At 35.7% G+C, this 144,179-nt stretch overlaps 1 protein-coding gene across 1 annotated transcript; it reads right to left on the bottom strand.

The window, feature by feature from the left end:
- Window positions 1-25,360: 25,360 nt before the first annotated feature.
- On the bottom strand, window positions 25,361-27,620 carry LOC131066461 (probable serine/threonine-protein kinase PBL1). The gene is made up of 4 exons (XM_058001217.2): window positions 26,808-27,620; window positions 26,402-26,668; window positions 26,162-26,275; window positions 25,361-25,928 (listed from the first exon to the last, which is right to left on the bottom strand). Exons 1-4 carry the CDS (start codon window positions 27,213-27,215, stop codon window positions 25,416-25,418), a joined length of 1,302 nt encoding a protein of 433 aa, XP_057857200.1. The 5' UTR covers window positions 27,216-27,620; the 3' UTR covers window positions 25,361-25,415.
- Between the last annotated feature and the right edge of the window lie 116,559 nt (window positions 27,621-144,179).

Raw genomic sequence — 144,179 nt, 5'->3', positions numbered from 1 at the left:
CTTAACTTCTTTACATCTACAACACATAGGTTAAATCAACTCATTCAACCAAATTGCAACACTAGAATGCATAGCAGAATATGTTAACATCAATGACAACACATCATTCCAACAAACTTCTCAACAATCTCCCCATATGTTGACATCAATGACAACATATCAACCAATCTCTAACATGCAGTCCTAACTTTCACTCCTAGATTTATTTTAACAAAAAAATATCATGTCATGTAACTTCTATGAAAAGGAAGATCTTCGACACTAATCAAATCTACTTTTTATACTTTACATATCATTATCTAGACCTACAACAACATTCATGTGGGTTAGTGTTTTCTTAGGCAAGGAAAGGAATCTTTCCTTTAGGTTGTGAGTCCAACATGGTTAGATGTAGCAAGGGAAAATACCTTTACTGTAATTAATCTTAGAGAAATTGTTAACTAGATATTATTGTGTAATGGTAGAAAAATGGTGAATGGTAGATCAAGAGGAAAACTACTGGGTAAGTGCACAAAGATGGTGGTCAAAAAGGGGGGTATAAGTGGACACTTTTTTTCTGAAATCGGGTGAACCTGAACTTGGAGGCAAAATTTGAAAGTCATCCACTCAAGATATGAAGATAATCAAAGAACAAATATTGTAGTACTCTGAATCTAGTTTCCAAACTACTAAAATTTTTCAAAATTGGATAATATTAAGGGGGTCAAATCCTTCATGCACGAAAAACAGACCCTGATTTTTTTCAAAAAAACATAACATAGTGTCTGACGTGTGCATCAAAAAAGTCATATTTAGATTTAGTATTTTGACAAATCCCTTGGCAGAAAGATAGTTAAGAGTGATTACTAAAAGATGTGTATTTTTTTGTAATTTTTTGTTGAGTATTTTTTTTATGATTTTTCTGATAGAGCACATCTTAAAAATTAGGTACCTGTTTGTGCGCGAAGCATAAGTTGCCCTAAAAAATTTGAAAATATAATTTATTTTTTTTTTAATTGTAAAGAATCAAGTTCACTACAATAATATATAAATTTTTTAAATTTGGATAATTATATCAAAATTTATTAAAAATATGGTGCACGTATGTCTATGAGAACTATGGAGACACTAGTAAAAGAAATTCAATAATAATATGTTATTGTTGTTCAAATTTTTAAAAAATTATATGGTTAGAAAGCTCATAAGATGGGTGAAAATATGGTGGAAATTTTAGAAATACCCACTTGATGATGTGTAAACCTGATGATGACAAAGTTGAGAAACCAAGTTGATAAAATAAAACAAGCCAAAAAGGAGGGAAATGGAGGGAAATCAAACTTCCAAACCATAGCTTTGTCATCTAGGCCTATTTCCAAGCCTAAACAGACAAAAGCGCGTTTGGGGTACCTATGGTATAAAAAGAGCGTACGAGATACTTATGGTGTAAGAAGCACATATGTTCTATCTTAACTATAAAAAGTGTGTACGCACTATTTTTAATATAAAAAGTGCGTACGTGCTATTTTTACTATAAAAAGTGCGTACGTGCTATTTTTACTATAAAAAGTGTGTACGTGCTATTTTTACTATAAAAAGTGTGTACACGCTATTTGTATTATAACAAGCCCATAGGCGCTATTTTTACTATAAATAGCGCGTACGAGCTAAGATTGTTTAAATTTTGGGAGTGTGTATAATATGCTATTTTATATATATATATGTGTGTGTGTGTGTGTGTGTGTGTGTGTGTGTGTGTGTGTGTGTGTGTGTGTGTGTGTGTGTGTGTATATACATCTAATATATAATTTACATATAATATAAAATAAAATATATATAATATATTAAATATATATACACACATGTGTGTGTATGTATGTGTATTGTCTCCCTCTCTCTGCCTCTCAAGCGCGTACAAGGTGCCTCTCTCTCTCTCTCTCTCTCTCTCTCTCTCTCTCTCTCTCTCTCTCTCTCTCTCTCTCTCTCTCTCTCTCTTCCTCTCCCTCCAATATATCTTCTTTTTGTTTGCATATATATAAGGTGATAAGAAGATTGACAAGGTGGTCAGTTTTCTTTTTTCTTTTAAAGAAGATAGGATATAAAGTAGAACGTTTGAAGAAAATGAATGTATTGGTCTCTTTGGATCATGTGGATGTATTTGTTGGATAATATTTATGGGTCGTATGGTGTACTAAGGGGTCATATGGTGTATTATGACCCCTTAGGTGTCGTTATGGGTCATATGGTGTTCTATGATCTCTTAGGACACCAAATGACCCCTTAGGACTCCATATGGTGTCGTTATGGGTCATATGGTGTCCTAAAGGGTCATATGGTATTCTATAACCCCTTAGGATACCATATGACCCCTTACATGTCATTAGAGGTCATATTGTTTCCTAAGAGGTCATATGGTGTCCTATGACCCCTTAGGACACCATATGACCCCTTAACACACCATACGACCCATAACAACACCATATGGTGTCCTAAGCGGTCATATGATGCCATATGACCCCTTGGGACACCATACAACCCATAACAGCACCATACGGTGTCCTAAAGGGTCATTTGGTGTTTTATGACCCCTTAGGACACTATTTGGCATCATTATAGGTCCTATGGTGTGCTAAGGGATCATATAGTGTCCTATGACCCCTTAGATGTTGTTAAGTTCGTATTATGTTCTAAGGGTCATATGGTGTCCTATGACCCATTAGGACACCATATGATATCGTTATGTATCTTATGTTGTCATATGACCCGTAGGACACCTTATGACCACTTAGGACACCATATGGTGTCATTAGGGGTCATATAGTGTCTTAAGGGGTCATATGGTCTCATACGACCCCTTAGGACTCCATATGGTGTCATTATGGGTCATATGGTGTCCTAAGAGGTCATATAGTGTTTTATGACCCCTTAGGACACCATTTGGTGTCATTATGGGCTCTATGGTGTGCTAAGGGGTCATATAGTGTCTTATGACCCCTTAGAACTCCATATGACCTCTTAGATGTCGGTATGGGTCATATGGTGTCCTAACCGGTCATAAGGTATTCTATGATCCCTTAAGACACCATATGATCCCTTAGGACTCCATATGGTGTCGTTATGGGTCGTATGGTGTCCTAAGGGGTCATATGGTATTCTATGACCTCTTAGGACACCATATGATCCCTTAGGTGTCATTAGAGATCATATTGTTTCTTAAGAGGTCATATGGTGTCATATGACCCCTTAGGACACCATATGACCCCTTAAGACATGATACGACCCATAATGACATCATATGGTGTCCTAAGGGGTCATAAGATGCCATATGACCCCTCAAGATACCATACAACCCATAACAACACCATATGGTGCCCTAAAGGGTCATATGGTGTTCTATGACCCCTTAGGATACTATTTGGCATCATTATAGGTCCTATGGTGTTCTAATGGATCATATAGTGTCATATGACCCCTTAGGATACCATATGACCCCTTAGATGTTGTTAGGGGTCATATTGTGTTCTAAGGGTCATATGGTTTCCTATGAGCTATTAGGACACCATATGGTATCGTTATGTGTCTTATGTTGTTGTGTGACCCCTAGGACACATTATGACTACTTAGGACACCATATGGTGTCATTAGGGGTCATATGGTCTCCTATGACCCCTTAGGACACTATTTGACCTCTTAGGACTCCATATGGTGTCATTATGGGTCGTATGCTATCCTAAGAGGTCATATAGTGTTTTATAACCCCTTAGGACACCATTTGGTGTCATTATGGGCTGTATAGTGTGTTAAGGAGTCATATGGTGTCTTGTAACTCCTTAGGACTCCATATGACTTCTTACATGTCGTTATGGGTCATATGGTGTTCTAATTGGTCATATGGTGTTCTAATGGGTCATATGGTGTTCTATGATCCCTTAGGACTCCATATGGTGTCATTATGGGTCATATGGTGTTCTAAGGGGTCATATGGTATTCTATGACCTCCTAGGACACCATATGATCCCTTAGGTGTCATTAGAGGTCATATTGTTTCCTAAGAGGTCATATGGTGTCCTATGACCCCTTAGGACACCATATGACCCCTTAAGACACCATACGACCCATAACGACATCATATGGTGTCCTAAGGGGTCATAGGATGCCATATGACCCCTTAGGATACCATACGACCCATAACACCACCATATGGTGCCCAAAAGGGTCATATGGTGTTCTATGACCCCTTAGGACACTATTTGGCATCATTATAGATCCTATGGTATTCTAAGGAATCATATAGTGTCCTATGACCCCTTAGATGTTGTTAGGGGTCGTATTGCATTCTAAGGGTCATATCATTATGTGTCTTATGGTGTGGTATGACCCCTAGGATACCTTATGACCACTTAGGACACCATATGGTGTCATTAGGGGTCATATGGTGTCCTAAGGGGTCATATGGTCTCCTACAACCCCTTAGGACACTATTTGACCCCTTAGGACTCCATATGGTGTTGTTATCAATCGTATGGTGTCCTACGAGGTCATATAATGTTTTATGACCCCTTAGGATACCATTTGGTGTCATTATGGGTTGTATGGTGTGCTAAGGGGTCATATGGTGTCTTGTGACCCCTTAGGACTCTATATGACCTCTTATGTGTCGTTATGGGTCATATGGTGTCCTATGACCCCTAAGGACACATGCATGGATCCCTAGGATACCATATGACCCCTGAGAATACCTGTTGACCCTAGAGAGGGAGATAGGGGGAGGAGAGGGAGGCAATGGGAGAGAGACAGAGACTAAGGGGGAGAGACTAGAGATAAATGAGAGAGAGAGAGAGAGGGAAATAGAGGGAGAGATAGAGATAGAGAGCGAAACAGAGAAGGGGACTCAGAGAGAGAGAGAGAGAGAGAAGGTGGGTATAAAGAGATCTAAGAGGTGGATAGAGGTATTGGGAGAGAAAGAGAGACCTAAGAGGTGAAGGGAGGAAAGGTGAGAGAGAGAGAAAGAGAGGGTGAGAGATAGAGAGAGTCTGAGTGAGAGGGAGGAAGGGGTGGAAGGATATTACAAGAGACTAGAGAGAGAGAGGTGCAAAGAGAGGGAGAGAGGGAGAGAGTGAGAAAGAGAGGTAATGAGAGAGGGAGAGAGGGAGGGAGAGGGGAGAGGGAGAGAATGAGAGAGAGACACCTGAGAGAAGGAGAGAGTGAGATAGAGAGAACGAGGATGAGAGGGAGAGACTTTAGAGATAAAGAATGAGAGAGAGAGAGAGAGAGAGAGGGAAAGAGATACACTTGACAAAGGAGGAGAGTGAGATAGAGAGATAGAGGCAGATAGGGAGAGAGAGTTAAGAGAGAGAGAGAGAGGTTGATAGCCAGAGATGTGATAAAGAGAAGGAGAGAGACTTGAGAGAAAGAGAAATGGAGCGAGAGGGGGAGACAGAAAGAGAGCTAGAGGTAAATAAATACTTGACAAAGGAAGGGAAAGGGAGGGGGAGGGAGGGGGAGAGAATGAGAGAGAGAGGGACACTTAAGAGAGGGGAAGAGAGTGAGAGATAGAGATATTTGAGAGAGGGAGAGAAAGAGAGGGATATATGAAAGAGAGAAAGAGGGTGAGGGAGATGAGAAAGAGACTAAGAGATACTCGAGAGAGGGAAGAAAGTAGAGAGGGAGATGCCTAAGAGACAAAAACATAGGGGTTAAGGAAGAGAGAGGGGGAACGTAGGGAAGAGATGAGAGACATAATGCTGATATGAGCATGCTAATTACTAAAATTTGACTGTCTGAAATTTATAAGAATACTCAAAAAACTAGAATCTGCATTATAACTCTTAGAGATCTGGAACCACTCTCAAACATCCTAACAATATATACATAAAATATAACTTAAAGTATAACTCTTACTTAAGTGTTATATTTTATGTATATATCCTACTGAAAACCTAATGGAATGCTAAGTGAATTGCATTTTATTGATAGACAGAATTGTGTACGCGGTTTTAGTTTTTAAACCGCATACGTGGTTAGTATGTTTTAAACCGCACACATAGTTTAGCTCTGGTTAGGCTTGGCAAAATAAGCCTAAACGTGTACGGGGTTCTTTAAATTTGAAATACCCCGTACGTATTTTGGTGTTTTTCATGTGTTTTTTTTGGTGTGTCCACTTTTCTGACCACCATCTTTGTGCACTTACCCTACCCTTTCCCCCAAAGAGAGATGAGAGTCTCAATATTGATTACCCTTCAAACACTTTTCACCATGTTACATTTGGAAGAGAAGAGGATAATTCACTAGATTCAATCTCGCCACATGAAGGATGGTAGATTGAATTCTGAATGAAATGGGAATGATAAGTTGATCCCCTCGTCCTTGTTTGAAATGGAAAGGAATTGATTGAATTACGTAGTGCAAAAGTGACAAAGAACTGACTATAACTTGAGATCAGAATATGGGATTAAGTTGTGCACTTGGATCTGGCAGTAATATGTCAAGACGAAGTCTCCCTACGAATTTGAGGAAAATTTGCTCGGACCATGGTGGGAATGTACACGGTCCTCCAAAAAATCCACGAAACTAAAAGGGTTTTTTCACCTCTGCAAATGGACCTCGAATCCAAAAGTACAATTGTGCACCTGCAACCTACACACAAAAAAGAGAGGAAAATGGGTTGGGATTGGGGGTTCACCTTTAGGTCAAACCCCAACTTTGGAATTAACCAAGTAATGAAAGAAAGTACTTGCAAGTAGATGTAAATGAAAGATTGAATTGTAAAGCATCTCAAGGGAGGTTGTAGTAGCAATGTTGATAGAAATTCTTGTGTGGAATTGTATGTTGGAATCAATCTCCTCTTCAATGGTTGAATCCTTGACTTGAATGCAACACCTAGCCTTGAAGGGAGACTTGAGAATGCTCAATGCTAGAAAAGAATGCTTGATGCTCTTGAATGCTTGATCGCTTATGCAACTTGAATTTATCCAAGATCGACCTATCCAACTTATAAAAATGAGAGGATGATGGCCCCTTAAATACATGTTAGTGGATTTGATTTTCATCATGGGCCGACATCGAGGGAGCTTCCCATCCGATGCACAACCAACAATGCAACCCTAGGAAGGGTCCTGCCCCAAAATAGAGTAGGGAAAGGGGCACCACACCCCTATCCAAGGGTGGACAGTGGTGCCACGCCCCTTTCCTACCCCTTTCTCTAGGGCAGAGTGTGGACGGGATGATGCAGAGGCCAAGGAAGAAGTTGTTTCTGAGGGTTGAGCAATCTTCGAACTCCGATTAGGCTAGAGGATTCAAACTCACGTGTGTGTGGAGCCTAATGTAGTCAAAAATTGCTAGGGTCACAATTTTATGACACTACATATTGGAAATTTAGTGTTGTGACTTTCTCCCTATGATTTGCTTCATATTGATCATTAAGAGAATGAATAAGTAGGTTGTGATCTACAAACTAACCTCTAAAATTGGGTGGGGATATCTTCTTTTGTTTAACACTTTCCAACAATGGAGGGTAATGGCCCAATGCAACATTAGTTGTCTTATCCAACTATGCTCAATAATGAGGGGTAATCAAACAACGGTCATTACTAGGTTGGATCTATCACCGTACACAACAAAGAAGAAGATTAAATTAATTTTTTACTAATGTTCACCATGGTAGGAGAAATAAACTCATTGGAAAGACACATAAAAGTAAATCAAGAAAAAAAGAAATTCCTAGATGATAGTGAAAATATTGTTAGACTTGATAGCCCCAGAAAAATACTCAAAATAAGTAAAGCTTCATCAATGCAAGTTGCATAACAGTGTTAAGGCACTTCTCATGTGATACATTTTTTAATGACCAGGTATATATTCCAACTTACAAACTATTTTCATGCAATGAGGAGTTGATATAAAAAATCATTCAAAAATAAATTTTAATAGAACGTGAACCTACATAAGATCCATACAATCTCAAATTCACTAAGAACTTACACAATGAATCATGATACTACATACTCTAGCCAAAGTCTATCCCTGGGACTCTAGAATCTATAAAGTGGAATGCCAAAAACAAAATTGAGTATGATCACTTGTATAAATATCGTAGGAATACTAAAGGCCCATCCCAAACCAATATTATCTTGCATATACATAAGAACACTTCCTACATAAGAACCCCAACATTGATCAAAAGTAAAACCAATTAAAAAATGAGGTCTTTTTCTTTATTTATATGGGATTAATGTCATCAAATTGTTATCTTAAAAACAAGGCATACAAGAATTGATACCTTTGTCAGACTTGTGTGAATATTGTCATTGTTGTCATTGATGTCAAATCAGTTATCCAGTTTGGTCTGGATAATATATGCAGATGGTATGTGTAGATGATGTATGCAGTTTTGATATTGTTGAAAGTCAAGTATAGGATATGATGCAGTAAGGTGTAGATGTTCTACTGGAGTGATTTTCAAAGATGGGAATCTTGAGTTATGCTAATTTTGGTATAAGTTGTGTGTTTCGGCATCAGTTATGTCAATTGTATCTATTATATTATATGATTCGGCATCTGTGCATGTATGCATGGTATTTGTATTTTGGAGTTTTGTGTTTATGAGTCAATATCTATGAGTCCAATTGACCCCTGTTCTATTCTGATAATTAAGGAATGTGCATTGGTGAATAAATTGTGTTAGGGAAGCTTGTAGAGATCTTGTGAAGGCCGACTTGGTTATCATGTTTTTTAGTTAGGCTTTATTTGATACCATGTTATTCTAAGCAACATATTACTTGTGTTTGGCCAACATATTATCTCAGTGTGTAAGCTTTTCGATGTGTGTGTGTGTGTATGCATTTAGTAGCATGATAAGGATAATGAGTGAATGAGAAGTGGAAGATAAAGGTGCAGTGTGTGGAGTGTGAGGTGTGGACTGTGAAGCAATTAGAGCAGAGTCGGAGTGTTGGAAACATTGTAGTAATCCCTTACCAGATCTATTGCAGATGTTTATGGATAGTAGTAAATAGATCTTTTACCAGCTATGTTGTAGGTTTTGTGAGTTGTGATCTAAGCTTAACTTGGAACTGATTTCATGTTTGGAGATACAACTTTCCTCAGTTCATTTCTATCTATTGCAGTGAGCCGCTTTTGTAATCTGACAGTGAGCCACCCATTTTGTAAACAACATATAACTAGTTATATTATCTTAAGATTTAACACTTTTCATGGTTTTTCCCATTTGGGTTTTCCATGTATAAAATCCGGTGTTCCATTTGTGGTTTTATTTTCTTGTTTATTTTGTATTTTCTATTCCATGTTGATGTTCTTAATTGACAAATCTGACATATCAGTAAAAGGTTAAGAAGTTGTGAATTTTTTTTTAATTATGTGGGAATACTGATTCACCCCCCCTCTTATTATTCCAATTCATTCAACCAATTCAACAATTTATATTAGAGCATTTCCTATAAGATCTATTTCAGAAATAGGGAATGTGCAACTTCAACTATTGTTGCGTACATGGCACATATGCTTGTTATGGAAGATAAAGTTTTTGACTTGTATGAATTGTTAAGGGAATTGTTGTTAGAAAATAATAAGATGTCAAAAGAGCAGAATTACCCCTTCCGATTTGGATCATTACTTGTTTGCTTAGCTATGTGACTGATCTTCTCAATGGTTTAATAACTAGACCTTGAAGTCATACCTTAGGGATTGGACATCCAACTAAGTAGTTATCTTTCATCATGAAGGTTCATTTAGTTATCAACCCAGGTCGTATACTTGAAATGGGTCTACAAAGTATATGCACTAGAAAGACTAAAACAGTCACCTTTCCTATTGTTGGAAATGAAATGTTGCTAAAGGAAAATGCTGAAAGAAAGTAATTGAAATGATTGAAAGAGAAACTATCTATCTTCTAAGCAATAACTAGGAAAGACAAGACTCTATCCATGATCAACAAATGGGGTTCTACTCACTTTGTAGTGGTTGCAGGAACAGTCACAGGAAATATTCAAGTGGTTGTAGGAACAATTTGTAATCAAGATAATGCTAAGTACATAATGAAAAGTAACCGATAAAAGAAATTAAGGGAATACTCACTAAGTGGGGCCCCTTAGTAAGCATCCAAAAAACTGAATGAAATGCCTAGAACTTAAAGTGTCATCTTTATTAATCCAAAATTTATTGAAAACATAACATCATATTGCTGGAACTTTGTCTCTCAACTAAACTAGAATAGTGTTACAAACTCTGAAACTATTATTTTCTCTAATCACCGTACAAGAAAAGGTGGGAGATTTTTTAAAGAATGAAATTCCTAACTAACTAGCATACCACTCCCAAAGTTCAAGGAGGATGCTTTTATTAAACAAGGAAGTTACAAGCATTGAGAATCAGTCAAAGTCTGTTAGAACAACAGAGAGAGAATCTAGCATAAACTTTATCTTAAATTTACTCCTACAAAAAATGAAATTATTTAAGTCTCCAGATAAGTCATAATGAACCATCTTCAACCGCTAGTTGACTCTTTCAATGACGATCCTTGTTGTCTCTTTTTATCGACCAACAACTCCATGATCTTTATTACTCAGCATCTCGGACTGGTTCAACATTCTTCTTTAGTCCTGCATGAAATTGTTAACGTGCACAAATATATGCCTATTTATCCCTATTAGAGTAACATTCAAAATCTACATGCAACATTACCATGGATATTCCTCATAGCATAATTACCTATAATATTCCATCAAAAAGGAACATATATCAAACGAGTTTGTGTCATAAGACCACACTATCAAAACTTGTAGTCTTATCACTTAGCAAAGGTTTTGAACTCAAAAGACACATCTAGACTCCTAATGTCCCAGTAATGACACATAAACATAGATAAAATAGAGCCATTATTTTGGCTCATCACTATGTATTGTTTGGGATCCCTTCCGGCTAAATAAAATATGATATGAGAGTTTGGTGTTCCAATAAAGAGGTAGATTTTTAGATATTTGAATGATTTAGACAAAAGAGAGGAGGCACGCAATGTTTATTTCAAATCTTTCCTAGATATGTGGAGTGTCGGTCTGGTATCCCCTGCTACCGGTTCTACTAAAGGAGGTTCTTCCTCTAGTAAGAGGAAAAGGAGAGAGTCTGTGTCTATGAGTGTCTCGAAAATTAAGAAGAGCAAGAAGGATCAGAAAGAAATCGATGTTGTAATAATTGAGGATCTGATGATGAATCTAACTTGTTGGAGATCATTAGCAGTGTAGAAAGAATCAGAAAGATTGGTAAGATGTGGTTGACTTCTATTGAGTTAGAGAGAATTGAGAATGTTCTGATAAACCATTTGGTCTGGAATAGTATCAATATTGAAGATGTCAATAATGTACTTTTGGAATCCCTGTATGAAATTATTAAAGAGAAATTGTCTGAGAAACTTGTTGATGTTGAAGTTTCAGAAGAAAAAGGTGTTGATATGCAAATTTTGTTGAAGGATTGAGATGATGTGAAGAGAGCCCTATCCATACACATTGATGAGATGAGAGATTGTATTCATAGTGCCAACAAAGTCTACAAGTATTGTCTTTTATGGTCGGCGACTGCAATGAAGCATAAAGCAAAGATTGATGCTTTTGAGAATGAGTTAAGTTCATTGGGTAAATCATTTGATTTTTTAAGTGACAAGGATGGAGAGTAGAGGAAAAAGATAAATTCTCTTCAAGCTAAACTATTGTTTTTGCAAAGGAAAAAAGAAGATTTTGTGAGCGTTTTCTAGAAAGTGAAGGAAATTGTTGAGGCAAATTGGAGCACTTTTCAACATTGCTTGATAGCGCAGTTGAATATGAGCAGAATCCATCTGCTTCGGACATCTTTTCCCATGCTATTGAATTGATGGTAGCGTGAAGGATTCTGTTAGTGAGCATTAAATTGGATGTTAATTCTTGAGAGGTTCTTCTTCTAGAACTCAAAGAGAAGTACAAGCTAATCTTTTTGAAGAAGAGTAGTTGAAAATTCATTTTGTTGGTATGCAATTTTGACATTCTTTTTGCAGTTGAAAGCATTCATTTTGGTTTTTCTTCTTTTTCATCAAAGGCATCCTTTGTCCTTGATGTCAAAGGGGGAGAAAGGTAAATGACAAATGGAGAAAGTTTTTGAAGGAGATATATGAGTTAGGGGGAGCTATATGCAGATATATATGTTCCTTTCTTTTTGAGATGTTTTGCCATCAATGACAAAGGGGGAGATTGTCAGACTTGTGTGAATATTGTCATTATTGTCATTGATGTAAAACCAGTTATTTGGTTTGGTTTAGATGATATATGCAGATGGTATGTGTAGATGATGTATGCAATTTTGATATTGCTAAAAGTCAAGTATAGGATATGATGCAGTAAGGCATAGATGTTTTACTGGAGCAATTTCCAAAGATGGGAATACTGAGTTATACTTATTTTGGTCCTAATATCAGTTGTGTATTCTAACATCAATTATGTCAATTGTATCTATCATATTTTGTGGTCTAGCATATGTGGTATGTGTGGTATTTGTATTTTGGAGTTTGGAGTTGCTATGCTTGGAGTTTTGTGTTTATGAGTCAGTATATATGGGTTCAGTTGACCCTTGTTCTATTTCGGTAATTAAGGAATGTGCATCAGTGAATGAATTGTGTAAAGGAAGCATGTAGAGATCTTGCAGAGGCTGACTTGGTTATAATGTTTTTTATTAGGATTTATTGGATAACGTGTTGTTTAGAGCAACATATTACTTGTGCTTGGTCGACATATTATCTTGGTGTGTAATATTTCTTGTATATATATGTATGTGTGTATGTAAATTTACTAGCATGAGAAGGATAATGAGCGAATGAGAAGTGGAAGATAAAGGTGCAGTGTGTGCAGTGCAAGGTGTGGACAGTGAAGTAGTTGGTGCTGAGTCAGAGTGCGGGCAACATTGCAATAATCCCTTATTGGATCTGTTGCAGATGTTTGTGGATAGTATTACATAGATCTTTTATCGGATCTACTGTAGGTTTTGTGAGTTGTCATCTGAGCTTAACTTGGAACCGATTTGATGCATTTGGAGATGCAACTTTCCTCGGTTCATTTATATCTATTGTAGTGAGTCGCTTTTGTAATCTGACAATGAGCCATTTGATAGTGAGCCACCCATTTTGTAAACACCATATAACTAGTTATATTGTCTTCAGAGTTAACACTCTTCGTGGTTTTTCCCATTTGGGTTTTCCATGTATAAAATTCAGTGTTCCATTTGTGGCTGTGTTTTCTTGTTTGTTATGTATTTACTATTTCACGTTGATGTACTTATAAATCTGACATATCAGTAAAAGGTTAAGAAGTTGTGAAAAGTTTTTATAATTCTGTGATAATATTGATTCACCCCCATCTCAGTATTCTGGTTCATTCAACTAGTTCAACAACCTCTAGTCCCTATTACAATAAAGCATAGTCCAAGGAAACACAAGCCAGATTGAGCCATAGTTATTGCTAGGTAATCAAATCCTATGCATAAGGGGGGTTTTAAGAAAGAGAGAGTTTTCATCCTCATAAAATTCAAAGGACCTTACCAGGCATACCCTAATTGATACAATAATGAATAGAAAATGAGTGCATTATAAGAAATAAGCAATACATTCATTAGCTTGTTTGTTAAGGCATCATCACCATGGTTGAGTGGTCATAACCCTACAATGACAGAAACCCATCTTGGGGTTTTAGCCTTTATTTAATGAGCATTAATTCTCTTGTGTTTGTACTTGAGAAAAACCCACGCAAGTATTAAAACCAACAATCTTTGTTGGGACTCATTTCTTTCTACCTTATATTTATCCTCCACCTGTCTAATGTGCCATGAAAGATCTATTCATCTCCCTTGCTCTAATTGGTTTTTGAGTTTGAAGCTTTCCTTTTGTTACCCTACTTTAATATGTTATAGCCTCTTGCAATTTGCATACATTCTCTACAATATAAATTACTTCGACCACACACTTTGCTAAACAATTCACTTCACAAACCATATAAATTTGCATTTATACACAATGAATCAAACCAAAGACATGAAAGGAGCTATAATTTTTTCTTTCACAATATGTTATTAATTAAACTATTTTCTTAATTTAACAATACGAATTCAAAAAACCTTTAACAAATATATCTACAAATTAAAAAAATTATTACTTATTTTTTTATTTATTTTTTTCAAAAATAGTTATAACAAAAACTACCTAGATAAGAACTAATAAATATAATTGAGTGCATCTTATGCAACTTCGTTACACTAAGATTGAACAACATCCTACATCATGATATTTGTGGGTTTTTTTTCTTAACTTTAGAGATAGATGAAGAGAGTAGTTTGGCAAAAAAAAATTAAAAAATGAAGAGAATCTTACAAACTAATAATGACAAATTATCCAAGATCAGGCACACTAGAATTTCAATTCTTTAATTATAAAAATCTAATGCAATGGTCACAAAAAAATAGAAGGTTTCAAGGGTTTGATAATAAGAGGATAAGAGTTTTTATCATAAATCTATTGTAATTGATAGAAAAATAGAAGGTTACAATGTTTTGAAATAAAAAAGAAAAGAAATTTAGCATGCAAAATCATTTGTGTGGTGGAAATTAAATTTTTTATATATATATAATGAAAGAATAAAAAATTTAATTTAATTTTTTTTAAATTTTCTTAAGTAATTATTTATTTTTTATTTTGAAAATAAATATTTATTTCTAATTTCTAAGATAAATAATAAAAATCTGTCACATTAAAAATTTATCATTAATTTATCATTATATTTAGTATTATAATATTAATTTATAAATTAGATTTTTCTTATATCTATTTTTAAATATTATTTTTAGTTGGAAAAAAATTAATTTCATTTTTTATTTATTTTCTTAACTTAATAGTAAGAATTAAAAGGTGTTAATGGCGGAAAGGGAGGGCATGCAAAGGAAATTAGAATAGACCTTTCTAAGGAATTGAAGGAGGATGTGGTGTTCTGGGAAGAGTACGCGGTAATTGCCAAAATAATAGGTTTGAATTGGCCAAGAAAGGATATCAAAAAGTGGGTTGAATGCAATTGGGGAAAAAGAACTGTGACTAAATTTATTGCTAAAGGTTTTTTTGTAGTTTTGTTTGAAGAGGTGGAGGAGAGAAACCACACGCTTACAGATAGGAACTAGTTTATCAATACGCATGCAGTATACATTCAACCATGGACGCCTCATTTTGATCCAACCCCATTGGTAGTTTATTTCGAACCTATATGGATACGCCTATATAATCTTTCGATAGAATATTGGAGTGAGGAATTATAGGAGAAAATCGGTAGAACATTGGGCACATTGTTGGAAACAGATTTTGATGATGTAGAAGATATTTGCAAATGTACCCGTATGAGAATTGCAGCAGTTAAAAGTATTCTTGAGAGCATAACCTTGGTTTCCGATTACGGGGAATGAACGCAAAAAGTGGAGATAGAAAAAGAATTAGCAAGATGCCCTAGATGTGGTAGCAAATTCCATGGCGAGAAGGAATGTAAGATGTATGTTAGAAAGGCAAGAAAGGTACTTAGAAAACCAACATAGACTTGGAGAAGAAAAACAGAGGAAAGCAAGAAAACGGTTGAGTTTCCAACAAAGGAAAAAAACAAGGAAGATGAATAGACTCATGCGAAAGAAAGAATAGAAACAGAAACTTTGCAAAAGGTTGATGAAGGTGACATGGAGAAAAGGAAGGATAATATGGAGATAGAAATAGTGATAGATGGTGAGAACAAGAGAAACGAAATCAATTATGGACCCTCAATAGGAAATATAAATGGTTGTTGTAATAATGCGGAGGAGGATTGTAGAGGTACACCCACTAGAGAAAAAGGGTTGTCAGATACTAAATTTGAATACGAAAGGGGTTCAGATGATGAACCATTTCAAATTGATGAATTGGAAAACATTGACCCTAGATGCATGAGCCAATCGGCAAATGCTCTGCTGGGGAAAGCAAAAGGAGTAAGGGGCAGAAGAAGTAATAAACAAAAAAGAGAGGACAGAGCTAATGAGAAGGGTATAATTGGTGTGATGGAATTCATTAAGAAAACCAAGGGAGAAGGAATCTCCCTTGGCAAACAATGAAGATAACAACATGGAATGTGAGGGGTTTATCAGCCCCTGAAAAAAAATGCTTGGTCAAGAGGGCAATACAAAGAATTTCAGGAGATATTATAATGATGCAAGAGACCAAGCTAAATGAAGAAAAAACATCCTTTTTCAAATCTTTCAGCAGGATGTGGGATGAAGATTTTCAGGAGGTGAATGGGTCAATGGGTGGATTGGTGGTCCTATGGAATCCAGACAAAGTTTCAATACATTCGATCTCCAAGCAAGAAAACTGGATGCAATGTAAAGTTAGAGTTTTGTAGGAAGACTTGGTTTTTTCATTGTTCAATGTTTATGGTCCGACCAAGACAGAAGAAAAGAAAAGGGTTTGGAAAGAAATCTCTGAACAAATTAGAATGGTTGATTCGGAGAAGGTGATTGTGGCAGGAGATTTCAATGCTATACTCAATAACGAAGAAAAAAGTGGAGGATTAAGAACAAATGCCCGAGTGATGGAAGACTTCAGAGATTTTGTGATGGACAATAACCTTTTTGACGTTATCCCTAAATCAGGAAACATTACATGGACTAATAGGAGGGAAAATTTTAGCAGAATTTCGAAGAGATTGGACAGAATATTTACTGGATCATATTGGATTAAAGGACAGTTTGATTTGGAGTAAATAATTCTGCCCCTAACACTTTCGGATCACTTCCCGGTACAGTTGAACTGCACCACACCAATGGCAAAGGTGAAAGGGAATTTTAAATTTTTGAGCATGTGGTGGAGAGATACAAATTTCGAAAAAAACAATGAGAAGTGGTGGGAAGAATGCACAGATTTTAAAGACACTCCAACCTATTGTTTTGTTAAGAAGATGAAATACCTGAAGAACAAGATTACAATATGGAATGTGGAGTCCTTCAAGAATATTTTTTCAGAGAAAATGAGGGTGGAAGCTGTTACCCCCATATTTCTGCTCATTCCTAAAGTCTCATAATCAGCTAAAATCAATTATTGTTAATATTTTAATGCTGAAGTTTTTGTGGCCAAAGTCCATGTCAGCTGAGAGATTTTAATTGTTTTATTTTTAGCTTATCCATATGCCCAAACAATTAAATCTCACTTTTTATGTGTCATATGCAACAATGATTTTTGGGTTATGCTCTACTAGGCCCATTTATTCTACTGTTAAAATTTAATAACAAACAAAGCTCTCAGTACAAAGTTATGCAGGTTTTTCTATGGCAGCCCAAAGGAACAATTGTCATTGAACTTGAACCTTGAACCTTATTAGGTTCAAAAGGTTCAAGGTTCAACGTGTAGCCAAATATGAAAACAAAGTGATAAAGCAAATATAATATGAGTGCAGTTTGTATTTTTGAACCTTCTGATTGAACCCCGTAGGTTCAAGGTTCAAGCGGTTCAAAAAGTTCAAAAACTTCAAAGTTCAAATTTTGGGTTCATTGTAATTTTTGGTCTTTGAACTTGAACTTTGAACCTTCTTTGGTTCAAGCCCGCAGGTTCAAGGTTCAAGGTTCGATTTCAAAAGTTCATATTCAGAATTCAAAGATTCATCAGATGCAGGTTCAAAGTGTGTGAGTTACAGATTTTATTTTTTTTTAAAGTTCAAAAATCCAATAACATTGGCATGGCTAATGTTTGTAATTTTCAAAGTAATTTGGAACCACAGATTTTCTGAGATGGAAAAACGGAGGCTCGGTATGGGGAGCATAACTTTCAATTGAACTGTTGGATCGCGCTGAAATTTTAATATGTTTTAGAAAACCTAGTTTTCTAAATTGTCACAGGAGCGATTTGAAAAATATGGTCGAGTTAAAAAGATATTTATCTCTGAGTACAGGTCTATAAAAAATTTTGAGATAAAAGATTTGAAGCAAAATAAAAAAAAGTTGTCGGAAGAAGAGGATAAAGGAAAAGATTAATTAATAATCTATTCAAGAATCTGTTATTGATAACTGATATTCTTAGCTATATATATGTAATGAAAGAAAAGAGAGGGGGTTCCTGAAATTGTGATTTTGGAAACAATAGAAGAGTTTTTTTTTAGGAATTGTGGGAAGTGTAAACGATAGCAGACTATTTTACTTGTTAATTTCAGTGAAATACTCCATCTTTGAATGGAATGGAATGTCTGATACAGCTTTTGAAACCTATGCGTTTGAATATATAAAAGATTTCTGCTGGGATATTTATATGTTCATGTATTGGATTCATTTCTCTGATTTTTATCTAATATCGAGTCTGTGAATCAATCTAATGAATGAAATTAGCTGAAAGCATTTGAATATTCTGATTCCCCTTGTTCTGTGAGGCATGAGCGAGTATCAATCAGAGTTCAAATATTTTGATCACTTTATATGGGTTAATCGTTATTTGAAGTTTAATGTTTTGTTATACGTTCTGATAATCATTGTGAGGCGTTCATTTTGTGTTGACAAGTGAATGTTAAAGTCTTTCTTTACTTTCTGGTTAAAAGTGAATTATATGATAAAATTTGGTCAAAATTCATTGTAAATCTTGTAAAGAGGGAGTTGTACCGAACAATTCAGAGGAAGATTATCACTTCAATGATAATCTATCCAACTGTTAGTGCTCTTTGTCCTTTATCCCAGGCATTTGGAGTTAGTATGTGTATTTATTGTTGAGGGACAAATCTGTTCACTAACAGAAGCGAAACTAGATAGGATCAATAACTTGTTGATTGAGAAGGGGATGACTAACGAAGAGTTTAATTCTAAGAATTCACTTAAAGCAGAATTGGCAGAGATTCTTCTGAGAGAAGAAATGTTTTGACGGGAAAAATCCAGAGAATTATGGATTGAAGCTGGAGATTCAAATTCAAAATTCTTTCATGCTTCATTAAAATAAAAGAGGAACAAAAACATAATTAATCATTTGACGGATGATTCGGGCATATTGGTTGGTAAAGCAGAGGAGTTGGAATGCATAGCAGTTAATTATTTTGAGAAAATTTTGGGATCTGCGGTGGGGGAAAGTGATGAAATTGTTGGTTATCTGTTGGATATTATTGACAAAATGATTACGGAGGAGGATAATGCTATACTAATGTCTCCAATCACAAAATATGAAGTTAAAAAGGCTACATTTGCATTACATCCGCACAAGGCTCCTGGACCAAACAGGGTGACTATGGAGTTCTACCATAAGTGTTGGAAATTCATGGGAGAGGATATATGGCTGGTGGCGGAGGAATTTAGAAGGAAAGGAAAATTTGTGAAAGAAGTGAACAACACTCTTATAGCCCTGATTCCAAAAAAGCAAAGTTGTTCGAGCATTGTTGATTATAGGCCTATATCTCTGTGTAATTTGTTATACAAAATAATATCTAAGGTAATGGTTAATAGGTTGAAGCTTGTTTTGGACAAGCTTGTGTGTCCAGAGCAACATGGATTTACTTCTGGTAGAGAAATTGTTGATAGTATAACATTATTGTTGAAACCATGCATTCGATGAAAAGAAGCAACATGCAGGGGATGGTGGTCAAATTAGATGTCAGCAAGGCATATGATTGGGTGAATTGGTACTTCCTCTTCTCTGTTCTTGAAAGATTTGGATGTGATACTAGTTCGATAAATTGTATAAAGCATTGCGTTACTTCTGTGTCATATTCTATTATTGTAAATGGATCTATAGAAGGTTTTTTTCATGCCACGAATGGTCTTAGACAAGGCGACCCATTGTCTCCATTTTTGTTTGTATTAATGGCTGAAATTCTGGGTAGAAACATTAAAAAGCTTGTAAAAATGAGATTGTGGAAAGGTGTACACATCCATGACAGTATTGATCTAATTTCCCATTCTCAATTTGCTAACGACACAATTCTTTTTGGGGAAGCTAAGGTAATGAAGAAGTTACTGATTGATTATGAAAAAGGGTTGGGTCAGAGCATGAACAATGATAAGTCAATGATATATTTCTTTAATACTAATGTAAGGATGCAAAGTAAAATTGGTGAGATATTGGGTTTTTTGTCTGGCAGTTTTCCTTTGAAGTATTTAGGGGTGCAAATAGATCCGGGCAAATACCAAAACAAAATGTGGGAGGAATTGATCAAATGTCAAGCAAAGGCTTCCTCATGGAAGAATAAATGGTTAACACAGGCGAGGAGGATCCAAATGATTAAATCGGTTCTTTCAGCGATCCCTATATATCATATGTCATGTTTTCGATTATCATATAAAGTTGCAAAAGAGCTAGACAGTTTTCTTAAAAAGTTCTTATGGGAAGGGGCGCAAGAGGAGAAGAAAATCCCACTCATAAATTGGGATACAACCTACCTTATTAAAATGGATGGTGGAGCGGGTCTAAGAAAAATGGACTTGCACAATTTGGCTCTAGGGGCTAAGTTAGCATGGAAAATGTATGAGCAGCCTCATAAATCCTGGTGTAAGATTATGACTACAAAGTATTTGGATTCAAATGAGGCAGATAGGATTTTTACTGTGGCAAACTCGATCAAGGGATCTCCAATTTGGAAATTTATTTGGGAAAGCAGAATCATCATAACAGAGCATCTAACTTAGAAAATTGGTAACGATGGAAAGGCAAAATTTTGGAGAGATTCTTGGAATGGAGACATTGCTATAGCTGAGGAAATTGATGATTTGTTATGGGTTAATGAAGTGGAAGCACTAGTTGGTCCCTTTGTGGCTGATTACATTTTTGAAGGACAGAAGGAGGTAGAGTGGATTGAGTGGAAAACTGTGGGTGTATGGAAGATGGAAAACAATATTAAGCTGAAGGATATCTTGAGCAGAAAGAAAAAAATTATCTACCAGAATGAAGTTGATTGTTTATTATGGTGTGCGTCCAAAACTAGAAAATATAAGGTTAACTTGGGATACGAGATTCTTAGAAGCAGAGCACAGAACCTGGAGTGGCCCTCGGAATTGTGCTGGCACAAATTGGTACTGCCCAAGGCAGGGGTGTTCCTTTGGACTGCATTGCATGGTCGTATTCTAACAGGGGAAAGGTTGAAACTAATTGGAATTGCAAGTCCGAGTGTATGTATTCTATGTAAGGAAAACGAAGAGACTGCGGATCACCTCTTATACTGGTGTTCATACACTAAAAAAGATTGGGATTGGCTACTAGGTAAATTGCAGTATGGATCGGTGAGAAGTCAAACACTAAAAGGTTTTTTATTAGCATGGCCTACCTACTATAAGAAGTCAAAATGGAGAATACTGTGGGTGGCGAGTTCGGCTTTGCTAGCATGGCATATTTGGAAGGAGAGAAATCAAAGAGTCTTCAATGAGGAAGCTTTGTCTTTTGATCATCTAATCCCAAAAATCAAAGTAGCCATTGAAGAAGTCATCAACGTCAAAGTAGTGGGAAGGAAGTATCGCACTTATTCTTCTTGGGACAAAGAAATGGAAAGGCTGTGGAATTTGACGAAGAACAGTGGCTACAAGTTTATGGACATGAAGCAGAACAGAGATAGTATAGTTTGGATTCCACCCTCAGTTGGAAACTTAAAGGTCAACTTTGATGGAGCAAGTCGTGGAAATCCTGGTAAATCGAGATATGGTGCCATTATAAGGGACGAATTTGGTAATTTTGTTGGTGCAAATTTCGGTCCCTTAGGAATCACAACAAACAATATGGCAGAAATTATAGGGTTGTTAGCTGGTTTGGAATGGAGTGTGGACCGATGTTTTCGTGACATAGAAGTAGAGGGTGACTCGCAAATTGTCCTGAATGGGATAACCAAACAGAAATTTGAGAATTGGAAATTGGAGGCGTGTCACCCCAAGATCCAAAGTTTATGTGACAGCCTAAACAGATTCACTTTTAAACACATATATCGAGAGGGCAACTCGGAGGTGGACTAGCTGGCAAACAGAGGAATCGACTACGATGGACCAAAATGGATGTCTAAGGTAGAGGAGTTACCGGATGGTCTTCTTTCAGTCCTTGCTATAGATAAAGTCGGGATTCCAAGATTTGGAATCGGATAACAAAGATTTTATCTGAGACAGGCAGAGTGCATCGAGGAGAGGCGATATGATATTAGTTTTACCACGAGTGCACATAGTGTTCGAGGTCTGTCAATTTCCAGAGTAACTTTCTATGGGTGTCAGCTAACTGTAAGCTGAGGCAAGTGTACAACGAGTTTTTGCTTGCTCGGGCCCCAAAATTGGATAAACTCTGGCCAAATATGAACTAGAGACTGGAAGCAGGTAATTGTTTCTTTGACGGTAGGATCACATGGCACCCGAGCAGCTTTGCATGCCTAGAAATTGTTACACTTCGAAAAAGATATGTTTGCAGAGTGAAAGATTCTAGCAGGGAATGGACAATGCACTCGATTGACTCCACAGATCACAACTTTTTATGGCGAATTTGGTGGGCATAAGCAAAACAGGAAAGTGTGAGGGCTCTCGGGGGAGTGTTGCAAGGTAATCTTTGGCCATGGCTTACTTTGGAAGGGTTAGTTGTGTAAACTATGAAAATGCATTAAATGTGCAGTTGAGAACTTGTTTTGCACTGATGAGTATGTATACGACTCTGTGAGGGTGCTAGTGGGCATTACACTAAATACTGACAGGCACTGGTGTGATGCTATGGTGTTGGAAGTCGTCCTCCTGCCACTGGTGGATATCATAGAAACGAAGGAGCATGTGGTTGAACTGTTAGCAAGTTTCGTAAAACTATTTATCGTAGACACGGTTGCAAATGCCATTCTGGGTATGGAGGAAGATGTCAAAGTGAGCATCCTGAAGATATACTTCCAATTTGAGAACTACCTACATTCGAATACGGAGGATGATGGAGAGAGCGAAGAAGAAGGCACTAAGGTTGGGGAAGACGGTGAAGAAGCTGCAGATGAGGAAGATTTTGTGGATAGTGATGTTGTTCAAGAGATGGCCCGCAGAGAAGTATGGAGGGAAGAGCAAGCGAGACTGAAGACTTTCGAGGAAGAGGCATGGGAGATTTTTAGGTGTGCGGTATTCAATGGTAACTTGGAACCATTTCGAAGGGTAACTGAGTCGAATGATTGGTGGCTTCCAGAGAACTCCACCCGCAATGCAATTGGAATTGGTGAGTTTGTTGTTGTAATCTATCAAGTCATTGGGGGACAGGTGTAATCTCAGGATTGAGCAGGATTAGTTGTGGGGTATATTTGGATAATTGGGGCTGATAACTTTTTGTTTCTATCATGTAATGTTGGGCATATGTATATAGAGTGAAAGATGTGTATAGACTAGTGGGTCTATATTGTCTACAATCGTATGTAATTTTCATAATTTCAAGCAATATAGGGAGATATCCCCATAAATGATAGCACTTATCAAAAATAAATAAATAAATAAAAGGTGTCCTTTTTGTAAAATTATTAAAGATTTGAACTTATTTTCATATTGTATAGGGAATCCTTTATAATCAATGACTAGTGATTTTTAATGGGCTCTTTGTAAATCAAACATTTTTACATTTAAATTAAACTATTTGATAATTATTTGATCAAATTTTATTTTATATTTCAACAGAAAATTTTAATTTTGTTATAATATTTTTTGATCTAGCCTTTTAACTATAACTTCTTTAAGAATTAATGTTTCAATTAATCTTTTTTAATCCAATTTATTAAATTATAACAGCTATTAAGTTTCACGAATGATTAGGCGAACATCTAATCATAGAATTATACAAACATTATGTACCATTAAGTTTCATGTTTGATTGGACTTCCTTCCAATCATAAAATTGTACAAATGACAGTTCACTCATAGAATTGTACAAATAGCATGTTAAATCATTGGGTGATTATAGAATTTTCATCGTCCAAATTTCTATTATTGAAAGGTTTTAGATTAAACCCACATAATCATTTAGCAATCTATGAAAACACAAGTCTTAAGCTAAAACTTCTTTTGATTCAAGGTTATCTGTTTTGTCAAAATCATCCAAAAACGTAATCCAGTTCCATTCCTTATTTATGGCATCTAAAAAATATTTGAATCTTGATTGATAAAGTGATCAAGAAATGTAACTATCAGTCTCACTAAGTCGAACTATAACATTTTTTATAAAATATAAAAGATACTCACTCCATTGGATTTGCATTGCTCTCCATTACGGAAACAAGTTACTCTTCATGTTTCAATTACGGTTCATTGGATTTCGCTAATTAAAAGCCTACCTAAAAATCATCTAGTAGACCAATGACCGCCCATTTTTTGGAGAAAATGTTAGTAATTAGATCAATTGTGCACCTTTAGTGATACCAATAGAACACAATTATTGGAGCATTTGTCCATAAGTATTGGATCAATTGTGCAAAAAAATTGGTTGTCAAAGCCAATGGGTAATGAGACAATAGAAAATATGTTTCCAAAGGCACTTTGAAATTACCACTTTTTGATCTTTGCATGAACAACTGATAAATGTTCATCTTTACTACCCACAAACCAAAACAATAACAATAAACAATTTTAAAAAAACCAAAAAAAAATTAAAATTTAAAATGTACAAGGTAACATATTTACTAGTGCTCTTCCCCTACTCATGGCCGAGGCGAAGAAAGATTTGTCACAGAATTCCAAAAACAAAAATAGAGGAGAAGAACGAAAAACATTGGGAGAATCTGGTTCTTTGCTGACCATTAATTATTACATCTTGAAGAGAGAAATAACATCTCGAACAGATAAAATTTGGCACATTTGTAGAGGCCTTATTTCCGACACGGATACAATTAACAGTTCTGTGATTTGCGAGGTACATAGCTATTAATTAATATTTGGACACGATATAATAATCCAGACAAGAAAAACAAAAATGGAAGGATTCATATCACAGACACCCGTGTCGCTAACTAACACATCCTTCAAGGAACTAGACACTTAGATTATCTTAAAAGTTTGTTTCTTTATCTTTTAAATTATGGACCAGATTCTTTATCAATCTTTCACATCAAGTTCATTACGATTCAAAAGAAAAAACTGTGTACCAGATTTCCACCAACTTCTATCATAGTTTGATGTGATTCAAAAGAGAAAACCTAACAGATTTCCACCAACTTTTTGGGTCATATTTTTTTATTCACCACAGTTTGATTCAATTGAAATCTGTATGATAGATTAAGAGATGTATTCATTTAAATCTGTATGATAGATTAAGAGATTGAAAAGTTAAATGTATCACTATCTTGATCATGGATTAAATATGATCAGAAATGTCAGATTACAAAATATACCCAATTGATTTCAAAAGGTTTAATACTCAGAAATTCCATATTTTTTCAAAAAGCATTCTTACTTTGATTTCATGGACTGTAAAAACCCTATGTTCATGAACAATAAGTAGGTGGGTTCTTGAGGTTCGTTGTCCTTACATATTGTGGCCAATTCCGAGGCTGATACAGCATGCCAGCACTTTTTGGCGATGCCTGCTCATAAATATGGTAATCTTCATGTTTTATTGAAGCTAGGGAGGTGGGTTCTTTCAATGGAAATTTGGGGGAGACACAGCATCTTATGTCTGGAAGAGACTTGAGGGTTTCTACGATTGCTCTCATAGTTGGGCGATCTGATGGCTCCTCTCTCAGGCATTTTAGAACTAAGTCTGCTACTGCCTTGGCTGTTTGGAGTGAGATGTTTGATATACTCAATCTGGGATCCATTATCATAATGAGCCTCGACTCCTCACTTAGAAAGGGTACAGCCCATTTCATCAGATCTCTTTCGTCCTTGGGATGCCCTCCTGTTAACAACTCCAACAGCATTACCCCAAAGCTCCACACATTGCTCTTTCTACTCACATTCCCTCTCTTTACAGTCTCAGGAGCAAGATATCCTATTGTCTGTGCATCAAACAAATTTGATCAGAGAGAAACAATGGCAAGTCCAATATGCATCCAAGTAAGTTATCTGTTTGAAAGCGGGCCTCTGTTTGAAATGTGGGTTTCTGTTTGTCCTTTTGTAAATGATTTTACTGGGGCAGGGAAATTTTTTGGGCAGCCCTTGAAAAATCAGAGTTACCTACTGCCCTCTGAAACTTCAGAAAATGGAATCAAATGGGTTAATGTGGGCTCACCGTAGATGAATTGCAGGAGACTTGGGCTTCACAAGCAAATCCATAGTCTGACAATTTGGGATTGAAATCCTTGTCAATCTGGACGTTTGCAGCCCTGAACTCACTGTACATGACCTGCATTCAAATATCGAACATTACTTCACAATGCGAAAATCCTGCCCCCACCACTGTAATTATGAAATAACTGAAGGAAAGCTTAGCACATTTTCATGGCAGCTATATGGGGTCTTGTAAAGGTACCTGGAATGATCTTTGTTCATGTAAAAATGCAAGACCCTGGGCCACACCAAAAGCAATTTTCATTCTGTTGCTCCAATCAATTGGGGAGGACCCATTTCCATTTGCCCTGCTATAAAGAAGCAACTGATCCAAGCCCCCATTAGCAAGTCTCTCATAGACCACCATGCGATCTCCACTCTCCCCTGCATGGAAGCCAATCAATTTGCACAGACATGGATGTTGTAGAGAAGCCATCCTGTTCACTTCCATAACGAACTCCTTGTATGGCTGACATTTGGATAGCACAAACCATGAGGGCAAACACAAAACAAGTAAAACTAACAATAATGTATCATATTGACTATTATCTAGAAATTGGAAAGTGTTCTTATAAATCAGACAAATAAACTACAATGGCTAATCATACCTTGGGGTTGAGAAGATGAGCTACAGTAGCTTCAACCATCAGAGATGCTCTGTAAACAACTCTGTCCAATCCCTTATACACACACTGTTCTTGACTAAAACAATTACATGCTGTGGAGATCTCTTGGTGGGAGAATGATTGCAATGCACAGCTGAGTATCTCATCTTTTGAACATAGAGAGAACCTGGGCTGTGGGACACCAGATTTTAAGCTAGGGCTTGTTGAATTACTATTATGAGGAAGAGGCAGGGGAAGGGGAAGAGGACTGAGAGAATGAATGTTCATGGGCCAATTCACAGTGCCACCATCTTTAACCTCCACCAAGGGATGTACAGGACTAGCAGGTTTGTTGTTCATTGCTGTAGCATACATTTTCCTGGTGTTTTTAGGCCTCACAAAACACTCCATCTTGGGCACCAAAGAAACCTTACTCCTCACTGTACATATGTTTGTGTTGCCCTTGTCATTATACCTATCTATGAACAGTAATGCATTGGGAAGCTAATGATCTAGCATATCAATGGTTTTGTTGGGGGTTTTTTTGGGGGTTGGAGCAGTTGTAATCTACCATGGACCACCCAATCAGAACCAGAATCACCCGAGAGTTGTGCAGAGTCAAACAAGGAAAATTAACAGCCTGTTAAGGTTATTCAAACACCTGGGTCAAAATAACATTAATTGCCTTGTAAATGCGTATCTGTATCCATATCTTCTCTGTATAGTTTAAGGAAAAAAACCGTTGGAAACAATTCGAATTCACTGATTCCAAGCGATGAGAATACAATTCTTATTAACACGGTAGCCGTAGCGCCGCTTGCAGTTGGACCAGTAATTTCTGTAGAATATTTTTAAAGAATCCTAGCTGTTTTATACTTTGAATTCATGAGATTTTTATTATATTCATGAAATTAAGAGACTACACTTATAAAAAAACTTAATTCAAAATATTCGTTTGATGTATTAATTATGAATAGGTAGATGCTTTCCTAATTTTTTTTTTGTTTTATGAGATTCTTTTTATTGGTGAAGTAGGGGTTATAATGGGTCTTGCTTATACAAAACTCAATTCGTTATTCAATGTGTTTATAAAAAAATGAACTAGGTATTTAAAATTAATCTCCAATAGAATTAGTCATTGCTTGGTCTAAATGATGTAATGGTAACGGGTATATGTAGACCTAGTAGATCCAATCATTCCTTTTGACTTCTCAAAGAATAAAGATTAGTGAAGTCTCCTTGCTTGTAAAGGGAATAATTGACATCCAAGCAATGGTGGTTATTTGGAGGGTAGTTAGGATAATGATTCTCCATCAGCGCAGCTTACACTCATCAATTATATTTAAATTAGGATAGGTGGAGACTAGATGCTTTGGGATGCATGTCTTTCTTTGAGTATGGAGAACTTTGTTCAAGGTATCAATAAGGTTCAAATAAGAAAGATCATTGGCCTAGAAATGGAAAGCAATGGAAAGGTCAAGGTTTTGACTATAAGAGGAGTCTAAAGGTAAAATTGTTGGATGTTCAAGTCCTTATGGTTCATGATGTGATAAATTACTCAAATTTGCTTCTTAAACAACTAGTTATTGGTTCATGATGTGATAAATGACTTTCTTGAAATGAAATACTTCAATGCTTCTATGTTTCTATTTTCTCCCTCTCAAAAGTATACTTTTTCTTTTTTTCTCTCCCTTGCTATTAAGGTGTGAGGTGATCCATGATCCTTTTAGCATTTGGGATCTTGGTACTGTTGGTTAACAGATTTTTTTCTCTCCAAATTGTAACAATATTGACCCCTAGCCCAGGCAAGAGAACAAACTATTAACAACAGTTAGAGAAGTTGCAACTGTTTCTGCAACTTTCCTCTGAATTTGAGAGGTACAACTCCCTCTTATGATATAAATTTAGATTATTCTGGGTGTGCTTTTCACTAGAGAGCAGGAAAGGAAAACTTTTCAAACTAAAAAGGGGAAAATAAAGATGCGATTAACTACACAAGATCTTCACAACAAAGTATGAAGAACAAACTTTATGAAACTTAAACGCAAATCATCCACCAGTATTCATACAAAGATTGCCAATAGTAAATGATCATCACATAGAAGAGATCAGTAACAACAACATACATAATATCCACTTCAAATTCAAAAATAATGCAGAAAACTATTCCTCACTGTAGCACAAAGTCTAATATCAAGAACAAATATTCCAACATCCAATGAATCATTCAGATAAAAATATAGATGATAGCATCAGAAATATACTAGAACTCCAATTGAAATAGCACAAAGTCTCCTTCAAACAAAATTCTATTAAGCTTTTCTAAAACTGCAATGTTACTGTCAACTGAAAATCGGAACCACAATGTTACTTGTATGCACCTAAAAATGGTCTGAAGATAATTAAATATGCAGATATTTGATTAATTCCCCTTCCTAATTAATTGAATTCACAAGCAATTTAATTAATTTCTCTATTCATCTACTAGTAAATAAATCTAAATGATTTATTTATAGAGTTCATCTTGTATGCGGGAAAAGTGGGCGAATAAAACTTAATATGTGAAAATTATCCCCCTTTGATTAATTAATGTCTCCCCATACTAATCAATTCTTCTAATCCCTAATTAAGATTAACAAACTCAAGTTTGTTGAGATTAATTGTCATTTTCCAATTATTTGAATTTCTAAATTCAAATGAGCACATGGCTCCTAACTTTAAACACCCAACCTAACCATCCCCTAACTTAACCCATTCAATCTAATCTTGGGTCTAACTAAACCTATCCTATCTTGCACATTCTAACCTCCTTATCCTAACCTCTCATGGTGTGGATATTCTCTCCTTGAGACACATGACACTTTTGCCATGTCTCCTCCCTTGGACACTTGCCCTCTCATGAGTAAGGCTCCTTGACACTTGTCACCACAGAGATGACAAGTGTCCCTTCCTGCAACCTCTTCTCCAACTTCCTCAATCTTGGCCCTTGATATCTTCAGATCAAATCTGGACCATCGATTCCTGCCACCTCAGCTTTGGTCTTGGAAATCCTATAAATACCCCTCATTTTGGGGCAATAAGGATCTGATCTCATATCAATTTATGCATTGTTATTATAGGCATATCAATCCCATCTCATATCAGTTTAGGCATCATTACTATAGGCAATTTGCATTTCGATTATCTAGTAATTAGATTTGGAATTGATCATAGCATGTTAATCTAGTTTCTTGCATCATGTATTTCATATCATCTCCATAATCAATCATGATCAATTAGCTACCCAACTCTTGAGTTGCCACTTTGGAGGTCATTGCTCCGTTGAGAGCCCATCAATCCAACACCTTCAAGGTCCTCAAGAATAGAGGAAAATGGGACATTTCAAGGAAGGCTTATAGTTTGTGTCTTTGATTTAGTTTTTCAATTAAGCTTTTCAATTATGTTTTTATTGTCTCATTATATGTGCATGCCTATCTTATACCACATTTTTAGCATCACATTAATTGGTGCCCACTGTGGGGCCTAGCCCCTTTGATCTTTAACAAGTTTGCTTGCAGGAAATTTCATTGATAGGTTGATTAGCTCTTTCGGAGTGCAAATTATCTCTCTTGGGCTCCCGAATCACGTTCTTGGCATCTTTTGTGGTGTTCTGACACCTCAAATGGCATTTATGGGAGATTCCTCAACTCTGTTTTTATGTTTTTCTGTACTTTAGCGCTTTCAGTCTGTACTTTAGCGTTTTTGGTATGTATGGTGGCATTTTTGGCAAATTTGTCAACGTTTTCAGTCTGTTTAACAGCGTTTCTGGTGTGCAGAACAACGTTTCTGGTTTGCAGAACAACGTTTCTGGTATGCAGAGCAGCGTTTCTGGTGTGCAGAGCAGCATTCTTGGCACATATGATGGCGTTCTTGGTCAATTTGATGGCGTTTTTAGTTTTTTATTCATTTTGCAAATATTGTATGTTGCATTCCTCATTTCTGCTTCTGGACTATCATTTTCCCGAACCTAATTTGCAGATTGTTGGTTTGCGAGTACTTATTTTGTTGTGAAAGATCGGAGTTATAAACTATTTCGCCGCCAAAGAATGCAATATAAACTACTAACTTTGTTTGCAGCCGTGGGATTTTGCACTTATATTTGTTAAATTAGGCACATAGACTAATTACAATGGAAATGAACAAACATGTCTTATGTGTCTTGATGATAGGTGAGTATGCTCTCACCTTTCTTAGGTGATCAGAAAGCTAGACTCATCCTTTGCTTTAAATAGTGCATATCTTTAGCGGGCCTATCATAGTGGGAAAAAGTAATCACCCTGTGAGAACGACCCAAGTGAGTACAATTGGCCCTGAGCATTCCAACTCACTGCAATAAATAGGCCTCTGATAATTAAAGTCTCAGAGGATGGGATTATTTGAGTTTTCTCTTTGAGATCTCTCATACTGGGCATTTTGCAGGGCCTCGCGGTCTCAATCACATTTACGTGACTACAGTTTGTTTCGGTACCTTGTCGGGCTATAGGCCTCAATCATGCTTGCGTGACTTCAAGGGGTAATTTCAAACGGAATTCCTAACTAAGAACCGTAAAAATAGAAGCTACCTGATTCACCTCCGAAAGGGTGATAATCTGTGTGCAAGAGAGATAGTAACTCTCCCAAGACACTTGCCATATCGTGCCTCCATTAGCGTTTGGAATCGGATAATACGGCGTTGAGAATCCATTGCGTGAGACTCAGCGGCCATATTCTGATTAGCTATTGGGTGTGTACCTAAGTCAGCAAGCAAAGGTTTTCATTCTCAGCCAATCTCCTTAGGATAGACTGATTGATGTGTTTTTAATTGTTAAAAACCTTTGAAACAAAAAATATAATTTGATTTCTGTGTTTGTAAGTCAAGTCAAGATATCATCCATTAAAATACAACAAACATTGAAAACTCGAACTTAAAACTGTCAAATTCACAAGTTTTGTAGCAGATTAGCTCTTTCAATCCAAACAATCGCTCCTACAGTCCAAACAGCCGCACATGCAATCCAAACGGTCTCACATACGGTTCAAACAGTCGCATTTACAGTCCAAACATTAGCATTTTCAATTCAAACAGTCACATTTACAGTCCAAACATTAGCGTTTTCAGTCCATACAGTTGCTCTTTCAGTCCAAACATTAGCGTTTACAGTTCAAACATTAGCTCTTTCAGTCCAAACGGTCGCACCTTCGGTCCAAACAGTCGCATTTTCAATCCAAAGGTCAGCTCTCTTGGTGTTAATGTCAAATTTCTCATATTTCAACATTAACTCTCAAAGGTTGAGCATATTACAGAGTTGGGTCAAAATTGTAATCTCATAAGTTCAAACACTCAATTTGCTAAACCTACATATCATTATTTGAACTTTAGAGTCACTGTATATTAGCATTTCTGGTGTGCAAAGTAGCATTTATGGTCAGTACAGTAGCGTTTTGGGTGCATTTGTCAGCATTTCTGGTAAGTTTGTCAGCGTTCCTAGTCCTTATAGCAGCGTTTCTGGTCCGTATAGCATAGTTCCTGGTCATTTTAGCAGCATTTCTGGTAAACTGCATCGAAATCAAAAAACAAAAGCAACCCATTTCTCAAACAATCAAACATAGAGCATAGGTCATATTGTTGGGTCATTCAATCAGGTTATCTTTGCACAAGACTCAAGAACAAGACACACAAAGGTTTCAAGTATTCACCTCAAACAAGTTAAAGATCAAACACCTTAAAGTGCATCTTTGATAAACTGATCACTCAAGCATAGTTTCTCATTAGGATCAATCATCCTTTATCACGAAACTACAATGCTTGATCAGAATAACCTCGTTCTTTATCATAGGATATATCGTTCCTATTTGAACTTGGTCATATCAAAAATCACAAAATTTGCACTCCAAAACTAAGATCGAAAAACTTGAAAACAAGCAAATACTTGAAAAAAAAATCATTTCCTCAACAATTGATCACTTATTGCGGCACATTAAGCAAGATTTAATCACAAAAAAATTGAAAACACAATGCCCATTTTAATTGCAGCGTAGAGACATAAGATCACTGAAACATTGGAAATACCTGAAGATCATAGAAACATGGCATACCAAAGCAAAAGACAAGAACACATAACAAGCCAACATATTGGAGAAATCAAACAAGTCTAGAACCAATATCCATTTTTAGCATCACATTTTTAGGTGTATACATTACTATCAACTGAAAATTAGGTAGTTTTTAAGCAAAATCGGAACCGCTTCCAATAGTTCCCTCCCTCCTTAAATAGCTCAGCATTAAACTAATTAAAAATTATAGCTTCTTGAGGACAGCTGACTAAAAGAATTTTAAAACATAAAAAATAAACGGTCCACCAGGACCAATAGTTTTTGAACAAAGACCTGAAAATAAAATAAACTAACTAAAAAGCAACTAAAGAACTACCACGTCCCTTTTTGCATCTTCATCTTCTAGTTCAGCCACATCATCTGCTAACTCTTGGCTTCTTGTTGTTGCGTCTGTTACACCAACCTGGGATTGTTGTGCTACCTGTAGACTTACTCTTTTTCTATATGCTTTCAAATTGGAGAGGATTGGTGATATTTTCTTTGTGGCGACTTCAACTGTGGCCTCAACTCTAATCCTTCACTTGACAACCTTTTGGCTAGCTTCAACGACATTTCTAGGAACATCCTTAACTTCTTCACTAATAGAATTTCACACCACCATTACGTCTTTTAGACATTCTAGAGAATTGGATCGAGCATTAGCTGTGGAGAGACTATCTTCCACCTTTTGGCGAAATCTTCTTCTCACTATCTTTTCTCCTAACAAATCCTTTCCATCTGCTCCAAATATATTTATACTGATTGTGGTGAAATGGCTCTTCAGGTCTCATTGAAGATTTACATTCTGAACAACTGAAGCTGTAAGATAGGATTGGAATTCCTTTGTGGCATGATGTTTCCAATCTAATATTTTTGTCTTGGAAATGGTGATGTTATTTGTGTCATGATCTTCGATGATACACTCTAAAGTCAAGAAATTAGGGGACAACTTGATGATTTCTTGCATTTCCAGAAGGGCAGCAAATAATCGGCCAGTTTCTCTTTTTGACTTTTGTAGTTCAACTCGATGCACAATGATCATCTCATTAAGACTGTCATAATTTCTCAAACCATGCTCAATAAAAGACAACCCTTTTAAAATTACTAAACCAACACAACCATCGACTTCTTTGGCTATGGCTTGTGATCGCATGACAATTTCTAACTTATCAGAGTTGATAAGTTTTGTGATAGATACTCTCGAAGATGAACTAGTTGCAAAGCTTTTGGTAGACCAAGAAGACCGAATAAAGGAAGTGAGGGTTTCTACATACTGTGTGAGTTCCTGATGCTTCCTTTATGCAACTTTAGTTCTTCTAGATAAAATAGCAACAGAGAGTTTGGCATTGTAAATATCACCTTCGATCGTTGAAGGACCTATATTGATTCTTCTTATGTTGGATTCTCCTTCTCTAATTTCTTGCTCGTTTTTGTCTACACTGGGATCAACAATCTCAAACACATGATGTTTTGTTTGTGGGTCCATGATCATTTTGGCCATTCTCCTTGCCTTCTTAGGTTTGGGTGTTTCCCCTAACAAGTGTGTACTGTATCAACCCTAATCTCAGTGTCTAGTGAATATTGCTTCTTGTTTCTTTTCAATTACCTTTTTGATCCATGGAGTGGATGAGGTATTTGTTGATCCTTTGATTGCTAGAGTATTATTAGCAACATCAGATGGCAACACAGAAACATTATATGTTGGAGTCTATGGATCCATATTAGGGACACTAAAGGGTTTCGTTCACCCAATTGATCAAGCAACTGGGTATCTTCTACACTAGAACCTATTTTCAAAGAATCCCTTCGCTTCTTCGATGGTGTCCTAACACTGGCTTCACAAATAGATTTTTATTTTTTATTTTTCTTAGGAGGATCATTACCTCCACTAGACTTAGAACCTGTTTGAGGTGTACCAATTTTTAATGTCATCATCCATGTTGCTCCTTGAGTAGTTTGGATGACAGTATCAACTTCCTTGGATGTTACCTTATGCGATGAAGAGCTAGAATGTCTTTTGACCATATGATTTAAAAAGGCATGTGACCTATTCAAATCTTGAGAAGTTCTAACCTTGACATTTGTCTTGTTGGTATTTTGGTATGGTTTTGTCATTGATGTCAACACCTACTAAAAGTATTTTGGAGATCCAACAAACATTCACCGGCAAACAAGTAACTATTGCACAGTTACTGGTATATGGTACACTGGCAGGACATAATGATCACCGACACTTGGAATGACATGGAAGACACTTGGTAATGTCGAGGACATTGTGTGGACATATTATCTTGGAGAATTGATCATTGGTATATTCATATTTGCATATTTGCATATTTGCTTTTACTGGCAAATAGGTCCAAGGTTATCCAGGGTATCCAAGGTTACACCGGCAGGTTTATCTTTTCTAGATCAACATGGCACGCTATGGAGATGATTAATTAATGTTGTAAATGCATTAAGCCTACATCTTCAATCGGTTATTGCATCAGATATTATATTGTTTGTAAAAAAATTTTATTGTAATATCTTGTAGAGCCGACCTACTAAAATTGGTCTTAGGCTATGGTATAAATGTAAGGTCTTAATTGTAAGATCAAATGTGGAATGCAAAGAAGGTATATTGTGAAGGAATATGCGAGATTAAGCAGAGCTATACATGAAGACATCATTTGAAGGTGAAGCTAGGTTTTTGTGAAGGCATATTAGCATTACACCGGTACTAAATCCAGCATATAAAGATGTTATTTTGAGCAGTACATTCTTATTGGATTTAACCATCCAATTGTAGTCAGTGTGACTCCCATTTGTGTTTGAGCAGTGAGCTCTAGGCGATTAGCCTTTCTGCATGTGCAGACCCCATTTATGTACACTTACTATCTGCAGTAGTATCATCTAATTATGGGTAAGGTTTCCCGCCGTGGTTTTTCCCCTTACAAGGTTTCCACGTACAAATATTGGTGTCCTGTGTTGTGGATGATTTTATCTTTTGGTTTCATGCATTAATCTTTATCAGTATTGCATTTATTTGTTAAATATGTCCACCGGTATAATAGACTATTTAACAACTTGAGGAGATCCAATGTCTACTAACTATTTCAAGAAGGACAGTCCTAAACTTGATGAAACCAACTATGGGATATGGAAGATCAGAATGGAGACACATCTAAATTGCATTGGAAAGGACATCTGGGATGTTACAAAGAATGGTTATATTGTTGCTACTCCAGGTCAGTCTGCTCCAACTAACTTGACTAAAGATGAAGAAAATGATTGCAAAGCAAGAGAAGCACTTTTGAGCACATTGACAGATCAACAAATCATGGGATTATCAGACAGATCAACTGCTAAAGCTATTTGGGATCATTTGGAAACACTGAATGAAGGAGATTCCACAATCAAAATTGCAGAACTTGAAAGCTTCCGGGTCAAGTATGAAAATCTGAAAATGGAAGAAGATGAAAGAATTTCTGCTTTTATGGAAAGAGTAAATGAAATTATTTTGGGTATAAAATGTTGTGGAGGAACTCTAAGTGAAGATGAAATTGTTTCAAAAGTTTTAAGAGGATTGCCACCAGCATACAAAATGAAGGTTATTGCTATAAATGAATTAAGAACAATGCCTAATACATCAGTAACTAGGGATACATTGATTGGAAAACTTTCAACCTTTGAAATTGAGGAATTTGGTCCTGTTGCTACTATAAAGATAGATTTAGCTTTCAAAGCATCAACATCATCTGCACCATCATTTGACAAATCTGATTGGAAAGCCTTTTATGCAAGAGAACTTGAGGAAAGCAGGAACAAACTTGAAGAACTTGAAGCACTATTTGCAAGAAAAATGCCAAAAGGTCCAGTTGGAAGTAAGTATGAAGGTAAAGCACCCTTTAAATGTTTTAATTGCAATAAGATTGGTCATATGGCTTCAAGATGCCCTGATAGACATGCTAGACTAAGAGAAGAAGCTAGAAGGATATACAAGCCTAACCTTGAATATCAGAGATACAGATTTAAGAAGAATAAGGAAAAATCTTGTTATGTTGCTGATGAAGGAGTAACTGATGACTCTGATGAAGATCCGATAGACAATGGATAGGTTTTTGTTGCTATAACAAAAGATCAACCCGCACCTGCAGTGCAACCGGTAGAACAGGCCTTGTCAGCTAAAATTGAGGTAAAGGATGAATGGATCATTGATTCTGGATGCTCACATCATATGAAAAGAGAAAAAGGAAAATTCTTGAACTTTCAAGAATACAATGGCAGTTTAGTAAGATTTGGAGATGACAAATCTTGTCAGATCAAAGGTAAGGGTTCAATATCTCTTGATGGTAAACATAACACTGATAATGTTTACTATGTTGAAGGATTAAAGCATAATCTTTTGAGTGTTGGTCAATTAGTTGAAAAAGGATTTCAGTTACAATTTAAGAATGGAAAATGCAAAATCATGAACAGAACTGGTTTAGAAATTGCAACCAGTAATCAGACTAGAGGTAATATCTTTCATTTGAATAATAGTGAGAAGACATGTTTGATTGCACATATAGATGAAAGTTGGCTATGGCATAAAAGACTCTGTCATGTAAACTTTGATTGCATGGTAACAATTAGTACTACTAAAGCAATTAGAGATTTACGTAGGATTGTCAAACCTCACAATACAGTATGTAAGGAATGCCAATTTGGAAAACAGGTTAGAGCTAGTTTCAAAAGTATTCCAGAAAAATCTAATAATGCTCTTGATTTAATTCACACTGATTTATGTGGTCCAGCTAGAACTAAAAGCTTACAAGGTGATAGATATTTCATGCTAATCATTGATGACTATTCTAGAATGTGTTGGGTTACTTTTCTCAGAGAAAAATCAGAAGCACTTGGAAAGTTCAAACTTTTCAAAGCAATGGTTGAAAATGAAACTGGTAAGAAAATCAAATGTTTAAGATCAGATCAAGGAGGAGAATTCACATCTAAGGAGTTTAATACATTTTGTAAAGTGAATGGAATTAGAAGACAGCTATCAACACCTCCAACACCTCAGCAAAATGGAGTTGTTGAAAGGAAAAACATAACTATCTTGGATGCTACTAGAAGTATGTTATCAGAAGCAAATCTACCACATGTATATTGGAGAGAGGTAGTAAGTATAGTGGTCTATACATTCAACAAAGTTCACATCAAAGGTGAAACCGGTAAGACCCCTCATGAACTATGGTTTGGTATCACTCCTACTCTTAAATATTTCAGGATATTTGGAAGCAAATGCTACATTAGAAGAGATGAGTATATTGGGAAATTTGATCCTAGAAGTGATGAAGGTATATTTCTTGGTTATTCATCTAAGAGTAAAACATATAGATGTTTTAACAAGAGATTGCAGAAAATTATTGAAAGTACAAATGTAAAGATTGATGAACAATTCAGAGGAACTTCAAGGTACATAGATTCTGAACCGGCAACAGAAAATCTAATAAATGAACCTACATTGAATCCACCAGTATAGAGTGAAGATCCAATTACATCGGTATCATCTAAAAATTCCACTGTGACTGAGGAACAACAGCAAACAAAGACACCCCGGTATATAAGATTGAATCATTCTGAAGATCAGATAATTGGAAACAAATATAACAGAGTTATGACAAGAGGAAGATTGGCAAATGAAGAGGTATGTCTTATTTCTCAAATTGAACTATCATCAATTAATGAGGCCTGTGAAGACAAATATTGGACTAAAGCTATGGAAGAAGAATTAGAGCAAATTGAGAAAAATAACACTTGGACATTAGTTCCCCGGCCTAAAGACAAAAATGTAATTGGAACAAAATGGGTATTTAGAAACAAACTTAATGAAGATGGAAAAATTATCAGAAATAAAGCAAGACTAGTGTGTAAAGGATATTCTCAAAGGGAAGGAATTGATTATAATGAGACCTTTGCACTAGTAGCTAGAGTTGAGGCAGTTAGATTGTTTTTGGCCTTTTCAGCACATAAGAACTACAAAGTATATCAAATGGATATTAAATGTGCATTTCTAAATGGAGATCTTGAGGAGGAAGTTTACATTGAACAACCTGATGGATTTTCTTTGACAGATGACAAAGATATGGTTTGCAGGTTAAAGAAAGCTTTGTATGGATTAAAGCAAGCCCCAAGAGCTTGGTATGCTAGATTGGATAAGTATCTTTTGAAAATTAGTTTCTCTAAAGGTAATGCTGACAATAACTTATACTACAAAGTGACTGATGATGACATCTTAGCTATAGAAATTTTTGTTGATGATATAGTATTTGGAGGAGAAGATGGATTGTGTAAAGACTTTTCTATCAAAATGCAGCAAGAATTTGAAATGTCTATGATTGGTGAAATAAGATTCTTTTTAGGATTGCAGATTTCACAGACTGAAAAAGGTATATTTTTTAGTCAATCAAAATACTTAAAAGAGTTACTTAAGAAATTTGGGATGGAGAACTCTAAACCGGTAAGCACACCTATGACTACAAATGATAAACTATCTTTAAGAGATGAATCTACACCAGTTAATCCAACAAGGTACAAATCTATGATAGGAGGTTTACTGTATTTAACACAAACAAGACCTGATATCATGAATGCAGTATGTATTGTTTCAAGATTTCAAAGTAATCCTAGAGAAAATCATGAATCAGCTATAAAAAGGATTTTTCGGTACTTACAAGGCACTACAAATCTTGGATTATGGTATCCTAGAAATGAAAGCTTTGACCTATGTGCATACACATATGCAAATTGGGCAGGAGATGTGGATGACAGAAAAAGCACCACCGGAGGAGCATTTTTTCTTGGAAACAGATTAGTTTCTTGGTTGAGTAAGAAACAGAGTTGTACATCTTTATCAACAGCAGGATCAGAATATGTTGCAGCAGCAACTAACTGTACATAAGTACTTTGACTTAAACAAATGTTGAAAGATTTGAAGGTAAAATGCAAGGAACCTATAACTATCTATTGTGATAACACAACAACAATTGATATATCTAAGAATCCAGTATTACATTCTAAAACAAAACATGTTTCTATCAAACTGAATTTTCTAAGGGAAAAAGTTGAAGCAAAAGAAATACAACTGGTTTATGTGAATACTAAAGAACAGCTTGCAGATATTTTCACTAAACCTTTATCTAAGGAGACTTTTGAGTACCTTAGAGAACAACTTGGGGTCATACCCACACCAGTAGACACTTAGAAAGATGATGTCTGTCATCAACCGACAGAATTAATAGAGATATATTCTTACTTCGACTTTAATGAGGAAGCTACTTCTCAGGGGGAGTAGTTGGTATAGTGAAATTGGTTGGTATGTTGTAACTTTGGCATTTGATGTCAAAGGGGGAGAGATATCTATGGAAAAACAGATTATCTTGGTATAGAAAAACATAAAGAAACTGATGTTACTCTCAGAAGGAGAGATTGTTACCTTGAGAAGATTATTGGTTTTTATACTTGGCATTTTTGTTTTGGCACTTTGATGGTTTTTCCATCTTATGTTGCCATCAATGCCAAAGGGGGAGATTGTTGGTATTTTGGTATGGTTTTGTCATTGATGTCAACACCTACTAAAAGCATTTTGGAGATCCAACAAACATTCACCGGCAAGCAAGTAACTATTACATAGTTACTGGTATATGGTACACTGGTAGGACATAATGATCACCGACACTTGGAATGACATGGAAGACACTTGGTAATGTCGAAGACATCACGTGGATATCTTATCTTGGAGAATTGATCATTGGTATATTCATATTTGCATATTTGCTTTTACCGGCAAATAGGTCCAGGGTTATCCAGGGTATCCAGGGTTACATCGGCAGGTTTATCTTTTTCAGATCAGCATGGCACGCTATGGAGATGATTAATTAATGTTGTAAATGCAGTAAGCCGACATGTTCAATCGGTTATTGCATCGGATATTATATTGTTTGTAAAATGTTTTTATTGTAATATCTTGTAGAGCCGACCTACTAAAATTGGTCTTAGGTTATGGTATAAATGTAAGGTCTTAATTGTAAGATCGAATGTGGAATGCAAAGAAGGTATATTGTGAAGGAATATGCGAGATTAAGCAGAGCTATACACGAAGACATCATTTGAAGGTGAAGCTAGGTTTTTGTGAAGGCATATTAGCATTACACCGATACTGAATCCAGCATATAAAGATGCTATTTTGAGCAGTACATTCTTATTGGATTTAACCATCCAATTGTAGTCAGTGTGACTCCCATTTGTGTTTGAGAAGTGAACTCTAGGCGATTGGCCTTTCTGCATGTGCAAACCCCATTTATTGACACTTACTATCTGCAGTAGTATCATCTGATTGTGGGTAAGGTTTCCCACCGTGGTTTTTCCCCTTACAGGGTTTCCATGTACAAATATTGGTGTCATGTGTTGTGGATGATTTTATCTTTTGGTTTCATGCATTAATCTTTACCGGTATTGCATTTATCTGTTAAATTTGTCCACCGGTATAACAGACTGTCTCACTGGTATTAAAGCAGTAATTGATTAAGTTGTTTTTGGTTTAAATTTCTAGACAACTGATTCACCCCCTCGCCCCCCTCTCAGTTGTCCCCGGGACCTAACATGCCTCTTCCTCATTTTCGAGCCACTAGAATGAAGGTAAAATAGCATCCTGGTAGGAGTCATCTATTAAATATAAACCATCATTCACAATATTTTTAGAAGATGAAGGAATGACATTGAAATTCATCATCTAGCTTAATGTCAGTCACATAAAGTTTCTCCTGAAGACTTCTTTTTCATCAACACAATCCTCCAAAAAGTCTTCTAACTTTGGCACATGAATGTATTGAGTGGCCCCATAGAAATTTTGTCAGACATAGCACTCGCTATCCAAATGGGCTCTCATAGGCAGGGAGCGAAAACCAAGCTCAACGTGCAACTTATCAGAACAAGGCTCGTTGTTTTTGCATGAAAAATGAGATAAACTCATTAGAAAAGACTATCCTTTGTTTCTCATTTATACATATTTAATATTTACAAATGTCATTTGGCTGCAAAGTTCCAGGAAGATGAGATAATCAGACGAGCAATTTCAGAGGTGCCTTTTCATAACTGTCGACTCTCAAATATGAAAAACTTCTTAATTGAATGTAGAAGATGTCATAATTTTTAATTAGAGCCCTAGCTTTTTCTGAAATTCTATTCTCAAGGTTTCTCTCAATATCTCATATAAGCATCATGAGGAAAGTATCATAGGCACGAGAAACATTCCTCATACCTTCTTCTTTTTGTAACAGGGGAAAACAGTTGTAAATAGGAGCACCATCTGCAAACTTGCCAACCCGCCTCAACCCTGGTCAAAACATTCTTCCAACAGCTAGCACGTAGAGGAGTACAAAGCATAAATGAAACTGCTTTCTATCAATAAATTTGGTAAGATGCTTCTAGAGTGAGTTACTTATCAACTTTGCCCAGTCGATTTGATTTCTATCATCACAAATAGTGAGAATGAATTGACACATCCACTCCTCAAATTATTTTGTCATAGGTCTACCAACCACACAGCACAATAGAACAGTAATGTCGGCAATATCATTTCTAAACAATTTTGTTTTCATCCGGGAGGATAATTTAGACTTGCCCGATTAAGGGGTTTTCAACCAACCTGAGTGATAGTATCAAGACACCAATCTATCTGGTTTGAAAGAATTCGCATCCTGATTGCAGAGACAATTTTACTTCATCTTCTCTCTCAAGAATATGTAGCCCAATTGATTTGATTTCTATCATCACAAATAGTGAGAATGAATTGGCACATCCACTCCTCAAATTATTATGCCATAGGTCTACCAACCACATGGCACAACAGAACAATAATGTCGACAATATCATCTCTAAACACTTTGTTTTCATCCGAGAGGGTAATTTAGACTTGCTTAGTCAAGGGGTGTTCAACCAACCTACAACGATAGTATCAAGACACCAATTTATCTGGTTTTGAAAGAATTCCCATCCTGATTGCAGAGACAAATTTACTTTATCTTCACTCTTAAGAATATGTAACGCATGAGCAACATTATTTGTATCAATTCTAGCTATCATAGATTGATTAGTGCTGTAAATCTCATGGGAATCGGGATGATAATGTTGCACGTAGCTGAAGACCAATTCTGGACATGCAACAACAGATATGTAACAACCGACTTGAGGCAAATCAAACTCTACAGCTTTCTACGTAACGAGGGATCATTTGTGATGTGTAGTCTTTTGTGGATATCATGCATAAAAAATGGCCCTATCTTTGTGTCTTTAATAAGGTCCAGCTTGCTCTCAATTGGTCAAGAGATTTTGGGAGTCATAGAAACCAAAGAGAGAAACTCTATGGTTTCTAACAAGGGATGAAAACTTGAATTGGGATGAAACAGAAAACAATCATAGGAATAACATATGTTCGTAAATACTGGATTAACAGACTCTTTTTATTTTATCAGCGGAAATAAGAGAAACTGAAAATTTCAACAATTTTGAGTAGAGAGACTCCTTTCTTTTCAAACCTATTTTTTGTGCATGCTCTTGAATGCCCCTTTGTATTCACCAAAATTTTTTTGAATGTAAATGATTGGAGAAAAGGTGACATACATATGTGTGCATGGAGCAATTTAATTCATGCATTTCGACGATTGTCGTACTGCCTTGATATTTGAAATGAAACATTTAATTAATGCTTCATTTAACACATATTATAAGCTAGTACCATGCTAACATCACCATACAAGTTGTCGGTCATGGGAGTAGTACCATCAGAGTATCGAACTATCACTTCCTTTAAAAATTGTGGAACAATAGAAAGTGTGTGCTGAAAATCCTTAAGGTGCAATCGACCAATATGAGACTCGTGAGGGACCCACTAAAGAAGTACTATTAGAGATTCGAGATCAAGTGGAACGAGACTTAGTGACAATGAAACCTAGTGAGTTGTGTTTCTATTATATAGAGAGAAGCCGACAAAGCAAGGTTGGGCCCCTTTTGGACATAAATGAGACTTGACACTTGGGAAACAACTGATCGATCAATTGAGCAATTTAGGAACTAAGGAATCTAAAGCATGTGACAAATGAAAAGAGGCTTATTACCCTAAAGATTTATTCTAACTCAATGAAAATGAGGGGTAACAACTGGCTCTAACTGGGGACAAGGACCAAGGGGACACCGAGAACCTAGATTAACATGGCAAAAAGCTTTATTCCTAAGGGCTACAGAGTCACACCAAAAATGATATCTAACTACCAAAACCACAAAACTATAATACAAAAACAAGGAGCTTCAAAAATCAATTACAAAGCTTCAAATCTTGCCCATTATAGGAAAAAGGTAATGGTGTACCATCTGGATATGCCAAGTAAAAAGAATTTCCTCTAGCTACGACTCTATTTATAAATGGGTCCATCCATAGGGAATCAAACTTCTTATGTGCACCTTTGGGTTCTCTCCTACGACCCCATAACAAAACTGAATCTCCCAATACAAATTCCCTTCTTCTAGCTTTTTTGTCAAATACTTTCTTCACCATCTCTTGATGTTTTGCTATCCTATCAACTGCTTCGTACCTTTGTTCCTCTAACTCGCTCAGGTACATGTTTCTTTTCTCCAAAGAGGATTAAAAATATTCGTCTTCAATATTCTTCTAGAGTTTGGATGTTGATAGCTCCAATGGGAGTGGTAAATCGCTCTCTATTCCATAAACCAAATGAAAAGGAGACATTCCTATGGCTCATTTATATGAATTCCTATCAGCCCACAAAGAATTATATAAACTTCTATGCCAATTTCTTTTATTTTGTTCTACCAACTTTTTCATAGTAGTAATAAGACTCTTGTTGCTTGATTCTGCTTGCCCATTTCCTTGTAGGTAAAAGTCTAATGAATGAGCAATATTAATTCCATAATTATAGTAGAACATGGTCAACTCTAAAGAAGAAAACTATTGGCATTATCAGTTTTAATCTTCTTAGGGACCCCAAATTTGGATAAGATATTTTCTTCAATAAATTTGATTACTACCTTAGAGGTCGTGTGTTTGACAAGGATTGCTTCCACCCACTTGGTAAAGTAGTCTGTAGTTATAAGGATATGATTATGTTGAGCACTTGAGTTTGGATTGATTGGCCCTATGAAATCTAAACCCCACTGTTGGAAAGGTTCTTCAATAACTACCAACCTCAAAGGTAAGGCAACCAACTGAGGTCTTCCTGTGAATTTAAAAAAAAATTTACATTTTTCTACCCATGCATATGCATCTTTGAAGATATCGGGCCAATAAAACCCTTGCCTCATAATTTTGTAAGCAGTGATAGAGGTTGAGAGGTTTCCACCATAGACTTCTCCATGAAGAGTTTCTAACAACTTCTTTTGTTGCTTGTTATCAACACACCTCATAAAGGTACCATCTATTTCCTTCTTGTACAAATTTCCTTCCCACAAGACATACTTTTTTTCCTTTAATTTTAAGTTTCTTTTCTACTTAGGTGACATTGTAGCAGGGCATTCTCCATAAGTCAAGAAACATGTGATATATGAAAACCAATCATCAAGGGTACTAGTGAATAACACTAGTGGGAAGCCATTTTGTTGTTCAAGCTTATTTTCATCAATCATGGTGCACAAACCCCTTCCTCTAACTAGAGTGGTCGGTCTAATATCAACATCATATTCCTGCACCTTTTCAACCCAACCTCCTCTTTTATTCCCATCAATATCTTGTTGAGTCAAAATGCTTTTAACTATAGACTTAGGAAGAATTTTGAATGAGAATGCAAAATATAAAACTTGAAGTTCTTAAGAGCTCTTAGAACAACGAAAGCATGTCTTTCAATCTATGTATATTTCAATTAATGCTTTTTTAGTTGTTGACTCATAAGGGCTATAGGTGCTTCCATGCCTTGATCATCTTTCTGTAATAAGATGGTAGGAAAAGTATGCTCTGAGGTATAACAATAGATGATGAAATCTTTCAGAAAATTTGGATGTATCAGAGAATGAGAATTGGCTATAGTTATTTTTATGTCTTCAAAAGCCTTCTTTCCTTCTGAGTTCCACTTAAAAGTCAGCTAGCTTTTCAACATCTCTACAATATGTCTAGTTAATTCAGCAAAATCTGGTACAAAACTCCTCAAGAAGTTTACTTGACCAAAAACATATAGTTGTGTCCAAGGAGGAAGGAAGACTCAGCTATTGGATCACCTTGACTCTCTCAGGATCAATATTGATGCCATATTTTGAAACAATATGTCCCAAAATTTTGCCCTCTGCGACTGCAAATATGGACTTTTTGGGATTTAGAGAAAAGTTGTAATGTCTACATCTTTGCAATACTTTCTTCAAATCTTGTAGATGATTTAATCTCTTCTTTGAGAACACAGTCAAAGCATCCAAATAATCCACTATAATCTTGTTCTTCAAATCACCAAAATTCAAGTTCGTCGCCCTCTGGAAAGTGGCTCCAACATTAATGAGGTCGAAAGGCATTCTATTATAAGCAAAGACACCCACAGGAGTGATGAAAGCAATTTTGTATTGATCTTTTGGGGCTACTTCTATCTGGTTATATCCAGAGAAGCCATCCAATATGGACATCATTTCGGATCCTGACATTGTTTGCAAAATATGGTCCATCACGGGTAATGGATAATTATCCTTAAGGGAGACTTAATTCAGGTTCTCAAATCCACACAAATTCTTATTTCTCCACTCTTCTTCCTGACAGGTACAATATTAGCCACCCATGTAGTATGATGAATAGGATATATTATCCTTTCTTTCAGCATCTTATCAATCTCATTGAGAATGGCGTCTACAATTTTGGGATTGAAAGTTCTTTACTTTTTCCTAAAAGGAACAACTCTTGGTTTGAGAGGAATATGGTGCTATATTTTCCCATTTCTGAACTTCTTAAGGTCTGTATAGCGTCATGCAAAAACATCCTTATATCTAATGAGAAGAGCAATTATTCTTTCTCCTTGGGTGTACAACATTTCACTATATATACTATCTTTGGTTCTTCCTCTGTGTCTATATTCACTTATTCATATTTAGTTGAGTTGCATTGAAATTAGATTCCTTATGTTTAATGTATTGATCATGTCGATTGAACAAACGTTCCAAGGATACAAGGCCTTTCATAATCTTATTTCCCTTTAACTAAACTACCCCTTTCATCTCATGAACTTTGGAATTTACTTCTCCTTCAAGAATATAAAAGCTATCTCTATTTCTTCCCTCAAAAAAGGTATGAAAGAAGGTGTTTGTGTTCTCCAAAACATCAATAATTTGCTTGTCATTGTTAAACACTTGTCAGTGATCAACATTATCTGGGACATTTAGCCTATAAACAACCTCAATGCTATATTTTTTATCGTTAAATTTGGGATGAGGTAACAAGAGTGATGCAGATACAACCAAAGAATCAGCTCTAGTATTTTGCATTCTAGGCACAACCTCTATTGTGAAAACTTCAAAATCCTCAATACAATCCCAGACTCTATTTCGATAATGTTTCAACCTTCCATTCTTTACAACTTATTGGCCTCATTTTTTTCTCATGATAAGCTAAGTGTCCTCTTCCACTCTTAACTGCTTAACCCCCTTTTCTTTCACAACAGCTAAACCAAGCAAAAGAGCTTCATATTCAACAATGTTGTTTGTGATTTTAAATTCTAACTTATAGGCCAGAGGGAATTGATAACTATCTGGATCAATAAAGACAACTCTAGCACCAGATCCAAATGAGGAACAACAACCTTCAAATTTCATAGTCCACAACCTTTCTTTAAATTCATAAAAAATGAAGCAATTACCCAAGTCTTCAAAAGAACTACACATGTAGGTACTGGGACCAGTCTCCACATACAAAATTTTTGACCTAGGATCATCTAATTTTATCACAGTAAATTTGTCTTTGGGCTCAGGCTCTAATCTAACCTTCTTGTCATTTACTGGAATAGTAGCATAAGACAAGTCCATTTGAATCTCCCCTCCAAGGTCTTTACAAAAGATTTGACTTACAAGCATTCCATAATCATTGGAATATCTACAACTAAGATAGTAATCTTGAGTCTTTTAGAGGGATCGGAAGCTAAAGCCACTTGAGCATCTTTAACTTGACCTAAGTATTAGACTTGTGTGAATAATATTGTCATTGATGTCAAACCATTCATTCGATTTTGGACTGGACTCTATTTTGAGGCTCGGATATTAGTCCACATATTATGGATATTGTGGATGTTATGGATGATGATATTGTATGCAGCATGTATGTGCAATTCATGTTGGCAACAACAATGAAGGAAAACTAAGAGGGGAGGTGAATTAGTTTTCACTCATCATATTTCAATCAATTGCAACAATAATAAAGATAAAGACAATAACAACCACACACATGACAAATATTTTTGACCGGGAAAATCCGGTTAAGTGAAAAACCATGGTGGGAACCTACCCACAATAAGATGATACTCTGCAGTAGTATGTGTAAATATTACAATGGGGAATGTACATTCATTCAGGCACACTTCCTAGAGATCACTACTCAAAATACAATGACCCAGAAGGCTCCAACCCTCAAAGAAGGTTCACTAGCTTACAATAATATTCAGACTACAATCCAGATTACACGAGCTGCAAAGATAGCATCTACTAATGCCTGATCACAGTTCCAGTTAAGCTCATTTGTCTGCTCTACAATAATATCTTCTCAATACACCATACCAAAGGATAAATTCTCTTATGTGCATATACACCACTCTCTGATAATGCAAACACCACATCGACACCCAAATTACATGAATATAACACCTATTTATACATATCATCAACCTTGACTACAAGGTCGGCTAAACCCTCAACCCTTAACTACAAAATTACATCACCCGCCACATAGATCAACCATTGGACCAATACAATGCCATAGATTACATAGCATGGACCTAAATCAAATCTCCAAACACGCATCACCATCAGAAATCTTACCAAGATCAACCGCAACACGCTACACCACCAAAAATACCACATAACACGCAAAATGTCACCAAATCAACAAAATCATCAATACCACACATAATGATCAATGCAAACCACCAAAACAAATAGAACATAATCAGGAAACGCCAACAAGCATGTTATAACCATCCGCAATAGTTGCACCAACACCACTTAATCAAATCTTCATCGATCAACAGGCTAACACACAAGAAAACTTATCATCAACAATTCAAACTAGAAAGATAACTTGTAAAGCACCAAATCATGAACCATCTGAAATGTAGATACACATGAACATCCAAAACATTCTCCCAGATCTGGAACCAAAGATATAATCATACCGGAGCACAACGGACCAAATACTAAACTCTGCCAACCACATAACATAGAAGAACAATCTTCATACCAGAATCCACAACTCGACCAAATCACCACATAGAATCATGGGATCAATAAAGAATGAAGTATCTCTATTTGATTCAGCATCCTAAATAGATAAACCAACCATGTCAACTCAATGCAATCACCGGAACACCAAACATGGGAATATGTTGACATCAATGACAACAACATATCCTAGCAGCAACAATATCCAACAGTTTAGATGTTGTGATTTTGGTCAAAATTTATTATGCAACATGAACAGCTTTGGATGATGATTTTTGTGGATTCATTGAGTTCTCATTGATCTTGTTATCCTTGTGTTAGGAGTTCTTATTGATCTCGGTATCAGTTATGTGTCCCCATGTTAGAAGCTTTGGTAATTATCAAAAGTATCTCTTCGAGTTTTGTGTTGTGGTTTCCTTGGTTCATGTGGAGTCTACCTTTTTGGAGATATTGTGATTGATCTTAAGATAATGGGTTAGTATTCTTGGGTCCGGATGAACCTGTCCCTTTTCGGTAATCCTGCTATATGCATTGATAATCAGAGTATGAAAAGTAAGCATGTAGAAATCTTGTGGAGGCTGACATGAGCATATTTGAAGATAGCAGAGTGTGTGAAGTGTGAGTTGTGGACAACAAAGGAAATTAGTGTTGTAGTAGTGCAGTAGTCCTTTACAAGACTTGCTACAAGACAGTTGTACAAAGATCTCTAACTAAATCTACTATAGAGTTTGAGATTTATAATCTAAGCTTAAACTTGGAACTAACCCCATGCATTTGGAGATGCAAACCTTTTTAGTTCAACCTTTCCATTTGTAGTGAGCATTTAGGTAGTTAGCCATCTTTTGTATATATGCAGTGATAAAACTGATAGTGAGCCATTTTTGTAATCTGGTAGTGAGCCACCCTTTTGTAAACTCAAACTATAACTAGTTATATTCTCCTGAGAGTTAACAATATTCATGGTTTTTCCCATTTGGGTTTTCCATGTATAAAATCTGGTGTTTATCTTGTGGTTGTGTTCTTCATGTCTATTTTCCATTAACTACTCTATATCAATCAAGTGTGTTTGATAGTAGTTATAATGGGTGAAAAGTTTATTATTATTTTTTAATCTGTGGGAATATTGATTCACCCCCCCTCTTAGTATTATGGTGCTTTCAACCTGATCGAGAATTGAAAGCTTTGGTCCCTTGTTTGGAAAGCTTAACCACTTGAGGGAGATTTGTATTGGTTGAGTCATGGCACCTATATACTTAGGAGAATATTTTCAGATGGATGAATATTTGAAAAAAACTCTTGAAGATTTTGAAAGTTTTGAATTAGATAATGAAGAATTGAAGGAGAATGTGAAGGTAGCAAATGAATGTGTGCAGAAGCTAAGAGAGAAAATCTGGAAGTTCAAATTGAGGCATAAGGAGGTTAAGAATTAGTTAAAACAGGCGAATGAGACTATTAAATATTTGATGCAAAAGATTGAGGAAAAGGACAAAACAAAGTAGCTCCTGAAAGAGACACTAAAGTTGAATTCTGAAGAAAGTGAAAATCTTGAGCAAGATGTGAAGAATGAAGGAGAAATATAAGATCATTGATAGCAATAAGCTCTTAGAAGATTTGATTAGCATGCAACAAGTTAAATTAGACAAAGTCGAACGGTTTCCAAACCAATTTGTGCCCAGATCAAAATAATAGAGAAGAAAGTAAAGAAGTCAAAGTTGAAGTAGAGATGAAGCCAAAAGATGAGAAGAACTCCCAGAATCAAAAATCAAATGCAAGAAGTGTTGGAAACAATGTAGCAACTAAGAGGGGGTGAATCAGTTTTCTCACAAACTCTACACAAGTCAAACTTAAATTTACATCTGATAATAAGTAGTGAAAGCACAAATTAATACCACATCAATAACACACATAACACCAAGGTTTTTTATGTGTAAAACCTGGTTAAGGGAAAACCCATGGTGGGAACCTACCCACAATGAGATAATACCCTGTTAAGAATAAGTGAAATATTACAATGGGGAATATACATGCATTCAGGCACACTTCCTGTTAGCCTCCTTAATTGGTTAAATAGCTAAGCCCTTAAAGCTATGACTCAGATATTACAAATCTTCACCAAGAAGCTATCATACTCATTATGAAGGTTTATTTAACTTATCAACCCAGGGACGTGCACTTGAAATGGGTCAATATAGTATGTGCACTAAGACTCTACTCTGGCCATCATTACTTAAGTAAAGATAAATGTTGGAATTGAAATACTACAAATAAGCAGTAAAGGAAACTCAAATTAATTTGATAACTAGTCTAAACATGTAAACCTTAAATTAACACAAAGTACGGGAATGAAATTCCAAACAAACAAGCAAGAAACTACTCTTCCCACTTTGGCTATAGGAACATGCACAAAGAAAAGTTTTATGGTTGCAAGAATAGCCCACTATTGGAACGGTACTAATTACTAAATGAATAAGAACTACTAAACTAACTGAATATAGTTCTCACCAAGTGGGCCCTCTTGAGTAAGACTTCCAAGATTAACATAGGTACTTAAAACTCAGAATATCATCTCATTCATCAAAATAGAAATACATAGAATATGACAGCATGTTCTTAAACTGTATTCCAAACCTGAAAAGTAAACTTACAACTTCAAAGATCCATCTCTTTCAAGAGATCATCTAAGCATTATTTATAAAAATAAAAACTACCAACTAATCCTAACTAAGTGGTCGACAAACTACACAACATAAGGAGGGTGCCATTTATTGAAAGCATGAAAAGACGGAAGGAAAGATCATGCATGCGCTTAGCCAAGTCAAATAGGACTTCCTCAACAGAGATATAGTGCAGCATGCCCCTAAATCGACTCATTGATTGTACATGATCAATAAAGAAAGTAGTTGCAACATTAAGTAGGGAAAGCTCCACTATATTGATCACTTCTTGTCCTCTTCAACAACTGGCCAACTGGTAAGAGTCTTGCTCCTTGTTACAAGCTTCATCATAACACCACTTTCTTGGTATAGATCTGTAAAACACATTAGCACATACAAACAATCCACATTTCCCAAATCATCTAAAAAACAACATTTTTTTCAACACATGCGCATTTAATATATAATTACATAGCATATGCATTAATATCATGAATTGTTCCAAGGTCAAACTTAAGCCAAAAAGATAACAGTTTCTAAGAGAATAGCACAATAAATAGTGTTATCACAATATCAAAATATAAAGTATCATCATGGTCATCATAATAAATATTTAAAAAATAGGACCATAAACTTGTCTCATCAGTCCCCTCAACCTAAGGTTTTGCTGGTCCTCCAGCAACATTGTTCCTTAGCCTTGTCAAAGTTGTTAGAATTCATGAAATGTGAATCCTACAAGCCCGGTTATCTTCTGCAAGAGTACCTGTCACACATAAGGGGAGAATTGAATAGCAAAATAATTGAAGACTATAATGAAATCGATTAAATTTTGTGTATTGCTTATTGCTTATTGTTTGAGTTACAATGAAGGATATGACATCCTTATAAAGAAATCTAACTCTAAAGACAGAAACACTAAATGATGGAGTCTACAAGATAGACCGAGATTTTGAAACACAGTGCATGAATAAGTCATGTATGCACAAATAGCATAATAGACTAATTAATGCATGAAGCTCTCGAAAATCTAAACATAGTTTGATTTTTCCTAGTTTGCATTATGCATGGAGATAAATATCAATTAATTATTCGTAATTAATTAATTAACTAAATAATAAATTATTTAGTGAATTAATGCAATTAAGTGAATAATTAATATATAAAAATGTGAATCTCACAAGCCTAGTTATCTTCTGCAAGAATACCTCTCACACATAAAGAGAGAATTGAACCGCAAAATAATTGAAGACAATAACAATGAAATTGATTGAATTGCTTGTATTGCTTATTGCTTATTTCTTATTGTTTAATACTTATTGCTTGAGTTACAATGAAGGATATGACATCCTTATAAACAAATCTAACTCTAAAGATAGAAAGCCTACACAATGGAGTCTACAAAATAGACGAAGAGTTTGAAACATAATGCATGAATAAGTCATGTATGCACAAATAGCATAATAGACTAATTAATGCATGAAACTCTCAAAAATCTAAACATAGTTTTCTTTTTCCTAGTTTGCATTATGCATGGAGATAAATATTAATTAATTATTCGTAATTAATTAATTAACTAAATAATAAATTATTTAGTGAATTAATGCAATTAAGTGAATAATTAATATATAAATTATTTACTCCAACACCCCCTGAATGCCCAACTGGGGAGAGAGGCAAAAAAGATGTAGGAAAAAAAGCATGCAAAGATGAATGCAAGATGGGTCCCAACCTAAATCCTGATGAGGTACCCATGAAAAAACATGGAAGTTTCTCAGAAATGGAGAAAAGGAGAAAACCCTAAATGAGAACAAAACTCCTCTCCAAAAGAGAAACAAAAGACAAGCATTAAGAAACATTGAAGCATGAAGAATATGCAAACTCTGTCATAAAACGACTGCTATGATGCTGAAAAAAGAACCTCCAGAAATAGGAATGAAAGAGTGTCAATATGGTAAGTGCTCCATCTCACGAAATGCATGGGTAAATGGTCGCGATGCATCTCCTAGTACATAGGAATAAGTACTAAATATATACCTAACTCCAATGCGAAACCAAGGAAGCATTAGCACCAATAGTAGTAACCCCCCCCCCCCCACATAATGCTAACAAGGGAGAGGTATGACAAGTACACCGAATCTGAATGCTATTCTCCATGATGTTAATGTTAGACAGATTTGATACCAGGAGTAAACTAAGAGGGGGGGTGAATCAGTTTACTATAAAAAATCAGAACTAATGCATATCAAAACCATTAAGCCGGAGCACAAAGAAACCAACACAATGAAGGATAGAACATGAAAGCATAGAACACACAACACCAATATTTTGATGTGGAAAACCTAGTAAAGGGAAAAACCACTGTGGGAAACCCTACCCACAATCAGATAATACTTTTGCAATAGTATGTGAAATTACAATGGGGATTGCACTTGCAACCAGGCCAGCTACCTAGATCTCACAACTCATCACAAAAAGAAGTCTCACTCACTTACCAAAACATCGGACTACAATCCAAAAAAAATGAACTGTGAAAGTAGCATCTCCTAATGCTTGATACAGTTTCGGTTAAGCATAGATGTCTTCCCTATGATATAAAAAACCTTCACCGAATGATATATCACTTGTTCACACATAAACCTTCCTTTGATAATGTAGACATAACCATCCATGTACAAATTACATGAATAGTCACCTATAAATACAGATCATCAACCTTTTTGACAAGGTCGGCTAAATCCTATACCCATAAACCCATAATAATAATAGTTACATTACACGGTATCACCGGACCAATATTATAATTTACATTACATAGCATTGACCTAAATCAAGTAACCAAACAATTCCATCTGCCAAAAATTACGCTAAGACCAAAATCCAACATGCTTCACCAGCTGATAGAAACCCTTAGTTAAGTAACATAGAAAGTCTAACCGAATCCAAATAGGACCACCATAACAACACATCAACCAATGAAAAGTCACCAAACACTTGGAGTATGATCAAGAAGAACCTTCAGCATGATAGAAACCGATTCCATAAGTTGGACCAAATATCACTTACCAGTAGAGATAACTGGTACCATGAAATACCAACTGGGAACATAAGCGATAGTTATCAGAGCACCAAAACATGAACCAATAAAATATAGAATAAACATAACCATCCAAAGTAAGCATCCAAAACTAATTCAAGCGATTTGATCATACCGGATCAAAATCATAGCCAAAACCAAGATGATCACCAAGACTAACCAGGATAGGTCCAACCAGGATACAATGTTAACATCAATGACAACACTTAACCAATGCTAGCATACTGCCAACAATCTCCCCCTTTGGCATTGATGGCAACACTAAATGTGAAAAACATCCAAGTGCTAAGGAATGCCAACAATCTCCCTCAAAGATATGACTGATTTTCACATGAATACCACCTCTCCCCCTTTGACATCAATGACAAAGGACGGATACCAAATCAAAAATATTGAACCAAACAGCTAACTACCCCCCTTGAGTAGTAACATCATCTCATCAACTTGGATCCAAAAAATATCTGATAAGCTTACCAGATTGATGCATTCCTACATCTCTAAGTCTCTTCTGAAGGGTTGGTAACCCCTAAGTGATCTCTGAGATATTCAAAAGTATCTTTAGGCAATGGTTTAGTTAGAATATCTGGAATCTACTCCTTAGTAGGCACATAAACCAATTTGACTTCATTTGCTTCAACCTTTTCCTTTAATAAATTGTACCTTATAAAAATGTGTTTTGATTTGGATTGAAATATCGGATTCTTTGACATATCAATAGCAGTAGTATTATCACAGTGAATAACAATAGGGTCATCATAAATTACCCTTATATCTTTTAGCATTTATTTCATCCATAAAATCTTAGTATAGTTGGTAGCAGCAGCTACATATTTCACTTCAACAATAGATGATGAAGTACATGATTGTTAAACCATGAAACCAACTTCTTCCCAAGAAAGAATCCACCGTTAGTAGTGTTCTTCCTATCATCAATGTCTCCTTCCCAATCAGAATCTATATATGCACATAATCTGAAGTCATCATTCTTTGGATACCATAACCCAAGGTCTGTTGTACCTATCAAATACCTAGATATCCTCTTAACAATAATATCATGAGTTTCTCTAAAGATCTAAATGAAATCTAGAGGCAGTACAAACAACATTCATAATATCAGGTCTAGTCTAAGTTAAGTACATTAATCTACCAATCATTGATTTGTATCTACTTGGACTCGCTTAGGGGATTCATCATCCTTTGACAATTTACAATCAGTTATCATAGGAGTACCAACATGTTTGGAATTCTCAAGTCCAAATTTCTTAAGTAACTCCTTCACATACTTAATTTCACAAATGACAATACCTTTATCGATCTGAGTAATTTGCAAACCTAAAAAAAATTTCATCTCACCAATCATAGACATTTCAAATTCATTCTTCATATCATCAATAAATTTCATGTATAGACTATCTTCTCCTCCAAAAATGATATCATCCACAAAGACTTCAATGATCAGTATGTCATCATGCTCAATTTTGTAATATAGGTTACTATTAGCATTACCTTCACTAAAACCAAGCTTAGGAATATATTTGTCCAATCTTGCATACCATGCCCTGGGGGCTTGTTTTAGTCCATATAAAGAATTCTTCAATCTGCAAACCATGTCCTTGTCTTTTGATAAAGAAAATCCATTAGGTTGCTCAATGTAGACTTCCTCTTTAAGATCTCCATTTAGAAATGCACATTTGACATCCATCTGATATACTTTGTAGTTCTTGTGTGCAACATAAGCAAGAAAAAGTCTTACCGCTTTAATTATTGCAATCGGGGCATAAGTCTCACCATAATCAACTCTTTCTTCCTATGAATAACCTTTGCAAACCAATCTAGCCTTGTTCCTCACAATTTGACCTTCCTCATTCAATTTATTGTTGTAAACCCATTTAGTTTGAATAATGTTCTTGTCTTTAGGTCTAGAAACTAGTTCCCATGTCTTATTCTTTTCAATCTGATCTAATTCTTATTCCATTGCTTTTATCTAATTTTCAACTTTACTTGCTTCAATAAATGATTCCGGTTCAATTTGAGAAATCAAACATACCTCTTCAGTAGCTAGCCTTCTCCTAGTCATCACACATTTTCTTTTATCTCCAATGATTTGATCTTCAGAATGATTTAGTTTCACATACATGGGAGTCTTTGAATTTTCTTGATTTACTGACTCTTTCTGTTATTCCTCCGTCACAGTTGAGTTTTCTGATGTTACTGGAGTGACATGTTCATTATTTTGAGCAACTTTATGCATTACCAGTTCAGGGATGATAAATTCATCTTTCGATCCATAGTCATATGATTTGATCTGATTACTGCCATGTTCATCCACCTTGACATTTATGTTCTTGATTATCCTATTCAATCTTTTGTTATAACATATATATGCCTTTCTCTTGGTAGAATAACCCAAAAATATTCCTTCATCACTTCTAGGATCAAATTTTCTTAATGCATCATCTCTTATAATGTAACATTTATTTCCAAAAATTTTGAAGTATCTGACATGAGGAGTATGACCAAACCAAGATTCATAAGGAGTCTTACAGGTATCACCTTTTATGTGTACTCTTTTGAAAGTGTATGCAGTTATATTGACAACTTCCCTCCAATAAATATCAGATAATTTAGCTTCTATCATCATAGTCCTTGCCACATCCAATATGGTTATGTTCTTCCTTTCCACCAATTCATTCTCTTGTTGAGTCCTAGGTGCATAAAGTTGTCTTCTGATTCCATTCTTCTCACAAAAGTTGTTGAATTCACCAGATGTAAACTCACCACCTTGATCTGATCTCAAACACTTTATCTTTAGTCATGTCTCAGTCTCAACCATAGCTTTAAAGATTTTGAATTTCTCAAAAGCTTCAGATTTTTCTTTCAAAAACACTACCCACATCATTCTAGAATAATCATCAATAAGTAACATAAAGCATCTACCACCTTGACAAATTTTAGTCCTTGTCAGTCCACACAAATCAATATGAATAAGATTAAGAATTTCATTAGATTTATCATGTATGCTTCTAAAAGAAGTTCTAACTTGCTTACCCATTTGGCATTCTCTACATACCGGATTATGAGGTTTGACAATTTTGGGCAAATCTCTTATAGCCTATGTTGAACTGATCTTCACTATGCAATCAAAATTTACATGACACGTCCTCTTATGCCATAACCATCTTTCATCAATCTGAGCAATCAAAAATGATTTCTCAATGCATTTCAAATGAAAGATGTTTCTGCTGGTCTGAATTCCAAAAGCAATTTCCAATCCAGATCTATTGATGATCTTACATTTCCCATCCTTGAATTGTAAATTAAATCCTCTATCCACCATATGACCTACACTTAAAACATTATGCTTTAAGCCTTCAACATAATAAACATTATCAATGTTAGTCTTACCATACAATTATATTGTTCCATTGCCTTTAATCCTACATGCCTTGATGTCTCCAAATCTGACTAATCCGCCATCAAATTATTATAGTGATAGAATTTGTCTCTTGTCACCAGTCATGTGATGTGAGCATCCATTGTCTATAACCCATTCATCCTTTTCTTCAATTTTAGTAGCTAAAGCCTTTTCCTCAATATGAGTTGCTTCAATGATAGGTTCCGGAGAATCATCCTTGATAGCTATAAAAACCCAGCCCTTATCGGAGGCAGCTCCATTACCAGTTCCAGTCACAGGTTCATCATCATCATCATGAGTAATACCAAAATCATCATCACCAGCACAATAGCATGATTTATCCTTATTCCTTTTGAATCTAGGTTTGTTCTAATATTCTAGATTAGGCTTATAACTCTTCACAAATATTTCATGATTCCTAGCAGCTCTTATAGGGCATCTAGAAGAAAAATGACCAATCTTATTGCATGAAAAACATTTAAAGGGGAATTTTCCTTCATACTTACTTCCAGCTGGTCCTTTAGGAATTCTTCTAGCAATCAAGGCTTCCAACTCTTCGAATTCTCTTTCTTCTTTTTCTTTGTCCTCCATATCTTTAGCATACATCTCCTTCCAATCTATCTTTTTCTTACCGAAGGCAGATGCTTTAAATGCAGTCTTAGTTTTAGTAGCACTCTAATCTCCAATTTTATCAAGCTCAAAAGAAATCAGTTTCCCAAGCAGTGTATCTTTGATAACAAGGGTACTTGACATTGTCTAGAGTTCATTGACTGCATTAGCCTTCATCTTATAAGCCAGAGGTATAACTCTCAGAACCTTTGACACTATCTCATCCTCACTAACTGATCCGCTGCAACATTTGATTCCCATAACAATCTCATTTACTCTATCCATGACAAAACTTATCTTCTCATCTTCTTCCATCTTCAAAGTTTTGTACCTTACCTGGAAACCTTCAAGTTAGCTATTTTCATAGCCTAGTCGCCTTCATAAAGAGCTTCAAGCTTTGTCCATATCAACTTTGCATTCTCCAACTCTATGATATTCAATAGCTTTCCATCAAATAGGGTGCTTAACAATGCTTATTTTTCTCTGACATCATTTCTAGCCTTCTTCTGTTCATCAGTAGGTGTTGGTGTTCCAGAATTAGGATCATGAGGTATATACCCTTTCTCCACTATCTCCCAAACATCAGCTCCAAGACATCTGAGATGAATCTTGATTCACTCCTTCCATATTTTGTAATTTGTACCATCAAATCTGGGACTCTCCTTTCGATGTGGATTGAATGTAGAACTAGATGCAGTTGTCATCAAATATCCTCAAGCAGTTAAGCTTATGCAGAGAGGACTTTGCTCTGATACCAATTGTTAGATAGATCTGATACCGAGAGTAAACTAAGAGGAGGGGTAAATCAGTTTACCATAAGAAATCAGAACTAATCCATATCAAAATCATTAAGCCAGAGCACAAAGAAACCAACACATTGAAGGATAGAACATGAAAGCACAGAACACACAACACCAATATTTTGACGTGGAAAACCCGGTAAAGGGAAAAAATAGGGTGGGAAACCCTACCCACAATCAGATAATACTTTTATAGTAGTATGTGAAATTATAATAGGGATTGCACTTGCAATCAGGCCAACCACCTAGAGCTCATTGCTCATCAAAAAAAGAAGTCTCACTCACTTACAAAAACATCAGACTACAATCCGAAAAGGATGAATTGTGAAAGTAGCATCTCCTAATGCTTGATATAGTTTCGGTTAAGCATAGATGTCTGCCCTACAATAAAAAAAACCTTCACCGAATGCTATATCACTTGTTCACACATAAAAATTCCTCTGATATTGCAGACATAACCATCCATGTAAAAAGTACATGAATAAGTCACCTATAAATACAGATCATCAACCTTATTAACAAGGCCGGCTAAACCCTAAACCCATAAACCCATAATAATAAAAGTTACATTACACAGTATCACCGGACCAATATCATGATTTACATTATATAGCATTGACCTAAATCAAGTAACCAAACAATTCCATCTGCCAAAAATTCCACTAAGACCAAAATCCAACACGATTCACCAACTGGTAGAAACCCTTAGTGAAGTAACACAGAAAGTCTAACTGGATCCAAATAGGACCACCATAACAGCATGCCAGCCAATGCAAAGTCACCAAAAACTCAGAGTGTGATCAAGAAGCACCTTCAACATGATAGAAACTAATTCCATAAGCCGAACCAAAATTGTCTGACCAAAACACCAAATATCACTTATTGGTAGAGCTAACCGGTACCGGGAAATACCAGTTGGGAACATAAACGATAGTTACCGAAGCACCAAAAAATAAACAAATAAAATATGACAAACACATAGCCATCCAGAGTAAGCATCCAAAACCAATTCCAAATATTTGATCATAATGGTTCAAAATCATATCCAAAACCAAGATGATCACCAAGACTAACCGAGATAGGTCCAAATGGGATAGCCTCCAACCAGGATATAGTGTTGACATCAATGACAACACTTAACCAAATCCAACATATTTCCAAGAGTTAAAAAAATAGAGATCGAAGACAAGAAAGATGGAGCTCAGATCACAGGAGGGCAAAATAGGGCCAGAAAAAATACTATTGACTTTGGAAGGAAGAGAAAGTGGGTTGGTAATCTATCTGCAAAAATGGACCTGATATCTGGATAGAGCTCTAAATCATATTTCTGATGATATCTCATTTTCAAAAAATGGAGTCCGAATACACAAGATATACCCCCGGGAGTGCAAACAACAATTTTTGACTTCAACTCGCAAAAAAACTTGTAAAATGGAAAAAAAAAAAAAACCTCCATATCTGGATAGAGCTCGGAAAGAGTTTTCCAATGATATATGGTTTACGCGATTTCGACTCCATATGCTCAAGTTATGACCAAAACAAAACAAAAAACACCTATTTTAGGGCACACAGAGGGTGCAAAGGGCCATGCATACTAACTATGTTGATGACTGTACCACTAATGCAAAGTACTTTTGTTGCAAAAGGTTTGACTTTTTTTTTTCATTAAAAAAAACTTTTTGTAACAACATGCACCCACTTGATTTTTTATTTTATTTTTTAAAATTAAAAAACCCAACAATCAAATTTTTTTAACCAGCCAGTTGATTTTATTTTTTTTGGAAAAATTTCTGACACAGGTGTAGGTATGATCATATGGATTTTTGTGCCTCAAAAAATGCACCAATAAAAAAATCATGTCCCAAATGCACCTAAAGCCCAAATAGGTCAAATTATGTATCAAAATTCATGGAATCGGCCTTCTGAATCCAACCGTGAGGTCCTTTTGGGCCCAAAATAGCTTTGAATTTTTAGGTGCCCTCTAGAACAAAGAAAATGCTCAAACTTCGAACCCTTGCAAAATGGACTATTTATATCAGAATTCAGTGAAACAAAAGACGATCCTAACTTTCTCAAGCCTTCTGGAACTAATTGTGTGATCCAAAGTAACCCAAGATGAATAATTTGTTGTGCATGCAAGTATTCTCCAAAAAAGCGAACAAGAATCTTCGGATTTGGAGCTCTGATACAATGTTAGAATTTGTGAAATGTGAATCCTACAAGCCCAGTTATCTTTTGCAATACCTATCACATATAAACAAATAATTGAACAACAAAATAATTAAAGACAATAACAATGACATTGATTGAATTGCTTCTTTTGCTTGTATTGCTTATTGCTTATTGCTTATTGATTATTGCTTGAGTTACAATGAAGGATATGACATCCTTATAAAGAAATCTAACTCTAAAGATAGAAACCCTAAATGATGGAGTCTACAAGCTAGACTGGGTGTTTGAAAAACAATGCATGAATAAGTCATGTATGCACAAATAACATAATAGACTAGATAATGCATGAAACTCTCAAAAATCTAAACATAGTTTTCTTTTTCCTAGTTTGCATTATGCATGGAGATAAATATTTATTAATTATCTGTAATTAATTAATTAATTAACTTTAATGCAATTAAGTAAATAATTAATATATAAATTATTTACTCCAACAAGGGTTCTCATATCTCCAACTACCAATTGTCCTACAGCATGTTTTGCACCCTCTTAATCAGGATCCGAATAAAATTCATGCCTATGTTCTAATCTATTCCACCTTGGCCTTTCTTCTTCTATATCATACCAATAGTACCATAGTCTGGCACTGTCCACAACAAGATGGGTGGCTGGAATATTACTGGGAGCCAATAATGTTTTTGTGTTCTACCAAGATGTATATATTTAGGACATCTCCTCTGTGTTGCAACATAATTTTCAAGTGAATGTGTCTCAGCTTGCCTTAGCTGATTAGTTAAACTATTCTATCTTTGTGTAAGGTGTCCTAGTATTGTGCTTCCCGTAGTGTTCTCCATTTGTTTGTTTTCTTTATAGGCTTCTTCCTATAGAGGCAAAACTATGTCCTTAAGCTCTGGAACATACATAACTCAGTGCCATTCATAAAACATTACTTCAGGGTCATGAGATTCAGCCCTAAGTGACCAGGGTTATTGTAAATCCTTTTCTCTGTAAGCTCTAAATTGCTCACCCCAACTATTTTCATTTTGAATCCAAGACATAACTACCCTTAAATGAATATCTTTAACATATATCAATGGGTTCCATTGATTGTCATCTAGAACAACATAATTATGTAGGTATAATTCATAAAGTAGGTTATTATTCTCTATTGGATATTCTTGGGAGGCTTGAAAGAATTCCTCAGGGATTTTGATGGAAGGATTTAATCCTAAAATTACCCTAGAAAGATGAAATTTTAGATATCTTTCTTTAAAATGCAAATGTATAAACCCTTGGAGGGGTTCTGCATTCCATTAATTGTGGCACTAATTATACCACATCATCCACTTGTTTCTTTAATTTAAGAATCACCTCATCTTTCTCCCTAATCTCATTATCCTTTTTCTCTATTTGTTTCTACAACCTAAAGTTTTCTTTCTCTTTTTCCTATTTCATCCAACAATTTCATTGCTACACTATTCCATGAAGATATAGGGGGTCTATAAATACCTAGCAAAATTCTTCTGGCAGCGTGCTCCAATGGCGGTACCAGTGGTTGCTCAAATTCCTATTGAATGGGTTCATTCTACTCTTGATATGGTATTTCTTCTCCTCATGCATGTTCTATGATGAGGGTAATCTGATCTAGCCTTGTCTCTACATGTCCCTCGAATGCATACTCTTCAAATGTACTCTCCCCTTCATTGTATACTTCTTCTTTAGAGACCACTACCCCTTTTCCAGCTATTGTCTCTAGCCTAGGGCTTTTTCTTAACGTCTCACTAACATCCTGTGCATCTAGCTTTGCCTTGGTTTCAAGGGTTTCCTTAGTTTCTATGGCTGCAAGAGGAACATTGTCTCTGATTTTTCATTTGCCAAGGTTAGGTTTTGTTGTCTCAGAAGTCTCATCCCTAACCTTTTCTTTCCCTTTTTTTGCTTTCTTCAGTTGTTTTTCTGCTTTCCTAGCTACTGCCCTAGTTCGGTGTGGAGTGTGAAATAGAATATGATCATGACTTGAAGAAGGAGACCCTTCTTCCTTTGATTCAGAAGAATCAACCGCTATGGACATTGCTACAGGAGGACTTGCTCTGGGTCTTACACCAGAGGTAGAAGCCCCAAGAATGGCCACAAAAATTTTCCTTCTTTTGCTAGACCTGCGAGACTGACTCCTTTGTTCCACATTTTCAGGTCTAAATTGATCCACATTTTTTAATTCCTCTCATGTCATACTAGAGACTTCTCGTAAATATTTATCAACAAGAAGTTTAATCAAACAATGGTGAGACACAGAGTTGGTCCTACCTTTTTGAGTTTTAGTAGCCATGATTTCCAGCAACCTGTAGAGAACATTGGGCACATTCATTCTCCTCCCATGCTTTAGATAGTTTAAGAGTTTCAAGTGAATGGAGTGTAGACAAGACTAGCGCCCCCCATAGGTAATGTATTTGCAAATATGCACAGTTGCATGCATCCACTTGTCTGGTAGCGATGTTCTTTTTGTCCCTTGTTTATCCACAACAAGTGGTGGATCCCTAGGTTCAGTAATTTTGCCCTTGTTGACCTTGTGTCTCAAGATGCAAGGTACAGTTCCCCATCAATTGGCAACCCTATGAATTTTGCAATTCTTTCCTCTGTTACCACCACTTGCAATTCTCGTACCATTTATTTGCCATTTGAAAAATTTTGTTCAAATTATGTAGCAAAGTCTTCATTAAAACTCTGTAACTTCAAGAAATAGTCTAGCCAGCCATAATTTTGAAATTCTGCTAGACAAACAACATCCTGTAGGATCACATCATGAATAGTAAGTTTATCTCAAATTACTTGACCACCCACTTTCCTACAGTAACTTTCTAGAACATTCCCCTGTTATGTCTTTATTGAAAGAGTCAAATTTGCCTATTCTGCATGAATTTAGTTTTTTAGATTCTTCAGACCCTACAGCCTACCCTTTCTGGTTTGAAGTTTGTTGACTAAGATAGACTAAGACAAAGGAAAAATAATTAATGAAATTATTAGAAAGGCTTTCAAGAAAAATGATGGCGCTTGTGACCTCTCAAGTGTGTCAAATCATTGGTTCAAATCAACTAAGAGACAGCTAATGGGCGTGTTTTCCTCCCCCCAACCTAAATTTAGGCATGTGTCCACACAGGCTGAAGTAGCATGGAAATAATATGCTATGTAAATATCATAATTAATGAACATAATGAAAAGTAATTCCAATTAAGATAATAATGGAAGAAGTAATTGTTTGCACGTACCTTATAAATGCATTTACATGTTGCAGTTTATGGCGTGCACAGTACTTGTCAATCAATCAGTTAAGTAATAAAGGAAGTATGAGGTGGAGTGTGATGATGGAGAGATTCATGGAAAAGAAATAATTTTGAAGTCAAGGTGGATGTATCAAATGAGAGAAGAATGTGATTTCCATTGAAGTGGAAATATTTATTATGACTTGATGCATATATGTTTTAAGTAGAAGGATGGACATGTGGTTCACTTCCTTCAGCTGTAGGAGAGGTGGTGAATTTTTACATGAACTCTTCTTTCAAAGTTGGCTTGTGATATAAACGCAAGCGATGACTGTTGACTAGCAATTTAAATCTAACAGGGTCAATTGTGGTAAGTTGAACAACTCCATCTAAAAACACTTGTGCCACCTCATATGGTCCTAGCCATCTAGTTTGTAACTTGCTAGCACCTTTATGATACCTAGAGTCATAAAGAAGAGCCCAATCACCTAGTTGGAAATGCTTTTCTTTAATATATTTATCATGCCATTTTATTCGTTGAGCTTGCACAACTTCTATGTGATGAAGCGTCACCTTCCTCATTTCATCCAAATTATTGAGTTGCATGATCCTTTTTGTTTGTGCTATTAATAGGTTTATTTCTAGATCTAATACAGTCCATAAATATTTATGTTCAAACTCAATTGGCATCATGGTTGTTTTACCATATAACAGTTCAAATGGTGTAAATCCAGTGGTTGTTTTCCATGTAGTTTTGTACTCCCAGATAGCTTTTAGCAATCTATTGGCCCAATCTTTCCTATGAATGACCACTATTTTTGTCATAATTGCTTCAATTTCCCTGTTTGTGATTTCAACTTGCCCGTTTGCCTTAGGATGGTAAGGGGTAGATTTATGATGCCTAATGTTGTATTCATTAACTAGTGCTATAATAAGGGTTGGTGTGAATTGAGCTCCTTGATCTGTCACTATTTCCCTTGGAACTCCATATTTGGTGAAGATCTCTTCATAAAGGAATTATGCAACCTTATTATCTCTTCCATGTTTCATCTGTTTAGGTTCAACCCATTTAGTGACATAGTCAGTACATACTAGGATATAGGACTTACCATTTGATGGTGGGTCAATTGGACCTACAAAATCCAAGCCTCATTTGTCAAATGGTTTAATTACAACTTGAGGGTAGAGGAGCATCTCATCTAATTTTGTTGGTCTTCCCATTCTCTAACATCTATCACCCTTCCTAGTGTATTTGCTTGCATCTTTATGAAGTGTGGGCCAATAATAACCTGTGTTGAGGATTTTCATTTCTATCATTTTGGCAGCAAAATGTCCTCCACAACGTTCTTTATGACATGTATGCAAAATTTCATAAGTTTTATCTTCTCTCACACACCTTCTCAGCACATGATTTGGGCTAGTATAGAACAAACATCCTTCAATCCATGAAAAAGGAAAAAAATTCTCAATGAGAATTTTTCTCTCTTTAGGAGAGAAGTGAGGAGGTACCTTTCCCGTGACCAAGTAGTTTTCTATGTTTGCATACCAAGGTGTATGGACATTGATGAAAAACAAGTTCATCAGGAAAAGTGTCATCAATTACCTGAGTATCATTTGATGTAGTCAATCTAGACAAGAAATCTGCTACAACATTAACTTTGTCAGGCTTATCTATTTTGGTGATATCAAATTATTGCATCAATAGTAACCATCTTGAAAATATTCCTATGATAAATGATTTATTCATAAGATATTTGATTGATGCATGATCAGTATGGACAAAGATCTGATATCCTGTTATATAATGCTTGAATTTGTTGAGGGCATAGATGACTGCTAACATTTTTTTCTTTGTGATTGTATAATTAAATTTGGCCCCTTACAAGTTTTTTCTGACCTAATAGATTGCATGCTCAATCAATGCCTCTTTTTGGAACAAAATAGCTCCTATTGCATAATCAGATGCATCTGTATGAATGTGGAATGAAAATTCCCAATTAGGACCTTTTAGCATAGGTTCTTGTGTTAAGGCTTCTTTTAGACTAGAGAATGTTTTTTTACAATCTTCTGTCCAATGAAATTTTGCATCTTTAGTCAAAAGGCTATAGAGTGGTGTTGTAATTTTATTGAAGTCCTTTATGAATTGTTGTTCTCATTTTTGTTTTCAAAAATGATGGACCATTACATAAAAAATTTGTCAAAAAATGAAAATTTTACTCTATGGAACGCTTCCCGAGGCATACTTTTGCTTTGCCCTTGGACTGGCTTAATCCTCGGTCCATCCTTGAACCATGTTTCAAATTTCATCGCATTTTGGGTTCGTTTGCTATGTTCAATTTCGGGTTTTTTTCTCCCTCACTATAGGTGGGAAATTTTCCTTAAATTGCAAGTTTTAATGTTTTTCTTTGTTTTAGTCTTTGTAGGAAAATTTTTAGCTAATTACAAGTGAACTTTATGAAAAAATAACTTGTAACTTACTTTTTATTTCCCCCTTGATGCTTTTTGACTTTTTAAGTCATAATAGGGATTTTTTGGATAAATTACAAGTTAATTTTAAATTGCATATTTAAAAAGTCACTTGTAATTCTTTTGTAAAGTTCTTATTTTGGTCTTTTTACTTGTAATGGGGATTTTATTCCCCTATTACATGTGTAAAGTTATTAAAACTTGTTGAAGGGATTTTATTTTCCCCTTTACAAGTTATTATAACTTGTATTTCTCTCTCAAAAACCCGATTTTGCTTAGAATGGAGAAAAGTGACATTTGAAAACTTGCAATTGAGTCTTAAAAACCCGATTTGCTCCATAAAGAGAAAATAAAGGCATTTTAAACTTGCTAAAGGGTTTTTAAAACCTGATTTTGCCTTCTCGAAAGAAAAGTGAAATTTTAAACTTGTAATATGAAAATAGAAACCCGATTTTCACTATTACATGCAAAATCAAACTTGTTGTTCACTTCCAAGAACCCAACCAGCCAGGGAAGGTGATTTTATTGAGGATTTCAAGAATTTTTTTGTGGAGAAATCTTAGGAGCTATAAGGCGTTTTTAATTCTTCCCTATTTTCATGCATTTTCAAACACATTGCACGCCATTTGGAGGTCATGATTGCTGGTGTTTTGGTGTTTAATAGAAAATACTTGTTTGGTAAATACCACGATTTTCTCCTTCAAAATACCATGAATATTTCATCTCCTAAGTCTTTTTTCCTTCTTTTGCCTAGGCATTGGGGTTTGATGATGATTTGACCCTATTTTCTTGTATTTTGTGCCACATTTTTGTTGCTAAAGACATTTTTCAAAAACGTGGCTAGGGTTTTCAAGTTCGTTTATTGCTTACTTAAGGGATTGTCTTTTTCATTCAAAGATTGTTTCATCCTTTGAAGAAGCATTTTGGATTGAAGCAAGGTATGTTTTATTTTCTTCTTGTTTCATTTTCTTGTTTTCTTGTTTTTCAATTCTAGTTGTAAATTTGTATATATGTTGGTTTTGCCCCAAAATCGGTTTTGTGAGAGAGATTTTCCCTTTTGCAAAGCAATTTGTGAATTGCATTGTTCTTCCCCATTTTCCCTCTTTACTTGTATTCGGGATTTTATATACCGATTACAAGTTGGATGAAAATAATTGATCTTCCCTTATGGTTGGAAAATTTTAACCATCTTTTGTTGAAATTCCAAGTTGCAAAGATGAAAAACACCCATTCTTCCAAAATCGGGTTTTTAGAACCAAATTGCATGTTGAAAGTTCTTCCCATTTTCTTGAAAATGACATTCCCTAAATCTTCTCATTTTTATCAATTCATATTGCCTATATCCGTACTTTTTCATTCACATCATTTCTCACAAGTCTAAATCTCATTTTTCGCTCATTTCTCCCTTTTCCATTTTACAAGTATACTTGCATTTGGGTTTTAAAAATCCAATTGCATGTTTGTTCTTCCCCACTTGTATACTTGTAAAACTTTCCCCAAGATTTGAAATTGGTCAAAGTCAAATTTCTAGCATTCTCATTTATTTCCCATCTTTCTCTCACAAAGTCGTGAAGTGCAAGGGCTAGAGTTCTTCCCATTTGAAGGAGGAAAAATGTTAGTTGCAACTGATTATGATGTTGCCTTAACACTTTTAAGTCTTCATCATAGTACACTAGGTTGTCCTTCAATGTCAGATTTACCATCCTCTCCCATTTGAAAGAAGATGAAGTATAAATATGACAAGTACCAGAATGAAGTTTCACCTTTGCAAGTTTCCTCTCCTTTGGATCACATTAAGAACACGAAGATAGAGCATGTAAACATGTCAGAATTCATTAAGAGGGTAGAGGATCTGTAGGATAGTAATATGCAGTGGTTGTTGGACAACCACATCCATCATGCATCTTCTCCCATTTGAAAGAAGATGAAGTATAAATATGACAAGTACCAAAATGAAGTTTCACCTTTGCAAGTTTCCTCTCCTTTGGATCACATTAAGGACATGGAGATAGGGCATGTAGACATGTCAGAATTCATTAAGAGGGTGGAGGATCTACAGGATAGTAATATGTAATGGTTGTTAGATAACCACATCCATCATGCATCTTCTTTTCTAGTGGTTGCCCTAGAACTTGAATGTGTTCTCGCTTGTGCCCATCACTTTGACAAGGAGACAAGAATCATTATAAATGATGATGGTGAGGCAATAATTTGCCTTGATGTAGATACTATTGAGAAAGTCTTCAGAATACCACCAGCATCGGTCTATATGTAAATTCCAAAGGATAGTGCAGATGAGTACTATGTCAAGAGGAAAAAGGAGGGCAAACATCATATTAACAGGTGGATTCATGAGCCATGAGCCACCTTCACGAGGTGGGCTAAGTTGTACCATTGTGACTTTAATTGGGAAATTGGAGACATCATTACTCTCCTTAGTAGGATGATGAGTCTTGAACACTAGAATGTTTTTGAGCACTCGATGTATCAGTTTACCATGTTAATAAGGCAGTCTTATCATATATCATGGGGAGAGATTATCAGTGATACTTTGTGCGAGCAACTTGCAGTAATATCTACTACCATGACTTTCTACATGAATTTATACTTAGTGTATTTGGCAGCATCAATCAGACATTTCCCTAGACTTTCTACCAAGGGTGATCGCTCACTTATACCTGTGTAAGAATATTATGATCAGCTATCTATGAGACCTAGCAGATTACATTTCTGAAGGGTTCAAGATGCATTCTTTGGTTACTTCATGTGATAGTTTGACAAGACTCTAAATAACAGAAGGGTACCAGATGAAGCATGAGAAAGAGTCAATGAGTATGGGTGCTTGTTTCTTCAATTCCCAACATTCACTTACGTAAGAGTCAGATGCTATAGTGGGCAGCCATACATGCTTCCTAGATACCCAGTTGATAAGATCATTCTTATGGAGTTGGGAAGATAGATCATGGTTGTACACGCTCATCAATATTTCAGACATAAGGTTGGAATGGGGATATCTACAACAAACCCATTGAATATTGGTCGGTATTCTCTTGTCACATCTATTAAAGCCAAAGCTATGGAGATTGAGATGCAAGACAATAAACTCAAAAGGTTTAAATCAAGGGCAGATTTTGACTACCAGGGTATAAAGGAAAATATCAAAAAGTCCTTCGTACATGTGCATCATATTGAGGATATCTTGGTAGATCTCTATATAGAAATGGAGGTTCTCAAGATGGACTAATGCAGGATTCCTATTGAGCAGGTTATTGATTTGGAGCAAGTGGACATTCCACAAGGAATGATTGATGATGGGAATGTGCTCGATCCAGAGTATGTCTCACAAAGGGTTGAGGAAGATCCACTTCCTTTAATCCAATGGTCACATAAAGAATGCACTTTCATTCTTGAAATATTTCAGCCTATCTTGGCTAACACCAACACTTGGCTCAAAGGTAATGGTGTTAAACTCATCAAGATCAAGGTTGGAAAAGAAGATGAATCTATGGGGCCTCTTGGACATAAGTTTGAGATTCAGATTGACAACAAGGAAGGTGCATCATCTTCAGGAACTAGGATCAAATTGTGGGTCAGTCGAGCAATAGTGCTTCCTCCTAAGGAGGCGACAGTTCATGGGAAAGAAAATTCTCGGCTTCACATTCATGTGATCGATCCTGATATTCTAGAAGAAGGACAACAATCAGATGATGCTCCTAAGTCAATAGCTTTAGACTCACCTCATGAGATTCCCTCCTCAATTTCCATGGAGATACCTCTATCTCCTCCTGACATAATAGTGGAGGAGTCTCCTCAGAATGTCGTTCCTCTTTCAGTAGTTGAGCCACCTCTTGATCATCAATAAGAGAGTTTGCTGGAAATTCCTAAGGATACTCTTGCATGTATCCATTTGTCAAAGATTGATACCTCTACTTTCAGCTTTGAAGAATTTATGAGGAAATATTCATGTCCTTTGGCTACTGAGAAAACCATGGTCGCCATCCAAATAGATACTCTTCCTAGGGTGACCATGGTTGTTCAAACAGAAACTGCTTCTCCTTCACCTTCAACAACTACTAGAGGAGAACTAGTCGTTTTACCTCCATGGCTTAGTTCTTTTACCCCAAATAGGAAGAAGCGGGAAATCTCTCCTGATGTCTTTGATTATAAGAAACTAAAGCAGTCTAGGCCCAAGGTTGCTAAAAAATCCAAGACAATCTCAAGAGTAACTGTTGACAACAACAAGATGAAAGTGGCAGAAATTGTTGAGCCCCTTGTGGATAAGCCACGTGAGGAAATGCAAGTTGTTGATTATAGGGTTACAAGGATAGAATTGGGTAAAAAAATGCATTAAGTGGTCAAACATGATACCCATCAATTTGTAGCCTCACTAGTTTAGCGGTATGATGAACTTCTAGCAAAGAAAGACAAGCTAGAAGAGGAGAATGGGCAACTTGTTGCAGTTGTTCATAAAATTATAAAACCTGCTGCTGAAGGGAGTAATCCTACAAATTCTTCTAGTTCACAAGAATTAATTTGGGGAGTTGAAAGAGCTACTCAAAAAGTACAATTTTTGGATACTTTAGTGGATCAACTTCATGTCCTGTGTGCACAAGTGCTTAAAGACATTTTCCAAATGATGTCTAAGTTGGAGACAATTGAAGAAAAATTGAATCATACCTCTGAGAGTTTCAAACAAAATTTAGAAAGGGTTGAAGGTAGTTTGACAATTTGGCACATAATGCCTCGACAAAAATTGAGTGTTCTTCAGGAGCATGCCATTATTCCTTCCAGGGTCATGTACTTGGAATTTGAAGAACTCGAGAATAAAGCCCTTGTTCTCAAATCCCTCATTGAGGAGATTGATGATGCAAAAAGATTGTGAGTTGAAGTATTCCAAGGTGTTGTTTCCCACTATGAGAAGGCCTCTTGCAATATCATGAGTCAGAATGGAGATTTGATACCAAAAGAAGAAGTGCTTGCAGATTTACAGATGAAGATTCATTTGATGAAACATCAAATCTTTTTGCACAAAATCCAATCCATTTTGGAGAAGAATGACTCTATGCTTCTTCGATGCCATGACAACATCGTGAAGACCATGGTTATTGCCAATAACACCCACAAACTGAATCTTGCTGAGCTACAAATGATCATCCAAAATTTTGAAGGATTCATGTCTTCACATGTTGTAGCCTAAGTGTTTTTCAACAATTAGTTGTATTTTTTGAGAATTGTAATCTCTTAGTTATAGTTTTTCTTTTGACAAGTCACATGTAAAAACTTTTTGTAAATTGCAAGTCAAGTCTTTACTTGCACTTTTGTAATTACATGTAAAGCAACTACAAGTTGTGTTCAGTTAGGACTGTAGTCGGAATAAGTTATAGTTAGTTATTGAATAAGTCTTGGTGGTTGAGAGAATCTCTCAAGTTAGTTAGGATCCTCCCACCTTTTTCTCAAGACTCCTCTTCTATAAATACTTTAGGGGTCTATTGTAATATTTATCTTTTAGAAAGCAAGCAAAAACTCTACCAAATTTACAACAAAGAAGTCTTTGAGCTTTCATGTGTTAATTCAAGAATTGAAAGAAATAGAGGAAAAACGCTCAAGCTTTGAGTCTTTGTGCTACATTATGTAGTTTGTGTTATATATTATCTTTCTTGCAAGTGTTTCTCTAAGAGATTAATCAAATTTGATTTGCAGTCTTTGTACTGCAAGTATTGGAGGTTAATATAAATTAGCATAAATATTCTTTTGAGAGAATTTGTAAGACTATGTGCTTGCACTTGATCTTAAGAGAGTTTACAAGCAGATTTTGTAAGAAATAGCTATGAGTCTTTCAGGCCGTACTAGTTACTACTATTTTATGTAGAAAAGAATAAGATATTTCAATCTTTGTGCTGTTATAATTTGTTCTTGATAGCGTTATTATAGAAAAGGGTAGATAGGACTTCACATATTCAATACTTTGAGCTTGATATTGTTGTCCCATCCCAAAGGAAGTGACAGAAGTCTTTGAGCTTTCAGGAAACTTCATTTCCTTTCTCTCATTTCATTTCACAAGTTGTTATTGTTGTTTTATATTAAATTGCTATCACTTTTCTGTGAAGAGAAAAGGATATTGCTTTTCTTGAAAGAAGAAGAAAGACTGATGTCCCATCCTATTTTAATTTTAAGTTGTAGATAGATAGGGGGAGCCCTCCCTTAATTAGGAGAGTTTTAATCACACACTATGGTTGAAACCACAATTTTGTATATTTCCCCAAGTGTGCAAAATTTTCAACCAACATGAATCTCATGCAATACCCTACATGTCCCAAAAAACTTCTGACATCCTTTTTCTTTGCAAGTGTAGGAAGACTAGAAATGACTGCAATCTTGGCTGGATCTACTTTTATTCATTTTTGAGAGATGTAGTGACCAAGGACCACTCGTTGCATCAACATGAAACACTTCTCACTATTCAAAGATAGATTATGATCTTGACATCTTTGCAACACTCTCTCTAGTCTTTCAAATGCTTCAACAAAGTTAGTGCCATAAGTTATAAAATCATCCATATAAATTTACATACACTCATATGAAATGTCTAAAAATATACTTTTCACTTCTCTTTGGCAAGTTGTAGGTGCATTGCAAAGACCAAATGGAAGCACTAAATAGGCAAAAGTTCCCCAGGGGCAAGTGAAATTTGTCTTCTCTTGATCTTCTGGTGCAATTTGTATCTGATTGTAGCCACTAAAACCATCTAGGAAATAGAAATATTGTTTCCTTAATAGTGAATCCAATATTTGATCTATAAAAGGAAATGGAAAATGATCCTTCTTAGTAGTTGGATTAAGCTATATGTAATCTGCATAAACCATCCATTTTACATTCTTTTTGGGAACTATCACTAGAGGGGATACCCATTGGCTATCAGAGATTGGGTATATAAATCCTGCATCTAGTAGTTTTTGAAGTTCTCCTTTTACTATTTTCCTCAATGTAGGATTGATTCTTCTTTGTGGTTGCCTTATTGGTGCATGATCATCTTTAATATAGGTCTTATGAGTGCATAATTTAGGATCAAGACCCTTCATGTCATGGTAACTCCAAGTAAATGCCTACTTATGATTGTTTAAAAATTTTGTCAAGGACAATTGTTGCTCTTGGATAAGTTGATTATTGATGTTCAGATATTTTCCTTCTACAACTCATATTTGTGTAGTCAATTCTATCATGTTGTCTCACTAAAATTTGGCATTTTCAATTCTCTAGTTAACCAGGTGGGTAGAATATCCATTAATGCAACATTTGCATTTGGAAGAAGCATTGGCAAGGGACTTTTTAAACTAAGTACATGATGGGATAGTTCTGCATGAGCCTCATAATTATTCTGGATAATTTGGGACAGAATTTCATCTTCATCATATTATTACAAGAAATGGATTTTTTCTATAATCATTAGCTTTGCCACTAAATTAATATCATTAGCTTCTTCTCCAATATTGGGCCAAATATGGTTGTCTATGTCTTGGGTTGGTTGAACAGGCGGATAGATTAGCAACTTTTTAGTATTTCTACCATCAGAGATGGTCATATCTCCTTAACGACATCCTATATAAGCATCTTTTGTGGCCAACCATGGACTTACCAAGATAATAGGATATCCTCCTAGGGTGGATTTAGGGGAGAGTATCATAAAATCCACTGGGTACTCCCATGAATCTAAAGTAACCATTATATTTTCCAAAATACCATCAAGTTTGGTAGTGGAACTATCAACTAGTTGCAGGATGGTAGTAGTAGGCCTTTGATGTATAATATTTATTTGTTGCAGGATCTCCTTAGTCATCACATTAATTGTTGCACGTAGGTCTATTAAACCATTCTTTATTTGCATGTCATTAATCATGACTGCCACTATAGGACTACCTGGATCAATATACTTGGGGACAGTTGCTTTCCCAAGCATGATGTCTGCCAATTGGCCTACCACATGAATAAAAGTGGGATCTTTTGCCTTTCATCCTAGCTTTTTGAGACATACTTCTTTTATTACCTTCCTATAGATTGGGACATCCTTAATGGCTTGGAACAAGGGTATCTTGACACATATGTGTTTCAATTGATCCATAATATCAAAGGTAGTTTCTTCCTTTTGCTTGACAATTTCCAACCTTTGAGGAAATGATGGTTCTGGATTAGATAGATAGGTTGGTTTAGGATCATTGAATTGTTTTGGCTAAGTAGGTGTCTCATGTAGCTCAATAATGAGAGGAGTGGAAGGAGTAGGAAAGGTAGTTCTTGAACATAGGTGAATATCACCTAAACTCACAACACATGCAGGATATAGATTTGAATCAGTAGAATAGACCTGTTGTTATTGTGGTTTATTATTTGGATTAGGTGTGGTATGAGTTGGCAAATGAGTAAGTCTAGGTGTACTAGCATTCAGATTAGGAGGGGGCATTGTAGCTTGTTGTTGATGTTGTGGAGATGGATTCATGTAACGAGTTGTTTGGCTTGGCCATTGTTGTCCACCTCTCCATTGGGGTGTTTATTGCCAATTGCCTTGGGACTATTGACAATTCCCTTAAGAAGGTTGCCATTGAGGTGGAGGATTTTGGTAATTTGTCCAAGTGTTATAAGGTTTATTCCAATACTGTGGTGAATACCCCCCAAAATTGGATGGATATTGGTACTGCCAGTGGTTATTAGATGCATTAGAATTCATATAAGGTCCACTAAAAGATAATGGATCATGTGGCATACCTTGTCTTGGAGCCCATTGTCTTCTTTGTGCAACATAGAAGACTTGTTCTTCATCTCCCTCAATCATCTTTAACTCTGGTGGAATTTCCATGCTATAAATGCTGGCCACCATTTTACATTTGTAATCCTTCTTCTTCTGCCTACAATGAGGGCAGTATTCTACCAACATTGCTTTTGCCTCCTCATGTTTCGTTCTTGCTTTCAGGGTATCCAACTGAGTGGACATATCATTTATGATATCCTACTTAAAATTTGAAAGCAGATTAGTAATCTCCATCCTAGAGACCCCATTAGCGGATGATTCTCCCATTTGGTAGCCTCTTCCTTTCTTGACAACTACTCCGGAGTATCTCTGGTATATCTTCTTAATGTCGCCCCAAGGAACTTGAGTAATGTATCCTCCTCCTATTAAATCCAAGGCATCAGTACAACTATCATTGATTCCTTTGAGGAAGAGAAACTTTTGAAATTCTTCATTAAGAGTATGGTTTTAATTTTTCTTCAGGCAAAACAAGGACCTTGAGATGTAATCCTCCAAATTTGCATCTTCCCTCTACTGCATTCTAAAGATGGCATCTCCCCTCATATTACCACTTCTACAGTATTCCTTGTACTTCTCAAGAAATTGTGTTTGCATATCTTTGCAACTAGTAACAACATCTCTTCCTAAACTCATAAACCATCTTAAGGCTCCTTCCTTCAAATTATCAAGGAACAATCTAAGCCTATGAGCATCAGTGGTGTAGTCATAGCTTCTATAGAGTATGTCAAATTCAAATAGAAAGGTATCTGGGTCCTTTGTCACGAGGCCATAAAACTTGGGGAGGATGAAAGTAGGGATATTCTTGAGATTATTATTATTATCATGTTGGTCAGTGATGGGGAATTCAAAAATGGGTTGGTTAGGCTGATTTTGTGCAACAACATCAACCATTCTTGCTTGATGAATTATTAAGGCAAATGGGTTTTCAACAAGTTATTGCTAAACTGGATCTTCTGGATTATTAAAGTTGGCAAATATATCAGCCAAAGGTTTTATCTCTTGGTCTTCTATTTCAGGTTGATTGTAGGCTTCCTCAAAATTATTGTCAAGATAAGGGTTGTTAGGAAGAAACTTCCCAAAAGCATCTCTTCTTCTATGCATACAAGATCAACTCAATATCAGCCAATTCCACACAAAAAAAATGAAATAATTATGGGCATAACTTACTAAAGTTAGAGAATATTCTAGGAACAACTTGCAAAGGTGTTTAAACAAGAATGAACTTAAAATGACCCTAAAGTACTCCTTAGTTTGACACCATTCCTGGCAACAACGCCAAAAATGTTAGCCTCCTTTAATGGTTCAATATGTGGGAAAATGTGGTGACAAAAATGAATAACTCAAATCTAAAAGACCCACACACCAATGAGACTCTTGATTTAAGTATATGAACTAATTCAATTAGTTCTACTTCCCAAGGGGTGTCCCCTTGTTCTCTATCTCACAGGATCCCTAAAGTCAATATTTTGCTCTCAAATAATTGAGCAAATGACTTAGGAATGACAACTCCATGAACGAGTGATATTTGATTTATATCCATGAATGTATTCTAATATATATATGATGTGTTAAAACTATGATGATTAAGCTAGTATCAAGATAATGATATGATAAAGATATTGTTAAATTATCCTAATCATGATATGCTAGTAGGGATATACTATTGATATGAAAATAAAATTCTTTTAAATATTTATGATGATGTTTTAACAAAGAGAGACTAAAATGCTTAGTAAATTAGACTATAATGTAAATGCATGAAACTTGGATAATTGAAAATGAGGAATGAGAGATCTATTTATAGGGAAAATAGGGCAATGGATTTACAATTCTCACCAATGAAATGGTGACAATTGTCAATAAGAGGTTGCCTGAGAGGAGATGCAAGAAGCATTAAATGCCTGAGAAGACATTAAGGTTACCTTAGGAGGTAAGGGTTAAGGTTAGATTAGAGTTATCCAATGGATAAAGCTTTTACCCAAGGGGTAAACTCTTGTGCAAGGGTTAATAGGATAACTAAGGTTAAACCCATGAATGCTTGATGAGATCCTTGAGTCAAAAGGATGGTTAAGTTAGAGGAAAGTCTCTAACAAAAGGTCAAAGATGAGTTAACCATAAATGGTTATGTAAGAGCCTTTAATGGTTTGGAAGACTTTAGAGGTTAACCATTTGAAGACACAAAGCCTTTAATGGTTATTGAAGACTTTGGAGGCTTTGAGAAGTGACTTCTCTTTTCTTCGGAATGTGACAATAATTAGGAGATGAATTAGGCTAAATTGGAAGTGATTAGAAGAATCTAGAAGGGGTTTAGGAGGCAAGTGGGAGATGAAGGAAAATGCAAGTGGAAAATAATTTTAATTAAAATAAAATTACTTTATTTCAACTAAAATAGATGCAACTTGCATAAATACAAGTGGGGGAATTTAATAAATAAATTAGATTTATTTATTTGCAAGGATCAATTTAGATAAATGTCAATTTAATTAAAAAGGGAGAAAGGGGTATTAATTAAATAAAGTGGTTTATTTAATTAAAGGCGAGAAAAGGTTTAGTTGAATTTAAGTAAATAAATTGAGTAATTCATTTAATCAAATAGATAAAAATGAAGAAATTAATTAAATAAAATTTAATTAATAGGAGGAATGGGGTTAAAATAAATATTAAATATTATTTAGGAAAGTGGGTAGATTTATACGTCTACATTTTGCCCCTCTTTGAAGTGATGTGTGTGCACATGTTGATTCAAAGAAAAATCACTGGATATGCTTGCCAAAATTTGATCGATATGATGTTGTGTGTCAAAGTTGTCAATATGATGCCCCTGATGTAGATTTGGTGAGCAATATTGATGATGCCCCCTTGGGATATGAATCAAGGATTTAGTGAAAAGTTGTCAAGTTGATGAGCATTTTTTAATTAATTGTGATATGAGAATATTGACTAGGTTGTATGAACATTATTGATTCATCTCCCGAAAAAAATGATGTTGATGAGGTTAAATATGAAAAAGTAGGAGTAAAATACATGCCCCACTTATTAACCCTTGATTTTACCCTATTAAAAGGTAAAAAGTGACTCTGAAAAATCATTTGTACACTTGTCTCTTTGTGATTGTTACATTTGGATCTTTGACAATGATGTCGATTCCATACTCCTCACACCGATTTGAATGCATCAAGTGATACCAAAGACCCACCACATATGGCCCACCAGTAAGTGGCCAAAATCCATCTTCATTTTTTATTTATTTTATTTATTTTCGTCACGTTTTTCAATTTTGGGTCGGATTTTGCCGGTTTAGCGCACAGGGTAGGTTGTCTAGCGCATAAGATAGAAAGGTTAGCGTGTAGAAAACCCTATGTAGGTTTAGAGTATGTGTGTCACATTGTAGCGCAATCGGGGGGTAGGCTAGCGTGTAGAATGATTTTACCGTATAGGGTATGCATAGTTGTGCAATGGGTAGGTCACTTAGCGCGTAGGATATCTTAGTGCATTGGGTAAATAGGGTAGCACAAATGGTGTACCAGTTAGCATGTAGGGTTTGTTTTATAGTGCATTCATGGAAAAGTTTAGTGAATATGTGGCAGCTTAGCGCTTTGGGGCCTTGTTTTAGCGCGTGGGGTTCTTGGAAAAAAAAGTGTTGTGAAGAATGTATCGTGAGTCAAACATATTAGATAGATTGTGTAGATGTTGATATGGGTCCGTCGATTACTCTTATATGGCTCATGATCCAATGTGAGTCTTGTTTTTGTGATGATGTCTGATGTGAATATATTTTTGGATTACGATATGAGTTTGTGTTCGATATGGATCTTCTTGATTTCAATATGAATTGCTTTCGATATGAGCTGCTAAGTTGATTTGAGTCTTGATTTCACTATTAGTTGTTGAGTTGATTTGAGTCTTGATTTTGATATGGGTCAGATTCTGATTTTGATATGGGTCGTTGATTTTCGATATGAGTCCTGATTTTGATATGGATCTTTGAATTTCGATATGGGTCCTTGAGTCTGATTTCGATATGAGTCCTTGATTTTTGTTATGGGTTCTGATTTTCAATATGGGTTCTATTTTTCGATATGGATATTGATTTTCGATATGGGTCTTGATTTTCGATATGGATCTTGATTTTCGATATGGATCTTGATTTTCGATATGAGTTCTTGATTTTTGATATGGGTTCTAATTTTTGATATGGGTCTTGATTTCCAATATGGGTCTTGATTTTTGATATGGGTCTTGATTTTTGATATGGGTTCTGATTTTTCGATATTGGTCTTGATTTTTGATATGGGTTCTGATTTTTGATATGGGTTCTGATTTATTTACTGATTGATGTGAATATGTTTCTGATGTGTTCTTGATATGCTTCGTTGTTTCAAGTTGATTTTCTTTTATTGTTGATAGATTGGATGGAATTGAGAATTGATGATGTATACTTGTTGATTTGCAGGCAGAGCTTGCCGTGCTCCAGTCTCGAGAGCGATTTCTGAGGCCATGGACACTTATCCCATGTTTTTCACAGGCTGACAGAGATGTGATTGAGAGATGTGGGTTATCATCTTTGTTAGACATGCCTTGATATATCATTAAACAAGGGTTACTAATAGCTTTGGCAAAGAGGTGGCACAATGATACGAACACCTTTCACTTGGCGACTGGTGAGATGACAGTCATACCAGAGGATTGTTATCGGATTTTATGGATTCCTATGGTTGGGGATCTATTGCCTTACAAGAAGACCGAGAAGGGTGGCATAGAGGGTCTTCGTCGTATCTTTCAGGATGATGAGATTAGTGGCTACGAGATCCCGTGGCATGAGTTTTTGGATTTCAATTACGCTCCATTGCCTTCAGTATTAGCAGGTTTCATTGGTGGGTTCATGTTTCCTTACTGTAGGTCAAAGGGACTAGTCATTGGATGGGGATTGGTTCTGGGGGACATGGTGTTGTAGGGACACAGGTTTGCATGGGTGTCTTGTATGTTGGCCCATCATACAAAGAGCTTCACTAGGTAGTATATCTAGGATATACTAGTCTATTAGCTGGGGTGACATTGTTACAGTTATGGGCCTAGGAGCATATACTAGTGTTGAGACCATTTGTAGATAGTGATAGGCCAGTTGGTCGGGCATATGTTTATGGGTATACATGTGTAGTTGTCCAACGTAAGCTAGGAAAACTAGAGCATTGGCGGAGTGTGTTGGATGATACTGATACGGTCATTTGGAGACCTATATGGATTGTGAGGTGTGGGTAGAGGACAGCCTAGAGATGCCCTATGTATATATGTTGAGGTACCTGATTGGGCGAATGCCCTTTATAATTGAGTGATTCTTGCACAACCACATTCATCGATAGTATGGTAGACAACAGGGAATGCCATAGGGAGCCTATTTATATGCTCGTCAGTGACAGGATGTGTTGGAGTGGGGACCTACCCTAGATAGCAGAGCAGTTGTAGATGAGTACATGTCCCTAGTGGGACAGATCTGGGATTATGGGGTCAGGCTTGTGGATGTTGGGATGACAGAGGATTTATCCACCTAATTTGTGGCACATGTTGTGGCAAGCATATATGATCTGGCAGAGCTATCGCCAGCTTTTGACGATTATAAGGAGGAGGAGCCACAAAGGTGAGGAGGAGCTAGATGGATAGAGGAGGATGAGGGAGAGGAGGTAGGAGAGGGAGGTGGAGGCAGTGGTGGAGAGACAAAGGTGGGGAGGAGGAGGTAGAGGTGGAGTTGGTGGAGGAGGAGGAGGAGGAGGTAGAGGAGATGGAGGAGATAGAGGTGGAGGAGGAGCTAGAGGTGGAGATAGAGATAGAGGTGGAGGGGATGGTAGAGGTGTAGGTGGTAGAGGAGGTCTCATTCTTGGTGTGGGTGGGGGAAGGAGGCTAGGTGCGGTATTAGCTATTGTGGGAGGGATAGAGGATGATAGGAGACCTACCCAGAGGAGGAGATCTGACATTCTACCTCCACCGGTGCCTCAGATGGGGATAGGTGCAGGTGGGACTATGACACGGGTACCCATTTAGATCAGGGTGCCCACCCACCGATAGGAGTCTCATATCAGAGCATTACAGGTCTCGATGCAGGAACTATAGGCAAAAGTGCTAGTGCAATAGCGACAAATTACATATGTTATTGTAGAGTGGGATATGGAGATAGAGCATCGGGTCTGGGCAGAGGCCCTTGCTGACAGTTTAGAGAGAACCACGGTCGGTGCCCCAGTTTGGGACACACTAAGAGAGATACAATTTTTGACCAAGAAGGTTGAGTATTATAGGTGTTTATACAAAGAGGTGGTCCATCGAGATCACAGAGCTCCTAGCTATGATGCGGTGGTGTCCACTCAATCTAGTCATATCCATACAAGGACAAAGAACATAGGTGTTACAAGACTTGCCCGACGTGATCCATCCGGTGGAGATCTGGGAGCTGGGACATATGTTGTCAGACCATCCACCTTAAGAGATAGTCATACCTGAGAGACCTGTCTCTATTGCATTTTGATCACTTTTGTTGTATTTTGACAGATACGATATCCCTTGTACATTTCGACCATTTTTGAGATATATATATATATATATATATATATATATATATATATATATATATATATATATATATGGCACTGATTTTCTCTTATCCACATGTGATGTGTTATTGATGATGATTGATTTATGATATGCATTATGTTTTGATATGATGATTCTATGAGGATGATTAGATGCTTAGATAATAATGGTGTTCTGGATCTTTTGACTTTGATTATTATGTGAATGCATGATTTATGATGGAATGGGTGATAATGTGATGATGTGTTTACTTTTATATATGATGCAATGTTATCTGAATGTTTATGATTTGTGAGATGTATCTTGAAAATGAGATGTATGGTAATGATAATGATAATGATGTGAGATGTATCTTGGAAATGAGATGTATGATAATAATAATGAGATGTGATACTAATGCAAGTTAAAATGATATGCAACTAAATGCAAGTTTAAAATGATATGCAACTAAATGCAATTTTAAAATGATATGCAACTAAATGATCACTCTAATTTTGTCATTGTCATTATTGTTCAATCACTTGTTTATGATCTTTTTGTCATCATTGAGCTTTTGATATGTTGAAAGTTAATACAAGCATCGTGCTATAATTGAACCATAATGACCTGAGTAAAACTTACATGGATGTTTGATATTGCAAGATGGCACAAGCGTCGAGGTATAATTGAACCAAGATGACCTGAGTGTTGCTTGCATAAAACAAACAAGAGTTAACCATCTTTATGTGCAAAGTGGAAAATGTTTTCAATGATATGTTTCCAATCATGTCTTGAGACAAATTTGCACCATACGAATGATCGCCTCATAGACAGAAAACCAAAGAAAATATCAGATTCCTTTGTTTCTTATCTAGCTCATCGCATCCTTGAGTAGCTCAAGAGATCTAATGAATCAGGAATCAAGATACAAATAGTGAAAACTTCATGTTGAACGTAATCAAATCATAATTCAGGAAAATCATCCATCATGTGTGTGTGGAAGTTGCAGTTGGAAAATGATCTTGTTTTCAAGCTCGATGAGCACTTTTGACATTGGTTCCCTAGTATGTTGTGATCCTTGTTTGTTGTCTAAATGCTAAATTGAGAAGAATGTTGCCCCTAGTTATGGATACCCGTTGATGTGGATATATACGTTGATCACCGAGCCATGGTGGGATATGATATGGATAACTATTTAGATAATCAAGGACAATGAGTATGCTAAGTATGTCCAGGATAATGCTGCTTGTATAAGTATTTTGTGATGGCAATCAACTAAGACTAGATGGATCAAAGATATGATGTGAGTGCAAATAGATAGAGAAGTTTTTCTCTCACAAATAGCGCCTGTTAACAGGTTTTCACCACTTGTTTTATTGTACTTTTTGATATGTTTTTCTTTTTTTTGTATTTTTCTGATTTTTTTAATTTTTTGCTTGATCCGTGCATTGGACAACTTAAGTGTAGAACTTCTTTAGAAGGGTTTTTTTGGTTGGTTCATCAAGCACTTCCCCTTCTAAATTTTACAACTGATATGCTCTCGATCCGAAGGTTGATATGATGAGAAAGGGTCCCAACTAGTTAGGTTCAAACTTCCCCTTCTTTTCTCAATCTTGTTGATTTCTCAGATTTTCTTTTAGTACAAGATCACCAACTTTGAAATCCCTTGGGATGAATTTGTGATTATAGCTTATGCACATTCGTTGTTGATATGCCTTGAGATGATCGTAGGCACGTTGTCATTTTTCATCAAGAAGTTGTAGTTCCTACAACCTGTTTACTCGATATTCCTCATCTGGTATGAGGCCCTTCAAAGATACTCGGCCCTTAAAGTTATGACTCAGAGATTACACATCTTCACCAAGTAGCTATCAGAGTCATTATGAAGGTTCATTTAACTTATCAACCCAAGGACATGGACTTGAAATGGGTCAACACAGTATGTGCACTAAGACTCTACTATGGCCATCATTATTTAAGTAAAGAGCAATGTTGGAATTGAAATATTACAAATAATCAAAAAAGTAAACTGAACTTAAGTTGATAACTAGTCTAAACATGTAAACCTTAAATTAACACAAAGTATAGGAATAAAATTCTAGACAAACAGGCAGGAAACTACTCTGCCCGCTTTGGTTGCAGGAATAGAGACAGAGAAAAGTTATGTGGCTACAGGAACAATCCACTACTAGAACAGTACTATTTACTAAATGAATAAGAACTACTAAACTAGCTTAATAGAGTTCTCACCAGGTGGGACTCCTTGAATGAGACTTCCAAGATTAACACAGGTACTTGAAACTGAGAATATCATCTCATTCATCAAAACAAAAATACATAGAATATGACAACATGCTCTTAAATTGTATTCCAAAGCTGAAAAGTAAACTTACAAAATTAGAGATCCATCCCTTTCAAGAGATCATCTAAGCATTATTTATAGAAATAAAAACTACCAACTAATCCTAACTAACTAGTCGACCAACTCCACAACATAAGGAGAGAGCCATTTATTGAAAGCATGAAAAGGGGAAAGGAAAGATCATGCATGCACTTAGCCAAGTCAAATAGGACTTCCTCAGTAGAGATATAGTGCAGCATGCCCCTAAATCGACTCACTAATTGTACATGATTAATAAAGAAAGTAGTAGCATAATTAAGTAGGGAAAAATCCACTATGTTGATCACTTCTTATCCTCTTCAACAACCGGCCAACTGGTAAGAGTCTTTCTCCTTGTTGCAAGCTTTATCATAACACCACTTTCTTGGTATAGATCTGTTGGCATATGTTCAGAGCTTGATGACATGATGATATTATATGTTGTCATTGATGTCAATATGTTGAAGTATGAACCGGTATATTGTAGTAAGCAAACCAGCAAGAGAAGCGGTATGATGATGTAAACCGGTATATGTGAAAAAGTGAAGCAATATGTTTGTTCAAGGTGAACCGATATGTTGGAATGAGAACCGGTATATGGAAGTTTTGTATCGGGGTTTCATTTGGCATGACTATTGGTTGGTAGTCTTAGCTTTAGGGTTTCTAGTTGATGAATTGCCTATGTGATTCAACCAATGACATCTTGTGATGAGTTATCATTGTAATGAAGATCATATCGTGTTTCCACGTCAGCCTTGTGTGCGTGAAGGATTTTCTTGAGGATCTTGCATGAAGAAGATTGTTCCTATCTACCTCAAGAATGTGTGAAGTCTCTGTAAATGGTGAACATGTGATGGGTTATCGACTTCCTAAAGTGGCAAAGAATGGACATTAGAGAAGGTCTTGAGATCTATTCAAGGCTGTTGTATTCAATGCAATATTATTAATGGTCTGGATTGAACCGACTAAATTGTTAAACCTAAATGTTTTAGGGTTTAGGGTTTATGCTACCGACCTATCTGATTCCTATAAGGTCGATGATATTTTTCATTTTGAGATTGTTGGCAAATGTTATGTGTGTATCCCAATGAGTGATACTTGATTCTTGATAGACTGGAGAAGTGTGTTGTTACCTACAGAGTGTCATTGCAGAAGTAAAGGAGCTAAAGAGGATCTGGCTTGGCATTGTGTGATGTTATTACATTAGTGTATTACCTGTTGACTTTTAACCATTTCAGTAGTTGGAAAATCCCTTAACCGGGTAGCTTTAATGGGCTTTTGTGTAAATCCGTTAATAGGGTGACTCAATTCAATGAGTTCTTCAAATCCTCTTGTGAGGCAACCTTTAACAGGGTTCTAACCTTTAACCGGATATTTAGCCATCCCTTCACCGCGTGATCCCTAGCAGGATAGGTTCCTAACAGAACCTATTGTAAAAGTCTTTAACCGGACTAGGCTCCTAACAGAGTGGACTTCAAAAGAGTTCAAAGAACAACTTGTAGGTATTCATCCCCACCGTGGTTTTTCCCAATTGGGTTTCCACGTGAAAAATCAGTGTGTCATGTGTGATGCTTTAATATTTTCTGTCAAGTGGTAATGCATGTTGAACCAATAGTCTTTACATTTCTGATGTATTAAATGTTTATGCATATGAGTTAAGTGGAAAGGAGATGTTAGGTGTGGTGAAGATCTAAGTGATAATTGATTTATGCTTGTCACAGTCATTCTTGGTTTTACCGGTAGTACTCTGTTTTGGATCGATGTTACTGTTTACCAGTTAAGTGCAGTCTTTGCAGTCAAACTGGTTCAGGGAAAGTTTTTTGTTTGTACTGATTCAGCCCCCCTCTCAGTACCAATTTGGTACTAACTATTCATCATTTATTCATCAAGATCTGCAAAGCACGTTAGCACATACAAACAATCCGCATTTCCCAAATCATCTGAAAAACAACATTTTTTTCAACACATGCACATTTAATAGATAATTACATATAATATGCATTAATATCATGAATTGTTCCAAGGTCAAACTTAAGCCCAAAAGATAACAGTTTCTAAGGGAATAGCATAGTAAATAGTGTTATCACAATATAAAAATCTAAACTATCATCATGGTCATCATAATAAATCTTTAGAAAATAGGACCATAAACTTGTCTCATCACTACTTAGAGCTCACTACTCAAATACAAGAAGGGTTGCAACCCTGAGGAAGACTCACTATCTTACATAGATCGGACAATAATCTAGATTACATGAACTATGAAAATGACATCTCTTAATGCCTGGTTATAGTTCTGGTTAAGCACAAATACTCAAACTCTTCTCTTCATACTTCACACTTTTTTGCACTCTTTCACACTTCTCCTTTGCTACTGAAAGATCAATTCAATGTTCACACACACAAATGTATCTCTCACGTGAATATTACATATATTTATACAAATCATCAACCTATATTGCAAGGTCAATTAAACCCTCAACATAAATAACAAAACAATAACCTCACACACTAAAATAATACATGCAGACCAAAATAATGTCAACTAAGACATAGTTTGGACCTAAATCAATACCACAACCAAGAAACATGGCTAAGAATTGCACCTCGATCATCTACAACACGCTACAGTCACCAAGAATGTCGCATAACACGAAGAACACCACCGGATCAAGAATGTGATCAATAATGCGCACAACGATCAATGTGGACCATCAACACGGATAGGACCCAATCTAGAAACATACATAAGAAATGTGAATCACACCAGAAATAAACGCAACATCACCACTTACTACAATCATCATTATCATCATACCGAACCTCAAGATCCTCAACTCAACTGACTTTCAAACTAAAATATTCACTTGTGTACTTTCAAATCATGAAACATCTAAATTGGGGACACATATGAACGTCCCAAACAATCTACCAAATCCACAAACCAAGATATAGAAATTCTACAGAAATGGAGAGCAAAAACTAGAATAACTAATAACACGAACAACTGAATAACCAACCATAATAGTGTACCTCATAAATCTATCAAATAATCATGCAAACCTTTGAAACTTCTCTTGAATCAACTAGAGATAAGTATCTCTAAACCCATTAAACCGCAACAACTCAACTGCAACACACTGGCCAAACCAACTCATCCAATCTAATTGCAACACTAGAATACATAGAAGAATGTGTTGACATCAATGACAACACATCATTCAAAAAAACTCTTCAGAAATATCCAACAAGAAGACCACGGGTCCAACAACCTAATGCACAAAGCTACCCATATTTTAATGGTTATTGTTTTAAATGCAATAAATTTGGACACAAGGTAGTAAATTGTAGAAGCATTCAGTGTTATGGTTGCAAGATGTTTGGATTGCAAGATGTTTGGACATAAAGCAAGTCTTTGTAGGAATCATGTTGTGAATTAGAATTATAATTTGGTTGTTGCAAACAAGAAGAGTTATAAATTTCATGGATAATATTTCATTTGCAATAACTATGGACATAAGGCCATCCAATGTAGATACAAACCATACCCGGTGAGATCTGAGAGGAAGAATGTTGGTTGTTTCAAATGCAAGTAGACCAGACATTATGCTAAGAGATACAGGAATGGAAATGAGGAAAAATTTGTTGAGAGGAATGTGATGAATAATTATGAATCAAAGAAGAAGGTAAATTTAGTCTAGACAAAGAAGAGTGAGGACAAAGGAAGTAAGCATGAAGTATCGAAATCTGACGCAGGTACCTCTTCCTCTGGTAATTAAGCTTAGAGCTTTGGATCAGGGGGAGTTTTTGATCTAAAAGAAAAATCCTCTATCCTCCCCATTTGAATGGATCATGACACTAATTCAGCATGAAAGTACTTGAGTGGTATCCAGTAATCAAAGGAGTCTTGATGACATCATTGAAAAGATAGTTTTTGGCGGAAAAATCCTAATGAAGTATCTTTATCAAGATAAGTATCAATTTTTGAGTTCATTTCTTTCACATGAGTTATTTGCTTGAGAATATTATGAATAGTAGAGCAATCAACAACAACAATCATGGAAGGAAAATTGATCGTCGGAGAATCTAATAGCAAGGAATTTCAATTCATGGACAAGGTGCTCCTAGATGAGTTTAGCCCAGAGAAGATAAGAGTTGTTGAAGCAGGTTTAAAGGATGATGAATTATAGAGGGTCAAAGAGTTGGAAAGAAAAGGTCTAAATCTATGGACCAAATTCCCCTGGTTTGATAATGCAGAGGTTATCAGGGTAATTCTTAGCTGTGTACGAGATAATTGCATCCTATTGGAAAAACCCTATCCAATCATGAAGGAGATCATTTCTATGGTCATCGACTTGTGTGATAGTGTAGAAGTCTCAACAAAGAAGTCAATCTTGAACAGAGAATTGGAAGCCCTAACCAGCATAAAGGGTGATCGGCAAGCTCTCATCATTAACACAATCATCAACCCTGTGGTGAGGTATGTTGCCTATGGCATCTCTTATCAAATCTATTTTTGAAATAGGGAAGGAGGCACCTTAGCAATTGCGGTATATATGACATATATGCTTGTATTATAGAATAGATTATTCAACTTGTGTGAATTTCTTGAAAACATTAAGATGATAAAAGAGAAGAATTATGCTTCCGGGTTTGGGTCATTGCTTGTGAGTTTGGTTATGTACTATTCAAAATCCCTTCTGGTAAAAGATAATGTCATTTGGGAGTCTGATGTTCCTATTGCAAGACAAATATTTAAATATCTAAATAGTTTGGCTAACAAAGAGGAAGTTTGCATTGGTTATTTCAAATTGTTTGTGGATATGTGGAGAGTTAGCCCAGTTTCTATATCTTTCTCTTTCAATTTTGGAGATTCATCCTCTGGAAAGAAGAAAAGGAGACAGTTTGTTCCTATTATTTAATATCCTTGCCAAGACATCTAAGATGAGTCTCCATTCGGATTTTCCATATCCCATAGTTTGTTCCGTCAAGCTTAGGGATTTCTCTTCTGAAAATAGTTGTTGGTGGATTTGAATTATTACTTGCCATAGGATCTACCTCAAGTGTTTAAGCTTCTGCAAAAGAGGACCAAAGATCTGATACTAATTGTTAGAATAACCAGTTGACAATTGAGAGGGGGGGCTGAATCATTTGTCAATATATTATATTAATCAAACCACTTTATAACCTTTAACAAGAGCACATAAACATTAAATATCGGAATAGCAGAAAAAAATATCAATAAGCAATAAAACTTAAGAATTAAATAGAGAATCAACACAATGCAACCATACTACATAATACCATGATTTGTACGTGGAAAACACAGTAAAGGGAAAAACCATGGTAGGAAGCCTACCCATAGTCAGATGATACTTCTGCAGAAAGTATGTGATACAATAAGGGGCCTACACATGCAGGGAGGCACACTACCTACAGCATACTACTCATTACAAAGGAGTCTCACTAACTACAGAGATGTTATAACCACCTCAAGATAATTGGACAACAATCTAGAAGAATGAACTGCCAATGATAGCATCTACCATGCTTGATTATAGTCCCTATTAAGCTCAATATGGGAGGCCTTTGACCTCTTACATAAACCCAATTTGATCACCTATGATCAACCAAATCTCCTTCACATATGATATTTCATTCCATTACCATTAACAACACGATCTACAATGAGATCTTACATCAATTTATACAAACCCTAAGGCCTATACCAATTAGGTTGGCCACCTATAAGATATTACAATAAGATCATTACATACATCCACATTACAATGATATACCATGTCGGCTTTAGACCAAAACAATATTAACCAATTCATAAATCATCCCAGTAACATGTAGAGAACACGTAACATGATACCGGCCATAACCTAGACACAAATAAATTCACCACGCCAAAGTGATGTCTCCAATCAGCTGAGTCACGAACAAAGATCACCTTCTGCATCCTGAATTCTATCTAGAAGTCACACCAACACCACTTATGCATCATGTCAAAGATTCTCAGTAAAAGCTCTGTCGTTAAAACCTTAAACCCTTTCTGGTATAGGCTTACTAGAGTGTATGATAGCATCCGATCATCAAGTCAATACAAACTGACCAAAACATACTCCCAAAACATCAAACCAAACATATTCCATTGATCCAAACATGTCGGTATAATCCAACTAATAGTCCCTTCTACTGGTAACACTAGTTCTTTACCTTTAATCATACATGCTTTGTCATCCCAAAATCTGACTTGACCGCCATTGTGGGCATCCACTATCAATAACCCATTCATCCTTGTCTACAACTTTTTCTGCCAGGGCGTTTTCTTCATTCTTGATAACCGGTTATGGTTCATCTTCCTTTAAAGCGTAGAACATCCATTCCTTTCCACTGTCAGATCCACTAGTAGAGTTTCCTGTCAGTTTATTCTCTGAGTCATCACTTACTCCTTCCTCATCCACTATGTATCATAGTTTGTTTTTCTTGAATCTATATTTGTTCTGATTAGGCTTAAATGATTTCTTAACTCTTTCTTCAAATCTTGCATTCCTTTCAGGACATCTAGATGCAAAATGACCAATCTTATTACATGCAAAACATTTAAAAGGTTATTTTCCTTCATACTTACTTCCTGTCGGTCCTTTAGGTACTCTTCTAGAAAATAAGGCTTCAAGTTGCTCAAATTCTTCATCCTCTTTCCTCATATCTTCCAATTCTTTTGCATATACGGATTTCCAATCACTTTTGTTGGTAGATGATGATGCATGAAAAGAAGGTTAAGAATTTGCAGCTCCAGAGGGTCCAAATTCTTCAAGCTCAAAAGCAGATAATTTCCCAATCATTATGTCTTTGTTAACAGAAGTGTTTTCCATTGTTCTCAATTCATTAATTGCAGTAGCCTTCATCTTGTAAGCCGGTGGTAGGGCTCTCAAAACTTTAGAAACTATTTTATCTTCACTCAGAGATCCTCCACAACATTGAATTCCCATGACAATCTCATTTACTCTTTCCATAAATGTAGCAATTCTTTCATTATCTTCCATCTTCAAGTTCTCATATCTTACCCGGTAACCATCAAGTTTAGCAATTTTGACAGTAGGGTCACCTTCATTCAAAGTTTGCAATTTATCCCACATAACCTTTGCAGATGATTTATCAGTCAATCCCATGATTTGTTGATCAGTGAGTGCACACAAGAGGGCTTCTCTTGCTCTACAATCATTTTCAATATTTTTGTCCAAGTCTGTTGGAGCAGGATTCCTATATGCAAGATCATAAGGTGTATATCCTTTCTCAGTGATCTCCCAAATATCCTTGCCAAGACATTTAAGATGAGTCTCCATTTGGATTTTTCATATCCCATAGTTTGTTCCATCAAGCTTGGGGATTTGTCTTCTAAAAATAGTTTCCGGTGGATTTGAATTATTAGTTGCCATAGGATCTACCTCAAGCAGTTGAGCTTTTGCAAAAGAGGACCAAAGCTCTGATACCAATTGTTAGAATAACCGCTGGACAACTGAGAGGGGGGGTGAATCAGTTATCAACAAAATATATTAATCAAACCACTTTATAACCTTTAACCGGAGCACATAAACATTAAATATCAGAATAGCAGAAATAGATACCGGTAAGCAATAAAACTTAAGAATGAAACAAAGAATCAACACAATGCAACCATACCACATAACACCATGATTTGTATGTGGAAAACTTGGTAAAGGGAAAAACCATAGTGGGAAGCCTACCCATAGTCAGATGATAATTCTGTAGAAAGTATGTGATACAATAAGGGGCCTAAACATGCAGGGAGGCACACTACCTACAACGTGCTACTCATTACAAAGGAGTCTCACTGACTACAGAGAGGTTATAACCACCTCAATTGAATTGGACAACAATCTAGAAGAATGAACTGCCAATGATAGCATCTACCATGCCTAATTATAGTCCCGGTTAACCTCAATACCGGAGGCCTTTGACCTCTTACATAAACCCAATTCGATCACCTATGATCGACCAAATCTCCTTCACATATGATATTTCAATCCATGACCATTACCACCACGATCTACAATGAGATCTTACATCAATTTATACAAACCCTAAGGCCTATACTAATTAGGTCAGCCACCTAAAAGGTATTACAATAAGATCATTACATACATCCACATTACAATGATATACCATGTCAGCTTTAGACCAAAACAACATTAACCATTCCATAAATCATCCCAGTAACGTGTTGAGAACACGTAACATGATATCGGTCCATAACCTGGACCCAAATAGATTCACCATGATAAAGCAATGTCTCCAATCAGTCAAGGCATGAACAAAGATTACCTTGTTCATCCTAAATTCCATCTAGAAGATTCTCAATAAAAGCTATGTCGGTAAAATCTTAAATCCTTACCGGTATAGGCTTACTAGAGTGTATGATAGCATCTGATCATCAAGTCAATACCAACTGACCAAAACATACTCCAAAAACATCAAACCAAACATATTCCATTGATCCAAACATGTCAGTAGAATCCAACTGATAGTCCCTTCTACCGGTAATACTAGTTCTTCTACTTGTAACCAAAATTTGTTTGTCGATAACCAATCATAACAGCTAGTGTTGACATCAATGAGAAAACATCAATGCAATACATAATCAATTCCTTCATATTGCCAATAGTTATTGCTTGTGTATGGTATAAAGGGAATGTTTAGAGATTCATTTTGGAGGATGAAAGTCGAAGAAAGTAGAGACTGAGCGATGATGTAGTTTCCAGAAAGATTATGGTCCAGAGGGACTGAAGTTTGAATCAATGCAGAACAATGCAGACTATTACAGGAGGCATATTTGTCGAGCAGAAGATCTGTGGATCTTAGATTTGTATTGCATGGATTGTTTTGTAATCCTAGGTTGTGGTCTAGCATGTGTAGCCGCTGAAGGCTTATGTAATTCTTTAAATGATTGTAATGATGGATTTATTTGTTACTGGTTATATCTTGTGTTCCTTCTTCCGGTTAGGGTTTCTTACTGGTTATATCTTGTGATATATTACCGATTTTGGCTATCTTGCATGGTGTTTTGTGTTATGAGTTGCAAGGTGGGGATGTCCTTCATTGGATCTCCCTACCTTGACTATGTTAGGTGGTATTGGAGCTAGTTTATGAACCTATTGATCAGAGAAGACCTTGTTATGTATTGGTTGGTTGGAAAGGAATTTGAGGAAGCTTGTAGGCTTGTTCAGATCGTTGAACATGAGGTAGTGCAAGGCTTGCAAGCAGACCGTCGAACCTAGAGATTGAGTTAGTTAGTGGGTGGAGACTTGAACAGATCGCCGAACCGAGGCAGGCTACAGGGTAGACCTGTAGATCGGCAAGGAGAGGCAACCAAAATTTGTAATCAGACCGTTGAACCCCTAAGGTAGTTGCAAGTACCTATTGATAGATCATCAAACCAGATCAAGTGATGGGACTCACTTTTCAATTAACCTCAAGAGTCTGATGCAAGAGCACCAGAGTAGTTCAAACCAGCACCTTTATTTTGATCTTGGAGAGACATCAATCCTGATATTGGTCTTGTATTGGTGTGTTCTTACCGGTTGGTTTTGCAGCGTATGGAACAAAGATGAATCGGTTTGTGGGTGGTTTTCGTAACCTGCAGATCGTGGAGCGATGTTGTTTTGGGACTTGTTTGATGTTCCCAGAGGACCGCATGAATTTTTATACATTTGAATATTTTCTTAGTGATTTGGACCGACATGTTATCATTTGCACATTTCATCATGAACCAACTGGTCTTTGGCCGACTTGATCGAGTTGTTATTGCTTGCGGATGGTATAAAAGGAAAGTTTAGAGATTCATTTTGGAGGACATAGGTTGGAGAAAGTAGAGACCAAGCAAAGATATAGTTTCCAAAGAGATTCTGGTCCAGAGGGGTTGAATTTTAGAGGGACTGAAGTCTGAATCAATGCAGAACAATGTACACTATTACCAGAGGCCTATTTTTTGAGCAAAAGATCTGCAGATCTTAGATTTGTGTTGCATGGATTGTTTTGTAATCCTGAGTTGTTGTCCAGCATGTGTAGTCACTGAAGGCTTATGTAATTCTTTAAATGATTGTAATGATGGATTTATTCGTTACCGGTTGTATCTTATGTTCCTTCTACCAGTTAGGGTTGCTTACCAGTTATATCTTGTGATATGTTACCGGTTGTCGGTATCTTGCATGGTTTTTGTCTTATAAGTTAAAAGGTGGGGATGTCCTTCATTGGATCTCCCTACCTTGACTACGTTAACAAGTCTAGGCAAGTCTTTTGATTTTATGAATGATAAGGATGGTGAGTATGGGAAAAGTGTCAATTCTCTTCAAGTTAATCTCCTTTTGTTGCAAAGGAAGAAAGAAGACTTTGTGAGTATGGTTTGGAAGGTCAAGGAAATTGTTGAAGCTAAGCTAGAGCACTTTTTGGCATTACTTGAGAATGCAGTTGAGTATGAGAAGAATCCTACTCTAGATAATTTCTCAAATTCAGTTCATCTATTGGTTGAGTACAAAATTCTTATAGTATTATCAAATTGGTTATACATTCTTCGGAAGTTCTTATTCCTGATCTGAAGGAAAAGTATAAGCTTATATTTTCGAAGAGCAACTGACAATTTTCGACAATTTTGATTATACATATGTTCTTTTCTTTTCTTTTTCATAAAATGCATCATTTGTCCTTGATGTCAAAAGGGGGAGAAAGGAATTCAAGGAATGTGGTTTTGAGGTTTTGAGGAATTGCATGAGTAAGGGGAGTTGTACAGTTATGTTTTGAATATGTTTTGTCATCAATGACAAAGGGGGGGATTGTTAGACTTGTGTGAATAATGTTATCATTAATGTCAAACCAGTCATCTAGTTTTCCATCGGATTGTGTTTTGAGGCCCTGATATTATGGATGTTATGAATGATGATATTATATTTAGCATGTATGTGCAGTTCAGATGTTGCGGTTTTGGTCAAAAGTTATTATGCAGCATGGACAACTTTAGTTGATTATTTTTATGGATTCATTGAGTTCTCATTGATCCTAATATCCCACTATTAGGAGTTCTTATTGATCCCATTATCAGTTATGTGTCTTGGTGTTAGAATCTTTGGTAATTATCACAAGTATCTCTTTGAGTTTTGTATTGTGGTTTCCTTGGTTTTTGTGGAGTATACCTTTTTGGAGATATTGGGATTGATCTTAAGATAATGGGTTGGTATTCTTGGGTCTGGATAACCTTGTTCCTTTCTAGTAATCCCAGTATATGCATTGATAATCAAAAAATGAAAAGGAAGCGTGTAGAAATATTGTGGAGGTCAACATGAGCATATTGGTAATGTGTTGGGCTTGGCAGACACACTATTTTGTATCTATACCCTCTAATATATATATTTGTATGCATATAAAGTGTTATATGTGTGTATGAGGAATTAAAAAAGCAAGTGTGAATGTGAAGGTGAGTGATGTGTGAAAGATAGTTGACAGTGAAGATAGCAGAGTGTGTGAAGTGTGAGTTGTGAACAACAAAAGAAATTAGCATTGCAGTAGTCCTTTACTGGACCTATTGTAGGACAATTGTATTGTAGAGTTTGAGATTTATAATCTGAGCTTAAACTTGGAACTGATCCCATGCATTTGGAGATGCAAACCTTTCCAGTTGCAATGAGCATTTTGGCAGTTAGCCATCATTTGTATATTTGCAGTGAGCAATTCGGTAGTGAGTTATTTTTGTAATCTGGCAGTGAGCCACCCTTTTGTAAATTGAAACTATAAGTAGTTATATTCTCCTGAGATTTAACACTCTCTGTGGTTTTTCCCTTTTGGGTTTTCCACATATAAAATCTGGTGTTTATTTTGTGGTTGTGTTCTTCATGTCTATTTTGCTTTAACTGCTCTATATCAGTCAAGTATGTTTGATAACAATTATAATTGGTGAAAAGTTTATTATTTTTTTGAATCTATGGGAATACTGATTCACCCCCCAGCCCTCTCAGTATTTTAGTGCTTTCAACCTGATCAACACTAATATGGGCACCTAGGAAGAATCCATCAAAAAACATCTTCAACTTTAAGAGATGAGGGTCAAACCTAAAGCTTTAGCTACTTGAGAAGACATCATGATATCAGAGGCTCCTCAATCAATTACATAATTACTCAACTTGAAACCATCAATGAACAATGATACATAGAAGTTCAGGCTTCATGAGAGGGTTTATAGGATTAGGACGTTTCAACTCTTGTGAAGAATTGAGACAACTAGGATCAATACTAGCCAGGGGATTGTCTTCAGTGACTTAAGAAGTAAAAGATTGTACTAAAGAATCGGTTCTAATGAACTTAACAAGTCAGTCTAATTCAGAAGGATTAAGTCTAATATATTTATCTTGAGTGATTTGTATCTTCATATGCTACATGATTCAATTATATCAAAAGAATTAGGGAAAGTATTTCTAACAACAACAAAATGTACCTCAATAGGTTTCTTAGCTTAACTTGTTTCTATCTTCTTTGAATTAGAAGAAGATCCTCTAGCAGTGATATACTTAGGCTAAGAGGCAGCATTGTCGGTGTTGGACTTATCTTCTGAATCCTTCTTCTGTGCATATTGACTTCTAGTGATAATTGTGCAATTTGGATTCTCCATCTCTATGAACAAATCTTCTCCCTCTGAATTAGATTCATATTAAATAAAATTCACATCCGCATTCCCTGAAGGTGTAGGTTCTTCAACTTGGTATTTTTCTTGTCTATTTGTGGCAAGAATTTGTATGGCTCTACTCATCTTTGAACAAGATGCACCATCATGATCGGTGGTCAAATGAAAATTATATACCATCTGATTTCCTTTTACTGAAGAGGAAGGACCTTCTATGGCCAATCTTTGAGGAGGACCGATGATACTTAATGGCCTGGTCGATGATCTTGATACATCTTGGCAAAAGGGTTGTTGAGGACTTTTCAGAGTGATAATGTCATTAGCCAACTTTGGATAACAAAGTCAGTAGAACTGGCTTATAGTGCCTTACTGGTTTGCAATTCTTTTTTTCGCTTCCTTGAAGTAATCAAGTCATCTTCTATTGAAATAGCCATACGTTGTGTTGCTGCCAGATCAACTTGTGGGTTTCTCATGATGAGAAAACTAACATTAGAGGGTAAACTGTTGGTAAAGAATGATCTCAACAAATGATCATTTGATGTTCCATTAGCTCATATTCAACCTACCAACTTAATGAACTTGGGTACAAAATCCCACATAGACCCATGCACCTCTTTCTTCATAGTAGACAAATGAGCAACCAACACATACTCATTCTCAGCGATTTTAAATATTTCTTAAAACTTAGTTTTCATAGTATTCTAATTATCGATTGTACCATTGGGAAAATGGTAAAACCAATCTGTTGCAGCTTTTGTTAAAGATTCCACAAAAATTCTGACTGCAACATCTTCATGTTGAACTCCGAAGATTGAACAAGCCCCAAAAAAGGAATGCATATGTTCATCTGGTGTAAATTTTCCATCATCCCTGAATTTAGGTATGATTTTTCCTGAACCTTTAGGAAGGTCATGTAGAGGCCCTATCAAGCTAAGTGGACCGACCGTTTCTCCCCATGGGACTACCATATTTATAGTTTGAACAATAGAAAAGTTGGCTTGGGTAGGAAGGATAGTCCCTACTAAAGTCAAGACCTGACAAGAATTACTCGATGAGAAGAGTTTAGGAAGGGGAGGAGATGGAGGTCTACTCAAAGATTTAGTTTTGCAAGTGGGAGGAAATACTAAAAAAATCATAGATTGTAGGAAATCAAAATCAAGGTCTTGAACACCTTTCTTTCTTGCATTTCTGGTATAACTATTTGAAGCTAGTTTAAGAGTACAAATGGGTAAGTAAACAGAGTCACCAAATGCTGATGATAGTTTTGACAATTTGCTACTCTTCTAACTGGTTCTCATCCCAAGAGTCTTTGTGGAATATTAACTACGGAGCGTGTTAGCACATATTTTGGCAAAATATTTTTATGTTATTTAATGGTCCATTCTATGTATATTTATATCATAAGAGAATTTACTGTTGGGTTGTATGTGCAGGACCTATGTTGCAGCATAAGAAAAATCCAACTGTGACCTATTTTCTAAATGGACAAGGATCACTTGGGCATGTTAAGGATTGGCACTGAGTGGGGACTACATGAAGAGGTTTCATTATGATAGTATTGGGATCCTTATAAGAGCATTTTTGCACATGACAGAGATTAGGCCTATATGATTGAATTTGACAATTATTAGCACATATGAAGTCTCCATGGAAGATTGGAAAAATCAGCATTCATGAGAAGGAGCTTAATTTGCATGATTTTCAAATTTGAGTTATCGGTACAAGTTACCCCAACAAGACCGTTTAGTCAGAAAAATGGAAGGATCTATCGATGTAACCTAGACCGACCACTCTGAAGGAGAACTAAAAATAAGTTCATAATGGAGGGTTCATCAGCATAACATTCATTATCGGAGGCATGAGAAAAGTGTTATGTCAATAGCCGATGAGTCTATTGGTATAAATTACACTGATGAAGGAGAATGCGGAGTGGATACTTTGAAGTCGTTGAGATATCGAAAAGTGTAAAAAATAGCTACCCCGATACCTGATAGAATAGATATCATGGCAGATGGAAGTGAGGTTTCATCGAGATAGCTTACAACGAAAGAAGTGACTAGGAAAGTAACAAGGAAAGTAATAAGGTGAATTCATCGAGATAATATCGGCTAATCAGAAGAAGACATTTTATGCTATGCTGATACTCAATGAGGAAGTTGAGGTAGTTGCTAAGAAGGAGACCTCATCGAGGGAACATAGGTCGATAGACCAGAATAACATAAAGATAGACAAAATAGAGCCTGATCTCATTGGGTCATTAGAGAAACATAAGATAGGTTATCCCAACACCCAATAAGCTTTGCAACATGATGAACAAGAAGGAGGATTCATCGTGATTGTTCAGGTTCAGCGGAATGAAAGATAAACGGCTATGTCGAAGCCCAATGGATTGATCAAGGAAACCTATGCCAATCAAAAATATAGAAAGCCGCATCATCATTGCATGTATAATTTGGAAAAACATACCATACGGGAGGTGCCAAGTGATTGAATCATCGGGAGGAGTTGTGTCAATTAGCCATTGTAAAATCTAATGTTAAATGGATCGGCCCACCATTATTAAATGCAGACAACAGGTAGGTCTGTGTTCGCATGAAGTAGATCATAGAAGGATTTTAATTGAGTAAATGCTTCTAATGTATCAAATCTATACATGGGAGTTTGTACAAGGAATTTGCATAACAGATTGAAGCGAATAGAAAGATTGAAGTGAAATTGAACTATAGAGAATTGAATTTCAGAAGGCTTGAAAAATTCAAATATGGAGGGTTCTAGTTCTAAAGGCAAGAGGAAGGTCATTGAAGTTTTTGATAGTGCCTCAAAGAAATCTAAAGGTGGAGAAAGCATGCAGAAGAAGAAGTTGAATCAAGACATAATCAACCACATGAACTCACCAGGAGCCAAGTCCCGAAGGTCTAAGGTTAATTTTCCTATTCGTGATCAACTAGATGACGATTATAAGGAAATTGGTGATGTCTGGACTAGGGTTAGTGGGCATGAATTGTTCCTCCACCATTACTCACAAAGACAGAAGCCAATGCTGATATCTAATCTGTGGATCACTGGTCTGGGTAAGCTCATAGTTTTGAATGTATTTGTAAATATTGAATTGTTGAAAACCTTGGTTAAGAACTACAATGCTATGAAGAGATGCATCCAATTTCCCAATGGTGATACATTTATTCACTTCAGTATGGTCATAATCTACAAAGTGTTTGATCTGAGTTATGAAGCATATGTGCCTCTATCATTTCAGGAATTGGAAGAAGAATACAAAACCATGGACATGACCTATCAAGGATGGAACTTAGCCATCCATAGGGTGGAGAAAGGGAAGCTAACTGATGAAGATGGTCCACCCTACGATGTAAATATTTTTAGACAATATTTATAATACACATATATGGCTTGAAAACATGTAGGAGGAATGGAAGCTCTAGATGTAGCATGGATGGGACCATTGGTTCTTGCAGTAGACATTTAAAGGCATGAACCAAGACAGTTTGATTATGCAACCTATCTGGTCGACAAACTGCATGAGGGTTTTCTGAATCCTCAGAATAACCCTGACAAGTCCTTCAAGAATTATTCACTATTGATGCATATTGTTTTGTTCTATGGAAGATTGAAAGGACTATGGCCAGATGGCTTAAGGGTAAATCCTTAGGGAAAGGATGGACAGGATCAGCCTGTACGGTTGTGGGTGTTGCTATGGGATTTGAGGTATGATAAATCTCACTATGTGACATTTGAGGAATTTTTCGTTAAACCATTGTTCAGGGTTTATAATGTGTCATGGCAAGAAGGTCTTTGAACCTGTTTTCTTTGTTTGCCATAAACCTGGTCACACTGCAAATATTTGTAGAGACAAACCTAATAGAAATGCAAGCTACAATACTAATGCTAGGTATGTGTCCAACAAATTTGAAGGTCATTGCTTCACATGCAGAATGTATGGACATAGATCAGTTGAGTGCAGATATTGAGAAAATAATCATGTACCGCATATGCATCAAAGGCCAAATATTAACTAGATGAGGAATTTTGACAACTGGGTCAACATGAACTGGTAAAGACCCTACGGCAACCAGTTTAGTCCATTTGAGATGGAAAAGGTAACAAATGTCATTTGCACCATCTGTAATAACTTTGGTCATGTGGCTATGAACTACTAAAGAAGAACCAAGAGATGAAATGCAGGACCTTGGAAATCATCTGGTATGGTCTACTATCACTTTAACAAATTGGGGCACTTGGCAAAATTCTACAGATCCAGGAAGAACCAACCAGTCAATCCTTCTAAAGATGAGAAAGGAAAGCAGAAAGTTAATGTTGAAGAAACAAGAGAAGAAATGAATCAAAATTGGAAGAAGAAGAGTGATGATTCACCTGGAGAACAAATTAAACCTTCACCTAGTGAAGAGAATCCTACACCGGTGAATTAAGCCTTTTCATATGGCTAAGGGGAGCTTAACGGTAGATCCACCTCCAGATTTGAAAGCATTAAATTTTGATAAATTTTTGTCATTTAGTTATCAACCATTTTTTCCTTGAGTGGTGTAATTAGGGTTTGTAATCTAATAGGTGAGCAATTAATGAAGTTAGTAAAAAGAATAAAAGCAAGTTTTCACTTTGTCATTTTTACCCTAACGAATTCGAGAAAAGTCTTTTGAGCGCTTGCAGAGTCTAGAAGAGTTTGTTAGCTGAATTCAGTTGAAGTTGCATTAAGATTTGTGTGTTTGAGCTGATTTGAAGGTTGTAGAAGACTGAACTAGTGTGTACTTGGGGCATTCAACCGGTAAACGAGGCAGTGTGTACGAAATAAGGTATTTCTTGAAATTATTCTGCGAAATCTAGTTTATCTAAAATGGCATCGTCTACAAAGTCAGTAGAGAAATTAATGGTCACATCTGAACCTATGGAAGCTATAAAAGAAGATAATATTGGGTCTTATAAAGCATTATCACAAGTTCCCAGTGGTGTCGTAGTCAAGGGAGATTTGTCCAGTTATATTAATTGCAAGATTGAGGATCTAGGATCATTGTCTATATATACTCAGTTGAAATCACTTTGTGATGAGAATGGGAAAATTCAAACAGAGTATATTAGGGCTTTCGAGAAAGGTTTTCACAACATCGCTTACTTCCTTGAAGATTTTGAAGAAGAGAATATTAGAATTATCTTGAGTCGGGTTCATGGTGAGAACATGTACTTAGAGAGAACTCACACAATAACCAAGGAAGCCATTCAGGTTGTAACTGGTTTTTACTCAACCAATGAAGTACCTATGCTGAAGCATATTTCAAAAGAGACAGTATACTCTCTAATCAGATCAACATCCGATAAACGAGCTTTTTTTGTCAACAATATCAGGGACCCAGTGGTGAAATTGGCAGCTATGGTTATAGGCTACCGGGTATTTTATTCTAGTAGAGTGAATAGTGTTCCATCAGCGGCAATGCATACTGCTTACAGGATGATAGCTGAAAATTCTAATTATGACTTATGTGAGGCCATAAGGATCCAATTAATGTTAAATCTATAATCTATCAAGAAGGACAACAGTCTAAAGTTTAAATATGGACAGTTATTGATTGGTCTATTCTTTTTTTTCCAAAATTTTCTACCAATAATAGGTGATCTTGAATGGTCTAAGGATCTACGGGTATCCGCTCAGATCAAGAACAACATCAAGGTTGTGAAGAATACTTTCTCTGTTGCTATGAACAAATACTTCAATGAATTTCAGAAGAAGATGAGCATGAGATTAAGATTTCCTGAGGATGTGGTAAAACAATTTTCCAATGACATTATTTTTACAGTTACCACTAATTTTTGTTTAATGGAGGCAATTGAGCCTAGAGAGGAAGAAATGGAAGATATGAGTTATGAGGTTAACTATGAATTGTTGATTGGCTATGCCAATAACCTATTGGCATCTCCTATAGATAAAAAGAAGGCAAAATTGAGTTCAGTGAAAGAGCAGACTGCACAAGCTGAAACAAGTATTGTTCTGACCACAAGGGGTAAAGGTGAGAAGAAAAAGCTGAGGATGCACCTCTGGTGATGAAATATACTAGAATGACATGGGGTGTCCAAAAAAAAAGGAACCGGAACCTAAGGTGTACATGAAAAAGGAGACAAAGAAAAGAGGTCGGAAGTTAATTCTTCAAGAAGAATCTAAAGGAACTGACACTGAAGAAGAACCTAAGAAGATGAAAGCTACCAGTAGAGTAACAAAGTCAGTGAAAAATGTGCCAAAGGCAACTGTGCCTATTGATATCTCAACTTTCAAGCCTAAAACCCACTTTGAAAGAAAAAGAACAATGAAGACATTAGGGAGAAAAAGATTTGACAATGTCAAAGAACATTTTGATTCCTTCACTAAAAATAGGAAGCAAGTCATTCAACAAGTAATCAATCATTTGTGTCATTACAATAGATTACCACATGATCTTGAAAAGGATATCTCTAATTCTTTATACACTATTCTTTTGAATAAATGGGAGGAAGCTATAAAGGAGGAAAAAGAAAATATTGATGAGATATTTGTACAATATTTTTCCAATTTGTCTAAAGATGAAATTAGTGCTTTAGTTGATCAGTGCAAAATTCAATTTTCTTTCAAAGCAAGAAGATTGAAGCTACTTAGTGGAAAGAGGCAAATTATTGAGACTGAAACTCATCAAATAGTCTATGATATCAAATGGATGGAAGAGCTCATACAATCCTCTAAAGATGAGGAAGATACTGCTAATCAACCTGAAATGGATGAAGAAGATATTGTACAAGTTGATGAGGTCTATCCTATCAAGAAGAAGGATGACACCATTATTCATGGTATTGATGATAATCAGCACATAATTGATCTATCTGAGGACATCATTGCACCTGATATGGAGCCACCTGTGATCACTGTCTTACAGGTTACTTCAGTTGAGGAACTGTCAACTCAACAAGGAGTGGATATTCCACCATCAAAAGATCAACCTGAGAAATCCCAATATCCACTAGTTTCACAGGATATTCAAAAGGAATTTGATGCAAACATTGATACTCAGTCATCTGAGAAAGGAATAGAGAAAAACCAAGAGAAAGCAATCATTAAGGTAACATCTTCTAAATCAGAAAAACATTAATCACTCAGCAGACTAATGAAGATGAAGATGATTCATTAGGCATCTCGGGGCCTATCAATGTTGACAACATGAGTGCATCTGAAATGATGAAGATTACAAATGTTATGCAATCTAGAGCGCACAAAAAGAGACTTAAGGAGCAAAGGATTGAAGAAGAAACTATTCAGAAAGCAGTAGACATTCTGACAAATCTGCTACCAGAAACTTCTACAGCACATCTTTCAAAACCTATTAGAAATCTTGGTCAATTAGTCACTTATGCATCTGACCAACTCACATCACTTGAAGAATTAGCCCATGCATAAGAAGAAAAGAGTTATAGGAAAAAGCATGGAGAGAAGATCATGAAGTAAATTGATACCAGCAAACTGGCTCTATCACATAATAAAGCTTTATTGGGAAAAGCTATTGAAACAGGAGGAAAATATCTTGCTTCTACCTCTAATGTTTCATTCTTTTATTCTGATATCACAAAAAGGTGAACAGAAACAAAGCAAGAGCTAGAAAAGATATGCAATACATATGTGCCACTTCAAGACTCTATATTTGCTTTTAGCAAATCTGTAGATGATTTGCACAATAGGCTGGATACTTATGATCATGAGAAAGCAAAGAGACTCTAGTCACTAAATTAATTGAAGGGTCAACTTACAACACAAGTGGACATCCTACAGAGAGCCTACACTAATATTGAAGCTATTTTAGCTACCCCAAAAACCTTTTCACTAGATTCCATGGAAGAGTTCAATTCACAAATTATGTCTACACTTGAGTACACTGAGAACGTTCTAGAGACATGGAAAAATGCCATATCACAGTTGAAGAAGAACTCTTATGTTTTTTTCATGATACTAGCTTATGCATGAATCTTGCCTTTAGTTTTTCAAGTTGTTGTATATGTTGAACACTTTGATACAAATTATATATATATATATATATAGATTACTTTTTCAATTTGGCATTGTTGTCAAAAGGGTAGTACAAATGTGTGTGTGTTTTTGAAAATTTTGTATAATGCATGCATTAAGGGGGACCATGTGTATATGTGTAAATTTATTTTGTATGCACACTTAGCGATATTACTATAAAATTTTCTAAGTGTTGCCATCAATGCCAAAGGGGGAGATTGTTGGCTTGATGATGATTGTAATGAATTCATCATATGTTGTCATTGATGAAACACATACACACACATATGTTTATATTATCTACCGGTGTAACTACAAGTTGTTTACACTACAACCGGTATACTAGAGGTTTATTTCTAACTGGTATTTGGTGGCAACTGGTGTATGCATGGAGATAACCACTTGGTTATATGTGTCTCAACATCAACATGAAGATCCAGCGGAGACTATCTCGGAAGCATCAAAGTCAAGCGATTTAACTCTAACTGGTATTAAGTGTTCCAACCTGTAATCGTAGATTGTGTGATGAGTTATCACCACCAACAATTTTTGGTAGTATTTTTGTGATGAGTTATGATCAATTGACCAGATACGCTACACCTAGGTAATTGTGTTATGATTTCTTGAGACTGACATGAAATCTAAATGTCTATATATTGACATCACAATGAATTATTTTATATGAGTGAAAGTGATATGTTGTGTGCAAAAGACAAAGTTGTTAAGATGCAGAGTATGTTGAAAAGAAGTGTTGAATATGCTTAGAAGGATCTGATCAAACAAGTATTGTGCTACACAGACAGATCAAATAAATCCTATTGTCTTCTAACAATCATAGCAGAATTAAAATCCCCTAACCGGGTAACAGGTAAGCTCTAACAAGCTTCATTGTTCAAATCCTCTAGCAAGGTCATCCATTAGTTTGGATTCAGAAATCCTCTATCGAGGTTACTCCTAACAGGGTACTACCTTTTATAGGGTATAGCTTTTAATCAAGCTTTGGAATCTCTAACAAGATTCGCTCCTACCAAAACACTTTGTAGACCTTAACCAGTTAGGTATCTATTACTCCAGATAGTTAACTTGTGAGTTTCATCTCCACGTACAAACACTTGTATTATGGTGGATGTTTTACTTATTATGGATGTTGTTATATCATTTTGGATTGCATACATTGTGTTTAAAAGTTTTGTTACGTTCATCTACCATTTAGTGTTTGAAGTAGTTTTATTTTTGGTGTCACTGATTCACCCCCCCCTCTTAGTGATTTTCAAGTCCATCATGGTATACTTGCAAAGATTTCACATTTGTTAGGGTTTTTGGATTTGAAGGTTCTCCCTGTGTGCTACCAAATCATGTGCTAGACCAAATTTCTTACTTGGAGATTATGAGACAATTGAGTGTCTCTAATGCACAATACTTCGGGGGTGCCCACATGCAAGCCTTCTTACCTGGGACTCTTCAATTTAGAGATTTCAAAACAGACTCTACCAAAACTTATGAAGCCATAAATAAGAAGCTTGTGGATGAATTCAATCTGTATATGCACACACCAAGGAAGAACTACGACCCAGAAGGTTACATCCACATGAGTAGAAAAAGACAAAACCTGGGAGATTATCTCCATGAGTATGATGACTATGAGGACCTGTGCAAAAATAAAGAGTTAGAAGAACTTGCAAATGTTGTTGTTGACTTGGAAAGAAGATTGGAAGAAAGGAAACAAAGACTTGGGGATCTCGAAAGAGAAGAAGAACATGATGTGGAAAGTGATTTTGGAGAGAATGAAATAGATTCTAAGCTTTAAGTACCAAAAAAACAAGATGAACCAGATGCTCAAGATAAAATTGTAGCAACATTGAATGTAGATTCGAATGCTAGGCTAGAAGAGTATACATCTTTTGTATCAGATGACAAATTTGTTAAGTTGAAGGATTTTAAGTCCTTTTTGTATCATTTTAAAGGAAAGAAATTGAGAGAGGCAATGCCAGATGTGACACCAGAGAATGAGGCAGAAATGATCAGGAAGCTGAAGGCGGAGATTAATTCTAAGTTGGAGAACATGACCCCTCAAAGGAGAAGACAACTTCTTATAGAGGCAGGGATCATTCTTTTTTCAAGTTGGGACCTTAGTGCATCTTTTATTTTTAATAGCTTGTTGCATTCAGATAAGAAATATTTTAAGTTAAATATTCAGGGTGTTAATGATATTTTTATTGGACCAAGATATGATCCAGATGATGAGGCTATGCTTTTATGGGCCCTCTATCACCCAAATAAGAGGCCAAATATTATAGATGTTGACAAGGCCTTTGGCCATATGATGAAATTAAAAGTTAGAGAAATAGATCCTATGGTCACACCAGAGATGGGGATAGATCTTTCAAAGTTGAACAAAGCTCAGATGAAGAGGGAAATAGAAGGAAAGGAAAAATACAAAGCTTTGTATGAAGAATTATTGAAGAGAGGTGGTCATCCAATGCCACAGATTACAGATGGTTCAAAGATAAAAAAAAAAGAGGTATGATAAATTGTTACAGGAGTACAATAAGTTAAAGAAACAGGTGCAAACTGTCAAAGCGGATGCAGCATGTGTGTTGATCACTAAAAGATATGAGAATTTACAGAAAGTATTAGAGGAATTTTGGACTATTTATCATAAAATTATGGATAATACTATATCACACCAAAGAATCTATGATAGATTAAATGTGTTATTGAAAGATAAAACACATAGTGGCAAAGTGGTCATCAAGGTCAAGAAATTAATTGATGTTCATGAGAAATTTACAACTGAATTAAAAATTGAATATGAGGGGTGTCAGGGGATTATCCAACATGGATTCCCAAATGTTGTGGATGATACAGGGATGATAAAGGATAAAGGCCAATCGATTTTTTTATTGTAGATCACTACTCAGTGCAACCCTTAACATCGCCCATGCGAATACCTTGGACATGACTGAAACAGGGGAACAACTGGAGAATTTTGTTACATTGAAAGTGGCAGTCAAAGATATCATCTTCAATGCTTCCACCTACAAATATGAAGGATATCTTTGACGTATTCAGAAGTGCGGTCAGAGGCTGGATGGGAAAAGTTAATTTGTGTCATTGTAATATGTTTTTCAATATCTTTGGTTGTCATAGCAGTTAGGGAGTTATTAGTTAGGTTTTTGTCAGTTTTTAGTTTATACTGATGAAAGTGTGTGTCCTTTCATTTGTGTCTTTTGACTCACATATGTATAAGGAGTCATTTTGTATGTAGAGGGAGGACTTTTTTTCACATTGTCTATTGGGGTTGCTAGTATTATGTTAAGGCAAGTCTATAGGAATGAAAATTTATATTTTGTGCAAGCAAGAACATCATGAAGTACCTGTGATTTTGCAGCTTTTGTACATCTTTTTATTCCAAAACTAATATATAAGATTCGTTGTTTTATCTTCAAATCATTTTGTGTTACATTGTGTTGATGAATCAAGTCCTTTGGGTAAATCTAATTTAGATTTGTTGTAGTGTGTCGTCACATGTTGTTGTATAGGAATTTTTTATTTTTATTTTCTTGCAACACATAATGAAACCATTGTAGTAATAGTCTTAAATATCGTGAGTTTTTCAAACTATCTCCAAAGTTGATTAAAATATTTGTCCACTAAGTAACACATTAATTGTTAGATAAGGCACTGGTCTATTGTTAGTATTTGTGAGTAATTCTGGTGTGCATAAGGTCCTCATTAGGAAAACATACTTCTTATTCCTATCAATATTGTTCTTTAATAATTACTTAAAGTTTTAGCAGCATTATTTTACAAATATTCAATTATAATCAAATGCACTTTGTTTTTTATATTTAAGCAATTAAAAGCACACAATATAGAAAAGTTGTAGGTTAGTTTGCCAAGCCTGTAAACAGCTTATGCATTAAGTTTAAATTCACTATAAAGAAGTCTCTTTGTGCTTTGGAGTTTAAGATATACCCACCAAGGTCTAGTGGAGCATGAAGTGAAGAGGAATTTGGTCTTTGACCATTCCTGTTCATTAGCCAGAATTGATTGGATCAGTGAGGAATTTCACAAGTTCCTTTTTATTTCCAATCTATGGTTTTGGGAACCAATAGAGTGGAAAGGTTCTATGACTCTAACAATGACCACTTCAGGGTTTTGGGCTACTCTTTCCTCTTCGTCTAAAACTGCTCTGACACGATGGAATTCTTCATCGTTATTCCTGCAATTCCATGCCAAAGCATTTAATTTGGAAAGTATATGATCTTGAAGGTTTTTCCAATCTAAGTGCAATTGTACAACAAGAAAAATATTCTCATGAGAAAAAACCATGAATCCTAGGATAAGGCAACATTTAATCTTCCTTAAGATTTTTCTTTTAAATCCAAACTTATTTCTTTCCCCAACAAAGTCGCCAAAAATGTGTTGGTTAATAGATTTTGTTATCTCTAAATTGGAACAATATTGACCCCTAGCCCAGGCAAGAGAACAAACTATTAACAATAGTTGCAGAAGTTACAACTATTTTTGCAACTTTCCTTTGAATTTGAGAGGTACAGCTCCCTCTTATGGTGTTCTTTTCATCAAAAAGCAACGGAGACAATCTTTTCAAACTAAAATGGGGAAAATAAAGATACGATTAACAACACAAGATCTACACAACAAAGTATGAAGAACAAACTTCATAAAATTTAAATTCAAATCATCCACTAGTATTCATACAAAGATTGCCACCAGTAAATGATCATCACATAGAAGATATCAGTAACAACAACATGCATAATATCAACTTCAAATCCAAAAAAAATGCAGAAAACTATTCCTCACTATAGCACAAAGTCTAATAGAAAAAATATATTTTCCGACATTCAATGAATCATTCAGATAAAAATATAGATAATAGCATCAAATATAAACTAGAACTTCAATTGAAATAGCCCAAAGTCTCCTTCAAACAAAATTCTATTAAGCTTTTCTAGAACTATAATGTTACTATCAACTGAAAATCAGATAGTTTTTAAGCAAAATCAAAACCCTTACAATGGTTCCCTCCCTCCTTAAATAGCTCAGCATTAAACTAATTATAAATAACGGCTTCTTTAGGACAACCAACTAAAAGAGTTTTAAAACATAACTTAAAAATAAATGGTCCACTAGGACCAATAGTTTTTTAGCAAAGACCTAGAAATAAAACAAATTGACTAAAAAGCCGCTAAAGAACTATCATGTCCCCTTTTGCCTCTTCATCTTCTAGTTTTGTCGCATCATCTGCTAACTCTTGGCTTCATGTTGGTGTGTTTGTTACACCAACCTAGGATTGTTGTGCCACCTATGGACTTACTATTTTTATGTATGCTCTAAAATTGGAGAGGATTGGTGATATCTTCTTTGTGGCGAGTTCAATTGTGGCCTCAACTCTAATCCTCCACTTGGCAACTTTTTGGCTAGCTTTAGCGACTTTTCAAGGAACATTCTTGACTTCTTCACTAATAGAATTTAACACCACCATTACGTCATTTAGATGTTCCAAAGAATTGAATCCAACAATACCTATGGAGAGACTATCTTCCACCTTTTAGCGAATTATTCTCACTATTTCTTCTCCTAACAACTCCTTTCCATCAGCTCCAAAAATATTTATACTGACTGTGGCAAAATGGTCTTTGGGTCTCATTGAAGATTTACATTCTGAACAACCAAAGTTGTAAGATAGGATTGGAATTCCTTTATGACAAGATGTTTCCAATCTAACATTCATGTACAAATGGTGAACTTATCTATGTTAGGATCTTTGATGAAACGCTCTGAATTCAAGACATTAGGGGGAAACTTGATGATTTCTTGCATTTCTAGAAGGGCAGCAGATAATCAACCAGTTTCTCTTTTTGACTTTTGTAGTTCAACTCGATGCACAGTGATCATCTCATTAAGAGTGTCATAATTTCTCAAACCATGCTCAATAAAAGACAACCCTTTTATAATTACTAAACTAGCCCAACCATCGATTGCTTTGGTTGTGGACTTTGATCGCTTGACAATTTTTAACTTATCAAAGTTGATAATTTTTGTGATAGATACTTCTAAAATGAACTAGTTGCAAAGATTTCGGCAAACAAAGCAAACTGAATAAAGGAAGTGAGGGCGACTACATATTGTGCGAGTTATTGATTCCTCCTTTCTACATCTTTAGTTCTTCTAGATAAAACAATAAAAGAGAGTTTGGCATGTTTAATATAGCCTTCGGTCATTGAAGGACCCATATAAATTCTTCTTATGTTGAATTCTCCTTTTGTAATTTCTTGCTCGCTTTTGTCTGTGTTGGGATCAACAGTCTCCAACACATGATATGTTGTTTGTGGGTCCACGATCATTCTGGCCATTCTCCTTGCCTTCTTAATTTTGGGTGTTTCCCCTAACAAGCGTGTTACTGTATCAACCCTAATCTCAGTGATTGGTGAATGTTGCTTTTTTGTTTTCAACTGCCTTTTTGAGTCATGGACTGGATGAGGTATTTGTTGATCCTTTGATCTCCAGAGTATTGGTAGCAACATCTGTTGGAATCAGTGAACACTGAGAGGGGGGGTGAATCAGTGTTCTACAATTTACAAACTTATGAAACTGATTCTTAAACCACCAAATGCATAAGAATGAAAATAAAGTGCAGAAACATAAACCAATCGACCACAACACCATAACACCAGAATTTTTACGTGGAAACCCAAAAACAGAAAAACCCCGATGGGATTTGAACCCACAATATTTTTATACTATGGCCAGGAGTATGATAATATTACATAAGGAGAATGCACTTGCATTTAGGCACAGTGCCTATAGCTCACTGCTCAAATACAAAAGAGGGCTACAATCTGGAAGAAGACTCACTGCCTTACAAGTGATCAAAAATGATTATAATAATAAATGAACTGAATAATAGCATCTACATATACCGAATAGAAGTTTCGATTAGGCTCAATTTGGATTTTGCAACTATTCTATCTCTCTGATTTGTTTTCCTACTCTTGTCATATACTGGAACAATAAGATCTTTAATCACATTCAGCAAACTTTGCACATTCACTCATACAAAATTCTCATATTCTTCTACACACCCAAAATGCTCAACCAAATTGATCTTATATATTTGCATCAATAAAATAGATCAATTCTCATATCTGCTTCCAAAAAATGCATAACACGCAACATGAAACATGTAACCAATGAGTTAGCTCCATCCGCCCACAAATTCATATGCAGATCTAAAAAAGATGATAAAAAACTTCATACAAGTCGGCCCAATCTCCTAGAACAATCAAATCATCGAAATCAACCTGAAGATTTTGCACCACACATTACACCAAAATAGCTCTTCTCTCCCTGAACTACTGATATCGAACCTTCAATCTCGCTCACGAATCAACACCAGATACCAAAATCACAAAATAATTTGCCTCAAACCTTGAATCATCTACCTCTATCACCGCAACCAAAATTACACAACCAAAATCAAGATATGCACACTGAACTCATGCTCTACTAGTTATTGTATTCTACCTTCCAGAATTATGTCTCGTGAACAATATGACTTCCAATAAATCAAATCTATATACACCGAATATGATTTCTAAATTGAGTTTCCATCAATGACAAATCCTAATAATTCCTCATGCATCAATCTTCATCAGATCAGTGTCTCTTGCCAACAATCTCCCCCTTTGGCATTAATGGCAACACTGTGAAAAATGAACTGTACACTCAAAGTTGCAAAACTTCAAAACTTCAAAAATTTGCAAGAATCAACAATCTCAACAAGCTCCCCCTAATAATTTGCACTATTTTTCACTCCCCTCTCTCCCCCTTTGATAGAAATACCAAAGATAGGAATCTGCCAAAATCTATACACGAGGATATGTATACAATTGATTACAAAAACTTGAATATCTCTGCAAAAATTGTCCTTAGGGACAAAAAGTGATTATCCCAAGCTTTCTTCAAACTCTCCAAAATATTGATCATCCCACTGAAAAGATAGGCATGCATCTCTGCTCCTCTTTTTTCTATTGAAGCACTCTTGTTCAGAGCATCCTTTACATCTTGCATACTTCTCATCAATGAGTCTATCTAGGGAGTAATAAGACTCCTTACTTCTCCCACTCTACCCATAATTTTTTCCTTTTCCTGATTTAAACTCTTAATTTATCCAATATGCTCAAAAATTGTGGTTCAAAATTGCTAGCCGAGACTAATTGAGGTGCATATGACTGAGATATGTTGGCTAGCTGGCCTTCACATTCTCTTATTTTCTTGTCAATGTCCATCGTAAACTTTGGCAAAATTAGACATGACTTTTATATTTGGCTGCCTTCATCTAATGCACCTTGTATACTTTTCATGGCAGTTATCAAGCTTACCCTATCATCCTCAATCATCTTCAAATATGTTTTCAGTCTTATTTCATTAAATTGATTCAAAACTCTAGTATCAGTTTCCTTCTCCCAAGACACAAAATGATATTCTACAGCATTCAACATACTTCTAAGCTTACCAAAGGAAGTATCAGTTGTGTTTGGTTTAAATGATGATAATATTTTCTCAAATACCTTTGTCGCCAATGTTATTAACTCTTTGTTTGTGGTGTGGTACTTGAGTAAGTCCTCACTAGCTTTAGCTTGTGCAAACATTGCTAGCTTCAATGCTTGAATAGGAGATAGTGAACTAAGATCAATAGGTCCTTGAGTGAAATCATCTGGATCAATGACAATCTATTTTCCTTTGTCAGTGTCTCTTACCATTGTCACTAGAGCTTGATCATCCTTCTCTTCTCCTTTCTCCTTCTCTGCACTTCCATCTACACCCTTCTTAGCATCAACTGTCTCCTTAGCTGCCTTTTCTGAAACAACTTCTATAAATAGAGGGTATTGTTTAGCTTCACTGGTGTTATCAACCTTAGCATTAACATCATCAACTATTGTATGCACATTGGTCTGATCTACCAGAATGGCTTTCTCAAAATATTGATCTTTCTACATATCAAGAATGGTTGCATTCACTTTCGGAATGGATGTATCATGTGACTGCTCTTTCAGTTGAGTGTCATCATGTATCGGATTTACATTATACCTCTACTCTATCAAAAATTGTCTCAAAATGGCTTCGGTCTCTTTAGTTACTTCATCTATTTTCCCGAGCATGATTTTATTGACTCTCTTCTTGCTTATGAATCTATCCTTAAGAATCTTTAACAATCTAACAACTTCAGCTTTCGAAATTACAGAACTCAAATTTACTAATACATATTCCTTTATTCTTTCATCCTCTAAGCTGGTTGTATGCCTCCTTGCATCCAAAATGTCATATAGGCTATTGGGTATCATGGATGATTTCTATTAATTCTTTACTATAAAAATCCATGTACTATACAATTTCTTCCTCTATAGCTCTTTGATTTTTATCATCAAAATTCTCATAATATATAGGCACATTCTTTAAATTGTTGTTAGATACTTGGTTAATCCCAAAGACACTGAGAGGGGAGGTGAATCAGCATTTGACCGGTAGATGAAAGATTTAAACTTATTTGCAATTATGTAACTAAAATTAATATACCGGTAAGCAAACAATAATGCAGTAAAGAGAAACAAAAGAATCAACATCAATACACACCATAACACAGATATTTTGGTGAGGAAACCCGGTAAGGGAAAAACCTCGGTGGGATTTGTGACCCACAATATTTACTCACTGGTAAATATGAATAAATATTACTCAGTACCAAAGGGGCTTGCACATGCAGGAAGGTCAACTGCCTAGAGCTCACTACTCAACAAGAATGGAGTCACACTGACTACAACATCGCACTGATGTAAACACAAAATTGAACTCAATTGAACTCTTACAAATTGCATCAAAATGTTGGATGAGTTCTTTGTTATGCCCTATCTGATACTGGTTCTACCTCTGCCAAAAACCCTTGTCGATAAAATATCAAATGATTATGCTTACACAGAATAGTCTTCGCTCTGCTCTGCTTCTTATTCTCTCCAAAATAAACATATCAAAATGCATATACAACTATTTACTATCATATCTCTATCCTATCTCATACCATTTCTTTCATACTACTTTTTATTACAGACCAAATGACCTACAAGAACTCATAAATATATGAGTCATTACAATACAATATGTCGGCCATACAATTATAATTTACATTAAAATTTATTTTGCATAAACAATACTATTGTCAAGTCGGCCTGGAATGTCGGTGTAACTTGGATGCTGATGTGAATAAACCTTGTTGTATCTGTCGGTGCCGGTAGGTGAAGTCTATTTCCGATTGAACCTTGTTGTCATCAATGACAACATCTACCTTTCTCATCTAAGTGTATAATGCCAACAATCTCCCCCTTTGGCATTGATGGCAACACTCAAGAGAAAAAACAAAAACCAAAAACTGAGAGTGCTCCCCCTAAGAAAATGATCTCCTTCTATTCACTTTTCACCATGCCTTACTCTATACATTTTTCTCACTATACCACTCCCCCTATGACATCAATGACAAAGGATGTCAAAAGTATCAAAAATTCAAAAATTACCTAGATACCTAAAGTCTTTTATGTACAATCTAGAAAATATTTGCAAGAACTAAGTTAAGACCCTGCATGAACTTTGTACTATCGGTAATTATTGCTTCAATCTACCTGATCATCCCGATAAGATAGTGCATTTGTTGTTCTGGTGATCTGTCTCCTTTAATTGTTGCCTTGGATAGTCCATTCCAGTGAGTTAGTAGATTGTCCAATCTTGGACCAAACTTATTCTTCAACTCCAGAGTTTTCATTTTCAATCTAGCCTTTTATATTTCCAAATTTTTAATATTTTCTTCATGCATAGCTATTTCCTGATCTAAGACTGATGTTAGTTCTGAAGAACCAATTATGTTATCTTCAATATCATTAATCTCCTTTTGATTTTTCCTAATTTGATCATCAATATCTTTAGTTAAATGATGAGGTTTGCAAGCTTCCCAGTATAATTCCTTATATTCCAAAATAGTGGAATTCAATGCCGGTAGCAATGAATCAATCTGTTGAGTACAATCCTTTATGGTATTACCAAAGAATTATTCATTTTCTTTGTTTACTCTTTCTTGAATAGTCTCCTCATTTATTTTTTCTAATGTTTGAATTTTAGTGGAAATTAATTTAGACAATGTGTCCAATTTACCTATTGAGCCAACAATGTGATCTACCTTTCACTCTGGTGCAATCAACTGCAAAATCAGTAGAGTCATCTATAGCCTTGAATGATAAGGCATTGCACTCAGTTATTTTCTTTATGGAATCTAATAATACATCATTGACAGTTGTTGGTCTGAAATCCATAGTGGAAGTACTGGAAGAAGTGCTAGGTTCTGCATTAAGTTTCTTGTCTTCTCATTTTATTTGTTCAGCTACCTTAACCACTTCCTTATCCTCATTCTCATTCTTATTCTCTATCGGTTTAGATGCTATCTATTCTTGTTCTTTTTCTGTCAGTATCTTAACATTATGTTGAGTGTCAAATACCTTGACCGGTGCGTCAGAGATCTCAACATTTACAGATTTAGATTTCTTCTCCTCAAAGATTTCTAAAATAGAGGTATTATCCATTACAATATTGATGTCCTGAGTATCAATATTCATTGTAAATAGAATGTTTGACTCATGATCAACATCATATGTTTTTACTTCCTCTAATATCTTTTCTTCGGGTTGATTTTGGACATCTGTCAGTGTCTCTGCTACTGTCGGTGGGGTGTCCTGAGCCGGTGGTGGTAAGTTATCTTTTATTGTGAAATCAGGTACACTGCAAACCTTATTCTTTCCTTTATCTCCTTTTTGGTATACCTTAGTAAAATATTTGTCGACCTTTTGTCTTTCTTTTTCTTCTCTTTTCTCTTTGTCCACAAATAAAATATCCCATTTATTTGTTGTCTCATCTGCTATTTCCTTTATTCTATCGGCCATGAGGCTTACTTGTCGATGACCACTTGCAAAAATAGTTATGTTAGCTTCAGCTATCAATTCATTAATTTCTTGTTTAGATTTAACTGGATGAACAACCAATAGTGCTTCAACTTTCAATTTCTTATCCAATTCTATAATAGACATTCTTTTAGCTTCAAGTCTCAGATATAAGTCATTAGGGAGAACATCAATGACTTCAATAAGAACTTTCTTATATATATCTAAGTACAAAATTATGCTCTCTTCAATAGTGTCTTTATCTGAATCTTTAAAAGAATGATAAAACTTACTAACATTACTGAGATTTCCCTCTTGAGTTATTTCATTAACAAGCTCTTTCGGGGAAAGAGTATCAAATACCTTTTGTTCTGGTTTCTTCTGCGTAACCTTCTTCTTCGGACCGCTAGGCTCTCTCACAACTTGTTCTTTCTTTCTAAGTGTCCTTGTCTTCTTAGGTGATGGAGCATGTGTTGGTGAGGATTTTCTCTTCTTCCTATCCACCCTTTTAAATTCTACAACCTTGTCACTATCAAAGTCGGATGAGATAACAATAGGGGAAATATGTGTTACCGGTTGTTGTTCAGATTTTCTTTCTTTTGCAGCAACACCACTCATCTGATCAAGTTTCAACAATCCCTTTGTAACATCTTTAACAAACTTCAAAGCATCTTTCAATATTTTATCTCTTTTCTTCCTTTGCTTCTGAATATCTACATTTTTTTCTATGGTCTCAGCAATACCAAAGATCTTTTCACTAGGTTCCGGTGGTGCATCTAGAAGTATCTTGGCATAAGATTTCAAAATGTTTGAGTCCACTTCATATCCCATCTCAGTTACCCATACAGTTCTAGGTTTATGTCATGCCCAAAATTTAGGGCAAAAATGGAAAGATTTTTTTTTTTAAAGCATACTAATTAATTAACGAAGTTCGCTATCACGACATGTGTTAACATGTTGGTCATAACAAATCGAACTAACTCTGATACTAACTAAGTATCGAAACTTAATTAAAATTCATTTGCGGAAAACTAAATGTTTTAATTTATTTTACTTGAATAAACTCATTTCAATGGTAGATGCATATAATAAAATTGATCTCCAAATATTCCATATTGTCTAAAAGACATTTTAAATCATTATTTAATTTAATGGATTATCGTGTCAAATAATTTCTCAAAGACATTGTCCGAAGAGGATAATTAACTTTCAAAAAATTCAAATTTAATTCTCAAGGAATTAATTTTCCCTTTTTATTTAATCCAAGGCTCCACAATTAGTTAGTTCTAAATAAAAAATAATTAAATGGAATTTAAAATTTTCCCGCCTATCTAAATTGAAACCCTAACTAATTTTAATTAAATATCCCACTACTAAATAATAATTATAATGAAAACCTAATTTATAATACACTATAAAAATTACTTCTATAACTCCTTTTTTAAAATTAACTTAAACTCATTTACCCCCTCTCTACCCTAGCTCTAACCGAGCCAGGGTTTCTCTTTTTTTTTTAAGTTTATATTTTTTTTTGGTGCTTAACACCAAACCCACGCAGGGCGGCCATGGCGGATTTGGTGAACGCAGGAGAGGGCGAAACGGGTGAAGGTCGGCGCCGCCGAAGACTCCACTGTGCAAGGCACAGTGGGCTCGGCCGCTGGCCACTGTGCACCGCACAGTGAGCACGGCCACTGGCCACTATGCATTGCACAGTGAGCTCGACTCGCCGGCCACTGTGTAATACACAATGCGCTCGGCCCGCCAGCCACTGTGCCATGCACAATGCGCTCGGCCACCGGCCACTGTGCATTGCACAGTGTGCTCGGCCCGACCGAAACCCACTGCTATCAAGTTTTTTTTTTTGTTTTAAATTAAATTTTTTTTAAAAAAAATAATATAAATATATATATATTTATATATATAAAACTATATATAACTATATATATATATATAGTTATATAACTATATATGTGTGTGTGTGTGTGTGTGTGTGGGTTATTACGAATGTAAAAAAAAAATGCTGAAAGAAGTTTATATATTGTTTTATTTATTTTTATTTATCTAATACAGAGATAAATAATGCATATATATTAACATTCTGATTTTATTTTAAACTGTGAAATATCAAAGGCATAAATTGATATTCTGCTAAAATCTAAGGTAAATAAATGTAAAATAAAATCACAGCAAGTAAATAGATATAGATTTATTTTCTACAATAAAATAACCTTAGGTATCAATAAATTTTTCAATAGCATCTTATCATTCTGAAGTTTAATAATCTCAAGTTAAGGAATTAGAAGAGAGGAATGCTTTAGATTTTATTCCTAATATTAATTGTGAAATTTCATTCTTGTAATTATTATTTTCTAGGATCCAAAAAAAACTTAAATCACACAATAGGAAATTTAAACTGCATTATACACCTTTAAAACAACATGCATACATTCATTAAAATATTAACAATAAAGATCTACTCATATTTTTCTACAAGTAGAATGAAGGTAAAAATTAATTTAAAAGCTGATTTTGCCATATTTCAAAATAAAAAAAAACTTTTGCATGCAAATCAAAGCAACCCTTTTCTTTTCAAAGTAGAAAATAGAAGCATATCTGGCTTTTTACAACTCTTTCAATATTCTGCAAAATTACAAGATGTTTCTTTATTTAACTACAATACTAAACCTCATGTCCTATTTTAAAATTACAACTTGCCTCTCATTCAACGAATGAGGGAATATTTCTACTATCAAATTTAAACAAATAACTGCAAATGGTTTTAAGTATCTTCAACAATAATCTTCTACATCTTTTCTCTGATCCTATTCTCTTCTCTTGACTTTCCTGCATAATAAATCACAGAATGACCACGGAGTGCTCACCTCCCAGCCTAGGCTAACTAGTAGCCACCCCCGAGCTCAGAGAACCAATTCCTAGATGGGTAACAAACATGCAAATTCCAAGAAGACAAAAAAAATACACACATAGATTTTCAGGCACACTCCCAACTTGGCTACACAGCACCACACTTTGGTGATGATCTTTTCAAAGGGTGGTAGTGGACCAATACCCTAAGAAGAACTGCAAGTATGAATAAACAAGTAGCCACCTCATGGCATAATAAATACATCAAGAATCTCAACCCCTTATTCCTTATGCCCCCCAAAGGCATTCTAGCCTTATATCCCTCCTTATGACCCCCATTGCACAAACAGGCCATGCAGCAAGGGTCACACAAAGATCCCTTGTGATCACTCTCAAACGAGAGTCTCTCACTCGAGGGTTCTCACTGCTACCACCCACAAGATCCTCTTCTCTCCCAAGAGTAAGAGGTCTTGAGAAAACTCCCAAAAACACAACAAAGCATAATGCAAAATTTTCAAATGAAATTCTAAAACAAGACATACAAAAACATAGATTTCTTTCACCAATCATACTCTCAAACAAATACAAGAAAAATAGACATTTTTAAGAATAATCAAACCAACCTTAATCTGCCCAATGGTAGTATAATATTTGAGGAAGAGCTACCCAATCCACGAATCTTCTTTCTTCTACCCTTAGTCAATTTTTGTATTCCAACACTATTCTTTTCTTTTTTTTTTCAAAATTTCTCTTGTCTCCAAAAATGGAGAGTGGGTGATTACCCACAAATTCTCAAAATCTTGCTTAAGAAGCTCATTCTCTGAGTTCTCACAAGTTTCTAAAAACCAAAAAGGAAAGAAAAGCAGAATGCAAAAAGACTCTCATTCGAATAGGAAAAATCTCAATTAGATTTAAACTTCTAATTTTCAATTTTCGCACAACTCAAAAAAGCCAATTTTTAAAGCGTCAAAAAGATCATTTAAAAGTAGAAACTTGCCTAGAATTACCCCTAACCCCTAGGTATACCTTATGGGCTTTAGGAAACACTATTAAACTACCCTTAGGTGTTCATTTAACCCATTTTAAACCCCTCTGAAGTTTATTTTCGGGTCAAACATATGTTGACCACTCCAAAGATTATATTCCCAAAGTATTTATGACAACACCTTATATTATTTAAGAAAAACTATAATTAACACTTTCCCCCCAAGAGACAAAAATAAAACATTTAAATTTAAATCCACACGTGTCAAGTGACACAAATAAAACACTTTTACAAATTAAAACATGAAATCGTCTCTTGTGGTTTTTACACATTAAATTTAAATAACACTTAACACTCATGCAGCATATACTGTTACGAATAAAATTACAACACAAACGGGGTGTTGTCTCTCCAAATAGACAACCCCTGGCTTACGAACATACATAAGTCTAGGTTTGGTTCTCCGTAATTTTCCATGGTCGCATGGTAAATTTCCTACGCATCTCAATTTACACATTAGTACTTTCAAATATCCACATATAATATAATTCAAGGGAATAACAATACACATCATCACTTGCATACAATTTTCATCTGCACAGATTAAATGCAACTTTTATCAAGCAAAATTCCCATAAACAATTTCATCCCAATTCACATAAACTTAACCATACATCATAGTTCTATATTCATAGTCAAGTCTTGCAAATTTAATAACGACATCTATCATTGCAATATCATTCTATCTAACAATCATGTACTGTTCTATCTCATAAAGCATATAAGTAAATCATCAAAACATAGCAATGTTATCCAAATCCTGAAATCATATAAGTTCTAAGACTCAAACTGCATCAAAATAAAGTATCCATAATAGTCTAAATATAAAATCCACTGAATGTTAGACTGAGTCGAGGTGAGGCCTCACAGTTTAACTACCTCCATCCATATTTCATCTTTCTTAATAACAAGGCATATCTATTTGTCATATTTATCAACAATATTTTGAGGGATTCTTTCCCTTTGCATCATCTTATCTTTTTTTAAATATTCCTTTACTTGCTTGTTACCTTCTGAACCCATGCCGGTAATTGCCTTCTTAATCTATTTTCCAATAGAAATATCATAGGAAAAGTCTTTGTGGCCTATACCGGGAATCTCCTTTGAGAAGTATAGCATTAAACATAGAATCAAATTTCCAAATTTGAAGGTTCCCTTTTTGTCACCTTTGATTTTGTCCAAATTTTCTATCAGTTCATCTTTCAACCACTCACAAATGTCAATTTGAGCATTGTTCTTTATCATCTCATAAGCACTATGAATGCATAGACTGGAAATAGAATTCAATCTATTTGTATGTGCAAACTTATATCCAATAACCATACTGGCATATTTGACATTGTTATCAGTTATGTCGCTAACCCTGAGTGATCTATTATCAAATGTAGTGTCAATCAAGTTCATAACCTCTTTGTTTGGAATTTTCTTCTTCTTCTCAGGCCTTGTGCCGGTAGAGGGTAAACCTGTAATCGACCTAATTTCTTCCTTGGTGATTTTGTAAACTAAATCTAGCCAGAAGAATTCACTATGAACTCTACTAAGAACATATCAGACAGTTTCACCTTCAAATTCAGGCATATGAAGGATGTCTACGAACCCTAAATCTTCCACAATCTTATGTTCAGGTTTGATTACACCTTGTTTGTTTGTGATGCAATTTATGAACATTTTCTTTATATCCTCAGACCCTAAATATTCAATATTGTAGTGAGTGTATGTCCTAGGGTCTTTTGCAAATGCAACTCCCTTCAAAAATTTTGAAAATGCACCAATAGATTCATCCATCTTGGCTATCTTAGGGATTATCTTAAAGACTGGTCTAGGATGTTTGATATTCTCCACAATAGTAGGGTTTGTAATGAATTTAGGAATAGAAGATGAAGAAGCCATGTCGTAAAATAAATACCTTTTAAGTGAAAACCTTGGATGCCCTGAAAATCTTTGCTTCTTCACTTTTTTAATGTTGGTGCTAGGTGAACTCACAATACTGGTTCCCACTTTTTGACCAACTTTGACACTTATATGAATATTTTGAAAAAAACCTTCACTTTCCGACACCTATAACTTTTAAATTGTTAAGAATTTGAAGATGATATAAACTAGTGATTTTTAACATCTTGTTTATAGATTCTAAATATATTTTTTTCAAATTTGTTTTAATAAAATTTTATTGATTTTTCCATCTCCCTCAAAAGGTAATTTTTTACAGCAAACAACATTGTTTAAGAGTGATGTGTATCCCGAAACACATAATTTTTTTTCCTATAAATGATAAATACTTAATTCTTTTGAATTTTGGTTTGTAACATCAATACCCAGGGCATGCAATTAGTTTGATAGTGATATGTTGAATATTTTTCATTTTATTAAGTTTTGAAGTTCAACTAATTATAATTTAGATATAGGTGTACGTTTGAACACATAACTTGTTCTATATATATCAAAATTGAATTTTCTTTTTTTTGTTAGAAAGAAAACATCAATACCTAGGGCATAGATATTTTTCTTTTTTTTTTTGAATTAGTTTACTATTTTTCCCAATGCATTGAACAAAGAAGTTCATGTTCGGTGAAAAACCTACATTCATAAGAAATAAAATAAAATTATATTAATGAAATTAAATATATTAAAAGTTATACTATTTGGAAAGCTTATAATAAGGACTAAATACTTTAAAAGAAAAAACTTTTAAATGAATTAATTTGACCCCCCAAAAGCTAATGTAAAATTGGTTTTTTATCAGCATTTGATAGATGCAAAGGAGACTCCATTGCAAGTATGATTTAGAAGTAGAGAGGTTCTATCCAAGAAATTTTGATCTAAGAGCCTTTGATTTAACTCTCTTCAATCAATTACTTAAAATGGGACATCTTAAAGCTTAAATCATTATTTTCTAAAAAATGTATGATTTCAGCAAAAATCAGGACGTTCCAAAAAGTGGGAACCAGCTTTGTGAGTTCACCCTGCTCTACTTTTGTGCTCTTTGAATACTTGAATGCTTGGTGAATCAAAATGAGAAATTTCAATGCTTTGTAACCAAAAAGTTAACTGAACACCGCATTAAATGTTTCACTAGTTATGTAATTCAACATATGTGTCAGTAAAGAAGAATTATGACATCTTACCACCATCTAAGGGTAAAATGCATGATCTTCAATTAGTTGTCTTACCCCCAAGGATTATTCCTTAGTTAGATGAAGAATCTCCTGTCGATGCAGGATTTCTCTGTTCTGCCAGTGCAGAGCCAAATTCATCATTTCTCTGATCTATCTTCTTGACCCATTGTTTAGTGAATTCTTGCTTGATTTCATTCACCTTTTCCTTTCCTTTATCAGTATATCCTCTATTGTTTGTCGGTACATTCTTGCTTTTGCAAAATCTTTCAATATGTCCAATCTTGTTGCATGCATAACAGGTTACATTGTTTCTTTGAATATCTTTTCCATAACCTTATCCGGTTTGAGTTCTGCATTAATTAGATAGATGTCCAAATCTACCACAAGCATAGCATTTTAGATTCATTCTACAATTGTTTGAGTTATGACCATGTTTATTGCATTTGGAACATTGACCAGTGGATGAGTTTGTATTCTGATTATTCCTATATCTACACTAATTTTCTCTATGACCAAATTTGTTGCAATTAAAACATTTACCATTAAATTTATAAGCATTGGGTTGCCTTACCGGTTTGTTGTAATCATGATTGTTTGCAGTTCCAGAACTTTCTCCATGTTCAAATCGAATTCCAACTATTTCTCCATCAGGTATTTGACTTTTCAGCATATCATCAAGCTTGTCTGAACTCTTTTTGAATTTGTCCTTGTATTCATTTGCAGTGACCAACTCAGCTTCTAGAGTGCCAACTTGTCTCATAAGTTCCTCTTTGTCATGTTGCATCTGAATCAACTCTATTTTAAGCATATCATTTTCATAACTAAGCCTTGTAGATTCATCTGATCTTTCATTAAGTCGCCTGACCAAATCTTCCTGATTCTTCTTTTTGTCTTCAATATCCTTACATAGTCTCATGGTTAAATCTTGCATCTCATTCTTCATGTCATTGTTCTCTTGTCTTAGTTTCTCTGCAATATCTCTGAGAGTTTCTTTTTCTTCATCATCTTGTTTTTGCAGTTGCTCATGCAATTCTTTTCTCTTATTCTTTGCCATGATCAGGTTTTGTTGAAATGCTTTGATGAATTCTCAAGCAGATCTGAGTTCTTCTTCTAGTTTGATATTCTTTAATTTTTCTACATCAAAATCTTCAAGAGCCTCTTCCAACTATTATCTCAAACTTTCCATCGGTATCAGTTTCAAAATCTTCCTCAAGTTGTTAGGCTTCTGCAAATAGAGGACCAGGCTCTGATACCAATTGTTAGATACTTGGTTAATCCCAAAGACACTGAGAGGGGGGGGTGAATTAGTGTCTGGCCAATAGATGAAATATTTAAACTTATTTGCAATTCTATAACTGAAATTAATATACCGGTAAGCAAATAATAATGCAGCAAAGAGAAATAAAAGAATCAGCATCAATTCACACCATAACACAGATATTTTGGTGAGGAAACCTGGTAAGGGAAAAACCTCAGTGGGATTTGTGACCCACAATATTTACTCACTGGCCAATATGAATAAATATTACTCAGTACAAAAGGGGCTTATACATGCAGGAAGGCCAACTGCCTAGAGATCACTGCTCAACAAGAATGGAGTCACACTTACTACAACATCACATTGATGTAAACACAAAATTGAACTCTTACAACTTGCATCAAAATGTTGGATGAGTTCTCTGTTATGCTCTATCTAATACTGGTTCTGCCTCTATCAAAAACCCTTGCCGGTATGTTGTCAAATGATTTTGTTTACACAGAATAGTCTTCGCTCTGCTCTGCTTCTTATTTGCTCCAAAATAAACACATCAAAATGCATATACAACTATTCGCTATCATATCTCTATCCTATCTCATATCATCGCTTTCAACTAATTTTTATTACATACCAAATGACCTACAAGAACTCATAAATATATGAGTCATTACAATACAATATGTCAGTCATACAATTATAATTTACATTACAATTTATTTTGCATAAACAATACTATTGTCAAGTCGTCCTAGAATGTCGGTATGATCTACTGTCAGTGTAACCTAGATGTCAGTGTGAATAATTCTTGTTGTATCTACCAATGTCGATAGGTGAAGTCTATTGTCAGTTGAACCTGTTGAACCTTTTTGAACCTCGTTGCCATCAATGATAACATCTACCTTTCTCATCTAAGTGTATAATACCAACAATTTCCATCCTTAAGCACTTCATCAATTATCATTCAAATTAATTAGGGGCACAACATCATAAGTACCTTCAATTTTGTCGGATATCAGAGCTTCATCCAATTCAGATTTTTGTTTCTTTCTCGCTCTAGCTCTATCGGATGGCTCAACTTCAACTCTTGACTTCTTGGACGATTGGGCTCCACCGGATTGAGGTTTCTTCACTACCCTTGCATAATTAGTTGTCTTATTTACCTCATTGACCACTTCATCAGATTCTATCTCTACATCCTCGGTAGTGGCTACAACATATTCTTTTAAGGCTTCTCCTTCTTCCTCTTCACTACTCCACTGAATGACTTGGCTTGTGGCTTGAGTGGAGAAATAGGCTTTTGAGCACCGGAGGTAGGTGCAAACTGGGATTGCATTCGCTTGGATTGCTTGGGAGGAGTGGCAACTGGTTTTGTATTTTTAGGCTTCACCATGTCCTCCTCCTCCTTCAGTATATTCTTCTCCCTAGCCCTTTGCATAGCTTTTTTTGTAATACCCATTTTCTCTGCAAGCTCCTCAACCTCTTTTCTAACTTCCCTCTTCCTACCTGGCTCAGTGAAGTTGTTGTGTAGGTCCAAGTCTTTATCCTTGAAATTACCGAACCTTTCCTCCTCATCTACCGGCTTTCAACAAGTGTTGATCATCTGCATCAAGTGTATTTCCATCCACCTCATACCCCATGGGCATGATCCAAACAATTATTGGTTCAACTACCTCCATGTGACATTGATCTTTGTCTACCATGAAGCAAATTGTATCCTCATATTTTCCAACAATGTCTTTTGGGATCCTCTCTTTGCTCCACATCATTGCTTGAAATGATTTAAAGTATCCCCACCAAGAATATTTCTGAGCTACAGTATCACCCAATCCCTGCAAACCTTCTTTAATTTGGACTCCCACTGGTTTATCATAAGCCCATTTAACTTTTCCTATACTAGGGATTTCATTCAGAAAGTAAAGTGCTAAACAAACAATCAGAGAACTAAATTTTAAAACATGTTTCTTATCTTGTTTTATCTTCTTCAAGTTGCTCATTAGCTCACTGAGAAGTACTCCATGCATATCATATCTTTTTTCCTCCTTAAGCATTTGATAGGCCACAAATATAGCAATACTGGATACTAAATTCTATCTGTTGGACTGGTATACCTTATATCCCATGACCATTGAGGCAAATCTCACATCATGTTGTATGATATCACTTATTGTCATCGATCAGTTATCATGTTGGGATTCGATAACAGTTGTCGTTGTTGTTTTTTTGACATGTCTCAGACTGACAATCTCATCGATTACACTCAAAAAGGTTACTGCTTGAATGGATTGCTTTGTGGTCTTGTGAGGTCTATCCGGCCATATAAACTCATCATGGATTTGGCTCAAGACATACCTGATCCATTCGGGTTCATTGAACACTGAAAAATGAACAAATTGGATAAAACCCTTGTCCTACAATGACTTGTACTTAGGGATTTAGATTCCCCATACCATCCATCATATGCTTGGTGTATAGTGATAGGATGTCTACATTCCCAAGCTATTTGATATTACAATAAATGTATGCCCTAATATCTTCATTGTGCAACACACCATACGGTATAGAGGAAATTGCTCCTTCTCAATCATCTTCAACCGATTTGAATGGATGTTTCTTGAATACTAGCCTTGCTCTCTTAGTAATCTCAACTACCAACGCTATTGCAATACCAGATGCAGATGCCATATCAAAATTAGGGTATGAAAAACAACTCGAACATCGATAAATACCTTTTCAAATTCAACTGGATGCTATAAATCGTTGTTGGGCCACTTCAAGCTTTGTTCTTACTGCTCAATCTCATTCACCTAGCTCTTCTTCTCTTTTTCTTCGTTCACATTGTAAAGAATGAATGACAAAATGCCTTTTTATCCACCGAAAACCTAACTTTAAGTTGTAATAAATGAACAACCCTAAAGGCTTTCTAGATACCCTACATCTTCAAGAATTCATCACCGAATACTCAGATAGGCGTGAAATCTTCCGGATATCAACTACATAGTCAATCATCTACAACCATCTTCTGCCAGTTACAGATCTTCGAAATGGAGTTTTTAAGGATATGCATGAAAAGCTTCCCCCTAAGGCCAAAATGTCTTAGTTATTGAATGAGGTTCCAACATCAAAATTAGGTGTGGAGCCATTCTGAATATTTGAATCTTCCTTCTTAACCCACATCTTCTTATGCTACTCTCTGACTTCTTCAACCTTCACTTTTCCTTTTTCATCTGATCTATTCTTGTCTACCAGAGCATTCTTGCTCACATTCTTGCTTCTGCAATATTTAACAATGTGACTGGATTTGTTGCATGCATAGTATTGGTTAACAGATTTATCACCTAACTATATTCTCACACCCACAAAGGTGACAAATGTAACCATAGTTGAACCAGTCTAAACAAACTAATTACTCATTGATTCTCTGCTTATTTTACAAGGTGTCAACTACCTTCTAATGATATTCAATGAATATAAACTAACTGAAATGTTTTTAACCAGACAGAAAATAAGGAAAGAGCTTTTAACCAAAAAGATTTGAAAAGGCATGCACAACATACAAATACTTTTCAAATTTTCAAAGATTTTGAAACAACTAAATTGCTACAAAATACCATTCAAAAACAATATTCTTGCAGCAATAGAAAAATTGAAACCATTCACCACTTCAAATATAGATGCATCCACCGATAACCATTCAAACGAACAGAAAGAATTCACACACCATAATTCAAAGATTACAAATATCTGAAATCACTAGGAAATTTTCTATATCCAAAAGAGTAAATAGAAAAATACTTAAAGAATTTTTTGTTCTTAAGAGAAAAACAAAGTTTGCCCAAAAGATCCTAACTAGAAACCAACTCTAGATATTTAACACATGAAAGATAACAGTTTCTTGAATAAAACCGTTATTTAAAAAAGTCTTTAGGCCTCCGGGCCAATGATCAAGAAAAGTGTTTAAAACATTGAACATGAAACTGCCACCACCTATCCAGCTCCTGGTTCACCATCATCGACAATCTCCACCTCTTTCTCAATATGTGTCACCTCCTGAGCTTTGACACTTTTTCTGTATTTGTGGTACCTTTTCATAGTTGGCTCCATATTCAAGTCCTCTGGTATAGTAGTGATCTACAACCTTATTTTCCACTTTCCAATCAACCCATCAATAGAAGCTATGTTCTTGTGCATCTCATCCATCTTGGATTCAAAGGTAGAGGTGTGTATTTATAGGCGACCCGATGCTTTAAAATATTCCAAAGATATACTTTGAGGGTCTCTGACATTCTTCTGATAATTGTCTTTGAATTGACGCATCATTTCACTAAGTTCCAGCTCATTCTCTTCGAAACTGTCCATAAGGTCGACATCCAAAGCATAGAGGTTCTCCTTTATTTTCAGTAGATTGCTCAAGTAATACTTCAGAGCATTGTCAATATCATCAATATAGTCACGATAGATATTTTCCTTCCCATCTAATGCGTCATGCCAAATAGGATTAACCTCTCTAGGATGTCCAACTATTTTCTTGGTGGTTAATATGGTGTGGCTCAATGACATGAGCTTTGTGACTTCCTTTGAGAGAACAGATAATAAGAATGAAATGACACATCTAGAATTCAAAAAATTCAGTGGAATTATTACCCACAATATGGTGCAAAATAACTATAATCTTTGCAACTTCATCTTTGAAATGCATTCTTTTAATCTTGGTGGGCAGCTGAGACTTACCTTTGTTTTCTGACTTCAACCAATTCTTGGCTATACAATTCATGCAAAAGTCTCCATGTGCATGGAAATATTCCTCGCCAGCTAAAATAGACCTACTCTCAGCAGCTTCTTTTTCAGGGAGGCACGAAGCGCGGGAAACACTTACAGGGTTAATTTGTGCGACTACCCTACCGCCTTCCACCCAAATTTCCTAAGTCTCAGGGTTGTATCTTTCAAAGCAGGCAACAACCAAATCTGTGTAGGGAATGACAAATGGGAAACCAGCTAAAAAGGCCAAACCACACTAAACAATTTTCTCTAGCAGTGGAGTTCTTTCTCCTACTTCTAGCTCATGCAGAAAGGTTTCAAAATTCAACTGCTCTATGATCATGTCTTGCACACCAACCCACTGATTTTGTATTATACTCTGCATGAGCGCAAGATAGATGATACACTTAGAGAATTCAAAAAAATGAAGACCGGTTCAAAAATCATCCGCCACCCCGTTCGTGTAATTACATAATGTGACATGCCTTAATGTCGCATTTACTTTGCCTTTTTAAATGGTCCCTTAATTTGACTTGTTCTTACTGACAAGGCAAACAACGTTAGTTCGTATCAAACCTGACACAAAGGTGGCATCCTGATACCTAGGAAAGATTTGACAAGTCGCTCGATTGGGGAAAATGCGAACTAATGAACCTATGGTTGGGGCTTACGAGCTTTCTACAACCCACGACAGAGTGACCAAACACAAGATGGGAAATATCAAGTGATCAAGGACTTTTAGAACTTTCTAACTCTGTGACTAACTTAGAACAAGGACGCGACACAAGACATAACTTCGGGAAATCACCAAGCCCGCAACTAAAGGGTAAGGATTTCAAAATTTAAAATAAGGGTAACACATAGCAAACAACATTTCCTTCCATAGGCCTGAAGTTCATCTGATTTGGTCTCATCCTGCATTGGTTAGAAATATGTCCAAACTTTCCACAAGCATAGAATCTCTTATTTTGGAAATTATTCATCAATTCTCTACACATGTTTGACTTATGACCAAACTTGTTGCATTTGAAACATTGACTGGTAAAGGTAGGACCATTATTCATCACCTTATTGCTGCATTATTTTTCCATATGACTAAATTTATTGCAGACAAAACAGTTACCATTGAATTTATAAGAAGTAGGTTGTCTTATCGGAGGTTTCTTGTTCTTCTGATGATTGCTTTGTTTAAAAATGAAGGATTCTCCTTTCTCATGTCCAAGTCCTCGCATGTCTTTTCCACTTCTCTAACTTTCTAGCATCTCATCTAACGGGGCTGAGCTAGCTTTGAATTTTTCTTTACATTCATTATCAATGGAAAGTTCATCTCTTAGGATTATGATCTGTCTTTCAAGTTCTTATCCATCATTCTTGAATTGCACCAATTCAAGTTTCAACTGATAATTCTCAAAGTTCAACCTGCAACATTCATCAAATCTATCTTTCAATCACTAAGTCAGATTTTCCTCATTCTTCTTTCTATCATCAATTTCCTTTGTCAGCTTCACTACAATGGATTGCATCTCATTCTTCAGGATTGTATTCTCTCTAGTAAGCTTCACACATTCATTTTTATTGTCTTGTAGGGCCTGATTATCAATTCTTTTCTCTTCTTTCTCCTTCAGTTTATCCATCAATTCCTTTCTCTTCTCTCTTGATGTGTTCACTTGTTCTTTCAGAGATTCAATGAAATTTTCAGCTACTTCCAAACTTCTCCTCAAGCTACTCTTTTCTTTCATAGCTGCATGAAGATCTTCAAGTGCCACAGTGAGTTGCTTCTGCAAACTGGAGTCCATTGATTCAATCTTCCATATCTTCCTCAAGCTATTAGGCTTATTCCGAGGAAATAGGCTCTAATACCAATTGTTGGATTCAATGAATACTGAGATGGGAGGTGAATCAGTGTTCTACAATTTACAAACTTATTAAATGGACTCTTAAACCACCAAATTCATTAGAATGAAAACCAAGTGCAGAAACATAAACCAATCAACCACAACACCAAAACACAAGAATTTTTACGTGGAAAACTAAAAAGGGAAAAATTATGGTGGGATTTGAACCCACAATATTATTATACTATGGTCGGGAGTATGATAATATTACATGAAGAGAATGCACTTGCATTCAGGCACACTGCTTAGAGCTTACTGCTCAAATACAAAAGAGGGCTACAACCCAGAGGAAGTCTCATTGCCTTACAAGTGATTAGAAATGTTTACAATAATTAATGAACTAAAGAATAGCATCTACATATGCCAAATAGAAGTTTCGGTTAGGCTCAATTTGACTTCTGCAACTATTATGTCTCTCTACTCTATTTTTCTACTTTGTCATATATCGGAGCAACAAGATCTTCAATCAGATTCACCAAACTTTGCAAATTCGCTCATATAGACTTCTCATATTCTTCTACACACCCAAAATGCTCAACCAAATCGGTCTTATATATCCACAACAACAAAATAGTTCAATTCTCATGTTGGCTTCCAAAAATAGCATAACACGCAACATGAAACTGATGGACTTGTAAAGCACTAAGAGGGGCCGTGAATTAGTGACACCAAAAAAAATACTACTTTAAACACTGGCCGGTAGATATACTTAACAAGTTTGTTAAACACTATACATGCAATCTAAAATGATATAACAACATCCACAATAAGTAAAACATCCACCATAACACAAGTGTTTATATGTGGAAAACCCAAATGGGAAAAACCACGGTGAGATGGGACTCACAAGTTAACTATCTGTAGTAATAGATAACTGACTGGTTAAGGTCTACAAAAAGTTGCTCTGCTAGGAGCAAATCCTGTTAAAGATCCCTAAGCTTACTTAAAAGCTATACCATGTTAAAGGTAGTACCCTGTAAGGAGTAACCTCGATAGAGGATTTCTGAATCCAAACTAATAGATCACCTAGTTAGAGGATTTGTACAATGAAGCTTGTTAGAGCTTACTCAGTTAGGGGATTTGATTGTTGTAGTGATTAGAAAACAAAATGTGATGTGATCTAGTAGTAGCACAACTTTATTTAATAGATCCTCTTTTGCGCACTCAAAACTTCATTACCAACATACTCTACAACTTAACACTTCTGCCTTCGCATCAAATCATCTCATAACATATCTCCTTCACTCATACAAAATAATTCATTGTGATGTCAATATATAGACATTTATATTTCATGTCGGCCTCTAGAAATCATATCACAATTTCCTAAGTGTAGTGTATCTGGTCAAACAATCATAACTCATCACAAAAATACCGCCAAAAATTGTCGGTTTGGATAACTCATCACATAATCAATGAATACCGGTCGGTGTTAAATATATAAACTATTTGTCCTTTTAAGTTCCTTTAATAATCTTCGTTGGATCTTCAGGTTGTCACCGAGTTATGTATATCCATATATAAATACACACTGGTTGTCTCCATGTATATATCAGTTGTCACCATGTACCGGTTAGATATAAACTTCTAGTTTACCGGTTGTAATATAAACAACTTTGAAGTCACATTGGTTGATAATATGAACATGTGTGTGTGTGTGTGTATTTCATCAATGACAACATATGAAGTTATTCATTACAATCATCATCAAGCCAACAATCTCCCCCTTTTGCATTGATGGCAACACTTAGAAAATCTTACCGCAATACTGCTAAGTGTGATTACACATATATATACTCCCCCTTAATACATCCAACATACAAAATTTTCACAACACACATACATATTTCTACTGCCCCTCTGACAACAATGCCAAATTGAAGAGCAAAATACATATATATATAGAATAATTTGTAGCAAAATGTTTTACATATACAAAAACTTGAAAAATCTGAATCAGGATGTATGCAGTGCAATCCTCAAAAAAATGTCACTAAATTTATTCTTAAATTGAGAAAAAGCATGTTCCCATGCCTCCAGCAAGTTCTCAGTGATCTCAATTGTGGTCATAATCTGAGTACAGAACTCTTCCATTGAATCAAGTGTACATGTCTCTGGAGTAGCCAAAATTTCTTCTGCATTCTTGTAGGCTCTTTGCAATATGTCCACTTGGGGTCTGAGTAGATTCTTCAATTCCTTCAGGGATCAGAGTCTTTTTACCTTTTTCAAAATCATAGGTATCTAACCTATTTTGCAAATCGTCCACAGATTTGCCAAAAGCAAAAATAGAATCTTGTAGCGGTACATATGCATTGCATATCTTTTCTATCTCTTGCTCTATTTCAATTCGCCTGTTATTGATATCAGAATAAAAGAATAAAACATTAGAAGTAGATGCAAGAATTTTCCCTCCTGTTTCAATAGCTTTGCTTAATAAATCTTTATTAAGAGAGAGCAATTTTTCCTGTATCAATCTCTTTCATAAGCTTCTCTCCACGCTTCTTCCTGTAACTCTTCTCAACATAAGTTTGTGCTGCTCCTTCTAGGGACTTAAGTTGGTCAGATGCATCAGCAACTAATTGACCAAGTTTGCGAATAGAAGTTTTCAAATGCCCTACAGCAGTTTCCAGTAGTAGACTTCTCAGAATATCCACAACATTCATAATGGTTTATGCTTCCATTCTCTATTCTTTAAGTCTCTTCTTGTGTGCCCTGGATGCATGGTAGTTGCAATCTTCATCATTTATGATGCACTCATTTTATCAACAATTATAGGCCTTGAGATGCCTAATGATTCATCATCATCTTCATCAGTCTACTGTATGACTAATGATTTTACCTGTTCAGCAGATGTTACCTTATTAATCTTTTCTTTCTCTTGTTCTTTCTCTGTTTCCTATTTAGAAATTTGTGTATCAACTTTTTCATCAGATTCCTTTTGAGTGGCCTGTGAAACCGATGGAAGTTGGGGTTTCACTGGTTGTTCCTTGGCTGGTGGAATATCCACTCCTAGTTGAGTTGTCGGTATCTCACCTGAAGTAATCTATGAGTTTGAAATTGTCGGTGGCTACATATCTGGTACAGTAACGTTTCCAGATAGATCTATTACTTCCTGAATATCATCAACAAGTATGACTCATTGGTAAATAGTGTCATCCTTCTTCTTGATAGGATAGATAACATCAGCTTGCACAATTTCTTCCTCATCCATTTTAGGTACATCAATAGTATCTTGCTCATCCTTAGAAGAATGTATAAGCTCTTGCATCCGTTGGATATTACGAGCAATCAAATGAGTCTCAGTTTCAACATGTTGCACCTTTCCACTAAGTAGCTTCAATCTTTTTGCCTTGAAAGAAAATTGGACTTTGTACTTATTAAGCAATTCATTTAACTCATCCTTTGACAAATCAGAAAAATATTGCACAAATACATCATCTATAATTTCTTTTTCTTTCTTCACAGCTTCCTCCCATTTATTCAAAAGAATAGTATGTAAAGAATTAGAAATATCCTTTTCAAGATCATGAGGTAATCTATTGTAACGGCACAAATAACTAATTACCTGTTGAACAATTTGTTCCTTCTAAACTTTATTGAATGAATCAAAATGATCTTTGGCATTATCAAATTTTTTTCTTCCTAATGTCTTCACCGTTCTCTCAAAGTTAGTCTCAGGCTTGAAAGTTAAGACATTAATAGGCACAGTTGCCTTTGGCACTTCTTTCACTAGTTTGGTTGCTTTACCAATTGCTTTCACTTTCTTGGGTTCCTCCTTAGTATCAGTACTTTCAGATTCTGCTTGGAGAATTAGTTTTCGACCTCTTTTCTTTGATGCAGTCTCCTTCTTTACATATACTTTAGGTTTTGGTTCCTTTTTAGTTTGGACACTTTGTGTCACTCTAGTACTTTTTATCACCGGAGGTGCTTGCTCATCCTTCTTCCTCTTACCTTTACCACTTATGGTTGGAACACTATTGGTTTCAGCTTTTGCAATTTGAACTTCAACTGTATCCAATATTGTCTTCTTTTTGTCCACTGGAGATGCCAATAGGTTATTGGCATAACCTATCAATAAGTCATAATTGACTTCATAGCTCATATCTTCCATTTCATCTTCTTTAGGCTCAATAGCCTCCATCAGACAAAAATCAGTGGAGACTATGAAAATGATGTCCTTAGCAAAGTTTTTCGCCACATCCTTAGGTAGCCTTACCCTCATACTCATTTTCTTCTGAAATTCATTGAAATATTTATTCATCGCAGTAGAGAAGGTGTTCCTCATAGCCTTAATGTTGTTCTTAATCTAGGCAATTACCGGTAGATCCTTAGACCATTCAAGATCACCAATTCCCGATAGGAAATTCTGAAAATAAAAGAATAGACCAATCAACAACTAACAAAATTTAAACTTTTGACTTTTGTCCTTCTTGATAGACTGAATATTCAACGTTAATTGGCTCCTAATAGCCTCACATAGGTCATAATTAGCATTTTTAGCTATCATTTTATAAGCAGTATGCACTGTTGTAGATGGTACATTGTTCATTCTACTAGAATAGAATACTTGGTAGCCTCTAACCATAGTTGTCAACTTAACCATTGGGTCTTTGATGTTATTGACAGAAAAGGCACACCCATCATAGGTTGATGAGGTTAAAGTGTTTACTCTCTTTTGAAATTCGCCTCAGCTTAGGTACTTCACCAGGTTGAGTAAAAACCAGTTACTGCTTGAATAGCCTCCTTGGTTACAGTGTGAGTCCTTTCCAAATACATGTTTTCCCCATGAACACGACTCAGAATAATTCGGATATGTTCCTCTTAAAAATCTTCAAGAAAATAAGTTGCATTATGAAAACCCTTCTCATGAACCCTAATATACTAGGGTTGAATCTTTTCATTTTCATCGCAAAGGGATTTCAATTGAGAATATATCAACAATGATCCTAAATCCTCAATTTTGCAATCAATGTAGCTAGACAAATCTCCTCTCACTGCGACACCATTAGGAATTTGAGATAAATAATTATAAGACACAATTCATTCTGACTTTACAACCTCCATAGGTTCAGATGTGGTCATCAATTTCTCTACTGGTTTAGAAGATGGTGCCATTTCAGATAAACTAGATTTGAAGCAAGATTTTTCAAGGAAATACCTTAGTTTATGTGTGCTACCTCATTTACCAGTTGATTACTCAAGTGCGCACCAGTTCAATCTTCACTAACCTTCAAATCAGCTTGATCACTCAAATCACAATACAACTTCAACTAAAATCAACTAGCAATCCTTTCTTAGCTCTGTGACTGCTCAAAAATTCTTTCTCGGATGCATTAGGGTAAAAATAACAAAGGAAAACTTTCTTTTATCCTTTTTACCTACTTCATTAAATGCTTGCCCGGTAGGGTTACAAACCCTAATTACACCGCTTAATGATGCATACAGTATTGATAGATATAAAACCGATTGATAAACCAGTTGAAAAAAGTTATCAAAATTTCATGCATTCAAATTCTCTTACCACTCATTCTTTTCAAGGGGTACGGAAGTAGATTTACCGCTATGCTCCCCTTAGCCATATTGAAAGGCTCAGTTCGTCGGTGCAAGATTCTCCACACTGGGTGAAGGATTAGTTTCTTCTCCAGGTATATCATCACTCTTCTCTTTCCATATTTGATTTATTTCTTCTCTGGTTTCTTCAATATTGACCTTCTACTTGCCTTTCTGATCTTTAGAATGATTAATCGGTTTGTTCTTTTTAGATCTACAAAACTTTGCCATGTGTCCCGGTTTATGACAATGATAGCAGGTCATTCCAGATGATCTCCAAGGTCCTGCATTGCCTCTTGCAATTCTCCTTCTATAATTCATAGCCACATGACCAAAATTGTTACAGATGGTGCAAATGGCATTTGTTACCTTTTCCATCTCAAATGGACTAAACCGGTTGACATAGGGTCTTTGCTAGTTCATGTTACTCCGATTATCATATTTTCTCATCTAGATGCCATTTGGTCTTGGATTTATATGCAGTACTGGATTATTTGCTCCATATCTGCATTCAACTAATCTATGTCCATATATTTTGCATGTGAAACAATGACCTTCAAATTTATTGGACATATACCTATTATTTGTATTGTAGCTTGCATCTCCATTAGGTTTGTTTCTACACACATTTGCAGTATGACCAGGTTTATGGCAAACAAACCAAACAGGTTTAAAGACCTTCTTACAGGAAGGCTTTTTAGCCTTAGGAGCAGTTTTGTCCTTATGAGTGTTGCTCTTGGTACCAGAAGATTCTCCTTTCTCAGATGTGTGAAAACCAAGTCCAAAGGTATCACCTTTCATCCTTTGTGATTGAATTTGCTCATCTAGCAAGGTAGAACTTTTGTTGAACTTTTCCAGTTTCCCATTTGCTTCAGTGAGTTGTCTGATAAGATCTTCATTATGTTTTGATAGTCTCTCTCTCAGAGATTATGCCAATTCAAGATCTAGTTGTAAGGTCTCTTTTTCTTCTTTCTCTACATTCCAATACTCCTACAAAGTAGCATTCTCTCACTTTATCTTGGCAATCTTACGATCTCTTTCTTTGATCATATCTTCAGCAGTTCTCCTGGCTTCCAGTTCCTGACTCATGCGGATAGTTAGGCCTTCTAGCTCTCTCCTCATATTTAGCTTTTCATTGTTTAGTTTTTCAACTTCCTCAGCTAAAGCATCAATATTGGCCTTATCTGAAGAACTATTATTAGATATTCCTAACAGTTGTTCAGTTAGCTCTCTCCTTTTGACTTGAGAAGCTTTCAGTTTGACCCTTAGGGTTTCAAGCTTATTTCTACTAGCTTCAAGTTCTCTAGCCATCTCAAAGTAGCTCATATCCCCCATGGTGGCTTTAGGGTTTCCTTCCAATTGATTAGGCTTTAAATAATTTAGGCTCTAATACCAATTGATGGACTTGTAAAGCACTAAGAGGGGGGGTGAATCAGTAACACCAAAAATAATACTACTTTAAACACTGACCGATAGATATATTTAACAAGTTTGTTAAACACTTTGCATGCAATCCAAAATGATATAACAGCATCCACAATAAGTAAAACATCCACCATAACACAAGTGTTTATATGTGGAAAACCCAAATGGGAAAAACCATTGTCAGATGGGACTCACAAGTTAACTATCTGCAGTAATAGACAACTGACCGGTTAAGGTCTACAAAAATTTCCTCTGCTAGGAGCGAATCCTGTTAAAGATCCCTAAGCTTAGTTAAAAGCTATACCCTGATAAAAGGTAGTACCCTGTAAGGAGTAACCTCGGTAGAGGATTTCTGAATCCAAACTAATGGATCACCTGGTTAGAGGATTTGTACAATGAATCTTGTTAGAGCTTACCCGGTTAGAGGATTTGACCTTTACAGTGATTAAAAAATAACATGCGGTGTGATCTAGTAGTAGCACAACTTTCTTGAATAGATCCTCTTCTGCACACTCAAAAATTCATTACCAACATACTCTGCAACTTAACACTTCTTCCTTCACATCAAATTATCTCATAACATATCTCCTTCACTCATACAAAATAATTTATTGTGATGTCAATATATAGACATTTAGATTTCATGTCAGCCTTTATAAATCATATCACAATTTCCTAGGTACAGTGTATCTGGTCAAACAATCATAACTCATCACAAAAATACCGCCAAAAATTGTCGATTAAGATAACTCGTCACATAATCAATGAATACTGGTTGGAACAACAATACTGGTTGGAGTTAAACATATAAATTGTTTGTCCTTTGATGCTCCTTTGATAATCTTCACTAGATCTTCAGGTTGTCGCTGAGTTATGTATATCCATATATAAATACACACTGGTTGTATCCATGTATATACCAGTTGTCACCATGTACCAGTTAGATATAAACTTCTAGTATACCGGTTGTAATATAAACAACTTTGAAGTCACACCGGTAGACAATATGAACATATGTGTGTATGTGTTTCATCAATGACAATATATGAAGTTATTCATTACAATCATCATCAAGCCAACAGAAATGTGTAACCAATGAGTTGGCTCAATCCGCCCACAAATCCATATGCAAATCTAAAAAAGATGATAAAAAGATTCACATAAGTCGGCCCAATCGCCGAAATCAACCCAAAGATTCCACACCACACGTTACACCAAAATAGCTTCGCTCTTCCTAAATTACTAGATACCAGACCTTCAATCTTGCTCATGAATCAATAGCAAATATCGGAATCACAAAACAAGTTGCCTCAAACCTCGAATCTATCACCGCAACCAAAATTACACAACCAAAATCAAGATATCCACACTACACTCATGCTCTACTAATTACTGTATTCCACCTTCCAGACTTATGTCTCATGAACAATATGACTTCCAGTAAATCAAATCTACGTACACTGGACATAATTTCTAAATTGAGTTGTCATCAATGATAACTCCTAAGCATTCCTCATGCATCAATCTTCACCAAAACAGTGTCTCTTGCCAACAACATCATATGGCAGCACGGAAACATTAGATGTTGGAGGCTACGGATCCATATCATCAACTAGGGACATTAAAGGGTTTTGTTCTCCCAATTGATTGAGGAACTGGGTATCTTCTTCACTAGAACTTATCTGCAAAGAAGCCCTCCTTTTCTTCGTTGGTGTCCTAGTAGTTGGCTTCACAAAAAGATTTTAATTCTTTATTTTTCTCAGGAGGATCATTACCTCTACCAGACTGAAAACCTATTCGAGATGTGTCAGTTTCTAATGTTGTCATCCCTATTGCTCCTTGAGTGGTCTGGACGCTGGTATCGACTTCCTTGGATGTTCCCTTATGCGATGAAGAGCTAGAACATGTTTTGACCATATGATTTAAGTAGGCATGTGACCTATTCAGAACTTGAGAAGTTCTAACCTTGATAATTGTCTCTTCCTCATTTTTGGGCCAATGGAATGAAGGTAAAACAACATCCTAGTAGGATTCATCTATCAAATTTGAACCATCATCCGTGACATTTTTAGGAGCTGAAGGAATGAGATTGAAAGCTATCATCTGAATTAATGTTAATAGCATGAATTTTCTCTTGAAGACTCCTTTTTCATCGGCACGATCCTCCCAAAATTCTTCTAACTTTGGCACATGAATATATTGGGTGGCCCCATAGAATTTTTTTCAAACATATCCCTTGCTATCAAAATGGGCTCTCATAAGTAGGGAGAAAAAACCAATCTCAGCGAGCAACTTATCAAAAAATTTGGCAAACTCATTGTTTTTTTATGAAAAATGAAATAAACTCATTGGAAAATAATATCCTTTCTTTCTCATTTGTACGTATTTAATATTTAGAAATGTCATTTGGCCGCAAAGTTATACGAAGATGAGATAATCAAAAGCATACCTGGCCAATTTCAAAGGTTCCTTTTTATAACTCTCGACTCTCAAATATGAAAAACATCTGAATTGAATGTAGAAGCTACCATAATTTTGAATTAGAGCCCTAGCTTTTTCTAAAATTTTATTCTTGGGGTTTCCCTCAATATCCCTTATAAGCATCATGAGGAAAGCATCATGGACATGGGAAAAGTTCCTCATGCCTTCTTCTTTCTGCAATTGGGAAAAATAGTTGTAAACAGGAGCACCATCTCCAAAGTTATCAACCTGCCTCAACCCTGGCCAAAATATTCTTCCAACAACTAGCACATAGAGGAGTACAAAGCATACATGAAACTACTTTGTATCATTAAATTTGGTAAGTTGCTCATGGAGTGAGTCACTTATCAACTTTGCCCATTCAATTTGATTTCTATCATCACAAATAGTGAGAATGAATTGACACATCCACTCCTCAAAGTATTTTGTCCCAGGTCTACCAACCACATGATACAATAGAACAATAATATCAACAATATCATCTCTGAATAGTTATGTTTTCATCTGGGAGGGTAATTTATACTTTCCCGATCGAGGGGTTTTCAACCAACCCTGAGCGATAGTATTAAGACACCAATCTATCTGATTCTGAAAGAATTCCCATCCCAATTGCAGAGACAAATTTACTTTGTCTTCTCTCTCAAGAATATCTAGCATAAAAGAAACATTATTTGTATCAATTATAGCTATCACAGATCGATTAGTGCTCCAAATCTCATGGGAATCGGGATGATAATGTTGCATGCAGGTGAAGACCAATTCTAGACATGCAACGGAAAATGGGTACCAACCAGATTGAGGCAAAGTAGACTCTATAGCTTTCTGTATAACAGGAGATCTTTCTATGTTGTGTAATCTCTTGTGGATATCATGCACTACAAATGGCCTTATCTCTATGTCTTCATTAAGGTCCATCTTGCTCTCAATTGGCTAAGAGCTTTTGGGCTCCATAGAAACTGAAAGGAGAAAAGCTAGGGTTTCTAATAATGGATGAAAAATTGGAATTGGGATAAAATAGAAAAAAATCATAGGAAGAACAAATGTTCATGAATGCTAGATTAACAAATTCTTTCTATTTTATCAGTGGAAACAAGAGAAACTCCTTTCTTTCCAAACTTGTTTTATGTGTCTGCACTTGAATGCTCCTTCGTATTCTCCGAATGTTTTGAATGTAAATGATTAGAGCAAAGGTGACATACATATGTGTGCCTGGAGCAATTAATTCATGCATTTCGATGACTATTGTACTACCTTGATATTTGAAATGAAACATTTAATTAATGCTTCATTTAATACATATTATAAGTTGGTAATATGTTGACATCACCATACAAGTTGTCGGTCATGAGTCCACAACCATCAGAGCATCGTTCTATCGCTTCCTTTAAGAACTGTGGAACAATAGAAAGTGTGCGCTAAAAAATTCTTAAGGTGTGATCCGTCGATATAAGAATCGTGAGCGACCCACTGACGTAGTACTATCAGAGATCGAAGATCGGGT

This window comes from Cryptomeria japonica, chromosome 11 (assembly GCF_030272615.1).
Source record: "Cryptomeria japonica chromosome 11, Sugi_1.0, whole genome shotgun sequence".
Classification (NCBI taxonomy): Eukaryota; Viridiplantae; Streptophyta; class Pinopsida; order Cupressales; family Cupressaceae; genus Cryptomeria; species Cryptomeria japonica.
Note: the sequence above shows the minus strand (reverse complement) of the source record. Positions and strands in the feature narration are given on the sequence as shown.

What these genes read in the sequence shown, in the direction of transcription:
- LOC131066461 (XM_058001217.2), bottom strand. Translation starts at nt 27,215, where the DNA reads ATGGAGTGTTTTGTGAGGCCTAAAAACACCAGGAAAATGTATGCTACA. An exon ending in CTCATCTTCTCAACCCCAAG is followed by an intron (nt 26,669 to 26,807) that starts GTATGATTAGCC and finishes TCCAAATGTCAG; the next exon opens with CCATACAAGGAGTTCGTTAT. An exon ending in ATGAACAAAGATCATTCCAG is followed by an intron (nt 26,276 to 26,401) that starts GTACCTTTACAA and finishes ATTTGAATGCAG; the next exon opens with GTCATGTACAGTGAGTTCAG.